Source organism: Sphaeramia orbicularis, chromosome 6 (assembly GCF_902148855.1).
Source record: "Sphaeramia orbicularis chromosome 6, fSphaOr1.1, whole genome shotgun sequence".
Lineage (NCBI taxonomy): Eukaryota > Metazoa > Chordata > Actinopteri > Kurtiformes > Apogonidae > Sphaeramia > Sphaeramia orbicularis.
The window spans coordinates 45,271,703-45,386,140 of record NC_043962.1 but is presented as its reverse complement, the minus strand read 5'-3'; the positions used below and the strand labels follow the sequence as shown (position 1 = coordinate 45,386,140).

The window sequence follows — 114,438 nt, the reverse complement described above, 5'->3', positions numbered from 1 at the left end:
TATTAAACCCTGATAATGTCTACTCTCTGGTGTTACAGGTTAATTAACTCCTGCTGGAATTAGTTCAATCTTTAGTTGCAAATGTTCTTTACAAAAGACAGAATTATGCATTTGGCCCCAGAGTTAATGAAATAAAGCTTTTGTAGGAGTACCGCAGTGGTCTTAACATCACTCAGAGTGATTATGAAGTGTGAGAAAAAGCTGGGAATAAGTAAACCACACACTCGCACGTGCATGTACACACGAACACAGGAGATTTACCAGAATTGGCAAGAAAGGGGAGGAATAATTGCTAGACTGCATTATAAACATTTTGTACCAACTAGGGCCCTCTGCAAATTCAATCAGTCTACTGGCTCTGGGCACGGTGACAGAGAGAGGTTAAATGATCTTCTAATCAGAGCCATATGTCTCCACCACCAGTCTAGCCAGTCTAGAATCACCAAGGACTTGATATCGCACCACAGGCATAAGGGGGAGGCCACAAGTATATGGCAGTAATAAAAGAGTAACTGCACTGTAAAAGTGTAGAGTGTGATGAGTCGTGTCGCAGGATCTGTGATAGAGATTGAGACGTGTGCCACAGTCTGGCTTTTAATGGGATTTGTGTTGACAAGAAGACAACACTGTGGTGCTTTGCATGTTTTAAGTCATTTACTAAAACTCCCATATGCTGCACTGAGCAGAAGATGCAGAATGAACGTTGATATCCCTTCTTGACAGTCACTTTTCTTTTAATTTACTGTAAGCTTGAATTCTGTCATTAACCATTATAAATAAATATTAACCCTTTCATGCATGAATTATAAGAGCCTTTGTTGAGATTTTTTCTTGGGTGTTTTTATTCCTCCTTAGGCATGAAAAAAACAATGCAAATGAGGTTTTTTTTTCATGGATTTATAAAAATGTCCACTCGGCTACACCATTCATTTTATTCTTAAAGCACAGAAACATTTAGTTAAAACCCAATATCAGAAAGTGATATGAAAACAACGAAATGAAAACATTTTTAATGCTGCTAATCTGATGTTTTCTCACATTTTAACATACTCTAATACTAGTTATGACTCACTTGATTGATTGATTTGATTGATTGATGTATTTATTTCGAATATGAATGTCAAAACAGAAGAAAATAAATAAACAAAACACTTAACATAAGACATTTAAAACATATTTGAAAAGGAGTGAGAAGAAGCATAATTTATGAAATCCCACCCCTTGTCCTTAAATAATTCATAACAGTAATAATCTTCCTAGTTCATGGAGATAATATCCAAAAAAGAAAAAAAAAAAAAAACAACCCTTTTGTTTTTTTTTTTTAAAAAAACAACTGTTAATTACAGTCTAACAATTAACAATTGATTTACACTCAAACATATTACTGTAGATCAGGTTTATCAAGAACAGCAAAGTTACAGTAATGGTATGAATGTCAGGGTATTGGATGGTGCATAAGCATCTGAATATGCAACTAAAACAACAAAACCCATGAATATACAGGAGAACAGCTGTAGAATAACTGTCCACTGTAGTGACCACTAGAGGGTTAAACTCTGGTGTAAATATCAGTTCACACAGATTGATAAGGCAATCTGTTATAGTAGATGTATTACCAAAAATAACATTAACAGTCATAAAAACAGAGTTAATGGATTACTCAGAGTATGTTTGATGTAGAACATGAGGTGTTTTCATTAATGTTATCGACAAGACTGCAAAGTTGTGCATGTTTTAATTAATTTACCAGAAATTCCATAAACTGCACAAAGTATAATATACATAACAAATGTTGACGTCCCTTCTAGTCTTATTTTCATTTAATTTAATATAATTTACCTTCTTTATGGAGAAAAACAATGCATCATGATTGAGTAGGCAATCTACCACTGAAAATACATTAGAATCATAACAACAAAAACAGATTTTATGCACAGTTTAATGGGTTATGCATCCAAAGCAGTGGGTTTGTATCAGTGTTTTTCAGCCTTGGGGTTGGGACCCCATGTGGGGTCGCCTGGAATTCAAATGGGGTCGCCTGAAATTTCTAGAAGTTGATAAGACTAAAAACTTACTTATAATAAAACTATATGATGAGTTGACAGAGACAATCCTAATACATAAAAGACATGACAAACTGTGAAGCTGAAACTGAAGCACTGTGGTTCTGTTTATCTGTCAAATGTTCATTGTGGTCAGTTTCAGATGCTGCAGCTCTTTCATAATTCATACTTTGAGTTCTTGTTTGTTCAGTATTAATTGTCAGCCTTGTAAACACAAGCTGGACTGACTGTACATATCCTGACCAAGGAAAATAAAATTCTCACTTTGTGCAGTAATCTACACCTGGCTTTTCTACCTCTGTCCATAATAATATACATTATGTAGAATAAATGTCATCTAAAATTAGTGTTTATTTGCAACATAGTATAGCAAACTATACATGATAAAAAACTAATTAATTTTAGCCAAAAAAAAAAAAAGCTCTCTGTTTTGAATGTCTGGGGTCACCAGTAATTTGTGATGTTAAAATGGGGTCACAAGCCAAAAAAGGATGGGAACCACTGCTTTACATGTTCTTTGTAGTGGAAGATGTATAAATCTTTTGTATAAATGTACATAAACCAACATACAGGGTGGGGAAGCAAAATTTACAATATTTTGAGGGAGGGATTGAAAGACAGTGTATGACCAATTAGTTTAGTGAAAGTCATGAGAATTTATTTGCCACAAGAAAATTGACATAATAGAAAATGTTTTTATTCTATGTGTCCTCCTTCTTTCTCAATAACTGCCTTCACACGCTTCCTGAAACTTGCGCAAGTGTTCCTCAAATATTCGGGTGACAACTTCTCCCATTCTTCTTTAATAGTATCTTCCAGACTTTCTGGTAATAGTTTTGCTCATAGTCATTCTCTTCTTTACATTATAAACAGTCTTTATGGACACTCCAACTATTTTTGAAATCTCCTTTGGTGTGACGAGTGCATTCAGCAAATCACACACTCTTTGACGTTTGCTTTCCTGATTACTCATATGGGCAAAAGTTTCTGAAAAGGTATGGATAATAATGTTAGGTATGATTATGACATCAATATATGTTTGGTTTCAAAACAACTGACGTAGGGCCTGCTGAGAAAAAACAACTAAATGTTCATTATAAATTTTGCTTCCCCACCCTGTATATGTATAATAACACTTTATCATATACATTGAAAACATCAGCTAACTAATATTTTTGTCATTTGTTATCCGATTCCTCTTATAAAGTATGTAAGATTTAACACATTTATATTGCAGACCAGTGTAATTACCTCCGCCAAGGAGGTTATGTTTTTGCCAGGGTTTGTTTGTCTGTCTGTTTGTTTGTCTGTTCGTTAGTGTGCAACATAACTCAAAAAGTTCTGGACAGATTTTGATGAAATTTTCAGGGTTTGTTGGAAATGGGATAAGGAAGAAATTATTAACTTTTGGGGGTGATCCGGAAGAAATCCTGGATTCTGGATCACTTTGAAATTTTCGTTGACATTGTGGTAAATGGGGCCAAAATTTTTGTTTCCCAATATTTCGCTTAATTATTGACCAAAACTCATGAAATTTAACTCAGGAATTGACAATGGGGGTCCTCTATCACATTTCAAAGGCTGATCCGGATCTGATCCAGAAGGCGGATTTTATTTTAAAAAATAAATGTAGGATTTGTATCACCGATTATGTGGGGAATTTTTGCGCTTGGCGGAGGTCTGCGCTCTCCGAGTGCTTTTCTAGTTCATATATTAATGCATGTTGGAAACTATACATGATCAAAAACAAATTAATATTTGCAAAAAATGTCTCCATTCTGAATGTCTGGGGTTGCCAGAAATTTGTGATGTTAAAATGGGGTCACAAGCCAAAAAAGGATGGGAACCACTGGTTTATATGTAAAAAAAAAAAAAATCCAGTGCATGGCCTGAAAGAAGACTGTTTAAAGCACAAACAACACCCGACAGCTGAAGTGTGTGATAGGGCATATGGGGCTGAGGTAGCAGCAGCAGCAGCAGCACAGATAAGTGTTCCTGCAGACATCTATCAGTCACTGACATGCCAACCCCCTCTGAAAACACTTATCAGCATCAACAAAATGCACCTCATTTCCCCTGGGCAGTTGTATCTTTGCTCTGGTGTCGTGTAGAGAGGCTTTACAGATACATGCCCTTACAGACCATATAAGGAATGAAGAATGCCAAAAGTACCAGGCTCAAAAGAAACATCTGTACTCAACTCCTCATGCATGCTAGCTCTCCCTAAAACCTTCCTAGCTCCTGCTCCAGCTTCATACATGTAGGAGATTTAACAAGAACCAGCAGCATGAGCTGACCTCCTGGCTCTAGGAAGAGGAAATTAGAATTACACAGGTCGCACTGAAATAGTGTTAATCTTGTTGGGGGTGTAGTACAGTTGCTTTGAAGTTTAACAAAGCCTGTCTTGCCACATCTGTGTCAATCAGCAGAGGGCCACTAACACAGGCTGGCGGTCTGAGGGGTGGCCTCTGGGGCCCAAAGGCCTCGTTCACTGTTACTCAACTCAAATGTGCAAAGTTGTTAATGAGAAAAGTGCCTGTGCCTACCCAAGTTACATGTGTCATGAGGGTTTGTCTCTTATTTTATACAGGATAGATAGATAGATAGATAGATAGATAGATAGATAGATAGATAGATAGATAGATAGATAGATAGATAGATAGATAGATAGATAGATAGATAGATAGATAGATAGATAGATAGATAGATAGATAGATAGATAGATACAGGGGTTGGACAAAATAATGGAAACACCTTAAAAAAATCAACAAAATATAATTTAATATGTTGTAGGTCCACCTTTTGCGGCAATTACATCCTCAGTTCTCCAAGGTATTGATTCATACAACTTGTGAATTGTTTCCAAAGGAATTTTAAGCCATTCCTCAGTTAGAATACCCTCCAACTCTTTTAGAGACGATGGCGGTGGAAATCGACGTCTTACTTGAATCTCTAAAACTGACCATAAATGCTCAATAATGTTGAGGTCTGGGGACTGTGCCGGCCATACGAGATGCTCAACTTCATTAGAATGTTCCTCATGCCATTCTTTAACAATTCTAGCTGTATGGATTGGGGCATTATCATCTTGAGGTGAAGGTGTTTCCTTTATTTTGTCCAACCCCTGTAGATAGATAGATAGATAGATAGATAGATAGATAGATAGATAGATAGATAGATAGATAGATAGATAGATAGATAGATAGATAGATAGATAGATAGATAGATAGATAGATAGATAGATACTTGATTTCAAACACAAGTTGACAAAATAAATTACCAATTTAAACAGGACACTTCAATATGTTGAAGGAAATAATCTAAAAAGAAAAACAAATGTCACGAAATGTATATCATTATATATATACAGGGTGGGGAAGCAAAATTTACAATATTTTGAGGCAGGGATTGAAAGACAGTGTATGACCAATTAGTTTATTGAAAGTCATGAGAATTTATTTGTTACAAGAAAATTTTCATAATAGAAAATGTTTTTATTCTATGTGTCCTCCTTCTTTCTCAATAACTGCCTTCACACGCTTCCTGAAACTTGCGCAAGTGTTCCTCAAATATTCGGGTGACAACTTCTCCCATTCTTCTCTAATAGAATCTTCCAGACTTTCTGGTAATAGTTTTGCTCATAGTCATTCTCTTCTTTCCATTATAAACAGTCTTTATGGACACTCCAACTACTTTTGAAATCTCCTTTGGTGTGACGAGTGCATTCAGCAAATCACACACTCTTTGACGTTTGCTTTCCTGATTACTCATATGGGCAAAAGTTTCTGAAAAGGTATGGATAATAGTGTTAGGTATGATTATGACATCAATATATGTTTGGTTTCAAAACAACTGACGTAGTGCCTGCTAAGAAAAAACAACTAAATGTTCATTGTAAATTTTGCTTCCCTACCCTGTATATATGTATGATTTTGTTGTTCTTTTGATTGTTTTATTTTTACATATATCTTTATTAAAGTTTTAAGACACTACATATCTTTTCTGACATGAATTGGTAACATTATGTAGATCTCTCCAGAGCATAAACCCCCACAATCAAAAATTAAACGTGTGGTGTCCAGCTGAGTGGACATTTTTGCAACTTCATGAAAAATAGGTTCATAAGAATTTTTTTTTTTCATTATTATTTTTTTAAAATGTATTTACTTTGTTTTTTTTTATTTTTATTTTTCAGAAAATTTTCAATAGCATTGTTTTTTTCATGCCTAAAGAGGAATAAAAACACTCAGGAAAAAAAATTGATTTAGGTTCTCATAATTCGTGCATGAAAGGGTTAACAATACCTTATGTCCAAAAAGGAGTAGGAAGAAACTGAATAATAGCCAAACTGAATGCAGAATATCCAGAATGTGCTTGTGCTCGACAATAAATAATCATTACTGAAGCTGATTCTGATGCTTTATTGAAATGTAATGCATGTGAGTATGTTTATGACTACAGGTTTTAACAGTGGCAATGGTGTGTAAAGGAAAGCATGTAAAAAATAACACAAACGTAAATAAATACAGTAACAAAACTGAATAAAATTCAATACTGAATCTCAAATATAAAAACCAAATAAATTAGACAAAGTAGAAATATATGACGAAGCAACATTTTGTATCCATTAGATTTCTGTTTTCATTTTACTGACCTTGAAAGCTAGCTTGAAAAACAAAGAAAAAACATCAAAGTTTGTGATTGTCATCCTTCCTGAAGGTACCGGTGGATATAAATGTTCATTATTACTTTTACTGCACTTTATTTTATCCAGACACTACCGTGGACAATGGTTTAGATGTTTTTTTTTTCCATTTCACACTCCTCTACTGGGATGTTCTGAGCATTTGTGTTGATTTTCAGCGGGTTGGGGTGTATTTTCAACAGAAGTTCCATGACAATCAGGAGGATCAGAAGCTGCCGTCTCCGTTTTTATTTCTGGAAATGTGTGGTCGGGGTAGATGATCCTCAGCTGCTCTTCAAATGACTCTTTAAGTTTGTTGCTGGCTGAGGTCACCTCAGCATCAGCCTGCCATGAAAAAAGAAGCGAGGACAAAGGGGAAACAGTTTACGTGAGGAGTCAAGACTGACAGCTAGGATTAATAAAAGACAAAAGCTTTTTCTTTTTCCAGCAGTACCTCACTGAGGACTGAACAGTTCCCAAAGATGAACCTGATGTCTGCTACAAAGTCGGCAGGACTTTTATAGCACACACCCTGCTTCGCCTCCAGTCGTTTTTTCACACTGGAAAGATTAGTTGGTCCCTTTAAAGTCATCCTGTTTGTAGCACAGACCTACAGTATGTAGAATAGAATAGAATAGAATAGAATAGAATAGAATAGAATAGAATAAGTTGTATTGTCATTGCAAAATACAATTGTACAGTGCAAATTTAGTTTTACACTCTCCAACGTGCTCAAGCAAATACACACATTAATTATACAGTCAAGAATAAAAATATAAGTATAAAACAGTCAAGTAAAACGACAATGTAAGTATAAAAACAATCAAGTAAAAAGCGGTACACACACATACACACACACACAAAAGTGAGTCAAGTGTCAAATATACAGGTGACAGTTACGACTATAGTGTTAAGTATTTTTAAATGAAGTGGGTAGTGCAATGTTTTGAGTTGAGTTCTGTTACTAGTACAAACCAGCAGAGTGCGATTACATTATAAAGTGACATAAGTGATTATATGTTCTGGTTCAGAGTAGCCACAGCTCTGGGATAGAAACTGTTGTTAAACCCTGCTGTGTGGTTGGAGGTGGCTCTGTAGCGTCTGCCTGATGGCAGCAGCTCCAACAGGTGATGGCCCGGGTGTGTGGGGTGTAGAGAGACAGAGATAATTAAATGTCATTGGCAGAGGGTGAAGTTAAATTACACTGGTCAACAACAAATTTATTGTTTACGTTTTTTGAGTTGATTTAAGATATTTTGGTGTGCTGAATCCAAAAATCACATTAATTTTGCTCAATCAGGGCAACTTTCTGAACTATGCTACATATTGGCTTTTTAACATTTTTGCTTACATTTATGGGCATTTTCACATCATATGATACAAAATTCTTTCATATTTCTTGCAATAAACGAGTTCTGAAGATTTTACTTTTGCCAATTTATGATTAATGTTTTTTTTAATATTACAGGTGAATGAAATGGCTTCGACTAGAAGATCTTGCAAAAATAAGCCTGACGTATTCTGCTACATCTGCGGTGAATACACCATTGTACCTAACAGGAATCCTGTTACAAAATGATTTTTTTTCTCTTAAAACCTATTTTGGGTGAGAACTATATAAAAAATCAACTGATAAAGTCACAAAAATGTAATCAATTTTGTGAGAAGATCAAATTTTTCAAAACCAAATTAGCAAAAAACCCTGACCTGATTGAGAAAAACAGACGTCATTTTTGGATTTAGCGGTGCAAAATGGTCCTAATTCAGTTGAAAAAACCTAGACAACTTGCAAAAAACATTTTTTTGCAACCCAGTGTTATAATATCTGATACCTTTAAAAAACATTTTAATCCCCCTCGGCCAAATATAGTGTAAGATTCTGTTGAAAGTTACTGCCCTATACTTTAGATTAGATTGTCTTCGTGTAAAACTTATTACATACATATTTATATTTGAAAATACTCAAATATTCAAACTGCACAAGGCACAAGGCCATTTGACCTTGAAAAATTAGGTCAAGGTCACCTATTTTAAAAAGGCTTCTGCTCCATGCCAAGATGCATCCACAGTATAAATTTGGTGCAGATATCTCAATGCATTCTTAGATAATGCGATTATGTTGTTGAATGGACAGACAGACAGACAGACGACAAAACCATTACAATACCCCTTCAACCATTTCTGTCCGAGGGGTAAAAATGACACATTAAAAGTGCAATAAAAAGTTTGAGATGTTTCTGTGATTACGTGGATATAAGAAATGATTTTCAAGCTTTTTTATAAATATAGGATTCAGTAAATAAATAAAGTTGTATTACTAAACCTACACATAGTTAATTAAATTATCCTCTCATCTTTACAAGAGCCCATTCTGCAGCTGTCACCAAATTGCTGTATCGTAACCATATACTATATACTAAATACTACATATTACATATCATTAAAACTATAGGTAAATTAAACCCCCATGAGATGTTAATCCCATGACTGTTTATTCTGTGGTCGGTCATGCTTCCAGACTCACCGGGGGGGCCGCGGGCTCACAGAACTCTGAGCTCAGTTCACTGCAAAACAAGTGCAGCAACAGCCTCTCACACTTCTGCAGCATTGGAAAAAGACATCGGACTTAATAAATGTCAGCTGATAACCTGATAACCAAACACAAACATACAGGTGTGATTAATTAAGACAAGTGGCACCATTCCTTGAGATTTATCTCATCATTAGTTGTTATTCTAAATCATGTAGATAAGGTTGACATGTAGAGTTGCAACACTGAAGCCTGTTCTCTATCACATCAAGATAAATGTGTTATTAAATAAACAACTGATCAACCCACCTGTGGTTGTGACTATATTCTGCAAACCAAAAGTCAAAACAACTACTTCTCCAAATACCAATAGTATCATATAATAAAAATCAAAGAAATGAACAAGGAAATACATAGCAGAAATGATTATAAAGACATCCGGATACTATTGACGGTTGGACAGTTTTACATGATAATGTGATGATGTGAGAAAATGGGATTCAAATATGAAGCCAACACCAGAATGAGACTTTGGCTTGGAGTTAACCAACATCGCCCTCATGAAACAATGACATGTGGTTAGAAACATTATCCTCACCCCAGACATAAATACTGCTTAGAGAAACCATAGAGAGGAAAACATTAGGAACTACTTTTATATGTCAGCACAGAGATTCATATCAAAAATAGAGCATGTGAAAATGGAAAGAGAAAAACAGGCCGCTGTAGCAGAAACAACAAATATGCAAATAATCATGACAAAGTATCAGATAAATCTCCATTCAGTCTGAAGAGAGCTCCAGTTTGGAACCCGATGAAGAGGCAGTCTGGGATTGAATTATTGCCTTTCTAAGTTAAATAAGGACAAGATAGCATTTAATAGGAACACTTTCAGACAAAAAAAAATAAAAAGCTATAAAAAGTAGAGATGCACAGATATACTGATGGGACATTGTAATTAGCATATAAGATTTTACTGCATATTAAAGGTTTATTCATTCAAAGATAAAGTGATCAAGGGCTGAAATAGTAAATATAAAACAGTAACTTAATAGTATTTTTTCTGTTTCTTTGTTAAGCAGAGGTAAACTAGAAGCACTTGGAGAGCGCAGACCTCCGCCAAGGCTGATCAGTGGCCCCCCCCGTGGGCCCCCCCACCCCCGATCACCACCAAAATTTAATCATTTCTTCCTTATCCCATTTCCAACAAACCCTGAAAATTTCATCCAAATCTGTCCATAACTTTTTGAGTTATGTTGCACACTAACGGACAAACAAACAAAAAAACAAACAAACCCTGGCAAAAACATAACCTCCTTGGCAGAGGTAATAAAAACAAAACAAAAACAAAGTAACATCTGTATGGATGTTAGATAATGGCCAACATGTTATTGTAAATATTGGTATTGAAAGAGTTTTGCAAAATTGGTGAAATGACAACAATAAAGTTTTTTCCTCCATTCCACCTGTAATTCACTTCATTCAGCTTATTACAATCCACAGTATTTTCATAGTAAGCAGTTTCCATGGTAGGATAAATCAAGCTGTGAAACCTCTAATATTCATGCTTGTCATGACTACATAGTTGGTTTTTAGGTAGTTCCATCTATTTATTTCTAATCACTACAATGATTATTTTTCTCTAATTGTATTTATTAAAAACGGCACTGACTCGTTTGTCCACACAGAGGATTCCTCCCTCAGAATCGGGCTCCTTCTTTACTTTTTTGGCTTCAGGCTGGTTATCACAGTCATACTCCATTTCAGGCGCTAACAAAGCACGACAGAGAGAACAAAACCAGCTCCCACTAAAAAACAAAAGAGAGACAAACTCAGCCAGTCATAAACCAGTGAACAGGAAGTTATTCTGACACATGCATTATGCTGCGATCAGACATCAAATCTCACAGCTTAAAATATGTCATACATTCTGAAAAGTTTTAATGGTTCACTGCCTGTTCACCAGATAAAAATGGTTTCTTAACTGTAATGCATAAAAATTAGTTAATTCTAAGTTTTCTTGTGTTCATATGAGACCAGCATTACAGTATACATCAGGGGTGTCAAACATGCAGCCCGTGGGCCAAAACCGGCCTGCCAAAGGTTCCGGTCCAGCCCGCGGGATGAATTTGCAAAGTGCAAAAATTACACTTAAGATACATCAAGGATGTCGAACTCGTTTTAGTTCAGGTTCCACATGCAGAACAATGTGATCTCAACTAAAATAATAGCATAATAACCTGTAAATAATGACTCCAAATTTTCTTATTTTAATGTGAAAAACATTACACCTACAGGATGGGGAAGCAAAATTTACAATATTTTGAGGAAGGGATTGAAAGACAGTGTATGACCAATTAGTTTATTCAAAGTCATGAGAATTTATTTGCCACAAGAAAATTTACATAATAGAAAATGTTTTTATTCTATGTGTCCTCCTTCTTTCTCAATAACTGCCTTCACACACTTCCTGAAACTTGCGCAAGTGTTCCTCAGATATTCGGGTGACAACTTCTCCCATTCTTCTTTACTAGTATCTTCCAGACTTTCTGGTAATAGTTTTGCTCATAGTCATTCTCTTCTTTCTATTATAAACAGTCTTTATGGACACTCCAACTATTTTTGAAATCTCCTTTGGTGTGACAAGTGCATTCAGCAAATCACACACTCTTTGACGTTTGCTTTCCTGATTACTCATATGGGCAAAAGTTTCTGAAAAGGTATGGATAATAGTGTTAGGTATGATTATGACATCAATATATGTTTGGTTTCAAAACAATTGACGTAGTGCCTGCTGAGAAAAAACAACTAAATGTTCATTGTAAATTTTGCTTCCCCACCCTATACAAATAATGATAACTCCAAATTTTTCTCTTTGTTTTAGTGTAAAAACATACATTAAATTATGAAAATATTAACATTTACAAATATCCTTTAACAATAAAATGTGAAAAACCTGAAATTTTGAAAGTGAGATTTTAACATTATTTTTCCTGTTATTAAATATTGTGTGCCTTTGTAGATCCAATTCGTAATATGCATGTATAAATGGTAAGTTGAGGAGTAATATTGTTAAAATTGCACTTATTTTTCTCAAGAAATTTCAGGTTTTTTTAGGTTATTCACATCATTTGTAAATGTACATATTTTCATAATTTAATTTAATTTGCACTAAAATAAAGAGAAAAATTTGGAGTCGTCATTATTTACAGGTTATTATGTTATTGTTTTACTGGTCTGGCCACTTGAGATCAATTTGGGCTTAATGTGGCCCCTGAACTAAAATAAGTTTGACACCCCTGGTATACCATCATCACTGTCGGGCGGAAAACTCTTATGTCCAAAACGGTTATTTTTCAGGAAACTGGAAAAACTACATGTATTCTAATTAAATTTATGGAGTTAAGAGATGTAGTCACAAGCTGTTTTCGACACTTTTCATTGGTTGAATATTTCTAAAACCATCATACCAATGTGAAGACTGAGTAATCAGAAAAAAAAAAAAAAAAAAACCCACCAAAAATGGACTTACAAGGTTCCCACCCAACAGCAACAATATAGTACATTTCCTGTGTGTGCTTGCCTGGGAGAATTGAGGAGACTTGGAACGTGACACTTCAGGTGAAACACTTTGGGACACTTATCACAACTCAGCAGCTCCCCTCCAGTCCGACACACAGCACACAAGGCTTCATTAGCGTCCTCCAGCTGAGCATGATGCTTGTTTACCTCGTGTTGTCCTGGTGAACGGATGTGTTTTGGAGTAGTCTCACTTTGGCTTTGGGGGTTTTCGTCTGAGCTTTGGAGAGGTAAAGGGACTTTGTTTTCTTCCACTTGGGCATTTATCTGAAGTTGGTCACCTGTGCTGTCGGGAAGGCTGGCTCTCTGGTTAGCTTGTACCTGAAATCCACATAAAAAGATTAAAAAAAAATTTGAAAATGGGTATTATTATATTAGTGTATATAAGAATAAGGATGTGTTATGTTGTTGTTGTTGTTGTTGTTGTTGTTGTTATTATATTAATATTCATATAAAATAATGATTGCTATATAGATATCATAAGGAATAGGGATTGGGGGTAGGAGTATATGCGTTTTTACTTCTTCCTACTCCTTTTCGAGCATGTTTAATTTCATTTATTTTATTTCTTTTTTTCTTTTGTTTACTTAACCTTTAATGTATCATTACCGATATTTTGTCAGTTGATTTTGTTTGATTTCACTGTCTACATGTTCAAACTAAAGATTTCAATCAATCAATCAAAAAAAAAAATACACTTCAGATTGACTTTGGTCTACATGCAAAACTGGAATAATGAATGTAGTATAAAGACATTCTTAAGATTCAGTGAGATTTGGGGAGATTTAGGAGGATCTACACGGTGTCCATAAAGTCCTTTTGCAATTTAACAAATTTATTACAAATACACAAATCTGTGGAAAACAGATATTGAAGTCTCATTTAATAAACCTCTATATTTGCACCATTACTTGCATGAAGCACATCAAGACTGCATTAGATTTCTTGTCATGTTGGCTGTAGCATAGCCTCGTTATTAGCATCAATGGCGGCAGTAATCTTTTACGTCAGGTCGTTGATGTCCCATATCTTTGTTCGATATCTTTAACATAACTCAATAGAAAGAAATCCAGGAGAATGATATAATAATGGATTAGATTTCTATAGCGCTCCAACCATCCATACACCAGTGTGAGTGACACTGGAGCCAAGGAGGGTAAAGTGTCTTGCCCAAGAACACAATGGACAGAGTGGGATTCAAACCGCCAACCGCCAGTTATTGGACAACCAGCTCTACAATCTGAGCCATGGCTGCCCCTGTCTAGTGAACACAGTTTCCAGGGAATTGAGCCGTCCCTTCCAATCCACTGGACTGGAAATGTTTGATTTGGGAACCCACCAACACCAGCCCCCATTGTGGTGGTGCACCATCTACCCTGGTAAATTATGGTTGGTTGAAGGTCATCGAGTGAAGGATTTCATGTACCTTAGGAGTGTCATCAGCAACGACAGAGGGATATCTAAGGATATAGAGGGGCGCATAGGGAAAGCTAAAGCTGCATTCTGACAACTAAAGCCAGTGTGGAGGGCAAAAAACATCACTATAAGAACCAAACTTCGGATCTTCGAAACAAACGTCAAGTCTATTCTCCTGTACGGATGCGAAACTTGGGGTCTCTCAAAGATGAACATCAAAACGCTTCAGACATTTGCCAATAAAAGATTACAATACATCTTAGGCATTTGGTGGCAAAAAAGGATCAGCAATCAGGCCTTGCTGGAGAGAACAAGTCAAGAGCCAGTTGAGACTACAATAAGAAGGAAGTGGCGATTGATAGGTCACACTTTCCGAAAGCCACATACATCCATCACCAGAAAAGCACTTGACTGGAACCCCCAGGGGAAAACAAAAAGAGGAAGGCCACGATTGTCTTGGAGAAGAGGTGTCACAAAAGATCTAACCCACGCCAACACCTCATGGCAAGAGGCAAAGAAGACTGCTTGTGACTGCAGGAGATGGAGATCCTTCAACGAGGCCCTGTGCTCCAGAGTGGGTGAAGAGGATTAAGCCAAGTTAAGTCAAGAAGGTCATCAAGCTGTGGTGCCACATATTCAGTCAAAAGGTCAAGGTTAACATTTGTACTAATTGATCTCTCATTGAAGAAAAATGAACCAATGATTCGATCTCATCATTTGCTTTTGTAATGCTCTTTTAAATTGTAAAGAAACTTTGTGGACACCTTGCAGTTTAAGAACAAGAATATCTGCAACCTCAACACTAGATGCCATAAATATTACTCACTCAACCTTTCACACAGAGTTCAATGTGGCAGCAGTATTTTTATCCTGTGTTTGCTTTGTCTAAATTCCTATGGTACTTGTCGGATTCTTTTAAGCTCTGTAAAACTGTACAAAACTGTCTCATATTAACGTCTACATTTTCTTGCTTTACCCACCATCTATATATCCCCGTAATGGTTTTATTCTGTTGTGTTTGCTTTCTCTGTGCTAACACTGAATTTTGTTTTATTGTTTTAGTGGCATCTGGATGAAGAAAACAGCTGAAAATTTACCATTTGGCACATTTATTGTATTGCTCATTGTTGTTCACTGTCCCTGAATAAATAAACAAATAAATACAAAAGAAAGAAATAAACATTTGTAGAATATAGTAACAGTAAGGTCACTGGTTCCATACAAAGAAGATTATATTTCTGAAATTTGTCGTTTACAGAATAATCTGACAGACTGTAAAAGTCTCTCTGGGAATAAGTGTTGTAAATTTACATTGACTACAAACACTGTGATCTGCTCTGGGTTTATCTACTATATGTACATGTGTATGACTATTTCAAATAAACCCTGAACAATAAACAATAACTAAAACTAACAAGATTATAGTCATCTTTTAAACAAACATTAAACAACAGGTTTTCAGATAGCAGCATGTAGTGTACGTAAAGTAGAATACAGATATGGAAAATGAATCTGCAAGACTCATTGTCTTCTTACGTAGCTACTGTCATCATCTGGCTCGTCCTTGATGTTAATGATGGGTCCTGGTGAAGACCGTCGTCGTTTCCTGATTGCTGAGTCCACTGCTCCATTAGCTTGCTGTGTTTCTGGAGGTTTCCAGGAAACAGTCCTTGGGAAAAGGTAATAATGAATTGGCACAAAATGAAAGTCACTGAAGAGACAACTGGAACAGACTGGACTCGTATAAAGACCAAGTTTATGCATGTGAGTGTCTGTATTTTCTGAAAGCGACACAGCTGTCTACATACCCTGGTTTCTCCTCCATAGACACAGCAACATACCCTGAAGAGCTCTGCTCCCCTTGCACTTAGAAGAAAATAGAAAACGTATGTGGATGTTTTTATTCAGAATAAAACTGCACAGAACTTTACACAGATCAGCCACAACATTATTACTACTGCCAGATGAAGAATAATAATGGTGAATATTTCATTACAATAACACGTCAGCACATGTAGGTGGGATATATTAAGCAGCAAGTGAGCATTTAGCCTTAAAAATTGATTGAAGCATCAACACTGTGAAGAGTAAGGATTTAAATGATTTAGGGTCAAACTGTAATAGCAAGGTGACTGGGTCAGAGCAGGTCTTGTTGGGTGTTCCTTGTCTGCAGTGGTTTGTGGGTCTAGGGAAGGACAACCAGATCACAATCCAATCGAACATTTGTGGGATGTGCTAGGAAAAGAAGTCCAATCCAAGGAGGCCACCCTCACAACTTACAAAACTTAAAGGATCTGCTGTTAACGTCTTGGTGCCAGATACCACAGCACACCTTCAGACGGCTGCAGGAGTCTGTGCTTTAGATCACAGGTGTCAAATGTGTGGCCCGTGGGCCAAAACCGGCCCGCCACAGGGTCCAATCCGGTCTGTGAGATGAATTTGGAAAATGCAAAAACTACACTGAAGGTATTAATAAACAAAGGTGTCAAAATCATTTTAGATCAGGTTCCAAATACAGACCAATTTGTTCTCAAGTGGGTCAGACCAGTGAAATACTACCATAAAAACCTATAAAAAATGAACACTGCAAAATTGTCTTTGTTTTAGTATAAAAAAGTAAAATTACTAGGGCTGGGCAAGTTAACGCGTTATTACCGCGTTAACGCAGTCATTAAATAACGCCGACAATTTTTTTAATCTCCCATTAATGCCGTTCTGCCTTTCAAGCAAGTCTTAATTCATTTATACATACGGACTCTTATTTTATTTTATTCTGGCGCTCCACACGCACCAAGCGCTGGTGCTGGTGTAGCTGAGAGGAGAAAAGTGAGCGAACTTTCCAAGTAATGCTGAATCAAATTTTGTTTAACTCCTGCAGAAGCAACGCCTGTATGTATCAATCATTCTGTTGTTTGCTAAATAATTTCACAAGCAAACGTGCCATTAGAAACATGTTTATGATGTTATTTTGGATGTGTTTATTACAATGTGTTATTAACATGTTTAAGCTAATTCGTTTATGCTAGCAGTCGGAGATGGGTTGCTAATTCTTTATGCAGGCTCATGCTAAGTTTATGTAAATTCATTGGTTGTGTTTAGGTATAAAATGCCAGCCTTTGAACTAACCATTACTTATTTGCGATGCGATTAGCTCGATGCTAACTTGAATGGGAAAATCCATAGACATGCTAACGATTAGCATTTACAGATTAATTTAAGATTTACGTCTTTTTATCCAGCAACAAAGGTTTGCATCAGAGATACTTTATACTATTAATTCTTACAACAACCGAACATAAAATACTCAGAGGTAAACGTTTTTTGGGCCATAGAAACAGAGTGAAAGAAACGTGTCTATTAGTTCCTTCTTATGTTCGAACTGACTACGGGATCAATGAAAGGACAAAACATACATTAGTGCAACTTATTCCGACCACTAGAGGGCCCCCTTTGCTTGCTTTTAACAACTGAACATCAAATATTATTGGGCTTATTCGTATTAGAACTTATTAGTGGGCTTAAGACTCCTGTCAATCACTCATATGCAGAAATAAACTGGTGTGGACATAAACATGGAGAAAAGTACCAGTCTTTTACGTGGACATTTTCATTTTAAATGTCTTCAGATGGTGCGGTTGAGAAGGACAAAGTTGTTTGGAAGCACTGCAATGTGGAATTATTTTTATCACCGGAGTACTTCCAGTCTGAAATATCACTTAAAGGCAATACACACTGTTGATGCCGGCACCCCCCCGCCCCCCCATATAACTATGCGATTAATTGCAGAAATCCACGAGATTAATTGCGATTAAAAATTTTAATCGCTGCCCAGCACTAAAAATTACATGAAAATGTGTACATTTACAAACTATCCTTTAACAAAAAAATGTAATAATCAGAACAAATATGAACAACCTGAAATGTCTTAAGAGAAGTAAGTGCAATTTTACCAATATTATATCTATTACTAAATGTTTTGTGTATTTGTAATTGTAATGGAGGTTGAAAAGCGCATGTGTAAATGATAACCAGAGGCATAATATTGTTAAAATTGCACTTATTTTCCTTAAGACATTTCAGGTTATTCATGTTATTCAGATTTATAAGGAAACTTTGTATATATAAGCATTGTCAAAATGTATATTTACTTTTTTCACTGTTATTTAACTGGTCCAGGCCGCTTGAGATCATACTGGGCTATATGTCGCCCTTGAATTAAAATGAGTTTGACACCCCTGCTTTAGATCTTAGCTCTTTGGATGGCAAAAGGGGGGGCTACACAATATTAGATAACTGGTAAAAATACTATGGTTGATTTGAATATATATATTAGGATGCAAATAACTAAAGACATACTGTGTCTGTGTGGCAAAGAAACTGGTAGACTCTGGGGATAATTTGGCCTCAGAAGATATACTGGATGACCATCTGCATCATTCCTCCTGTTTATGTATATGGGATCCATCTAAAAAAAAAAACATAGTGTCATTAATACCATAGATAATTTAGAAACTGAGGCTCATCTGCATTCATTAACATAAATCACTTGCCGTCTGTTGTGACTGATGTGAAGTCATGTTACCATTGATGGGCAGTGGGTCAATATGGTTACACAAAGGTAAAGAGAACAATATATCAATAGGTTTAGACTGATAGCTGGAACGGCTTCCTATTGTCATCAAGGGCTAGAAATGAATAAAAGAGATAAGATGGACAGCATTCCTGTCAGTCTATTGAAGTATATAATGACAGAGACATCATGTCAAAGGGTGCACATTCACTATCCTGGAAACAACCAGAACTAAGAGGACTGTACCCTAACTCTCCTACTTATTCTTGATCTATTGTAGTTCCAACCTTGCAGGTGCAGTATCATTTATCTTACTACATCTCATATAATAAGATATAGTGTTCCTATGAAAAAAAAAAAAATGTATGTGTCTACCTTAGTTTAATTCAAATATATGTACCCTGAGACACCATTATACTGCACCTGAAATAATAAAAAATGCTGCAGTGAGCTGTTTTTAACAAGTAGTAAGCTATTAGTTTTAATTTATTTCTTAATTGTATGAAATTCAACTTGCATGGGGCAGAAACTTACTACGTCAGCTTTTAGTTTATCAAACAACAATAAAATGGCATTTGTCTTACTATATCTGACCATTAAATATAATACCAAAGACAGCAGAGTTAGTTCAATACAAAGAGTGTAAGCAGGGAGAAAGAGCCATAGTCTTCAGTATATGTAATGCAGAAATACTGGGATATTTCTCAACTTTTGAGATCATGCAGCTGTAACGGCTTGTTCATGTCAGTATGATGAAATTTCAGTCTGCGTATTACAAGCCAGCGTTGTCCTGTGAATATGCCTATATAGTACTTGAGAGTTGTAACCAAAACACCCTGTGAAATAGACTAAACAACTTGGATGACGAGATATTATCAACCATTTCTTATGGAACTTTGGGTGCGTCCTGTGTCACATGTGGGCTGACTGTTGTACTCTAAATCTCTGCTTTATTTTATGATTTTGTGTCATAAGCCAGTGTAAGACTTAAATTCAACTTGACAAGGAAAGACATAAATTGCTAAGGATGTGAAGGCTGTCAGCTCTATTTAGGACAATGCCATCTGCTGTCAGTGCATGTTAAGAGGCCCTGTCACTCAAATGGACACATGCACACAGAAATGCACACTAACCTGGGGTGTAAACCCAGGGCTTGGTAGGCTACTAGTCGGGCTGACGTGGTTAGGAGGAGGTGCCATGAACCTGCGACCCAGCTGTGGAGACACACGGGAGGGGGAGGCTCCCTGCAGGGGCCTCGGTACCGTTCGCTGAAGTCGAACACTCTGATACCACGTCCATGGTGGAGGTGGTGGCCTGGACTGCCAGTGGGCCTGCGGGTTCAGCCTGTCTACCTGCATCTGGAGCTGAGCCAGAGTGTTATGTGAGGCTCCCAGGGCAAAGCTGTGGGGTGAGCCTGAGGGGCCCTGCCCAGGCTGGGAAGGCTGATGGAGGATGCCCTGAAAGCCCCCCTGCTGGTGGCCTGGTACACTCTCCACAACTAAAGAGCCTGAGGGGACATAGACACAGACACAGGAGAAGCATAATAAGTAGGGGTGAAAAATGCACAGTGCAGACAGAACTTCTCCAGAGAATCATGTGGAGGAGCAGTTTTGGGAAGTAATGCGGTAAAAAATGGGGAAAGGCATTAAAAGACAAGCAGGAGCTTCTATGAGGGGTAAGTAAGATATTAATTGATAAAAATGGAGGTGAAGAAAAAGCATGTAAACTGAAATACGGAGCAGTAAAATGAATGTGAAGTGAGAGATGGAATGATAAATTATCGAGTGATTTGATTAATTTAAAAGCTGATGAGATGATATGATGGTGGTATGATGAAAACAGACCCATGTTTCATCATTCTGCCTGACTTACATGCATCATTCATTATTCACAACACAACATTAACTTTCATCATTTAGTAAAATGGAGTCAGAGGTAGGGGTAAGAATAATAACAATAAAAATGGGAAGTGATAAAAAAAAAAAGTATGTGAATTGAAAAATAGAGACAAATTGCCAATTGATTTGATAAACTTGATTGAGAGTCTTTCTCTGACAGCCTACCATTCATAATTCACAAAAGCCAACTGACATTTATCATTTACAGTAAGCAAACGCTATTGCTTCCACCCAAATTGTCCATATCTGTATTGTATGCGATGGTATGTCTGTAGACAGAAGTTGAGAGCAGCTTGCTGAGTGGACATTTTTATCATTCATGTTTTCTTTTGTCTGTTTTAATCTATTAATTCATGTTACTTCCACTCATCATAGTCTGCAACTAATGCTCATTCTGTCACAAAAATCATACTTGACCTCTGTGTTGAATAACTGTATATCCTTATATCATAGCTATTTTCATTTTCCTTGATATTTTCAATACATTTTTTTTTTTTTTATAGGACTTTTCAGTAGCATTTTGCAAAACTGTTAAACTGCGAGCCCTTTGAATCATTTAAAGTTGTTTCGTGTAGTATCACTCACATACCAGAACACACTTTGGACCACCAAAACCACCAATTAAATGCTATGTATCCACAGACTGTCAGTAACTGAATAAAGTATAAAGCTCATTCTTGACACACATCTGTATTATGGTATTATCAAGTTTTCCTCTTCAAATTAAAACTCATAGCTGGTTATTTTAACTGTTAATCACAAAAACACTGTTTTATAATCTTCACATACTGCATCAGCTGATAGTTTACATTATAGCTCTGTTAGCTTAGCTCTGTTTTAGACAGAAAATAAGCCACAGTAAAATCAGAGTAAAAGCACTAAATATCTGATTGGAATCCTCCAAACAAGGTCAGAACTGTCACAGTTTAGTCTGATCCATCGCTCAGCAAATGGCCAAAGATAATAACATCACATAAAATCTTTCTATCTTCATAAGCCTTATAATCAAAGTCATCTGTGGAGGAGAAATGCTGTCATTTCAGCATCAAACTCCATTCTTTTCATTTAGAGCTGTGTCCAGTGATGAAAACAACAACTGTGCTTCTAGCTTTCATCACTTTGTCACTTTCTTTGACTCTAAAAGTTGCTTCTTAGTGGTTCTCATCCCATCTGGTCACTTTCTGTTTCTTTGGTGAAAGGCTCTATGGTTAGTTTACCTCAACACTCTCTACTCCCTCTAGTGGTCACATAAACCCATTGGACCATTGGTGTAAATAAATTCAGCTCATATCTCTAACCTGTTGTGTACTGCAAACCACTGGATTATGGAGTTTTCAAAACAGTGTAAGAACAGAAGACAAAAAAAAGCAGTTTACTGTAAATTTTCTGTCATACCTAAATCAACATTGGAGGCCCAGTAAGAGGATCGACACTGGAACTGTACTGTACTCTGTGGTATGAATGATGTACTGCATTTCGCCTGCAGGAGATTTCCAATCTGGTACAGAATCTGCAACAGAAGGCACAATATTAATAATTCTTAAAGGAATCTTGTGTAGTAAGAGGCATATGTTCCCACTTCATCAGGCCCCTACAGCACTTTCAGACATGAGCTAAGCTTTACCAGTCGTTTACAGTACAACAGGGCCGTGCCCCCATTTCTGGCAGTGGCCCATTTGGTGAAGCTGATGACGTGATCCAGGTGTCTTGAGAGATAGCCAATGTCCTCCTGCTGTTTTCGTAAGACACTCTCGTGATCCTTTGTTACAGCCTGGAAAACATGAATAAATGAACATCTGCACTTTTCAAACAGCTTGAGGGGATGTGTTTTGGGCCTCAGGGTAAGCCCGTGAACAGAACCTGTAAACACATGATGTTCTCACTTTGGAAACAATACCATGACAAACTACATATACGCAATATTTTATAAAGGTAATAATTCACAGATCTGGTCATACCTCTAGTTGACTAACTAGCATCTTTCCCTTTTTGTTTATCTCCAGAATCAAACTGCAGATGGACCTCTTTATCTCATTGTAAACAGATGTGCGGTTTTGATTGACTTGAAGTAGCCTGTAAAACAAAACCATGATTACACATAAAAACTTGTATACATTAATACACAAACATATTTCTACATACATTGTGGAGACATGAATATACTATATCAGTGATTCTCAACTGGTGGGATGCGATGCAAAAGGGGCAACAAACCGGTTTTCAGAGGGTTGCAGGCCTTTGCATGGGCAAAAAATAATGTTAAAGGAGTGACATTTTGCTTTTTTAAATGGAATTATGCATTTTAAAACATTTCTCTGTGGTCTACATAAACTGTAAAAAATATGCTTGGGTCTGAATTCTTTATTAATTAAACTTCACAGGCCCATCTTGAACCCTATTTTTGAGTGATGACACAAGAAACGTCATTTTGAGCACTGACCCTTTAAATGCAAATGATCCCACCCCCTCCAGGTTGTTGACTGTGTGCTCTGTCCCTTTCAGCCACCTGACTTTGTTAATACAACCAACAACTGAATATTTTAGGTAATCAGCTTGAAGTCTGGACATATTTTCAATTTTTACTACAACTGCTGCTGCTGACAAACAGTTATGACGTACTCGGAGAAATGTTCGTCGGAAGTCTTGACCTTATATGTGCAAATGTCGTGACATAACTAGTTATAAAACGTAAGAAATTAAGAAGAAATTGAAATGAGTTGTAGAAATCTACTCAGTTTTTGCCGGAATTAATATAAATATAACTTTGCAGCACCTGGAGGGTTAAAATTCAAAGTTTATGAACTATTAGGGTCCCCAAATACACAAATAAATGTACCAAAGACTAATAAAAGTGGGTTTAGCAAAATATGACCCCTTTAAGAAACTAATCTTGTGCATTGTTTTTTATGGAGATGAGCGCTGCCTATCCACACTCATGAACAGTAGGTGGCAGTAATGTGCTGTAATGCTAATTAACACCCAAAACCCAAAAGTTTCTATTGAAATCAGAGCGAAACTCAGGTATGACACCATCTACAACAGATATAGTTTTACCTACACTGGGGACAAAAACCTCAGTGTGTTTAATTCTTGAAGAAGCGACTGAACTGCACTTTTAATTTTTGGATAAAATGTACCTTATTCAGTGTTAAAGGGAATATTTCCCTCTTAAGCATCACCACCTGCTGGTTAGTTTGGATTATTAAACTTCTCTTAGCCTATGTGTTGCATACTGTGATATTCTGTATTATATCAGGTTCAAAACACTCCATGCTTTTATTAAATCAATTGAGAAGTTTGACTTTTATCAGTTTGGGTTGTGGCTTGTCACTGAGGGTTGATAGTGGGTCCTGAAGCTAGACCAGTTGAGAACCACTGTACCATATCTTTATTTGTGAATCATTTAGCAGTTGTTTTGTGGTCTTGTTCTTGGCACTGAACACATACTGGAGAGCCAAACAGCTTTTTCATTAGTTCTGTAAACTTTAGTGTGTTTAGTCTTTGTGTTATGCTCTACCTCCAAAGACCAAGCTTTGAGATTTTTTACAGCTTTACTTAAAAACCAAGAACAACAACACAACAAAAAGCTGTCCACTGCAAATGACATTCATTAAAAAAAAAATATCTGAAAAAAATGTTGCATCCCACTGAGTTCAATTCAAGACAATTTTTTTCATGCAAAAAAAGCAAAAACTTGTTTTGTCCTGGGTCTCAGGAGGTTAAGTAATATTGGAAAGTGGAAATACATACCCATTTTTTATGGCGTTTGACACCTCTTCAATGACCTTTTTCTTCTCCTGCAGCTGATGAGTCATGGTCTCCATGTGCTGTTTGTGGTTTTTATAAGCATCTTCCAGGAACTGGTAACTAATACAAAAACACCAATCAGCCAGTGGATATAAGCAGAAAAATAAATACCACTCATGAAATGCTCGAGCTTTAATCACTTAAAATACATTTTGAGAATGTGTTTTATTTTAATAGAACTAACCGAGGTTTTTGTTATGATATGACAGTGTTCACTGTATGGGCGTAGGCTTTGGTTGGTTTAGGTGTTGCACTATGTCTGCATGCTCGCCACTATGTCTGGTGTCCATTTGTCCATTTGTTGTTAAAAAAAACAGTACTTGCTTGAAGGCTCCAACAACCCAAAGTAAATTCCTGGAATGTGAAAATCTATTCGGCACTAAACATGTTTCTGATTTGGATTCATTGAGTTAGGGTTTGGGGTTCCTTCCACAGATAACTTTGAGGATCAAACACTTAATTTTCTGGTCATTATTTTGCACCAATTTACACCCTATTTGTATGATTTTATGGTAGAAATATCAGACAAATGTGAAAATTTGAAAAGACAACAAATTATTTTAGGATTTCAGGCGTTCTATAGTGTTTTCACTTATTCACTCTCATATGTTTCAGCAGGATTAATAATTATGTTCAAAACTCTCTCTATGTTTAGATTACACCACACATACATTAAATGGACAAAAATATAAGGATATGTCATAGGTACAGGTTGTAGGACTTCCCATTTATATTAATTAATACCATCAATGTCACACATAAATCAAAATTTAAATGGCTATTTTTTTTTCCTGATTGAGACTTGAAGGATTCAGGATTACTTGTGGTTAAAAATTATTATTTCTAGTCAAAATGGGACAAATTTTTTCAGAAATCTAGACGTATAACATTTGAAACAATAATGGTGATTATTGAGTGCTGTTTAAAATTAAGTTAAAAACAAACTCTGAACCATTTTGCAAAGACTAAGCACCAATTACAAAGTAAAAAGTTTATTCAATGAAATGTATAACCCTGCCACACCCCACCCGCAAGGGGTATTGTTTTTGGTTTGGTGTGTTTGTTTGTTAAAACTCTTGCAGCAAAACTATTTATTGAATTCATACCAAACTGGGTTTATAGACTGCCAGTGACCAAGAATAGATCTGATTACGTTTTGGGAAAAGTAGGTCAAAGGTTAAATTTTTTAATGAATTTCTTAAATTTTGTTTTTTTTCCTCATTTACTTACAATGGGCGACATTTCACATGTCTGTAGCAGCAAAACTATTGGTTGAATTCATACGAAATTGGGATTATAGATTTCCAGTGATCCACAACAGATGTGGTTACATTTTGCGAAAAATAGGTCAAAGTTAAAATTTTTCTGAATTTTTTTTTTTTTAATATTTTTTTCTCCCATTTATTTATATTGGGCGGAATTTCAAATGTCTATAAAAACATCAATTTTGTTTCAATTTACTTACAACTTGGCACATATATAGAGGCAATTGATATGTTGACATTAGCACACACATAAACATGATGACATCAGCTGGATCAATACCAAAATAAGCTACAATGCTTGTGAGGGGCGGGGTTTGTTGTGCCTGGCACCACTTGTTGTGATATAATATTATATTATGACATCTATCACAATAAATTTATTGTCCAGATCCCTGTTAACAATAAAACACCTAAATTTAATATGTTCCAGTATTTTTGCCCATACAGTGTATCTGTGTTTTGGGATGATTTTAAGAATACTGAAGCTGACTGAAAACCATAACCATAACAAATTAAAACATTGATCTACACAGATCTGAGCAGAGACTAGGAAGTTGTGGAACAAAGGAAATTCCTCTGCCTATTCCACGTGTTTATTGGTTGTGACAATTCCAAGTCCTGTAAATACTGAACAGGATGATACTGAATAAGTGATGAAAATTCACTCAACACTTCAACTCGCTGCATGCCTCAGCTGACAGTTTGGGACCCTTTGTATTACTAGTATCTGAAAACAGTGACTATACTTATGGTCCTTGTGCTTGACCAGCTGGCAGTCACGACAGGTTAACAGGTCACAGGTCTCACAGAACAGCTTCAGCGGCTCCTGTTTGTGGACGTCACAGAACATCGGCCTCTGAGTTGACATGCCATGGACTTCTGGAAAACATCATCATTACACGCATGTGGGCATTAAACTGGGGCGCACAACAATAAACTCTATGTCCATCATGCATGAGCTCTTTGGCTTTGACTACATAACAGCTCATTGTTCCGCTGTTGTTTACTCTGAAAGTCTGAAATTTCATGTGATATAATGAAAAAGGCTTAAACTAGTTTGGTGTGCAACTTCTGGCTTTGATCCTCTGCTTTTTTAATTTCAGGTTAAGTGTTACTGTACCATTCCATATAATAATGAGGCTTATGCTGTCGGGCCGACAGCAAGGGTATATCACAATTTTTCCCCCACAAAACTCCACCTAGTGAATGAATATGACCCCGTATGAACTCTGGATGGTAGCAAGAAAATGGACATTTGTAAGACGATCAATATGAACCAAATTTTATCTCAATTGGCCTATTATTGCTTAATTTATGTCCAAAAAACTGATTTTCAACTAAAGCTTTTCAACCATTTGGATGAGTTACAGGGGTTGGACAAAATAATGGAAACACTTTAAAAAAATCAACAAAATATAATTTAATATGGTGTAGGTCCGCCTTTTGCGGCAATTACAGCCTCAGTTCTCCGAGGTATTGATTCATACAACTTGTGAATTGTTTCCAAAGGAATTTTAAGCCATTCCTCAGTTAGAATACCCTCCAACTCTTTTAGAGACGATGGCGGTGGAAATCGACGTCTTACTTGAATCTCTAAAACTGACCATAAATGCTCAATAATGTTGAGGTCTGGGGACTGTGCCGGCCATACGAGATGCTCAACTTCATTAGAATGTTCCTCATGCCATTCTTTAACAATTCTAGCTGTATGGATTGGGGCATTATCATCTTGAGGTGAAGGTGTTTCCATTATTTTGTCCAACCCCTGTATGATACTCACAGAGAAGCTAAAATCGAAAGGGTTCTTCCACTAGGGGTCCCCTATGTTGGTTATCAAGGGATAAAAAAAAATTCAACCAAATCTGTTCTAGTTATCACATTCACACGAATGATATCTGGTGCTGCCGGATCCCCGAAATTGAGTTTCAGGGACACAATTATATTAAAATGGGGTTTATTCAGTAGTGCTAAAACTACTGGCTAGTAGAGAAATAGAAAATTGCAACCTGTGTGCCAAGATTGATCAGTTAAATATGACTGTATATTTAATAAGCGCTGCTGATCTTATAATAGCTCTCTCCTTTGTCATGGAAACACCACAAGTGCTCTGTGCAGAATACCTTGTGATATTTCCGTCTTCTGTCTGATGGTGTGGTCTTTGGTGAATTTGACTCTTTGGTGAGCCTCAACGCAGGTGGTACAGAGATATTCGACGCAGTCCACACAAAATCCAGCAGCTTCTGTGTTGTCATCACAAGTCATACACAACTATGGATGGAGAAAAAAGTTTTAGAGGTTATTCAAATCCAGAAAGAGTTGAGGTAGATGTTCAATAATGTTAATGACTGTATAAATGTAACATGTCCTTCTTCTATGGACAGGGGTAAAACTGAAAGAATGATGCCAAATTGGAAATACAAGTATGCAAATGTTCCTTCTGTTTTTTCCTGCATGCCCAATGTTGTGTCACCTCCAGCTCTGGATAAAACTGTGTGTGTCTCAGTGGAAATGACTGTTTTAATACAAGCATTGCACTCTTTTGTCATTTGTAACTTTACCTGTAGCATTACACTGCTGTGGTAATGCTATTGTTTTTCTGTCAAAAGCTAAAATGACTTTACTGGTTCAGAAAGGAGGCTTTAATATCCAAATGTACCACACTGATCCCTGTTTCTTCAAGACTTTTGAAAAAATGTTGCTGTCTTCCTAAACTGCAAGATAATCAATAAATCCACAAACACATGCATCCTCTTGTTTTATTATATTTGATAAGGAAATAGTAGCCAGTTATCATCCAGCTTTAATATGATAACTGTTGTTTTTTTTCCTATCATATAATTACAAGAAATCCAGAAATATGCTCCTTGTTGAAGGCACAGTACACATGGTCAGAATGGAACAGAATCTGCCTCATTTTGAGCCTAGAAAAATGCTGATGTCTGAAAGTGCTGTGGCTATAGGGCATAAGCCTCTGCTGTGCATTTACAGCTCAGTTCAACCCTCGGGGCTCTACATGACCTCACCTTAAACATTTTGAAATAGAACCGCAAACTGTCTTACAACAGTAATGAAGGTGCATCCTCCAAAATATAAAATGTATAAATATGTAATGATTTTGTCACAAACCTGAGCTGTTCTCTCCACAGTGCTGCTCGGAGCTTCTGCTGAATCCTTCACAAAGACGTTTTCCATCACATCTGCCTCCATACACTCCTGCCTGCACACCGGACAGCGGATCACATTGACTGAAACAACAACAGAATCAGGAAACTTAGAGTTTATTATTATTATTATCCCATTCATGCATGAATTATGAGAACCGTGATCAAGATTTTTTTCCGGAGTGGTTTTATTCCTCTTTAGGCATGAAAAAAAAAACAATGCGATGGATTCTTTATGAATCTATTTAATCATGGAGTTACAAAAATGTCCACTCAGCTGGACACCATGCGTTTAATTTTAGAAGCAAAGAAACATGTATTTACTGATATGCTACGTGAAAACTATGAAATAAAAACATTTTTAATGCTGCTTATGCGCAGGTGTCAAACATATGCCTCCGCATACGCCTATGCCAAATCCGGCCTGCCAAAGGGTCCAGTCCGGCCCTTGGGATGAATTTGTGAAATCCAAAAATTACACTAAGATATTAACAATCCTTTTAGTTCAGGTTCCACATTCAGACCAATTCAATCTCAAGTGGGTCAAACCAGTAAAATACTACCATAATAACATATAAATATTGACAACTCCAAATTTTTCTCTTTGTAAATGTAAGTATTTTCATGTATTTACACTAAAACAAAGTATAGTTTTTCAAAAAATGTGAATAAGCTGAACAAATATGAAGCACCTGAAATGTCTTAAGAGAAATAAGTACAATTTTAACAATATTCTGCCTGTTATTAAATGTTTTGTGTATTTGTAGACCCACTGTGAACTGTAAGTTATAATGTACATGTGTAAATAATAAACTGAGGCAGAATATTGTTAAAATTACACTTATTTTTTGTTAAATTTGTTCATGTTATTCACATCTTTTGAAAGGATAGTTTGTCCATGTAAACCTTTTCATAATGTAAATTTCCTTTTTTTGCTCTAAAACATAGAGGAAAGTTTGGAGTTGACATTATTTATATATTATTATGTTATTGTTTTACTGGTTCGGCCCACTGCAAATCAAATTTACCTGAATGTGGCCCCTGAACTAAAGTGAGTTTGACACCCCTGTGATGTTTTCTCACATTTTAACATACCTGCATGGAGATAATATGCAAACAAACAAACAACTTTTTGTTAAAAAAAAAAAAACAAAAAACAAAACTGTTTATTATACTGCTTTTTTTTTTTAATAAAAAAGGTTATAAAAAAGTAAACATTTAACAATTTAGCATTTTATGTTTGTAAATGAATGGGTTGGTAGAGTTGGTAGAGCAGCTCGTCCAATAACCAAAGGGTTGGTGGTTCGAATCCTGGCTCAGACTGTCGATATGTCAAAGTGTCCATGGAAGACACTGAACCCTAAATTGACCTGGTGGCTTTGGATACCATGAAGGTGTGTAAAATGCACCGAATAAGTGCAGTCCATTTAAATCCAGTGTTAAATCTACATGTTTAAAATGTTCAATCTACATGTTACTCCATAAATATGTTTACAGTTGGATGTGTTTTTTTACAGTATTGTTCTGGAAACCACAGCTGCCAGTTTTTTTCCATAAAAACAACAGGATTCTTTCTTTACAGTGTACAAGAAAACACCTTTGATCAGCTGTCCACTGCAGTGACCACTATGCATGAAAGGGTTATTATCACTTCTATTTTGACATGACTGACATAACGTATGATGCTTCACTTCTTAACACACGCTGTAAAAAATGACTGTAGAATTAATACCAAAAAGTTGTAAAATTGCAACATAAAAAAACTGCAAGTGACAACACAATGCAAAGTTGTTTATTTGAAAAGATTTTTGTGTTAACGATTGAATCAAATATAGCTGTACTTTTTACAGGAAGAGTATGTGAACAAAACCAGATTTGTATGTAGAAATGATGTATTTCTATTGTTTTTAGAAAATAAAACTGTAAATTGAAAAAAAAATGTGATGCCGTTTAAACTGCAAGACCATAATGTTGAAATAACGGCCTATTTGCTTTTTTTTTTTTTTTTAATAAAACTGTTATAAAAAAGTAAACATTTAACATTGTATACAGGGTGTCCCATAAGTCTCCATACATAGGAGACATAATACATATGGTTCTAACATGTATTTCTTTATATTTCTTCTTTATAGTTCTTCAGCAGTGGAGGACACGCGTTGAAATGTGTTCCCGACAAAATGGCAGTCATATAGAGCATATTATATAAATAAAAATGGTTTATGTCAAGAAACGTTTATTTTTCCTATGTATGGAGACTTATGGGACACCCTGTATTTGTAAATGAATGGGTTGGTAGAGTTGGTAGAGCAGCTTGTCCAATAACCAAAGGGTTGGTGGTTCAAATCCTGGCTCAGACTGTCCATATGTCAAAGTGTCCATGGAAGACACTGAACCCTAAATTGACCTGGTGGCTTTGGATACCATGAAGGCGTATAAAATGCACTGAATAAGTGCTTTCCATTTACCAGTTAAATCTACATGTTACTCCAGGGGTGTGAAACTCAGATCCTCGAGGGCTGGTATCCTGCATGTTTTAGACGTTTCCCTCTTCCAGCACACCTGACGGTCGTTATCAGGCTTCTGCAGCGCTGGATGATAGGCTTATCATTTGAATCAGGTGTGTTGGAAGAGGAATCCATCTAAAACATGCAGGATACCGGCCCTCGAGGATCTGAGTTTGACACCCCTGTCAGTTACTCCATAAATATGTTTACAGTTGGATGTGTTTTTTACAGTATTGTTTTGGAAACCACAGCTGCCAGTTTTTTTCCCTAAAAACAACAGGATTTTTTTTTTTTCTTTACAGTGTACAAGAAAACACCTTTGATCAGCTGTCCACTGTAGTGACCACTATGCATGAAAGGGTTATTATCACTTCTATTTTGACATGACTGACATAACGTATGACGCTTCACTTCTTAACACACACTGTAAAAAATGACTGCAGAATTAACACCAAAAAGTTGTAAAATTGCAACATAAAAAAACTCTTAAGTGACAATTCAATGCAAAGTTGTTTATTTGAAAAGATTTTTGTGTTAACAATTGAATCAAATATAGCTGTACTTTTTACAGGAAGAGTATGTGAACAAAACCAGATTTGTATGTAGAAATGACGTATTTCTATTGTTTTTAGAAAATAAAGCTGTAAATTGAAAAAGAATGTGATGCCGTTTAAACTGCAAGACCATAATGTTGAAATAACGGCCTATTTGTTTTTTTTTTCTTTTTTGTTTTTTTTTAATAAAAAGTTATTAAAAAAAGTAAACATTTAACAATTCAACATTTTATATTTGTAAATGAATGGGTTGGTAGAGTTGGTAGAGCAGCTCATCCAATAACCAAAGGGTTGGTGGTTCAAATCCTGGCTCAGACTGTCCATATGTCAAAGTGTCCATGGAAGACACTGAACCCTAAATTGACCTGGTGGCTTTGGATACCATGAAGGCGTATAAAATGCACCGAATAAGTGCACTCCATTTACCATTTAAATCTACATGTTTAAAATGATAAATCTACATGTTACTCCATAAATATGTTTACAGTTGGATGTGTTTTTTACAGTATTGTTTTGGAAACCACAGCTGACAGTTTTTTTCCCTAAAAACAACAGGACTTTTGTTTTTTTTTTACAGTGTACAAGAAAACACCTTTGATCAGCTGTCCACTGCAGTGACCACTATGCATGAAAGAGTTATCACTTCTATTTTGACATGACTGACATAACGTATGATGCTTCACTTAACATACACTGTAAAAAATGACTGTAGAATTAACACCAAAAAGTTGTAAAATTGCAACATAAAAAAAACTGTAAGTGACAATACAATGCAAAGTTGTTTATTTGAAAAGATTTTTGTGTTAACGATTGAATCAAATATAGCTGTACTTTTTACAGGAAGAGTATGTGAAAAAAAAACAGATTTGTATGTAGAAATGATGTATTTCTATTGTTTTTAGAAAATAAAGCTGTAAATTGAAAAAGAATGTGATGCCGTTTAAACTGCAAGACCATAATGTTGAAATAACGGCCTATTTGTTTTTTTTTTTAATAAAAAAGTTATAAAAAAGTAAACATTTAACATTGTATATTTGTAAATGAATGGGTTGGTAGAGTTGGTAGAGCAGCTCATCCAATAACCAAAGGGTTGGTGGTTTGAATCCTGGCTCAGACTGTCCATATGTCAAAGTGTCCATGGAAGACACTGAACCCTAAATTGACCAGGTGGCTTTGGATACCATGAAGGCGTATAAAATGCACCGAATAAGTGCACTCCATTTACCATTTAAATCTACATGTTTAAAATGATAAATCTACATGTTACTCCATAAATATGTTTACAGTTGGATGTGTTTTTTACAGTATTGTTTGGAAACCACAGCTGACAGTTTTTTTCCATAAAAACAACAGGACTTTTTTTTTTTTTTTTTACAGTGTACAAGAAAACACCTTTGATCAGCTGTCCACTGTAGTGACCACTATGCATGAAAGGGTTATTATCACTTCTATTTTGACATGACTGACATAACGTATGATGCTTCACTTAACACACACTGTAAAAAATGACTGTAGAATTAACACCAAAAAGTTGTAAAATTGCAACATAAAAAAAAACTGTAAGTGACAATACAATGCAAAGTTGTTTATTTGAAAAGATTTTTGTGTTAACGATTGAATCAAATATACCTGTACTTTTTACAGGAAGAGTATGTGAAAAAAACCAGATTTGTATGTAGAAATGATGTATTTCTATTGTTTTTAGAAAATAAAGCTGTAAATTGAAAAAGAATGTGATGCCGTTTAAACTGCAAGACCATAATGTTGAAATAACGGCCTATTTGTTTTTTTTTGTTTTTTTTTTTAAATAAAAAAGTTATAAAAAAGTAAACATTTAACATTGTATATTTGTGAATGAATGGGTTGGTAGAGTTGGTAGAGCAGCTCATCCAATAACCAAAGGGTTGGTGGTTTGAATCCTGGCTCAGACTGTCCATATGTCAAAGTGTCCATGGAAGACACTGAACCCTAAATTGACCTGGTGGCTTTGGATACCATGAAGGCGTATAAAATGCACCGAATAAGTGCACTCCATTTACCATTTAAATCTACATGTTTAAAATGATAAATCTACATGTTACTCCATAAATATGTTTACAGTTGGATGTGTTTTTTACAGTATTGTTTTGGAAACCACAGCTGACAGTTTTTTTCCCTAAAAACAACAGGACTTTTGTTTTTTTTTTACAGTGTACAAGAAAACACCTTTGATCAGCTGTCCACTGCAGTGACCACTATGCATGAAAGGGTTATTATCACTTCTATTTTGACATGACTGACATAACGTATGATGCTTCACTTAACACACACTGTAAAAAATGACTGTAGAATTAACACCAAAAAGTTGTAAAATTGCAACATAAAAAAAACTGTAAGTGACAATACAATGCAAAGTTGTTTATTTGAAAAGATTTTTGTGTTAACGATTGAATCAAATATAGCTGTACTTTTTACAGGAAGAGTATGTGAAAAAAAACAGATTTGTATGTAGAAATGATGTATTTCTATTGTTTTTAGAAAATAAAGCTGTAAATTGAAAAAGAATGTGATGCCGTTTAAACTGCAAGACCATAATGTTGAAATAACGGCCTATTTGTTTTTTTTTTAATAAAAAAGTTATAAAAAAGTAAACATTTAACATTGTATATTTGTAAATGAATGGGTTGGTAGAGTTGGTAGAGCAGCTCATCCAATAACCAAAGGGTTGGTGGTTTGAATCCTGGCTCAGACTGTCCATATGTCAAAGTGTCCATGGAAGACACTGAACCCTAAATTGACCAGGTGGCTTTGGATACCATGAAGGCGTATAAAATGCACCGAATAAGTGCACTCCATTTACCATTTAAATCTACATGTTTAAAATGATAAATCTACATGTTACTCCATAAATATGTTTACAGTTGGATGTGTTTTTTACAGTATTGTTTTGGAAACCACAGCTGACAGTTTTTTTCCATAAAAACAACAGGACTTTTTTTTTTTTTTTTTACAGTGTACAAGAAAACACCTTTGATCAGCTGTCCACTGTAGTGACCACTATGCATGAAAGGGTTATTATCACTTCTATTTTGACATGACTGACATAACGTATGATGCTTCACTTAACACACACTGTAAAAAATGACTGTAGAATTAACACCAAAAAGTTGTAAAATTGCAACATAAAAAAAACTGTAAGTGACAATACAATGCAAAGTTGTTTATTTGAAAAGATTTTTGTGTTAACGATTGAATCAAATATACCTGTACTTTTTACAGGAAGAGTATGTGAAAAAAACCAGATTTGTATGTAGAAATGATGTATTTCTATTGTTTTTAGAAAATAAAGCTGTAAATTGAAAAAGAATGTGATGCCGTTTAAACTGTAAGACCATAATGTTGAAATAACGGCCTATTTGTTTTTTTTTTTGTTTTTTTTTTTAAATAAAAAAGTTATAAAAAAGTAAACATTTAACATTGTATATTTGTGAATGAATGGGTTGGTAGAGTTGGTAGAGCAGCTCATCCAATAACCAAAGGGTTGGTGGTTTGAATCCTGGCTCAGACTGTCCATATGTCAAAGTGTCCATGGAAGACACTGAACCCTAAATTGACCTGGTGGCTTTGGATACCATGAAGGTGTGTAAAATGCACTGAATAAGTGCACTCCATTTACCTTTTAAATCTACATGTTTAAAATGATAAATCTACATGTTACTCCAGGGGTGTGAAACTCAGATCCTCAAGGGCTGGTATCCTGCATGTTTTAGATGTTTCCCTCTTCCAGCACACCTGACAGTCGTTATCAGGCTTCTGCAGAGCTTGATGATAGGCTTATCATTTGAATCAGGTGTGTTGGAAGAGGGATCCATCTAAAACATGCAGGCCCTCGAGGATCTAAGTTTGACACCCCTGTCAGTTACTCCATAAATATGTTTACAGTTGGATGTGTTTTTTACAGTATTGTTTTGGAAACCACAGCTGCCAGTTTTTTTTTCTGCAAAAACAACAGGACTTTTTTTTTTTTTTTTTTTTTTTTACAGTGTACAAGAAAACATCTTTGATCAGCTGTCCACTGTAGTGACCACTATGCATGAAAGGGTTATTATCACTTCTGTTTTGACATGACTGACATAACGTAAGACGCTTCACTTGTTAACCACACAGCCCACACACATGAATCCCCATCTTACGCACATCTCCTCGCACACTTACACTGATTCGTAAATGCTTTTTTGGCGTAAATGTGAGAACAGCATATCTGTTTTAATCCAACCACGGTCAGTGTTTGTAAACAAGTAACTCACGTGGTTTCGTGGCGCTGTCAACCTGGGCGCGTGGCGGCTCTGCCATGGCCAAATGCCTGGAAGGTGGAGGCATACATTTTTGACAAAAAGAGTGAAGACAGGGCAGAAGTTTAGGTTCTCGGCTGTGAAAGTTTAGATGACAAACGGGGCAAGTGTCCAGGTGGTTGTGTCCAGCTGCTGCCGGCGTCTCCTCCTGCCCCGGCATACTCTCAGCCTCGTTCCCAACGATGATAACAGCGGCATCCTCCTGTCTGTCTGTCAGTCCGTCCATGTGTGGCTCTAAATCCCCTCCTGGAACAGCCTAAGACCGTCTGCTCATCCAAACCGTTCGGACACAGGTGAAGCAACCAGGCTCCGGACTCATTATCCTCCCCTTCCCCTTCCCGAACACAGCACCATCCACCTGCCTTTGCCTCCTCTCACTCTCAACCAGTTCAGTCCAGTTCACTTAATGGGTTACATTAACAATTCTGTGGCTTTTTTTTTTTTTTTTTGCGCATAGAAACATGAAATCAGAAGAAGAGAAGAAAAAAATAAAATAAACGTCAACGTCGGAATGCTGCAACGTCGCGTGCTGCAGATGTTGTTGAAATTGCACCACACGCGCTCGTTGCCACACAAAAGGGGTGGGGTCAAATCTGTGCGCGCTCTAACAGGAAGAACTGAAGGGAATCTGCACCTGTCAAAGGTTTGTTTAGTGCGCATGGGCGGTCCCTTCAGTCATTATAATAGCCTTCATAAAATACTGTCAAATAAAACGTTGACTTTAATGTATTTTTCAATTACCTCATCAGAATATTGTTCCATAGACATCCCCTCCACCATCATTCAATTTTTAACCCATAAATACCCAGAGCTACTTTTGTGTCAATTAATTTTTCTCTGTTTAACCTTTATTAAGTGATTTATCACGATTTATTGCAATATTATCCTCTGTATTTTGTGTGTTTTTTTTTTTGTTTTGTTTTTTTTTCTGTGAAGACCAAATACATTTGAATGTTTTATTTTGTTTTTTATTTTATTTTATTTTATTTATTTATTTATTTATTTATTTATTTATTTCATGTTATAAATAAATAAATAAATAAATAAATAAATAATTTACCTATATTTAATTCACTGATCATGTAGATCACAGGTGTCAAACATGCGGCCCGGGGGCTAAAACTGGCCCGCCAAAGGTTCCGATCTGGCCCATGGGATGAATTTGCAAAGTGCAAGTTAGCACATCAAACTAAAAAAATAATAACATAATAATATATAAATAATGACAATACCATTGTTTCTCTTTGATTTAGTGCAAAAAACATTAACCCTTTCATGCATAAGTCACTACAGTGGACAGTTATTCTCTGTTGCTGTTCTCTTGTATATTGATGGGTTTAGTTGTTTTAGTTCCATATCAGCCAACACAATGGACACTTACGCATCATCTCATATCCTGACATTCATACCATTACAGTAACTTTGCTGTTCTTGATAAACCTGACCTGCACTAACATGTTTGAGTGTAAATCAATTGTTATTTGTTAGAGAAGAAGGGTTTTTTTGCACATTATCTCAATGAAGTGAGGAATTACTAGTATTAGAATATGTTAAGATGTGAGAAGACATCAGATTAGCTGCATTAAAAATGTTTTTATTTCATTGTTTTCATATCCCACTCGGATATTGGGTTTTAAACACGTGTTTCTTTACTTCAGAAATTAAATGCATGGATATTTTTGTAACTCCACAGAAAAAAAAAAAAACCTTGATCGCATTGTTTTTTTCATGCCTAAGGAGGAATAAAAACACTGAAGAAAAAAAATCTTGACTGAGGTTCTCACAATTAATGCGAGAAAGGGTTAAATTATGAAAATGTTTACATTGCCAAACTATCCTGTAACAATAAAATGTGAATAACCTAAAATGTCTGAAGTAAATTAAGTATAATTTTAACAATATTCTGCCTGTTACTGAATGTTTTATGCCTTTGTAAATTTGGGTCTGTAATGCATATGTAGAAATGATAAGTCGAGGCAGAATACTGGTAAAATTGTACTAATATTTCTTTACAATTTTTTTTCAGGTTATTCACATCCTTTTTGTTTGGGTAGTTTGTAAATGTAAATATTAACATAATTGAATGTTATTTTCTACGCTAAAACAATTTGGAGTTGTCATTATTTATTGCCTATCATGCTATTATTGAACTGATCTGGCCCACTTTAGATTAAATTGGGCTAATTGTGTCCACCTGAAGTTTGGCACCCCTGATGTAGATGTTCATTGAAGCTCAGTAAATTCAATGGTTATTATATTAAAACAGAGAAAACTGAAGAAAAAGTGACTTTTTCAGCCAAGATATCAATAACTAAACATATTAATAAGTGTCTCCATCCACTGTCTTTGATCCAACTCCATGGGTTTTACTGGTGAATCAATGCTGTAGAAGATGACAGTGTTTCCATGTTCACTATAGAGCCTTTTAAGAAGAGATTTTAAAAATGTAGGCAAGAAAAAAGCCCATGAATTGTGAAACGGAATGATAAAAATAGATTTTAAAAAAGAGATACATTATGAACTAATAAATTGATCTTATACAGTTAATGCCAATTTCAATCGAACCATGGTTATATGAAGAGAATAGAGCCTTGTTTCATTGATTGACTGATTCAGTCATTCCATTTGGCATTTCAGGAAAGTGGCCTCAAAAGCTGTACAAAATAACAAAAAAAAATGCAAGTGAAATATTGGAAGTAATAAAAAAAAGCATAAAATGATTTACTATTGCTTCACGTCCATTGTTATCAGTTCAAATGTATTTTCATCTTCATTTTTTTGTTGTATCTAGTCCTTGTAGTTCTTTAAACTTTTCAAACTGCATGAAATATGTTGCCATGTTTGTTATAATGTCCAGCAGATATTGCAGAAATTATGTAGCATAAATGGACAACTATCATAAATTAAAATAAACATCATATAACAATATGCAGATGATCAAATGAACCGCACTGTTCTAGAGTTTCAAAGTACAGAAGAAGAAGAAAAAGAAGAAGAATCAAAAATGGTGAAATTCAAGAGACACATTAATGCTGGAGTAATATTGATACAAATGAAATACAGGGACCATTTTAAAGTGAATATTTCACTTTTCCCCCTCCAGTTTTGCAGATAATACTTTAAATTCTGAATGCATAACTTTTACTTGTACTGGTATATGTTCACATTTACTTTCAGTTCTTTATATCAGTAAATGGTCTGAATACTTTCCACCAGACATCATTAGTATTACTTTTGAAATTTAAAATGGTCCAGGATTTGTATCTGCAATGACCAGATCCAAACGAACCAAATGTAGCTCATCTTGAGTATATTCTTTGAAATGTCTTGCTAACTTATTTAACTGAAGACTATATGGGATACAGGCATAATGTTGCTCTAACTACTGGCAACAGTTGAACATTTTCTGCAGAGTAATGCATGTATAATAAATTACATGCTGTGATAATTGTGAGCCAATTTGGAAAAATAACACATTTTTTGCTTTTTTCGATGTGTTATCTTAGCATTAGTCCATCTGTTTTATGTTTGACTTGAACCACTCAGTAAGATGCCAACTGCAACACATGAAAGTGTTCTAGTGAGGTTCGTTTTCGGTCACATTACAGGCTGGTCTCGCTGCAGGCCAGTTTATCCAGAGTCGCCCAGACATGAGCCTGACAGCAGAGAGCCACAGTGTCTGTCTGAGTGATGGAAATCATATTCCACTGTTTGGATTGGGTACATATGGAGACCCTCGTGTGGTAATGTTTGTGCTTATAGATGTGAACAAGGCCCATTGATGACAAACTGCATAAGGACTGCCTAAGAATTGAATTGCATGACTGGTGATGTAAACACTATGTTACTTTAAATGCATCCCTTCAAATTGACACAATATTGATTCTAACATTTAGTTTTTCTGCATATGTTTGATAGATGCCCGAAGGCGCAGCATATGAGTGTGTCAAGCTGGCCATAGATGCGGGTTACAGACATTTTGATGGGGCTTTGGTATATTTCAATGAACACAAAGTAGGAAAGGCCATCAGAGACAAGATCGCAGATGGAATTGTAAGAAGAGAGGACATCTTTTACTATGTGAAGGTAATAACTCTAACATTATGAGTGAAAACAATGTCAGTGTTTTTCAACCTTGAGATCAGAACCCCACGTGGGGTCGCCTGGAATTCAAATGGGGTTGCTTGAAATTTCTAGTAATTGATAAAAATAAAAACTTACTAATAAAAATATATGGTGAGTTAAGAGAGACAATCACAATACATAAAAGACATGACAAACTCTGAAGCTGAAACTGAAGCACTGTGGTACTGTTTATCTTTCAAATGTTCATTGTGGTCAGTTTCAGATGCTGCAGCTCTTTCATAATTCATACTTTGAGTTCTTGTTTGTTCAGTATTAATTGTCAACCTTGTAAATCCAAGCTGAACTGATTGTACATATCCTGAACACGGAAAATCAAATTCTCCCTTTGTGCAGTAATCTCCACCTGGCTTTTCTGCCTCCGTCCATAATAATATACATGATGTAGCCTAAATGTTGTCTGAAATTAACGTTTATTTGAAACATAGTATAGCAAACTATTAAATGATCAAAAACAAATTAATTTTAGCAAAAAAAAAATAAAAATTCTCCTTTTTGAATGTCTGGGGTCGCCAGAAATTTGTGATGTTAAAATGGGGTCACGAGCCAAAAAAAAGGTTGGGAACCACTGCATTATGTTGTCACTAGGAAGTGGGCATTTAAACAGTTTCCTAAACATATATGCATGAATGTGTTGAACATGTTTGCTAAGTAGTTCTCCCTTATTTCCCACAGCTGTGGAATACCTTTCACACACCTGAGTTGGTGAGATCTGGATTAGAGAGGACACTAAAAGCCTTAAAACTGGATTGTGTGGATTTGTTCATTTTGGAGATTTCCATGACCATAAAGGTTTGATTTCCACCTGTGTATAAATGAATGGGACACCAGGACCATTTCAAGCAAAATACTCTTATGTTCCTAATTCAATATTTTTATGTGTATAAATCATATTGTATAAAACAAATACCCTACTGAGTTGTAACTCTCTGTGTATCCGAAATATGATAAATGTGTCTGACTGCACCCACATATTTTCACTTCAATATTACCAAATACTTATGTGACTGAGGAAAAACATAAAGTCTGTATTTACTTATCTATTCTGTAATTACTTATAAATTGTGTTTGAATTTTAGCCTGGAAAGGACTTTTTTCCCAGAGATGAAAATGGAAAATACATCTACCACCACACAGACCTCTGTGCCACATGGGAGGTGAGCACTACATGTTCTAGTTAAATATTTTGGCATGATGCTGAGGGCTCTGTTCAAGAGAGCAATAAAGTTCTATCTAATTTAACCCATAAGACCCAAACATCCACTGGCAACCAAAAGCATCTATTGATCTAAAATGTTTGATACCTGTTGATTCACAAATACTATCAATAAATGTAAATAACTGGTGCAAAATGCAGGTTGTCATCTTCTCATGGTCATCAGATATGACCCATTTGGATGTTCAGAGGCTCAGTAGTTACCATGGAAACACTGTCATCTTCTATAACATTGATTCACCAGTAATCAATGACAGTGGATGAGGACAATTTTTTTTTTTTTTTTTTTTTTAATGGTCAGTTAATGATATATTTTACTGAAAAAGTAAATTTTTCTTCAGTTTTCTCTCTTTTGATATAATAACTATTGAATTTACTGTGAGTTATCATGAATATCTAAATTAAATATCGGAAATTAAATATAGTAAAATACATGGTTTGCAGTGAAAAATGCTAAATTCAGAGGATAATATTATGATAAATGGTGATAAATCACTTAAGAAAGATTAAATAGAGATAAAAATTCATTTGGGAACTACCAGATAAGTAGCACCGGGTCTTTATGGGTTAATTTAATCTAAAATAGCAAAGCGCTGTCAAATGTCACAAACAGCCAAACAGGTTCAGGTTCATCTAATTTTGACTTTTATGCATTTCAGCAAGCTTTAGAGTCCTGCAAAGACTCAGGTCTGGTGAAGTGTGTGGGTGTCTCTAACAGACAACTGGAACTGCTGCTGAATAAACCTGACCTCAAATACAAACCTGTGTCCAGCCAGGTGAATTCTACTTCCTGTGAAAGGCTAAGTACAAAGGCTGAACCCAAAAGCAAGACCACAAGTAACCAGTAAGGTTTAGTGTTTTTATTAAACACTTTCACAGGAAAAATTATACAACACAGAGATAATATAATTTCTGTGGATCCACCGAATCCGGGGATAAACGTCTGGGCTGCGGGTGGATACGGCAGACGACCGGCTTGGCCGAGCCGGGAAAACCCCAACGGAATCCCCACTAGGGACAAACAGAGGGTGGTCAAAAAACAAGCCAGGTCATACACGGAAAGGCAGTCAAACAAGCAACGGTACATGGGGACAGGCAAACTCACGGTAGTAATTCAGGCGAAGGTCGAAGCACAGGTAGTCGGTGGAGGCTGAGGTATTTAAGGGAGAAGGCAGAGACAGTCGGGTACACGAACCGGGTTGATGACGAGCAGGCAGGATAGGAACAGGCTGAATCAGTGGTCGAAGGATGAAAACGGGTCAAACACGGCAGACAAACGAACGGGATCCAAGAACGCTGGTAAGTGAACACAACAAGTTGTAGAGCACAAACTGGCAACTAAACAGGGGAAGACTGAGGGTTTAAATACACAGGAGGGCGGGAAGACAATTGGACACAGGTGGAGATAATCAGGGAGGAGTCAGGTAATCAGGGAAAAGGTGAACACGATCAGGGAGAGGAAATAAAGACAACAGACAAGACACATGAGGGAAACTTAACAAAATAAAACAGGAAATGACAAGCAAAACAGACAAGACAGACAAAGTCCAAAAGCCGACATGACACTTCCCTTTTTATAATGTCAGATCAATAAGAGATAATAGTAATGTTGAATATTAACAATTATTTCCCGCTGACTAAATTAGAGCTAAAACAGCACATCACAAGACAACAGGGCTCTTTATTTAATAATAAAGAAATAAATGACCGATTTCTCATTATTCTGAGATATGATTACAGGGTGGGGAAGAAAAATTTACAATATTTTGAGGCAGGGATTGAAAGACAGTGTATGACCAATTAGTTTATTCAAAGTCATGAGAATTTATTTGCCACAAGAAAATGTACATAATAGAAAATGTTTTTATTCTATGTGTCCTCCTTCTTTCTCAATAACTGCCTTCACACGCTTCCTGAAACTTGCGCAAGTGTTCCTCAAATATTCGGGTGACAACTTCTCCCATTCTTCTTTAATAGTATCTTCCAGACTTTCTCCTAATAGTTTTGCTCAAAGTCATTCTCTTCTTTACATTATAAACAGTCTTTATGGACACTCCAACTATTTTTGAAATCTCCTTTGGTGTGACGAGTGCATTCAGCAAATCACACACTCTTTGACGTTTGCTTTCCTGATTACTCATATGGGCAAAAGTTTCTGAAAAGGTATGGATAATAGTGTTAGGTATGATTATGACATCAATATATGTTTGGTTTCAAAACAATTGACGTAGTGCCTGCTGAGAAAAAACAACTAAATGTTCATTGTAAATTTTGCTTCCCCACCCTGTAATGGGTGGTAATAATGGGCAGATAATATTAGAGATTTAAGAAAAATGCACATATTTCTCATGACATTGAAATGTGTATTATTTCAATCCAAATAAACAAACTTGAGCTTGTATAAAACTGTAACCACTTTAAACTTTTATTTTTCATATTTTGCACAATGCTACATTTTATTCAGTTTCATTTAGTTCAAAATATCACCAGACAGTTTGGAATTTCAGTCTTTGTGGATTATGTAAATGCACAGGCTGACAATGTGATGACTGGGATTCCATTAAGCGCATTGTGCTAAACTTTTACCTTTGACAATGTGACATATTAAGATTCTGATAACTTAGTTTCAGCATGTTAACATACAACTGCATGCACTGTCTTTCATCTAAATGAAATAAAGATGGCTAATCTCTTGTATTTTCCCCCTTCTTATTCCTAATTACTTTCTTGTGTATATAATTATCTTTTCGTGTATATAATTATTCTGGTTGAGTGTCATCCATATTTTACTCAACCAAAGCTTCTGGAGTACTGTCGACAGAATGACATTGTGGTTGTTGGATACTGTCCACTCAGCTCCTCCACAGATGAATTCTGGTATTTAAAAGTACTTAATAGATAAAGGAAATTCAATTCCACATTACCACACGTAGTAATACAAACCTCTAACAAAAGGTTTGAATAGAGAAATTATGAATTCAATATCAAACTGATGTCAGATGACACTATTGTGGAAAAAATACTCTGGTCATTTGTCCTCAGAATAAAAAAATGGTCATTAGACGATCAGTGTCTTTCTGTGTATTTTAATTGGAGCTCCAAGGTACAGATCATACAAAGGGGAAAGCTGTCTGCAGGAGTGTACAAAGATTACAGTCTGTCATTGTCTCTTATATGAAACTAATAAAAAAAGTCTGTGCCAGGCTGGAATGTCTGGGAGTACGGGAAGAGATAACTTCTGTGAGAAACTTCTGTGAGAAAGCACCTCTTTTCGAACACAAGTGTCCATGTGTCCTTGACCAAACAGACCAAACACAGAGTACAAAACAACCATTTGTTTAACAGGAATAAAACCCAGTCTCGTATAATACAGAGTTCAGAGTTCAAACAGTCTTATATGTAATAAAGAATATACGTAAAATTACCATTACAACACATAACCAGTGGTGGCTGGTGAAATAATTTTTCGGTGGGGTGCAGTATGCAAGTCTTTTCGAATGCACTATAACTACATATCACCACGAGGATATGCCAAAGCACATGCCCCCCCCCCCCCCCCCCCCCCCCCCCATTATAAAATACTAATTAATATACTACTACATTAAAACAAAAATACACAGTACGTAGTTTCAGTCATGTATTTCTTATATGCAAATTTTTCCATGACACTTTTATTAAAGGCATGTCCCTGACAAGTGTCTTTTCCACTAATAGTTTGGACAATACATTTAGACCAGGGGCCAAGGAAGGGCAAGTAATTCGCCTGGCATTAAAAAAGTAAGTCAGCCTACGGGATAAGCAATGTTGTTTTTACTGCTCCTGTCAGGATTAGAACCTGGTCTCCTGTATCAAAGTCAGTAGGGTTACCCATTCAGCTATCCAGCCCTTGGCAAGTTTTTGTCCCTAAGGCTCTCCTATCTCTTGTATTTGGGGGGGTATAATAATTTTCACTTGTTCCATTAGAAGATTTTTTTTTTGCTTAATTTAAGATTTTTTTTTTTTTTTGCTTAATTCAAGCAAAAAAAATCAGCCAGTGGAACAAGTGAAAATTATCTTGGTAAGATTTCTTGAGATAAGATTTTCAAGATCTATTGTCTAAAAATAAGTTCTTAAATCTCACTGAAAAGTTACTCTTTACATGATTATGTCTTCTTTTAAGTGTGATGAGATATTTTGACGAGAAATACACTCGGTAAGATTTGGATTTTTGCAGTGCATGCGGAGATCAATGGAAACAAGTGGACAATATACAGGATGACAACTGACACTATGATCTAAATGTTTGTGTTGTAAAATTTCAAAAATGAAACAATAAAATGTGAGTCAAAAAAAATAAACATATGTGGAAGACAGAGATAATATTCTGTCAGTGTTTTCTTTCCTGAATCATATCTGTTTTTATTCTGTGTCTCTGTCTCAGGGTGAATTTAAAATGTCCTCCTATGCTGGAGGATGAGTTACTCGTGTCCATTGGAAAAAAGTACAATAAGAGCAGTGCCCAGGTGGCTCTGTGCTTCAACGCCCAGAGAGGAATTGTAGTGATCCCCAAGAGCTTAAACCCATAATGGATCAAACACATCTTCCAAGTGGGTTTACAGAAACACTCATTACACAGTATTCATTTTTGCTTTAACAAAACTTTATTTTATTACAGATATTTGATTTTTCTCTCACCAGGTTAGGGTTAGGGTTCGAAGAAATGACAGACGCTGAGGCACCAAATAAAAATATTCATTTTGTTAAACTGCTGATGTAAGGTCAATATTTACTTGAAAGCATACAAACAAATGTGAGCTAAATATAAAGCTGCATATTTTAGATTTTAAAGAGATTTCAAAGTTGCAGCTTGTGTTTCACCATCGAAACATTACACTATTTTTTTCTTTTTTTTTAAATTTTATTTTGACACAGGTGGAGTGACCATCCAGAGTATCCATTTCATGTAGAATATTAAATAGTGGATTAAATAATGGAACAATCAAGTACGTACCTGTACAATTTAATAGAAAACACTAGGGGGCTCTAGTTCACAGTAAATGAAAAAAAGGAATAAATTGGTTTCATTTCCAGAAGAGGTCATAGTTTCAACTCTTTGCATGACACATACAGTAAGTGGCTGCTCTTCAAATACACATAAGGTACAATATTTCCAGGGGGACATTTAAAGACACAAGTTTACCAAAGTCCTGTTCCAGGTTTAAGACAATACTGTAAAAAAACACACGCAATAAGTTAACTAATTTCAGAGATACACTGAAGGGTAAAAAGGGCCTTTGAAGAACATAAAATATAGAGGAACTTTAACATAAATAGATTAAGATGAAACCTCTTCAAATTAATACAGAGTATAATGTCTGGAAACATTTGTAACATGTAAGGTGGCCTGTCAGACACAGATCTGTTTATGAATGTTGCAAATAAAGGTAATGAGCAGATGTTTTATCAGTGAGGTAGAAAACTGTAATAATAATTCTGCTTTTTGTAAAAGAATTCTGTCAGATGTAACAGCTCCGTGTTTCATGTTGGATTTTATTTTATTATTATTATTCAAACAGATTACATGTATGTAGATGTACCATAACATTTATTGTCCCATTCTTTAATTATTTCAGTTTCTTTTTTTGTTTTGTGTTTTGTTTTGTTTTTTACCCTTTAATGAAGATGTGCTAGATAGTCACTGGTCTAACATTTACAATTTGACAATAAAAATCAAGCACACTCAGCTAAAACTGCTTCAGCCTTTGAAAAACAGATTAGATTATGGAACAAATCAGGAAAAATGCAATAAAGGTAATAACTTAGTTTAAGAGACACGCTAAACACAAGATAAGTTATTTGGACAACAAGGTACATTTGCTGTAAATAAGAGGTGAAAAGTATCCATCAGACTTTGACATGTTTGGTCAGTTAGGGTATATTGAGTTTGATCTGTGGTCAGTGTTGACACACTGTTTCATCTGTGTATACATCCTGTACCTTTTACCTCCTTTTGCCTTCACAAAAAGTTTTCTCTCGGGCAGTCTGTCCAGAACAGAACTTTTATTTTATGAAAATAGAGGTTCAGCATTTATTAAGACATATCTGGACTATTTTGTGGCTTACAGTCTGTAAAGATCCATTAAAATCTTTTCTTTTCAGTGTGGGGTCATAATTAACCTTTTGATGCATGAATTATGATAACCTTAGTAAAGATTTTTTTTTTTTTCCTGAGTGTTTTTAATTCCTCTTTAGGCATGAAAAAAAACAATGTGATTAAAATTTGTTTTTATGGAGTTACAAAAATGTGCACACAGTTGGACACCATGCATTTAATTTTTGAACCACAGAAACATGTCTTTAAAGCGCAATAACAGAAAGTGATATACTGTGTGAAAACGATGAAATAAAAACATTGCTAATGCAGCTAATCTGATGTTTTCTCACATTTGAACACATTCTAATACTAGTTAGTACACACTTCATGGAGATAATATGCAAAAAAAGAAACTTTTTGTTTAAACGAGTGATATTTAGCTTTTTTTTAAATGGAATTATGCATTTTAAAACATTTCCCTGTGGTCTAAATGCTATGCTTGTCATACCTGCAGCCAGACGATAGTCTGGTTTTGTCTGTCTTTTATGTTTTGTGTGTCACTTCCTGTTTTATTTTGTTAAGTTTTCCCTCGTGTCTTGTCTGTCATCTTTACTTCCTGTTCTCCGTTCTTCCTGACCTCTGTCCTGATTACCTGTCTCCGCCCTGATTTGCTCCACCTGTGTCTAGTTGTCTTCCCTCCCTTTTGTGTATTTAAACCCTGTCTTTTCCTTTTGTCAATCGCCAGTTTGTAACTCCTGTAGTTCAGACCAGCGTTCTTGACCTCGTTTGTTCGTTTGCCTGCCTGTTTTTTGACCTGTTTTGGATTCCTCGGTTTCTCGTCTTCTGCCTGATCCCTGTCGGTTTTTGTCTGCCTCATCTGATCTGGTTTTGACCTTCTCGCCCTGACTACCGGTACGTGAGTTTGCCTTGTCCTTATGTCCTGTTGCTCGATCGTTAGCCTGCCTGTGTATGACCTGTTTCCGTCCCTGACCTCCCTTTGCTTTTCCCCAGTCGGGGAAAATACTCCTAACACCGCTCGGGGAGACGGGCTGCTGCCCTCGATCCGGAGGACGAATCAGAGGAGGAAATCTCCAACCATTATCCTCAAGATTCTGTCTCTCATAATATTTTTTCACCTGTGTGTGAATAATAAATCTTTTGGAACTAATTTTTGTTGTCTGAGTTCTGCATTTGGATTCTGTGGTTGTACTAACGTTATCACAGTACAAACTGGCCAAAGTATGAATCCAGCAGAACTCACACAGGTCAAGGAGGCTATTCAGTCCCAGGGGCACAGGCTGGGGGGACATGAGAAGGCGCTACACTCCTTGGTGGATAGGATGACACAGTTAGCCACACAGGTTTCCCAGCTCACCCGTACCCAGGCTGTGGTTGCAGCTGTGTCAGGCGAGAGTCGGGCTGCCAGCCCGCATGTTCGAGACTCGGCTGAGCCGGACATTCCGGCGCCATCCAAGTATTCTGGTAACCCCGACACCTGTCGAGACTTTTTTACACAACTTCAGTTAATTTTTGATTCTCAGCCTTTTGCTAAAGACTCTGTAAGAATTGCCTATGTGGCTAGCCTGCTGGAGGGTCCCCCTCTCAGTTACTTCAACGCTCTGTTTGAACAAGGTTCTCCTGCTGTTCAGTCTTTTTCGGCTCTGGCATCCGAACTTAAGAGGGTATACGATCACCCGGTTCGGAGCCAGTTCGCTGGTCACCAGATTATGAGGCTCAGACAGGGAGAAAAGCCTATCAGGCAGTATGTGAGCGCATTTCGTTCCTTAGCAGTGGAATCAGGGTGGAATAACCAGGCCCTGATCACTGCTTTTCTGTCCGGCCTTAATCGCTCTGTTGGCCGTGAGATGGCGCTCCGTCAACAACTTCACTCCCTAGACGACGTCATTACCGAGGCCATCCGGGTCGCTGACCAGGAGTCTGTTTGGCAGTCAGTGGAACCAGAGGTCAACTCTCCGTCCAGTAAGGAACCTGGTCGTGAGACGCTACGCCTTCCGGTGGCAGAGACTAAGTGTAACCGGGAGGAACCTATGCAGTTGGGACGAACTCACATATCAGCAGAAGAACGTCGTCGACGCATGACTGAGGGTCTCTGCCTGTACTGCGGACAAAGTGGACACAGAGTTAGTAACTGCACTCTTAGACCTGATGCCAAGACAGGGGAGGGGTTGCTGTTGAGCAGAACTGTGTGTTTATCTACTGTCACTCGCCCGTTTCCTGTGGTTCTTCTGTGTTCTAACTCTCTGTCTCTCCAGCACCCCGTCCTGATCGATTCCGGGTCCGACGCTAACCTTATGGACCAGAACCTGGTTAATAAACTGGGACTCATCTCGACTCCGGTTCAGCGTCCGCTGGAAGCCCGAGCCCTGGACGATCACGTGATCTGCCGCATTACTCATTGTACTGAACCAGTTGCTGTGCAGTTCCTGGATGGGCACTCTGAAAGCATTAGCTTTCATGTTTATAATTCTGAGACTCAGCCACTAATTCTGGGTTACCCATGGTTACAGACTCACGAACCATTTATTGACTGGGGTACAGGGGAGGTTATTTCGTGGAGTAAAGATTGTGAGACTCGTTGCAAGTTTGTTGAATTGCCTGTTAGTCCTCCCAAAGCATCACAAATTTCTGTAGCCCCAGTAAGTGTTCCCTTGGAGGAAAATAAGGATTTTCCCGCACTAGAGAAGGTTCCATTGTGTTACCACGATTTAAAGGAGGTTTTCAGTAAGTCCAAAGCTACGGCCCTGCCTCCTCATCGTCCTTATGACTGCTCCATAGACTTACGCCCTGGTACGTCTCCTCCTAAAGGGAGGTTATATTCTCTGTCTGGACCAGAAAACTTAGCCATGAAAAAGTACATTGGTGAGTCCCTGGCTGCTGGGTGAATTAGGCCCTCTTCATCGCCTGCAGGAGCAGGTTTCTTCTTTGTGGATAAAAAGGACAAGTCCCTAAGGCCATGTATTGACTACCGGGGGCTTAATGATATTACAGTCCGCAACAGATACCCTTTGCCACTGATGTCCTCAGCCTTTGAACTATTGCATGGTGCTAAGATCTTCTCCAAATTAGACCTTCGTAACGCCTACCATTTAGTTAGAATCAGGGAAGGAGATGAATGGAAGACAGCGTTCAACACCCCTAGTGGCCACTACGAATATCTGGTGATGCCCTTTGGTCTGACCAACGCTCCTGCTGTCTTCCAAGCCCTAGTCAATGATGTGCTCAGAGACATGTTGAATGTATTTGTGTTTGTCTATTTGGACGACATTTTGATTTTTTCCCCAGACGAGGAAACACACATTCAGCATGTGCGACAGGTGCTCCAAAGACTCCTCGCTAACCAACTGTTCGTCAAGGCGGAGAAATGTGAATTCCATCAGCCTTCGGTGTCATTTTTGGGGTTCATCATTTCTGAAGGAAGCGTTCAGATGGACCCTGAAAAGGTTAGTGCTGTTAAGGAGTGGCCTACTCCAACGTCCCGGAAGGATGTTCAAAGATTTCTAGGATTTGCTAACTTCTACAGGAAGTTTATCCGGGGGTTTAGCAGCGTGGCTGCCCCCCTGCATGCTCTCACTTCTTCTAAGTCTGTGTTCAGGTGGAATTCCGAAGCGGATAAGGCCTTCAACCGCCTTAAGGGGGCGTTCTCCACGGCACCCATCCTGTCCGTCCCCAACCCGGCTCTGCAGTTTGTGGTGGAAGTCGACGCCTCCGACTTGGGTGTGGGGGCGGTTATATCGCAACGCTCTCCTTCTGACAACAGGCTCCACCCCTGTGCTTATTTGTCTAAGAGACTGTCGCCTGCTGAACGGAACTATGATATTGGAAAATGTGAGTTGCTGGCCATCAAAGTGGCGTTGGAGGAGTGGCGCCATTGGTTGGAGGGGACGGACGTGCCGTTTCTCATCTGGACGGACCATAAAAACCTGGAGTACCTGCGCTCAGCTAAGCGCCTCAACTCTTGTCAGGCCAGGTGGGCTCTGTTTTTTACTCGCTTTAATTTCACTCTATCCTACCGTCCGGGCTCTAAGAATGGGAAGCCAGATGCTCTCTCCAGAGTGTTTTCTCCTGACACTTTTTTTTCGGAACCTGAGACTATTCTGCCCAGCTCCTGTATGGTGGGGGCTTTTCAGTGGGGTGTGGAGAGGTTGGTCTTGGAGGCCCACCCAACCCCCACCTCCTCCACGAATGATTGACGGGGATCCAGCTTACACGGTCCGGCAGTTGATGGCAGCTCGTCGCCGGGGAAGAGGATTCCAATACCTTGTGGATTGGGAGGGTTATGGACCTGAGGAGCGTTCCTGGGTGCCAGCGTCCCGCATTCTGGACCCTGACCTAATCCGACAGTTCCATCAAAGTCATCCTGATGTCCCTGGTCCGTCTGGTGCCGTCCCTAGGAGGGGGGGTACTGTCATACCTGCAGCCAGACGATAGTCTGGTTTTGTCTGTCTTTTATGTTTTGTGTGTCACTTCCTGTTTTATTTTGTTAAGTTTTCCCTCATGTGACTTGTCTGTCGTCTGTACTTCCTGTTCTCCGTTCTTCCTGACCTCTGTCCTGATTACCTGTCTCCGCCCTGATTTGCTCCACCTGTGTCTAGTTGTCTTCCCTCCCTTTTGTGTATTTAAACCCTGTCTTTTCCTTTTGTCAATTGCCAGTTTGTAACTCCTGTAGTTCAGACCAGCGTTCTTGACCTCATTTGTTCGTTTGCCTGCCTGTTTTTTGACCTGTTTTGGATTCCTCGGTTTCTCGTCTTCTGCCTGATCCCTGTCGGTTTTTGTCTGCCTCATCTGATCTGGTTTTGACCTTCTCGCCCTGACTACCGGTACGTGAGTTTGCCTTGTCCTTATGTCCTGTTGCTCGATCGTTAGCCTGCCTGTGTATGACCTGTTTCCGTCCCTGACCTCCCTTTGCTTTTCCCCAGTCGGGGAAAATACTCCTAACACCGCTCGGGGAGACGGGCTGCTGCCCTCGATCCGGAGGACGAATCAGAGGAGGAAATCTCCAACCATTATCCTCAAGATTCTGTCTCTCATAATATTTTTTCACCTGTGTGTGAATAATAAATCTTTTGGAACTAATTTTTGTTGTCTGAGTTCTGCATTTGGATTCTGTGGTTGTACTAACGTTATCACAATGCTTGGGTCTGAATTCTACATTAATTAAACTCCACTGATCCATCTTCAACCCTATTTCTGAGTAATGACACCAGTAAGGTCGTTTTTTTTTTTTATACAGCAGAATGAATGAAATTATGACCTAGATCATGACCTAGTTCACCTTTTCCCTGTGTACAAGCCTCTAGTACACAGACAACCAGCAACCACCCACACAAGAAAGATCTGGTCTGAAGAGTCTGTGGAGACCCTGAAAGACTGCTTTGACACCACAGTGTGGGATGTGTTCTGTGAGGACCACGGGGAGGACATCAACAGTCTGACCAGCTGTGTTACGGACTACATAAACTTCTGCGTAGACTACACCATACCCACCAAGACAGTAAGACTGTTTGCAAACAGCAAACCATGGATTACCCCTGATATAAAAGCCCTTCTCAAGGACAAAAGGAGGGCTTTTAAGTCGGGGGACAGAGAGGTGATGAACTCTGTGCAGAGAGAACTGAGGAGGAAGATCAGAGAGGGGAAAGTGAGCTACAGGAGAAGAGTGGAGGAACAATTGCAGCAGAATGACGTCAGCGGCGTCTGGAGGAGCCTGAGAACAATGTCAGGACACAACTCCTCCAGACATGAACTGGCTGCAGACCAGGAGTGGGTGAACCAGCTAAACCGGTTTTTCAACAGGTTTGAACGACCACTCACCCCTCCTCCCACCGTACAACCAGCCCTGCTGCAACCCCCCTCTGCTGGAACCTCAGCCACTTCAAACACCTACACCCCAGCCCCCTCCCCTGCTGCTTCTCCCAGTCTTCTCAGCACATTCACTGCACCTCCAACCCTTCCCCTCTCTGTTACTCCTCCACAACCCCCCAGCACATCCACCCAACCTCCAATCCCCCTCCCTGCTGCCCCCCCAACCCCCTATCCTGCTGCTCCCCCACAACACCCCAGCCCACCCATAGCACCTTCTACCACCCACCCTGCTGCCTCTCCACCTAGCATGGTGTTCTCCACAGCCCAGGTAGAGAGAGAATTGGCCAGGCTCAAGGTCAAGAAGGCATGCGGTCCAGATGGCATCAGCTCTCGGCTCCTCAAATCCTGCGCAGGCCAACTGTGTGGGATTGTGGAGCACATCTTCAACCTGAGCTTGAGGTTGCAGAAGGTACCGCTGCTATGGAAGACTTCCTGTGTAATACCAGTACCCAAGTCATCTCGCCCCAGGGATTTTAATGACTATCGCCCAGTGGCTCTGACAGCCCACCTGGCAAAGACCTTAGAGAGGCTGGTCCTCCGTCATCTGCGCCCTCTGGTGAGCTCAACTGCAGACCCACTGCAGTTCGCCTACCAGCCTAACATCGGGGTTGAGGACGCCGTCATCTTCCTAATGCAGAGATCCCTGTGTCACCTGGAGAGGCCTGGAAGCACTGTGAGAATCATGTTCTATGATTTCTCCAGTGCTTTCAACACCATCCAGCCAGCTCTGCTGAGGGACAAACTGGACCATGCAGGAGTGAGCCAGAAACTGACACCATGGCTCGTGGACTTCTTAACCAACAGGCCACAGTTTGTGAGGACAAAAGGCTGTGAGTCTGACACTGTGGTCTGCAGCACAGGGGCTCCACAGGGGACTGTCCTGGCCCCTCTCCTGTTCACCATTTACACAGCCGACTTCCGACACCACACAACAAACTGCCATCTACAAAAGTTCTCGGATGACTCAGCCATTGTCGGTCTCATTAACAACGGAGACGAAAATGAGTACCGAGAACTGAACCAGAACTTTGTGGCCTGGTGCCAGCGGAACTGCCTCCAGATTAATGCTGGAAAAACAAAGGAACTGGTGGTGGACTTTCGCCGGCACAAGGCCACCCCTCCCTCTCCGGTGAACATCCAGGGAACAGACATTGAGATAGTGGACTCTTACAAGTACCTGGGTGTTCACCTGAACCAGAACCTGGACTGGGCTGCCAACACCCAGGCCCTTTTCAAGAAGGGCCAGAGCAGACTCCACCTACTGCGGAGACTGAGGTCCTTCGGAGTGCAGAAAGCTCTCCTGAAGACCTTTTATGACTCCGTGGTTGCATCTGCCATACTGTACAGTGTGGTCTGCTGGAGCAGCAGCATCACGGCAGCAGAGAGGAAAAGACTTAACAAACTGGTGAGGAAAGCCGGTTCAGTTCTAAGCTGCAGTCTCCATCCAGTCGAGGTGGTGGGGGACAGAAGAATGACAGCGAAGCTCTCATCAATCATGGACAATGTCTCCCACCCCCTACATGAGACTGTAAGAGCCCTAGAAAGCACCATCAGTGACCGGCTTCTTCACCCACGCTGCACGAAGGAGAGATACCGCAGGTCCTTCCTTCCCTCTGCTGTCAGACTTCACAACCAGTCCTGCTCCCATTAGATCAATGCACAATGTGTAATAACAACCCTCCCTCCACTCCACTTATGTTATTCAATCCGTATTTATATATTTATATATATATTTATATATATATATATTTTTTATATTTATAACCGTTTGCACTACATCATATCGAACAATATTTGCACTCTCCTTTTAAACACTTTTTTATTCAAATTTATATGACTGTTTTTATGTGTATGTGTATGTCTGTGTATGTTTTTTTTATGCTGCTAACAACACTGTGAATTTCCCCATTGTGGGATCAATAAAGGAATATCTTATCTTATCTTATCTTATCTTATCTTATCTTATTAATACATGTACACATAGTACCTTTCTTACATTTATTGAATTTCAGCTGCTGCCCATACAGGTGCCTAATCAAATATCTTCTAACAGTTTTACTACTGGTCAAATATTGGCTTTCAAAAAAAAAAATGAAGGCCAATGGCTGGTATTGTAAAGAATCAATATATCGGCCCAGTATGTTGACCGATATATCAGTCTACCTCTAGTTTTGTTGTATATTCTAAATAAACTGATTTAACCTAAACTGAACTGAATTATATTCTTACTTGAGTCAACGGTTGAACATTTCAATCTACATGCTGTCATAATTCTAAGCCAATTTGGGAAAAAAAACAACCTTTTTTTTGCTTTTTGTTGTGTTATTTTAGCAATAGTCTGCCTGTTTTATGTTTGACTTGAACCACTCAATAAGACACTAATGACTGTGGGTAACACATGAAAGTGTTAAAGTCCAAGGTTCGTTTTCGGTCACATTACAGGCTGGTCTCGCTGCAGGCCAGTTTATCCAGAGTCGTCCAGACATGAGCCTGACAGCAGAGAGCCACAGTGTCCGTCTGAGTGATGGAAATCATATTCCACTGCTTGGATTGGGTACATATGGAGACCCTCGTACGGTAATGTTTGTGTTTATAGATGTGAACAAGGCCTGTTGACAAACTGTGTAAAGACTGCCTATTTTGCATGTGCTGGTGATGTAAACACTATGTTACTTTAAATGCATCCCTTCAAATTGACACAATATTGATTCTAACATTTAGTTTTTCTGTATATGTTTGATAGACACCCAAAGGCACAGCGTATGAGTGTGTCAAGCTGGCCATAGATGTGGGTTACAGGCATTTTGATGGGGCTTTGGTATATTTCAATGAACATGAAGTGGGCAAGGCCATCACAGACAAGATCGCAGATGGAACTGTAAGAAGAGAGGACATCTTTTACTGCGGGAAGGTAATAACTATTAAAAATCATATAGTTTAACAAAACATCATAAGTGGACACATTATGTTGTCACTAAGCACAGGGCATTTACACGGTTTCCTAAACAAATATGCATGGATGTGTTCAACATGTTTAGTTCTCTCTTATTTCTCACAGCTGTGGAATACCTTTCACCCACCTGAGTTGGTTAGACCCACATTAGAGAGGACACTAAAAACCTTAAAACTGGACTATGTGGATTTGTACATTGTGGAGCTTCCCATGGCCTTTAAGGTTTGTTTTACGCCTGTGTATAAATGACAGATAAGATATCAGTCAGTCTGAACATTGCCCGCATACTATTTCAATGGTAATGTTTTGTTTAGATAATGGTTCAAGATTTTCTCAACATAAGTCAGTACTTTGATTTTCAATAATAAATGTATTTGTATTAAAATTATATATGTGTGTGTATATATATATATATATATATATATATATGTATATAAACAAAAACAAAAAAAACAGTGATCAAAACACAGCAACAAAAACCAAAATAATTATGACCATGTTTATTAAACATGATGTACATAATGAATTATACTACAGCTGAATAACATGGGAAACAAAAAAAGCACTTGGAGAGCGCAGACCTCCACCAAGACAGATCTGCGCCCCCTCCCGATCACCACCAATTATTTGTTCCTTGTGCCAGTATCAACATTTCCTGAAAATTTCATGAAAATCTGTCCATAACTTTTTGAGTTATCTTGCTGACAAACAACAAACAAACAAACACACAAAGTGATCACAGTACTTCCTGGTGGAGGTAACCAGGACCATTTCAGGCAAAACAATCCTACATTCATGATTTAATCTTTTCATCATGTGTAAATTATGTTGGATACAAAATAATGTTCCACTGAGTTGTAAGTTTCTATCATAAATGTGGTAAATGTGTCTGACTGCACTCACTTATTTTCACTTCAACATTACTAAATACTTATGTGACTAAGGAAAAGCATAAATTATGTAATTACTTAAAGATTGTGTTTTAATTTTAGCCTGGAAATGACTTTTATCCAAAAGATAAAAATGGAAAGTACATCTACCACCACACAGACCTCTGTGCCACATGGGAGGTGAGTACTACCTGTTCTAGTTAAATATTTCTGCATGATATACAAATAGCAAAGCACTGTCAAGGACAATGTCATAAACAGCCAAACGGGTTCAGGTTGACCTAATTTGGAGTTTTATGCATTTCAACAGGCTTTAGAGGCCTGCAAAGATGCAGGTCTGGTGAAGTCTCTGGGCGTCTCCAACTTCAACCGCAGACAGCTGGAACTGCTGCTGAATAAACCTGGCCTCAAATACAAACCTGTGTCCAACCAGGTGAACTCTACTCCCCTTTTTACAACGTCAGATCAATAAGAGACAAAAGTAGCGTTGAATATCAACAATTATTTCCCACTGACTAAATTAGAGCTAAAACAGCACATTACAAGACAACAGGGTTTTGGGGATTTTTTTTTAGTAATAAAGTAATGCATGACAAATTTATCATTATTTGGTGATATGATTGTAAACCTGGCCATCTATTGCAAATAATATTTTAGTTTAATAATAATAATGGATTAGATTTATATAGCACTTTTCTATGAACGCATACAGTGGATCCATTATTCATTCACTCACACATTCCCCCTCTGGTGGTGGTAAACCACATATGTAGCCACAGCTGCCCTGGGGCAGGCTGCCAATTCACGCCTACAGCCCCTCCAACGACCACTGAACATTCATACGCATTAATACAGGAGGGTGAAGTGTCTTGCGCAAGGACACAACAGCACATGACTAGGACAGAGCAGGATTCGAACCGCCAACCCTTCAGATATTGGACGACTCACTCTACATCCTGAGCTATGGCTGCCCCGAGTTTGTCTGTTTGTTTCCGTTTGTTCCAGATTTAAGGAAAATGCACAAATTTCTGATGATACTGAATATTCATATTTTGCACAATACTGCTCTTTATTTAGTTTCATTTAGTTCAAAATAACACCAGACACTTTGGAATTACAGTCTTTGAGGATTATGTAAATGCACAGGCTGACAAACTTTTACCTTTGACAATGTGACGCACTTTCAGTTCATATATTAATGTGTAACTTGGTTTCAGTGAATCTATAGTGTATGTGAGCTGTTTGATGTAGTATATTAACATCAGTATTTTTTTAGTGGGGCGCAGTATGGAAGTCATTTTTTGCATGCACTATAACCACCTATCACCACTAGGATACGCCAAAGCACATGCACCACTATTATAAAATATTAATTCAAATTATAAATGAACTAGATGACAATGTTGTTACTATTCCTGCCAAGATTCAAATCCCAGTCTCCCGCACCGAGGTCAGTGATGTTATCTACTGGGCCAGCCTAAAGGTTATTTTTAATAGTATTATCTACTGAGCTGTCCACTTTTGCATACAGTGAACATACATCATTTTGTAGATATCTTTATTAACATGGCACGGTCATATCTAGATATGACCGTGCCAGGTGAATAAAGGCATTTTAATGTTTAAAGAGAGTGCCTTGGATTTTTCTTCCAGTTTGATATCTACTTTTTGAATCCCTTTTTCCAAAGAGCACCTCAAACAAACTCTTTTTGGTCCGAGAAGCATTCCTTCCCATGAATTTTTTGAATACATCATTTTGTGTTGGTCATTTTAAAAGTAGCTCATAAGCACAAAAAGTATGGGCACCCCCGGTTTAGACGAGTTGTGCGACATGGCATTTCTGATGGCGGCTTGATGTTTACTCCTGTGGGTGGTGCATTGGCGCCCTGAGGCTCTCCTATCTCTTGTATTGGAGGGGGTCTATCGTGCACCTGCCTTTAATAACAACAGTCTATTATGGTAAAGGAAGAGCCTTGGGTACAGATTTTTGAGCCCCAAACAGAAAACATGTCTCTTGACCACTCAGTAAATGACCAAAAACATACACACAACATACACATGAATGCAGATTATACACTGTACCCATGGGCTGTATCATGTTTAGTTTATTTATTTAAATATTCATATTTTTGTAAAATTATGTCATGATTCCTAAGTAAGTAAGTCAATTTTATTTATAGAGCACTATTCACAGACGGGGAGTCACAAAGGTCTTTACAGTGCAAAACAATTAAAATACAATTTAAAATGCAATTAAAATACAGTTAAATATACAATTAAAACTGAATAAATACATTAAGTGCAGTCAGTTTGTAGCGACCCTGAGTCAGTGGGATTTAAAATGCCTGCTTAAACAAGAGTGTCTAAAGAGTCCTATCGTCTTCTTCTTCATGTGAGACAGGTAGAGCGGCCCTCTAGCGCCTTCTATTGATGAGGTGCTGATTAACACACTACTGATCTAACTTAATACCACTTCTTAATGCAACGTCTCTCATCTAAATGGAACAAAGCCAGGCTAATCTCTTGTATTTTTCCCCTTCTTATTCCTAATTATTTTCCTGTGTATATAATTATCTTTTAGTGTATATAATTATTTTCTCTTTCTCTCAGGTTGAGTGTCATCCATACTTTACTCAACCAAAGCTTCTGGAGTACTGTCGACAGAATGACATTGTGATTGTTGGATACTGTCCACTCGGTTCCTCCAGAGATGAATCCTGGTATTTACAAGAAATTAAAAGATGAAGGAAATTCAATTCCACATTATATCTTCGAATATAAGTTTCTATTTGGTAAAATTTTGTTTCATTTGAAATTGTAGTAATAAAAAAACCTCTGAATAGGTTTGAATAGAGAAAATACTAATTCAATACCAAACTGATGTCAGATGTCACATGACTTGTGCTATTATTTTCCATCATGTCACAATAGTCGCTTTTCCATTGACCCTCAAATTGCGCAAATATAACTTACGCATGAAAAATTTACCTGATGGAAAAATGACAATTTCGCCAAAAGTCTCATTTTGATTGAAAGTTTTTGCGCTGGCAAGAGGTGGTTTTTTGGGCGTAGCGCAAATGGTATTGACCCTTTGCATCGAAGTCATAGTTATCACGTGACTAGGGGTGCCGCGCCATGGTGAATGGCAAAAGCAACACAACAAACAAACGAATGAGCGACGGATTATGGCTACCAGCACTGAAAATAAAGTTTTGGAGTTTTCCTGAGAAGTGACTAACCTTACTGGACAGCAGAAAGAATGCTATTTGGAGCAGCTAGCGATAGCAGGGCTAGCTACCGCACCATGGTGAATGGCAAAAGCAACACAACAAACAAACGAATGAGCGACAGATTATGGCTACCAATACTGAAAATAAAGTTTTGGAGTTGTCCTGCGCAGTGACTAACCTTATTGGATGGAAGAATGCTATTTGGAGAAGCTAGCAATAGCAGGGCTAGCTACCAACCTTCTCCTTCCTGATGTGTTTATGGATCTAGCAAAATCCTCCAGTCTACCGGAGTTTAAAGCACACGATCTGTACCATTCCGTTCTAAATGGAGTGTCCCCATACACAGGTGCTGATCTAAAAGCATACAAAAGTCTGGATGATACCAGTTCTTAGTCTCAGGTTAGATTACCATGTTGCTGTACTGCGCTCACAGCAGAGGAATAATGGTAAAGGAAAGATACAGCTAACGTTAGCTAGCTAGCTGAGTATGTTTTTAACATGTTTCCCCAGCATGCCATCAAAACTCAAATAGACTGTAACCAAAAGCAGCTCTAATTAACTAACATTGTGTAATAATGTTAGTGGCTGTCATAAGTAGCCTACAGTATTAGCTCTGTTGTTGAAGTGTCTGCCTTTCTACTATCTACACACAGTAATGTGTACAGTTCCACCACTAGAACATATGGCACAGCATAATGACAATAACAGTATTTCATATAACATAGTGTAGCTGGTAAAAAAAAAAAAAAAAAAAAAAAAAAAAAAGGCAGCCACTACAACAACAGAGCTAATATTGAAGGCAACTTATGACAGAGACTGGAACATAGTGGCTCATGGTAGTTAACCCAGTCTAGACATCTAGCTAGCGTTTCGTCGAGCTAATGTGCAATGGACACAGAGTCTGCTCTATCTGTCAGGTCCATCATATCCAGGCTCTGTCTGGAACTAGCTGAAACCATGGATGGAAGTGTTGTGTGTGACCACTATACATGTAAAGCAGGGTTAAAAACGAACAAAAACGAGAACGTTCAGATCAAAATCGATATTAGCCGGTTTGCCGTCCAGTGTGCAGTCCAGCACTTCCGCCGTCTGTCATGGCACTCGTTTGCGGCGCGAACAAAGCGTGATGTAACGTGCAAAGGGTCAATATCACGCAGAACTGCAATGGAAAGACCTTTTCTCGCAACTAGAGTCAGGTGAATTAAAAAACCAGATGTTGACGTATGTTACAACAAGCGAAGAAGAAGAAACATGTCGTGGTATGTGTGGACACACCAGGAAACCCAATCGGTTTTTAATTTAGTACGAGGTAGAGGGGTATTATATAATAATAATGAATATATCTGGAAATCAACACCATATTTACGTTCGTCACCGTGTTTATGGAATGACTTCTCGTGTCATCTCGCGATAATAAATCATCACATTTGTGATTTAATGGAAAAACCAACATTACACACTTATGTTTTTTTGACATTGAGTAAATATCAGTAAAGTTTTGCGCAGATGTCCAATGGAAAAGCGACTAATAATATCTCTGCCTGTAGTGACTTTGTTTTTTTTTCCTGTGTCTCTGTCTCAGGGTGAATCTAAAATGTCCTCCTATGCTGGAGGATGAGTTACTCGTGTCCATTGGAAAAAAGTACAATAAGAGCAGCGCCCAGGTGGCTCTGCGCTTCAACGTCCAGAGAGGAGTTGTAGTGATCCCCAAGAGCTTTAACCCTCAACGGATCAAACACAACTTCCAGGTGGGTTCACAGAAACACTCATAACACAGGATTCATTCTTGCTTTAACAAAACTTTATTTTATCACAGATATTTGATTTTTCTCTCACTGAGGAAGAAATGAAAGCCATTGAAGCACTAAATAAAAACATTCGTTTTGTTGAACTGCTGATGTAAGTACAATCTTTAATTGAAAGCATATGAATAGATCTGACCTAAATATTACACTTTGCATATTTTTGTAGATTTTAAAGTTGCATCTTGTGTTTTACCACAGAAACATAATAATATGTATGTGTTTATACAGGTGGAGTGACCATCCAGAGTACCCATTTCATGATGAATATTAAATAGTGGATGTATTTTAACAATCAAATATGTACCTGTACATTTCCATGGAAAACACTAGAGGGCTCTAGTTCACAGTGACTGAAAAAAATAAGTCTTGCATGACACACACAGGAAGTGGCTGGTCCTCAAATGCAGTTACAGTATTTCCAGGGGCTCATTTAAAAACACAAGTTTACCAAAGTTTTGTTCTAGGTTTACTGGGAAAAAAAATCAAAATCTTGCCAAGTGTTTTTTTCTCATTTCTAGTCAAAATATCTCATCACACTTAAAATAAGACATAATCACCGAAGATACCTAATTTTCACTTGTTCCATTGGCAAATTTCTTTTGCTTAACTCAACTCAATTTTGCTTAATTCAAGCAAAAAAAAAAAAAAATCTGCCAATGGAACAAGTGAAAATTATTTTGATAAGATTTCTTGAAATAAGATTTTAAAGATCTGTTGTCTAAAAATAAGTTTTTATATATCACTGAAAAGTTACTCTTTACATGATTATGTCTATAGAATACAGATTTTACAAATACAGATTTAGATTTTTTTCCAGTGAGACAATATTATAGAAACACCCATGCAATCAATTAACTGATTTCAGAGATACACTGTTTCTTCTGGAGGTAAAAAAAAGGGCCTTTGAAGAGGAACATAAAGTATGGAAGAACCAATCATAAAGAGAAGATTAAGATGAAACCTTTTCAAATGAATACAGAGTATAGTGCCTGGAAACATTTGGAACCAGACGGTGGCCTGTCAGACAGATCTGTTTATGAATGTTGGAAATAAAGGCACTGAACAGATATTTTACCAGTGAGGTGGAAAACTGTAATGATTCTGCTTTTTGTAAAAAAAAAAAACTGTCTGATGTAACAGCTCCGTGTTTCTATTAGGTTTTATTTTGTCATGTGGGAGCAGTTTCCTCCAGCTGTGGGTTATTCCCATACATGTGTGTGCATTTACCAGAACATCTATTGTCACATTCCTTAATTATTTCTTTTTTTTTTAACCTTTTAATGAAGATATGCTAGATCACAGGTGTCAAACATCTGGCCCACCAAACGGTCCAATTTGGCCCCTGGGATGAATTAGTGAAATGCAGAAATTACACTGAAGATATGAACAATCAAAGATGTTAAAATCATTTTAGGTCAATTCAACCTCAAGTGGATCAGACCAGTAAAATACTATCATACTAACTTGTAAATAATGAAAACTACAATTTTTTCTCTTTGTTGTAGTGTAAAAAATAAAATAAAATTACACAAAAATGTTTACATTTACAGACTAGCCTTTTGCAAAAAATGTGAATAACCTGAAATTTCTGAAGAGAAGTATGTGGAATTTTAACAATATTCTGCCTTTTATTAAATGTTTTGTGTATTTGTAGATCCACTGTGATCTGTGAGTTGTGATTCACATGTATAAATGATAAACTAAGGCGTAATATTGTTAAAATTGCACTGATTTTTCTTAAGAATTTTCAGGTTCACATTTGTTCATGTTATGTTAAAGTACGGTTCGTTGATGTAAACATTTTCATTATGGAATTTGACTTTTTTCACTCAAAAACACAGAAAAATACTTTGGAGTTGACATTATTTGTAAGTTCTTATCCTATTATTTATATTATTTTACTGGTCCAGCCCACTTTATATCACAGTAGGCTGTATGTGGCCCCTGAACTAAAATGAGTTTGACACCCCTGTGCTAGATAGTCACTGGTCTAACATTTACAATTTGACAATAGAAAATCAAGCATACTCAGCTACAACTGCTTCAGCCTTTGAAAAACAGGTTAGGTTATGGCACAAATGAGGAAAAAGCAATAGAGGTAATGACTTAATTTCAGAGACATGCTAAACACAAGGAGATTGATTTGGACAACAAGGTAAATTTGTTGTAAGTAAGAGGTGAAACGTATCCATCAGACTTTGACATGTTTGGACAGTGAGGGTATATTGAGTTTGATCAGTCATCAGTGTTGACACAGTTTAATCTGTGTCCTGTACCTTTTACCTCCTTTTGCCTTCACGGAAAGTTTTATCTCATGCACTCTGTCCAGAGCAGAATTTTTACTTGATGAAATTAGAGGTTCAGCATTTATTAACCCTTTCATGCATAGTGGTCACTATAGTGGACAGATATTCTCCAGCTTTTCTCTTGTACAGGGTGGGGCAGCAAAATTTACAATATTTTGAGGCAGGGATTGAAAGACAGTGTATGACCAATTAGTTTATTCAAAGTCATGAGAATTTTTTTTCCACAAGAAAATTTCCATAATAGAAAATGTTTTTATTCTATGTGTCCTCCTTCTTTCTCAATAACTGCCTTCACACGCTTCCTGAAAGTTGCGCAAGTGTTCCTCAAATATTCAGGTGACAACTTCTCCCATTCTTCTTTAATAGTATCTTCCAGACTTTCTCGTAATAGTTTTGCTCATAGTCATTCTCTTCTTTCCATTATAAACAGTCTTTATGGACACTCCAACTATTTTTGAAATCTCCTTTGGTGTGACGAGTGCATTCAGCAAATCACACACTCTTTGACGTTTGCTTTCCTGATTACTCATATGGGCAAAAGTTTGTGAAAAGGTATGGATAATAGTGTTAGGTATGATTATGACATCAATATATGTTTGGTTTCAAAACAATTGACGTAGTGCCTGCTGAGAAAAAACAACTAAATGTTCATTGTAAATTTTGCTTCCCCACCCTGTATATTCATGGGTTTAGTTGTTTTAATTCCATGTCCTCCTGAGACCCAGTAATGCATTTTTGTCCTCTGTAGGGGACTAAAGTTTGACAGTTTTAATTAAAAAAACAAACAAAACAAACAAACAAACAAAAAAACACTGTTTATTGCAAAGGACATTCCATTAAAAAATAAATAAATGAAAATAATTTTAAAAATGTATCTGAAAAAACTGTTGAATTATGCAGTTTCCAATCAAGATGACTGTTTAATGTAAAAAAGCTAAAGATTTTCACTTTACTGGATCTCAAGAGGATGTCAACCAACACAATGGACACTCATGCATCATCTACAATGACATTCAGACCGTTAATGTAACTTTGCTGTTCTTGATAAACCTGATCTGCACTATTATTTTTGAATGTAAATCAACTGGTAATTTTCTTAAACTTTTTTTTTTTTTTTTTTTTTTTTTTTTTGCGCATTATCTCCATAACTAGTATTAGAATATGACAAAATGTGAGAAAACATCAGATTAGGTGCATTAAAAATGTTTTTTATTTCATAGTTTTCACACAGTATATCACTTTATGATGATGGGTTTTAAATTTATGTCTTCGCTTCAAAAATGTAATGCATGCCGTCCAGCTGAGAGGACATTTTTGTAACTCCATGAAAAACAGATTTATAAAAAAAATTCAATTGCACTGTTTTTTTTTTCATGCCTAAAGAGGAATAAAAACACTCAGGAAAAAAAATCTTGTTTAAAGTTCTCATAATTCATGCATGAAAGGGTTAAGACATATCTGGACTTTGTTGTGGCTTAAAATCTGTAAAGATCCACTAAAATCATATTTTTCAGTGTGGTATCATGTAAAAACATGTTGTGATAAGCTTTGTACTTGAAGATAACTTTGTTATAAACATGAATAAATGTATCTATACTGAATAAAGTGTTCTTAGATTTTACAAAAACACAAAAAATGTAAATGACGGTTTTTCCAACAAATGTAGGATGTAGGATTTACACAAGTATCTGTTTTCGTAAGAATCATTAACAAGCCTCATGAGAGAGTCTTCATATTTTTTGAGCTGCTGTAAAAATGATAATCCTCAGTTCCAGGAGGTCTTAAATCAGACCCTTTCACACATTAATTAGACAGCACATGTGAGTTTGATGTGAAGAGACAGGATGGATGCTGCAGAGAAAACAGTGCACGATCTGAGCAGTGACCTGTGGCAGTACAGTCTGAGAACAGCAGGAAGCTGCCGAGAAACAGACTAAATACAGGTCATTATTACCACACCCCCGTTGTTTTTGGGCTGTTTTTCTTACTTTGTGCTCCACAGGAATTTGCAGTGACTTCAGTTGCAAGGATTTTTGTTTTTACAGCTGTATTTAGAGTTAAATAAATGGGTTTGTAAGTTATTATTACTTAGGAAAGCTTTACATATTTAAGCACATTCACTTTTTCATTATTATTCAGAGACAACGTTCAATGAATACACTAGAAATGTAAACCACATTGATCACAGACCTTTTCCGAGTCAACTGCTACATCATGCATGGCCTTGAAGCTCATAACGGAAGCTGCAGAGAAATGTAATATTCAACCACTTGTTTAGAGTCTGTTACTACAAAGAAGGTTTTGTTGAAGTACTGTGTGTTTGTCCGTTATTTCAAGTTTCTTCGCACATAAAAAGTCAAAATTAACACTAAAGAGAAGTCGAGGCAAGCAGCTTCATTTTTACACTGCAAAAATCCAAATCTTACCAAGTGTATTTTTCTCATTTCTAGTAAAAATATTTCATCACACTTAAAATAAGACATAATCACCTAAAGAGTAACTTTTCAGTGAGATATAAGAACTTATTTTTAGACAATAGACCTTGAAAATCTTATTTCATGAAATCTTACCAAGATAATTTTCACTTGTTCCATTGGCAGATTTTTTTTTTGCTTAATTCAATATTTTTTTGCTTCATTCAAGCAAACAAATCTGCCAATGGAACAAGAGAAAATTATATTGATAAGATTTCTTGAAATAAGATTTTCAAGATCTATTGTCTAAAAATAAGTTCTTATATCTCACTATAAACTATAACCAAATAGCACTTTTGACATATTTTTTCCTTATTAATGACCCAAATTTAGTAATATAGTAGTGTTACTGCTTTTATTCTGGAAGTATTTTGCTTAAAGGCCAGTGTTCAAAATTAAAAAAAAAAAAAAAACACTCCAAGATAGGTCTTATGATATTGGATGTTTCACAGAATATCACTATATGTTTTATATTGCATGATTACATATGTTTGCAGGTTTTTGACTCATTATACTGTCAGGTAAACTTAGAATAAAAAATTTAAAAATACATTTTTTTTTTTTTTTTGCTTGAATTAAGCAAAAAAAATAAAAATAATAATAATTAATTAATTAAGCAAAAAATATGCCAATGGAACAAATGAAAATTATCTTGAAATAAGATTTTCAAGATCTATTGTCTAAAAATAAGTTCTTATATCTCACTGTAAACTATAGCCAAATTGCACTTTTGACTTATTTTTTCCTTATTAATGACCCAAATTTAGAAATATAGTAGTGTCACCTATTTTTATTCTGGAAGTATTTTGCTTAAAGACCAGTGTTCAAAATGAAAAAATAATTTAAAAAAAAAAGCATCAAGATGAGTCTTATGATTCTGGAGGTTTCACAGAATATCACTATATGTTTTATATTGTATGATTACATATGTCTGCAGGTTTTTTACTCATTATACTATCAGGTAAACTTAGAATTAAAAATAAAAAAAAAAAAATACAGATTTTTTTGCTTGAATTAAGCAAAAAAAAAAAAAATTGAATTAAGCAAAAAATCTGCCAATGGAACAAGTGAAAATTATCTTGGTAAGAATTCTTGGAATAAGATTTTCAAGATCTATTGTCTAAAAATAAGTTCTTATATCTCACTGTAAACTATAGCCAAATAGCACTTTTGACTTATTTTTTCCTTATTAATGACGCTAATTTAGTAATATAGTAGTGTCACCACTTTTATTCTGGAAGTATTTTGCTTAAAGACCAGTGTTCAAAAAAAAAAACAAAAAAAAAAAAAAAACAAACAAACAAAAAAAAAACACCAAGATGAGTCTTATGATTCTGGAGGTTTCACAGAATATCACTATATGTTTTATATTGCATGATTACATATGTCTGCAGGTTTTTTACTCATTATACTGTCAGGTAAACTTAGAATAAAAAATTTAAAAATACATTTATTATTTTTTTTGCTTGAATTAAGCAAAAAAATAAATAAATAAAAAATTAATTAAGCAAAAAATCTGCCAATGGAACAAATGAAAATTATCTTGGTAAGACTTCTTGAAATAAGATTTTCAAGATCTATTGTTTAAAAATAAGTTCCTATATCTCACTGTAAACTATAGCCAAATTGCACTTTTGACTTTTTTTTTCCTTATTAATGACCCAAATTTAGTAATATAGTAGTGTCACCGCTTTTATTCTGGAAGTATTTTGCTTAAAGACCAGTGTTCAAAATGAAAAAAAAAAAAAAAAAAAGCATCAAGATGAGTCTTATGATACTGGAGGTTTCACAGAATATCGCTATATGTTTTATATTGCATGATTACATATGTCTGCAGGTTTTTGTCTCATTATACTGTCAGGTAAACTTAGAATTAAGAAATTTTAAAAAATACAGATTTTTTTGCTTGAATTAAGCAAAAAAAAAAAAAATTGAATTAAGCAAAAAATCTGCCAATGGAACAAGTGAAAATTATCTTGGTAAGAATTCTTGAAATAAGATTTTCAAGGTCTATTGTCTAAAAATAAGTTCTTATATCTCACTGAAAAGTTACTCTTTAGGCGATAACACTGGTCTACAATTTTTTAGAAATGATTTGCTTCAGACATTAAATGTGCTAAATGTTACATATTTTAATAAGATTCATTGGAAAATAAATGACAAAAGTGCCGGTTTGCTGATGTTTTCAAGGTATATGATTAAGTGTTATTACACATATATATTGGTTTATGTACATTTATATAATAATTTTATAAATCTTCCACTAAATAGAACCTGTGAAGTGAATGTATTCTAATGTGCAGACTGTTTTGAAGTAGATCTTGTAGCTCTGAGACAAATATTCCTTTTGAGTCAAACCCATTCTCTCGTTAATTCTTGAATTTCACATTTTGACCCAAGGCTGTATCTTAGAAAGTTCAGCCAACCAGCATTTTTGACTTGATTTTTCTTTATCAGTGACTCTCATGTGGTAAAATTTCATTACTTTTATTCTGGAAGCATTTTCCTTGTAGACCAGTGTAATGTCGTATTTTAAGTGTGATGAGATATTTTGACTAGAAATGAGAAAAAAACACTTGGTAAAATTGGTAATATAGTAGTTTCACCGCTTTTACTCTGGAAGTATTTTGCTTAAAGACCAGTGTTCAAAATGAAAAAAAAAAAAAAAGGATCAAGATGAGTCTTATGATTCTGGAGGTTTCACAGAATATCACTATATGTTTTATATTGCATGATTACATATGTCTCATTATAGTGTCAGGTAAACTTAGAATTAAAAAATAAAAAAAATACAGATTTTTTTGCTTGAATTAAGAAAAAAAAAAAAAAAAAAATTGAATTAAGCAAAAAAAAAAAATCTGCCAATGGAACAAGTGAAAATTATCTTGGTAAGAATTCTTGAAATAAGATTTTCAAGCTCTATTGTCTAAAAATAATTTCTTATATCTCACTGAAAAGTTACTCTTTAGGTGATAATGTCTTATTTTAAGTGTGATGAGATAGTTTGACTAAAAATGAGAAAAAAGCACTTGGTAAGATTTAGATTTTTTCCAGTGTTTAGAATGTTAACATATCCGTGTCATGAATTATAATTTGATTTGACTTAGGGGGTGGGGAGAAAAAGACCACCACCCTGAAAGATTTCAGACAGGAAAAGCTGGAGCACATCATTCCCATCCCCCACCCCCACCTTCCACGAAAACCCTCTGTGTTATGGCCATGTAACAAATAACTTGAACCAGGCTACGTTGGACCCCTGCGGTGGGAAAATGTTCTGAATGGGCTTCTGGGTCTGTGAAGAAGGGATCTGGTTTGGAGAATAAAGAGCCTTTTTCCGGAGGCTGAACTAAGGATGTGTTGGAGCGTGGACCTCATGGAGCCGTAGTGATGTTTTAATTACAGCTCAAACACTATGTGAATCTTATGAACAAATTGCATGTTAACAGAGTTTGCAGATGACACTCCTTGTACACATACATCATGCATATATCTCTATGATGTAATGTGCAGATCCACCTAAACACCAGTCTGACCAGGCCCTCGTGGACTACTTTGTGGTTGCTCTCTTGTAAGAAAAACTCTGGGAATATGTGTGTGTCAAAAGGTTACGCAATCAGCCCACCACGCTGAGACTGCACAGATCTCTAGTGTGTGTGGTGGTGGTGGTGGTGGTGGTGGTGGGGTGTCTCTGAATGGAACTGGACGAAGGGGGAGTATTCAGAGCAGGGCGATGCAGAGGGAAATGTTCACTGCGGGCTGCACCAAAACTTTTCTGTGATCTCCGCCCATTCAACGCATGTTATATAGTGAAACCTAAAACAACAACAGGCCCCTGTTAAGTCCTCCCTTTCATCTGGAAACGTCATTGAGCGTACAGCATTACACAAGGTGAGTACCTACCCGTTTTCCAGATTTTAGATAGTATAGGTTGTTAATTGTCTTTGCTTCTTTTACAAGATAACAAACACTTTTTTTTTTTTTTTTTTTGCTGGAACAGTTGTTTTGTGAGTTGTTGTTTGAGAGCTCGCTGCTGTTAAATAAGCAACTGATTCCACAACCAACTCATGATGATTGTGTTTAGAGTTTATACTTCCTTTTTTATAGTATAATAATCTTTTCTGTGTGCAAAGGCAGTGCATTTGAGAATTAAAATATTGCCGTTACACTTACGTTCAGCATAGTGTGTTCAATGGTGACACTATTCTCTGTTGTAATCCAAAAGCAGGTGACACTAGATAATAATAATAATAATAATAATAATAATAATAATAATAATAATAATCCTTTCATGCATGGTGGTCACTACAATGGACAGTTATTCTCCAGCTGTTCTCTTGTATATTCAAGGGTTTTGTTGTTTTAGTTCCATATCAGCCAACACAGTGGACACTAATGAATCATCCCATACACTGAAATTCATACCAGTAATGTAACTGTGCTGTTCTAGATAAACCTGATCTGCAGTAACATGTTTGAGTGTAAAAAAAAAAAAAAAAAAAAGTTGGCAGTTGTTATTAGACTGTAATGAACAGTTTTGTTTTCAATTTTTTTTTTTTTTAACAAAAAATTTTTTTTTTGTTTTTTTTTGCGTAATATCTCCATGCAGGTATGTTAAATGTGAGAAAACATCAGACTAGCAGTATTAAAAGTGCTTTTATTTCATAGTTTTCCCACTGTATATCAGTAAATACATGTTTCTTTGCTTCTAAATTGAAATGCATGGTGTCCAGCTGAGTGGATATTTTTGTAACTCCATGAAAAATAGGTTCATAAAAAAAAAAAAAAATCCACCAAATTTTTTTTTCATGCCTAAAGATGAATAAAAACACTTGGGAAAAAAATCTTGATTAAGGTTCTCATAATTTATGCATGAAAGGGATAATAATAATAATAATAATAATAATAATAATAATAATAATAATAACAACCCTTTCATGCATAGTGGTCACTACAATGGACAGTTATTCTCCAGCTGTTCTCTTGTATATTCAAGGGTTTTGTTGTTTTCGTTTCATATCAGCCAACACAGTGGACACTAATGCATCATCCCATACACTGAAATTTATACCAGTAATGTAACTGTGCTGTTCTAGATAAACCTGATCTGCAGTAACATGTTTGAGTGTAAAAAAAAAAAAAAAAAAAGTTGGCAGTTGTTATTAGACTGTAATGAACAGTTTTGTTTTCAATTTTTTTTTTTTTTAACAAAAAAATTTTTTTTTGTTTTTTTTTGCGTAATATCTCCATGCAGGTATGTTAAATGTGAGAAAACATCAGACTAGCAGTATTAAAAGTGCTTTTATTTCATAGTTTTCCCACTGTATATCAGTAAATACATGTTTCTTTGCTTCTAAATTGAAATGCATGGTGTCCAGCTGAGTGGATATTTTTGTAACTCCATGAAAAATAGGTTCATAAAAAAAAAAAAAATCCACCAAATTTTTTTTTCATGCCTAAAGATGAATAAAAACACTTGGGAAAAAAATCTTGATTAAGGTTCTCATAATTTATGCATGAAAGGGATAATAATAATAATAATAATAATAATAATTATAATAATAATGGAATAATAATAACAACCCTTTCATGCATAGTGGTCACTACAATGGACAGTTATTCTCCAGCTGTTCTCTTGTATATTCAAGGGTTTTGTTGTTTTCGTTTCATATCAGCCAACACAGTGGACACTAATGCATCATCCCATACACTGAAATTTATACCATTAATGTAACTTTGCTGATGTAGATAAACCTGATCTGCAGTAACATGTTTGAGTGTAAAAATAAAATTGGCAGTTGTTATTAGACTGTAATTAACAGTTTTGTTTTCTGTTTTTTTTTGTTTGTTTGTTTGTTTTTTTTGTTTTTTTAACAAAAAGTTTTTTGTTTTTTTTTTGCATAATATCTCCATGCAGGTATGTTAAAATGTGAGAAAACATCAGATTAGCAGCATTAAAAGTGCTTTTATTTCTTAGTTTTACCACTGTATATCAGTAAATACATGTTTCTTTGCTTCTAAATTGAAATGCATGGTGTCCAGCTGAGTGGATATTTTTGTAACTTCATGAAAAATAGATTCATAAAAAAAAGAAAATCAAACAAATTGTTTCTTTTTTTCATGCCTGAAGATGAATAAAAACACTTGGGAAAAAATCTTGATTAAGGTTCTCATAATTCATGCATGAAAGGGATAATAATAATAATAATAATAATAATAATAATAATAATAATAATAATAATAATAATAATAATAATAGATTGGATTTCTATAGCGCTTTTCAAGGCACCCAAAGCACTTTACAATATTGGTCAATTATTCATTCACTCTCACTTTCACACTCTGGTGGTAGTTGAACTGTTTGTCTAAGACAGTATTGAGTCCTGTTAGGAATCATACTTTATTCTTAGCCAATGATCAATAAGTTCTCAGTAACATTTGCTTATCTTGTGTCAACACCACCTTGTGACTAACGCAGCATGATTATGTAAGTTTTTAAATGCAAGTGTAGAATTTTAATACAGCATCTGTAACCACTACTGTAGAGGTGACACCGATGTCTTTGCCTTATGTAACTCTAGTTATGCATTAGCCTGTAATGATCCAAGTATGGGGGGGATTCAGGGTTCAGCAAACTATAGATATGTAACACTGAACTGTAAACAAGTGGAAGAATATTCCAGACTACTGTTTACAGGGTGCCACAAGGAATCAATATCATTGGGAGAGCACTTTTCTTTTCTTAATGATTAGCGTTTTATTTATATACATTATGGATGAAACTGAGCAGTGAGTAAAATATTGATTTCTACTCAATTGATCATTTTGCTCTGGATTTTAGACAGATATCAGACTGTAAACTGTGTGTAAACTTATGCTCACTAACACCAAATGTAATTCTTGACCATGTGTGTTTCAATTCCAAACAAAAGAATGTGACATGGGCGAAGTCATCCAGAAAAAGGTGACTTTATTTTAGAATTCTACTGTTCAGTTATCCTCTTAGCTAGATGTAAAAGCATAATAATCCCATATCCAATATCCAAACTTTGTAATTGCTTTTCAGTAGGGTGGTCCAACAATCATAGTAAAAAATAAAGTTTCAGATAACCTCAATTAGAACCCTGCATTAGGTTTTGGCATTCAAAAGCTGATTTAGGAAAAATTTTGGAAATAGGAGATGTTTTAGAGGTTGCATAAGTTGCTGGAAGTTTCCTGGAAACTGACTAATTTTGCATTTTCAGCATAGCCGAGCTGACCTGCTAAGAGAAGCAGCAGTACTATCAAAACCAAGGTTTTAGTGCTTCATCTAGCAATTTTTTTTAATTTTTGTTTTACCTTTATTTAATCAGGAAAACCTCATTGAGATTAAGATCCTCTTTTTCAAGAGTGTCCTGGCCAAGACAGGCAGCGGTACATTAAATAGTTACAGACAGACTTCCATACATAAAACGAATACACAAAAAACACATAGACAAGTCAAACTTTCCAAAGTCAACTCTGCAAAAAGTGCTCATGAAATGTAGACAAAAGTGCGTCAGGTAAAACATTTGCAGCCAGATATCTCCCTCTCTAAGTCATACAACATCCTCTTAAAAGTGTCCAACGAAACCAGATCCTTCAGTTTCAGGTCTTTTTGTAGTTCATTCCAGGTGAATGGGGCCGCATACCTGAAGGCCTTTTTCCCCTATACAGGGTGGGGAAGCAAAATTTACAATGAACATTTAGTTGTTTTTTCTCAGCAGGCACTACGTCAGTTGTTTTGAAACCAAACATATATTGATGTCATAATCATACCTAACACTATTATCCATACCTTTTCACAGACTCTTGCCCATATGAGTAATCAGGAAAGCAAACGTCAAAGAGTGTGTGATTTGCTGAATGCACTCGTCACACCAAAGGAGATTTCAAAAATAGTTGGAGTGTCCATAAAGACTGTTTATAATGGAAAGAAGAGAATGACTATGAGCAAAACTATTAGGAGAAAGTCTGGAAGATACTATTAAAGAAGAATGGGAGAAGTTGTCACCCGAATATTTGAGGAACACTTGCGCAAGTTTCAGGAAGCGTGTGAAGGCAGTTATTGAGAAAGAAGGAGGACACATAGAATAAAAACATTTTCTATTTTGTAAATTTTCTTGTGGCAAATAAATTCTCATGACTTTCAATAAACTAATTGGTCATACACTGTCTTTCAATCCCTGCCTCAAAATATTGTAAATTTTGCTTCCCCACCTTGTATATGTATGAAGTAAGGCCACCAACATCTGTGGTACTGGAGTGAAGAAATGATTGGCCTGGCATTCTTGGACTCCAGTGTGACACAAGAGCAGAAGCAGCTGATGGTTCACAACATGATGGAAAATGAAGGTTCAGAGGTTCCACTAAAGTGTTGGGATACCCTTAATCAAGCAGATTATGAAGGGAAGCAGATCAGTGATTTTGTCACCACCAGTGCCATGTGTTTCTTTGAAACTTTGGATCTGCCACAAACATTCTTCAGAATTCCTCCAGAAGACTGGGCTGATGATGCAGACTTTCAGAAGGCTGCTAAAATTGTGCATTCCAGAAAAGTTGTCAATGATGTTGCTGAAAGAGAGGTGAAGCTTATTCAAGACTTCAACTGTAGCCGAACAAAAAATGAAGATCACAAACAGTACTTGCTCCAAGTTGTGAAAGAACACAGGAACATTTTTTGTAATTTCAATAAAGCAACAGTGGTTGTTGGACTTTCTAAGTAACATTTTTTATTTATATATTTATATTCATTTTTTTATGCGAGTTGCAGTTTGGTTTTGAGAATGAAATTACAAATTATTCTAATATGCCTTATTCATTTGGCTAGTTATGTTATAGTATATAGAGCAATCTTCACATGTCTTGTGCAACCTCTAAATATTAATTAATTTGCATAAAATTTGGACCAAAGTAATTTGGCCAGATATGGAACCAAATGCAGGGTTCTAATCCAAAGAATCTTAAAAAAAAAATTTTTGGACCGCCCTACTTTTCAGATTTTACATTAAAGATTACAAAAAAAGACAAGTCACAGATTGGTTGTTGTGTCAACAGGTCACAGAGCAAATTCTCACATCAGCTCTGTCTTAATAAATTAACCACAGATTTTCAGTGTAAAGAATTATATTATCACCTAAAAAAAAATCTTAATATAAAGGTTTTATTTTTGAAAGGGTAAGGAATGAAACCAGAATTTCCTGACAACATGGGGCACATTGAGTAACAATACAGTATATTAATAAACGCCATCAGGTATCAGCTACTTAATAAATATTAATGCAATCAGTTGTGTTTACTGCCAAAGTTGTGATCAACAATCACACTAATTACAGCTACACAAGCTAATTAGATTCACTAGCTGGCAGATCATATCATTCAGTACTATTTAATGCTAACACCTGCTAATACCAACTATTGTAATTATTACTTGTACACTTCATGAAATAACCTTCTGATGGTCTTGTTAATGTAACTCCTTAAAATCAGCTGTGGCAGAGCTGTTGGTTAAAATATGTTTTATTCAGTAAACAAGTTAAAGCAGCATATGACTTTCATCACAAATTTTGTTTTCAAACTTGTAAAACGCCAGTGATAGCCTGATTATCTTTAATCCATTAGTCTTTTCGTGCTCACACACCACTTCCCTCACAGTGAACAACTTCAAAGATGATTCCATCATAAACACAGTCCTCTTGTTTACATAACAAACTGAAAGGTCACTGGGGCCTTTTTGGTAATTTTGTCATGAAGTGCATTGTAGGAATGAAAATTCCACACAGCAGCAATCTCACTGTCTCTTCGTGAGTGCTGAACCCAAATGTCACCTTTACCTTCATCTGCCGACTTTGCTCATTCTTTAAAACAGTCCTGGTGGGCTGTATAATTTTTCGTTGTACCAATCTGGTACATTTTCTTGCCAATTCAGTGAGAAACCATTTTTGCTTGGTTGCCATCTTTGTTGCTGCTGCGTGGAACTCCCATTCCCATAATGCACTTTGCGACAAAATTTCCAAAAAGGCCTATGTGACATTTCGGTTTGTTATTTCGGACTGTGTTTATGATGGAGTCATCTGCGAAGTTGTTCACCACAAGGGAAGTGATTCAGGTGTATAAGCAGGGAAAGACTCAGTGAAAATTAGGCTATCACTCGGATTTTACAAATTTGAAAAAAAAAAAAAATTGTGATCAAAGTCATACGCTGCTTTAAAGTAGTAAAGGTTAAACAACATGGCACTCCCTAAACATATGCATAACCTGAAAAAAAAAAAAAAGTGTCATATGGAGATACGTTCTCTATGCTGTTTTTATGGAGGTGGAAATGAAATGCAGATACCATTACTTTTTTTGTTTGATTTTGCATCCAGCTGTACCCATATTTATTACAGCTGGATATGTGTCCCTTTTGACATTGGTGTCTATGGGAATTACACTCCCTTTTTGGAGTCAGCCCCCATTAGATTTTCATGTCACTGCACATTTGGACATCTCTGCATCAGCATAAGAGTCACTGCCACATCAGCCAACAAATCAGCAGCATTTCAGTGTGAGAGGATGTCATTTGGTTTGTGGCTGCAGTCTCACTGAGGACGGCACTACCATTGTTTATGCTGTGTCTCTATGACAACGCGCTGCGGGGGCACAATACCTGCAGGGGGATGCGATGTTTTCGGGGCCAAATGAAGCTAAGCCAAGTCATGTTAAGTCGAGGAGAGTTGAGTTGATCCCAGTAGTGGAAAAGTCAGTCACTTTGATAGTCATTTACTTTACAGACAACCGATGTTGCTGTTTCCTGGATTACAACACCTGTGAGCTTCAGTGAGTTCACTTTTCTCACAGTGTGCATCTCTTTTGACATTCTTTAAACACATATGTGAGAAAACTGTTGTAGTCTATCTCTGATTCTGTAAGTAATTGTGATATTTGGATTCACTGTCAAAAAGAGTTGTGAAGTGAAGTGAAGGCAGCCTGTGTATTCTGGTCTGCACTAATCCGCAAAGAAATTGTGAAAATGTGAGGTAAACCGTTATTTGGCTGCCTGGCCAGGAAGGATTTTCATTTGCCAGTGTAGAGCAGAAAGACACCCCATCTTTTGTTGCTTTAAGCCTTCATTCCCACCAAGATCCCTCTGAAAACAAGAGGTCTATTTTTACTTCAGGCCACACTACAGCTTCAGAAGTTGGAATTTGGCTCCTGAAACAGGTCCAGCCTCCAAATCCATAGACGAAGCACAACCGGAGTCACACTTATGCCCCACCTCTGCCCTTTGCCAGTAGGGGTACATTCCTAAGAATACCTTCCCACAACACTTGTGGCTGAACGTGATTTACATTTGTCTTGGTGTTTTCGGATGCAAACTGTTAGAAAAGGTACCGTCAATGATCACATGACACCAGGTCTGACACTGGGGTCAACGTGTTCATTTACGTGAAACTCTGGCATCTACATCCATTATTCTAACTGAATCAACTCGAGCATGTCTCCTGCAAACTGATGACCAGTTCATTTGAATATGAACTGTGTAAATGACCACAATGTCATGCTTCAGTGTGAGGAAACAGAGTGACAGAGCAGAGCCAGTGAGAGGCCTGTTAATGCAACCTGACAGGAGTGAGCACAGTCAGTGAGCTGTCTGTTTCCTAAACAGAAAGAAATTCTTTCTGTAGCACTGGCCCCTAAACAGGGTCAGACAAAGGTTGTGACCAACTTCTAACGTGGTTTACAGAATATTAAACAGTTACCTCATCCTGTACAGTAGATTCAGAGACATGGGTTAGTTCATGCACACGTGTGCACAGTGGGATTTCTACTTAAGAACTAGCCAAGGTCCTGAAATATCCTCCTCTCCACATGTTTAAAGTAGTTTGGTCATTAATCCAAAGTTAAACATCAGATCTTCATATGACATGTTCATGAACCAGGCCAGGCTCTATTTGTAATTAAAGATAAAACTTTCAGTTAATTTATTTCATCTATGTTCCTCAGCTTGTACATTGTCTTGATTTATCTGATCACAAATTCTACCATTTCTTTATTCCTTTTCAGTTGAATTCTGAACAATTTATGTCATAATCACTGTTATCATAAGATTAACATGAGGTTTAAATACATGATAACACTGTTTACCCTTGCCCTTGTAAGAGTATTGCAAATCAAATTAGTTTACTGACCAGAACTGGGACAGTTCACTTTTTAATCCGCAATATTTGATGGGCATCCCAGTCAGCAACTTTGGTTAAACTAGTTTCATATTTGTTAATATTTCAGATTGTTTCCTATAATTATTTTTTTAACATAAGATGCATCTTTAATAATTTGATAATAAGATTTTGTGTTTAACCCGTAGAGACCCAAACATCCAACATTGACCAAAAGAATCAACTGATCTGAACTGTTGATCCACTAATCCTATTAATCCATGTAAATAATTGGTGTTAAATACAGTTATTCATCTTTTCATGGTCATCAGATATGACCTATTTGGATGTTCAGAGGCTCCGTAGTGAATGTGGAAACACCGTCATCTTCTACAACATTGATTCACCTGTAAAACCCATGGAGCTGGATCAATGACAGTGGATGGAAACACTTGGTTTATGTTCAGTTAATGCTATATTTTACTGAAAAAGCCTTTTCTACAGTTTTTTTTTATTTTTTTATTTTTTTTTCAGTTTAGACACAATAACCTTTGAGTTTACTCTGAGTTTTTATGAACATCTTCATAATCGGGCAATTAAACATAGCAAAATAGATGATTTTCTCTGGAAAAAAATCCGAAATTCAGAGGATAATATTATAATAAATGGTGATAAATCACTTAGGAAAGGATAAACAGAGAGAAAAATATTTGGGAACTGCCACAAAAGTCACACTGGGTCCTTATGGGTTATTTGTTTTGTACTTCAATGAATTCTATAAATTACTTGTCATTTAAATTTGTTCATACATCAGTCTAATGAAAATATTGAAAGAACTGTGAAAGTGAACCCATTTCATCCCACGTAACTTTAAGATGTGATGACAAGAAATTCAGTATGGTTTAAGGCAGGGCTGTCAAACTCATTTTACTTCAGGGGCCACATACAGCTTAATATGATATATAGTGGGCCAGACCAGTAAAATAGCAGGATAAAAACTTATAAATAATATCAACTCCAAAATTTTCTCTATGTTTTTGAGTGAAAAAAGTAACATTTCATAATGAAAATGTTTATATCTACAAACTGTACTTGAACATAACATAAAAATATATGAACAACCTGAAAATTCTTGAGAAAAATAAGTGCAATTTTAACAATATTACACCTTAGTTTATCATGTATGTATGTGCATCACAACTTCCAGATCACAGTGGATCTACAAATACACACAACATTTAGTAACATACAGAATATTGGTACAATTCCACATACTTCTCTTAAGACGTTTCAGGCTGTTCTTATTTGTTCAGGTTGTTCACATTTTTTGTAAAAGGCTAGTCTGTAAATGTAAACATTTTTGTGTAATTTTACTTTGTTTACACTGAAACAAAGAGAAAAAAATAACTTTTTTCATTATTTATAGGTTATTATGATAGTATTTTACTGGTCTGACCCACTTTAGATCGAATTGACCTGAAATGATTTTAACATCCTTGACTGTTCATATCTTCAGTGTAATTTTTGCATTTCACAAATTTATCCCACGGGCCAAATTGGACCCTTTGGTGGGCTGGTTTTGGCCTCTGGGCCGCATGTTTGACACCTGTGTTTTAAGGAGACCCTTGTTTAATAGTTAACCCTTTCATGCATACTGGTCACTACAGTGGACAGCTATTCTTCTCTTGTTAAATTCATTGGTTTTGTTGTTTTAGTTTCATATCATCCAACACAGTGGACACTCAATGCATCATCCCATACACTGCAATTCACACCATTACTGTAACTTTGTTGTTCTTGATAAACCTGATCTGCAGTAATATGTTTTAGTGTAAATCAATTGTTAATTGTTATAAGACTAATAATAAAAGTTGTCTTAATCAAAAAGTTTTTTTTTTTTTTTTTGCATATCATCTCCATGAAGTGAGTAATAACTAGTATTAGAGTATGTTAAAAATGTGAGAAAACATCAGCTACATGACATATGTTATTATTTCATAGTTTTCACACAGTATATCACTTTCAGATGATGGGTTTTAAATACATATTTCTTTGCTTCAAAAATTAAATGCATGGTGTTCAGCAGAGTGGACATTTTTCTAACCCCATGAAAAATAAGTTCATAAAATTAAAAAAAAAAAAAAAAAATCACATCATTTTTTCATGCCTGAAGAGGAATAAAAATGGTTAAAAAAAAAAAAAAAAAAAAAATCTCGACTCAGGATCTCATAATTCATGCATGAAAGGGTTAAATAAGTGTTTTTGATTAAGATAGTGAAATTTTCGTGAATAGCTGCTATGGTCATAACCTTATCAGATAACAAATCTTAACTCATCTGATTTAATTACAGCTTTGGAGCTTCCCAGGATATAAGAAAGTGAGATTATTTGCAGAATTTCCTCATGTTTTCCTCTCTTCTTCTGTTTCTAATGTGATCCTAAAGACGTGGCAGAGAGATGGACAACCAGTCCAAAGTGGAGCATTCCAATGGACACAGCAGGTCTCTGGACATTGTGCCCAGCACCGAGGAAAAGATGAAAGACAGGGGTCAATGGGGCAACAAGCTGGAGTTTGTCCTGTCGGTGGCTGGAGAAATTATAGGCTTGGGGAATGTCTGGCGTTTCCCCTACCTATGTTATAAGAATGGGGGAGGTGAGTGCTGGAGTTGATCTCACTGCCTGCTTGAACATGAACAGTCAAAACAAAAGTACCTCTAATCGCATGCACGACAGAAGCACATGTTTCAAAGGCATGTGTTTTGACGTGTTTGTCAAGTCCTCATCCATTAAACCCCAGAAAGCACGGTGACGGATTCTTACATTTTTAATGGAATACAAAAACAGAATGCCTATGGGATTTCCATGAATTTCTTGCCAATATGGTTTGTGAACAGATGATAGTAGAGTTAATATGTGATCTATTGGAGAAGATTCATTGCTCAAAGCGGGTAATGGTTCACTGAATGTGGGCAAAGAGCCAAAAATGTTTAGTTTCTCTGTTGTCTTATGTTAACTAATGACACTAGTACATACAGTGGAAAGTTTTTTAATGTCTTCTGAATTTATACAGTTTAAATATATGAAAAATGTTACAGTTAAATAGAATAACTTCCAACTAGTCCATTTCTTTAAGTATCCAAAACTGTATGAATGAAGTCGATAGCAATATACTGTTGTGTATTTCTTGAGAATATACAGACGACATCTAAATAAACCACTCTTTGAATAGGTTTTTTTTTTGTTTGTTTTTTTTCCTAGGTGCCTTCTTCATCCCATATCTCATTTTCCTGTTTGCTTGTGGGATCCCAGTTTTCTTTCTGGAGACCGCCCTGGGACAGTACACCAGTGAGGGTGGCATCACCTGCTGGAGAAAGATCTGCCCATTGTTTGAAGGTAATCCTGTTTCCAAAGACAGAGACAAGGTTAAGGACAGTTCCCAAAATCAACAATGCACCAAATCCTTTTACCTTCAGAGCACAGGTGTCAAACATGCGGCCAAATTTGGCCCGGCAAGGGGTCCAGTCCGGCCCCTCGGATGAATTCTTGAAATGTAAAAATGACACTGAGGATATTAACAATCAAGGATGTTAAAATAATTTTAGGTCAGTTCAATCTACAGGGTGGGGAAGCAAAATTTACAATGAACATTTAGTTGTTTTTTCTCAGCAGGCACTACGTCAATTGTTTTGAAACCAAACATATTGATGTCATAATCATACCTAACACTATTATCCATACCTTTTCACAAACTTTTGCCCATATGAGTAATCAGGAAAGCAAACGTCAAAGAGTGTGTGATTTGCTGAATGCACTCGTCACACCAAAGGAGATTTCAAAAATAGTTGGAGTGTCCATAAAGACTGTTTATAATGGAAAGAAGAGAATGACTATGAGCAAAACTATTACGAGAAAGTCTGGAAGATACTATTAAAGAAGAATGGGAGAAGTTGTCGCCTGAATATTTGAGGAACACTTGCGCAAGTTTCAGGAAGCGTGTGAAGGCAGTTATTGAGAAAGAAGGAGGACACATAGAATAAAAACATTTTCTATTATGTAAATTTTCTTGTGGCAAATAAATTCTCATGACTTTGAATAAACTAATTGGTCATACACTGTCTTTCAATCCCTGCCTCAAAATATTGTAAATTTTGCTTCCCCACCCTGTAAAGTGGATCAGACCAGTAAAATACTATCATAATAACCTATAAATAATGAAAACTGTAATTTTTTTCTCTTTGTTTTAGTGTAAAAAAAGTAAAATTACACAAGAATATTTACAGACTAGCCTTTTACACAAAAACATGAATAACCTGAAATCTCTTCTGAGGTAGGTAGAATTTTAATAATATTCTGCCTGTTATTTGATGTTTTGTGTATTTGTAGATCCACTGTGATTTCTAAGTTGTGATTCACATGTATAAATGATAAACTAAGGCATAATATTGTTAACATTGCACTTATTTTTCTTTAGAATTTTCAGGTTGTTCATATTTGTTCATGTTATGTTCGAGTACAATTCGTAGATTGTAAACATTTTCATTTCTGAATTTTACTTTTTTCACTCAAAAGTTGATATCCTATTATTTATATTATTGTACTAGTCCAGCCCACTTTCTATCATATTAGGCTGTATGTGGCCCCAGAACTAAAATGAGTTTGACACCCCTGCTTTAGATCCATATACTGACCTCTGCAGTACTTGATTCTTTTCCACATTTCATAAGACAGACATGAGTGGTTTCTTGTAAAAGTGCCATGTGGTAGTCTGTGAGAATGAATTTCTGCTGCAAATTATAAATGTCAGTGCTACTCTGAAACAACAAAGTCCTTGTGAACTGCGCAGGATGACATACAAGATTTATTAGAGACAACAACATTCATGTAGACACCTACACATTGCCTGCATTTCTGTGGGATGAAAAGAGAATCTCAGATATTTCTATATGATAGATTTCTCTGTTTGCCCCTGCGCATGCATGGATTAAGTGTGTACAACATTATTCATTTCTTACAGCTGTGGGAGGATACATGGTGCAACGGTTGGCAAGCAACCAACACTGACTAACATGACACTTCTCCAAACCTTTGGTTATTTAACTTTAACTCATAAAGACTCAGACATTTGCCGTTGACCAAAACCATCGACTAACCTAAACCGTTGATCCACTAATCCTATCAATACATGTGAATAATTGGTGTTAAACACAGTTATTCATCTGCTCATGGTCATCAGATATGACCCATTTGGACATTCAGAGGCTTTGTAGTTACCGTGGAAACACAGTCATCTTCTACAACACAGGTGTCAAACATGCGGCCCAGGGGCCAAATCCAGCCCGCCAAAGGGTCTAATCCGGCTTGTAGGATGAATTTGTGAAATGCAAAAATTACACTGAAGATACGAACAATCAAAGATGTCAAAATGATTTTAATTTAGATTCCACATACAGATCAATTAGATCTCAAGTGGGTCAGAGCAGTAAAATACGAACATATTAAACCTATAAATAATGAAAACAGCCAATTTTCTCTTTGTTTCAGCATAAAAAAAAGTAAAATTACATGAAAATGTTTATATTAAACTACTATCCTTTTACAAAAAAATGTGAATAACCCAAAATTCTTAAGGTAAGTAAATGCAATTTTACCAATATTCTCCCTGTTATTAAATGTTTTGTGCATTTGTAATTGTAATGCAAGTTGTAATGCACATGTGTAAAGGATAAACTAATAACCTGAGGCATAATATTGTTAAAATTGCACTTGTTATTCTAAAGATGTTTCTAGTTGTTCATGTTATTCAGATTTTTGTAGATGTATGCATTATCATGTTTTAATTTTAGTTTTTTCACTGTTATTATTTAACCGGTCCAGCCCACTTGAGATCATATTGGGCTGAATGTGGCCCCTGAACTATAATGAGTTTGACACCCCGTTCTAGAACACTGATTCACCAGTAAAACCCAAGGGGTTGGATCAGTGACACTGGATGGAAACACTGGATTTATGTTCAGTTAATGAGAGATTGGACCGAAAAAGTAACTTTTTCTTCATTTTTTTTCAGTTTTGATATAAAACCTTTGACTTTACTTTGAGCTCTTATGAATGTCTACATGAGCAGTCAATTAAACATTAAAACAGATGATTTTCACAAGAAAAAATGAAAAATTTGGAGAATAATGTTATAATAAATGATGATAAATCACTTAGGGAAGGCTAAATAGAGAGAAAAAGTCATTTGGGAACTGACACAAAGTCACACTGAGTCCTCATGGGTTACATAAGGCTGTAATCATCAGCCACTGAGAAGGACCAGGTATGGATGGTCCAAAGGTGGAATTTAATTCTCAGGGGAGTTTTTTTCCCTTATTGTACAAAGTAAAATAATAAGGAAAAACTCATCTTGACATTTTTGCAGTGTTGTTATTACTAAAAAATGATACCTACATACCCACTACCTACTGTGCACATATACATATATACACTGGTTTATTTGCATGAAATCCAGATGTGCACAGTTTGCAGTGTCAAGAACCACATTTAGTTTTTTGGGTTTTTTTTTTCCTGATCTATACCAACAGGGTTTAAGTCTAGTTCATGTTGTAATAGTATTTACATTTATAATCTACAAGTATTTTTGCAATTAAGTAAATGTCCAAGTGTTGCTGTGAACATGCAACAATTTCTGCATTTCTTGGTGTCTTAACCCTTTCATGCATGAATTATGAGCGTTATTATGAGAGTGTTTTTATTCCTCCGGCATTAAAAAACAAAGTGATTTAATTTATTTTATGAACCTGTTTTAGACTTAAACTTAGACTTTATTCAGATGTACAAGCGTATACGGAACAAAATGTTGTTGCATTTGCTCCCTACAGTATAAAATAACAGAATAACAATATAGAGTATAGACAGTAAAAATGTAAGGTGTGTACACAGTGGAATATAGGCTGTGCAAAAGGCAAAAAAAAAAAAAAAACAGTGCATTTTTCATGGAGTTGCAAAACTGTCCACTCAGCTGGATACTATGCATTTAATTTTTGAAGCAAAAAAACGTATTTAGTGATAAATAGTGTGAAAACTATGAATTAAAACCTTTTTAATGCAGCTAGTCTGATGTTTTCTCACATTTTAACATACACTAATATTAGTCATTACTCACTTCATGGAAGTAAAATGCAAAAAAAACAAGTTTTTGTTTGGAAAAAAAAAACAAAACCTGTTAATGACAATCTAATAACAATAACAAGCAATTGATTTACACTTGAACATGTTAGTGCAGATCAGGTTCATGAAGAACAACAGAGTTACAGTAATTGTATGAATGTCAGTGTCTGGGATGGTGCATGAGTGTCCACTGTGTTGGCTGATGTGGAACCAAAACAACAAAACCCATGAATATACAAGAGAACAGCTGGAGAATAACTGTCCTTTGTAGTGACCACTATGCATGAAAGGGTTAATGTTTTTTTTATGTCAATTGATACAAGAATTATTTTAACCCTTAAAGACTTAGAACTATTTTTGTGGTGACTTCCAAATGATTTTTCCCTACATTTAATCTTTCCTAAGTGATTGATCATCATTTCTTACGATATTATCCTCTGCATTTTGTATTTTTCAATGAAAATCAGCTATTTTCCTTCATTTAATGTACTCATCATGTAGATGTTGGTAAAAAGTCATAGGTTCTTATATAAAAGCAGAGAAAATTGAAACCAAAGTGACTTTTTCAGCAAAATATATCTTTATCTGAATGTAAAAACCACTGACAGTCAAACTACATGGGTTTTATTTGTGAATCAATGTTATTGTCACTGTGGAGCCTTTGAACGTCCAAATGGGTCATATCAGATGGTGCTGAAAAAGTGAGAAACTGCATTTCAGCTGGATTACATTTAATTTCAATGTATTAATAGGATTACTGGTTCTCAAGTTATTAAACATTTCAGATCAGTAGACTATGGTTGTTGGCAGCTGTTCAGGTCTTTAGGAGTCACTGACAGTAATAAGCAGCACAGGTCACACACAGCTGCCACATGACATTGCATCTTTCATGCGCCTGCAGCAGGTGATTAAAAAGATTGTGTGGGAATTAAAACACCCCTAGTTAACCCTTCATAAGTACTATTTGGTCTTCTACTGTATTGTAGTCTTTATTCGGTATCATAAATTTCTTTTAAAAAATGAAATGAAATGAAATGAAATGGTGACACATATTCCATGTTTGTTTCCCTGCAGGAGTAGGTTATGCCACGCAGGTGATTGTTGCACTGTTGAACATCTACTACATCATTGTGTTATCCTGGGCCATCTTCTACCTGTCAAACTCCTTTACATGGGACCTTCCCTGGGCCTCCTGCAACAACACCTGGAACACAGGTGACACACAACCTACTGAACTAGTACAACTACGACAAGTGATGCCTGGCACAACAAACCCCGCCCCTCACACATATTGTAGCTTGTTTTGGCATCGATCCAGCTGATGTCATCATGTGTATGTGTGTGGTGATGTCAGCATATCAATCGCCTCTATATACTGTATGTAGCAAGTTTGAAGTAAACTGAATCAAAATTGGTGTTTTTATAGACATTTGAAATTTCACCCATTATAAGTAAATGGGGAAAAAAGAATTAAAAAATCCATAAAAAATGCAAACTTTTGCCTTCTTTTCCCAAAATATAATGACATCTATTCTAGGTCCCTGGCAATCTATAAACCCAATTTGTTATGAATTCAACCAATAGGTTTGCTGCTACACACATTTTAATTTCGCTCATTATAAGAAAATGGGAAAAAAAAAAAAAAAAAAAACATTTTAAAAATGTATTTAAAAAAATGTAACATTGACCTACTGCTCCCAAAATGTAATCAGATCTATTCTGGGTCACTGGCAATCTAAATTTCCAATTTGGTATGAATTCAACCAATAGTTTTGCTACTAGAGTGTTAACAAACAAATAAATAACCAAACCAAACCAAAAACAACACCCCTTGCCACTCCTTTGGGGGCAGCTATAAAAATATACTATAATGTTCAATAGAACAGGTAGATCATCATGTGCACTTCTTCTGTTTTGGATTATGTATTAGGGAACACATATTCATTACTATTCAACTTATTATTTAACCTGTTTTATTATTTTTTCATTTATTTCCACAGGGTCATTTCATTCATGCATTATTTTTAGAATTGCTCATTGCTTCTCATTATTACTTGTGTTGTTTCTCTTGCCTCTGTGTAACTTGGAAACCTCTGTGAACACTTGGACTTCCTCACTCCATTGAATGTCTTTTTGTCGTTTTCTCATTCAAGCCTCCTGTATGCCATTTCAGAAGGGAAATAGCTCCATCAATCACCATGAGAACACCACTTCTCCTGTCATTGAGTTCTGGGAGTAAGTGCCTTTTCTGTCTGGTTGTTCTCAGACAGAAATTCTATGTTTGCCTATTTAAAGTAATACTCATATTGTAATTTTTATTTTAGATCATGTTCTTTTTATTTTTATTTTTTGCTTAAAGTGTTCACTACAGGTTTTAAAGGTTTGTCACATGCCCATGTAAAGTGCATGTAGGCCATAAGATTCATATCAGGTGTGTCTTTTCATACATAATCCAGGCGCAGAGTGCTGCGGATCTCCTCAGGGATTGATCATATTGGTGTTCTAAACTGGGACCTGGTCATCTGTCTTGCCGTTGCCTGGGTCATCTGTTACTTCTGTATCTGGAAGGGAGTTAAGTCCACTGGCAAGGTAAACTATTCTATCTGAAACACAGAAATCATGGTTAAATATTGTCATTCACAGAACCTCGGACATTGCTATCTTTCCAAATTTAACTCTAGCAGGGGTTTAACAGTAAAAGAATAACACATTAAGGCAAGTTAGATGAGCCTGAATTGATACTTAGGGAATACAGAATTATAACATCTACCTCATTAAACTTGTAACTTGTTTTTTTCCCCCAACAAATATTAAGTAAAATCAAACATGCCTTTTATTTGTTAATTGCATTTTAACCAATCTCAGAAGAAAAAAAAATCCAATTGTATAATACTGAATTGAGTTGAATAATGGAAGTGTATTCTTATCTTATGATTGTTTTATCATCTTATGTCAGTCTTACAAACAGAAAGATTTTATTAAGAGCGAAGATACAAAGTAAACCTCAGTGTTAATTGGTAGATTTAAAATCCTTGTAAAATGTTTAAAATTAGTTAAAATTGCCTCAGTAAATTTAAGTAAATTCAACCTAAAGCTTTAGTAGACCTAAATTCTAAATGCTATTCTCTGCGAAATAAATATATTAACAAGTTTTCTTTGTGAAATGTATTTAGTTTTATTAAATATTTAGGCACCATTAAGTACATTTTATCAACTTTTTTTTTTTTTTAAACATAACTAAATTAACCCTTTCATGCATGAGTTATGAGAACCTTAATCAAGATTATTTTCCTGAGTGTTTTAATTCCTCTTTAGGCATGAAAAAAACAATGCCACTGATTTTTTTTTTTTTTTTTTTTTTTTTTTTTTTTTATTAATGAACCTATTTTTCATCTATTTAATCATGGAGTTGCAAAAATGTCCACTAAGCTGGACACCATGCATTTAATTTTTGAAGCAAAGAAACATGTATTTACTGACATACTGTGGAATATTTTTTTAATGCCACTAATCTGATGTTTTGTCACATTTTAATGTACTCTAATACTAGTTATTACTCACTTTATGAAGATAATATGCAAAAAAAACAAAAAAAAAACCTTTTTGTTTAAAAAAAAAAAAACCCTGTTAATTACAGTCTAATAATAAAAACCCTTTCATGCATAGTGGTCACTCCAGTGGACAGTTATTCTACAGTTGTTCTATTGTATATTTATGGATTTTGTTGTTTTAGTTCCATGTCAGTTAACACAGTGGACACTTATGCATCATCCCAAACACTGTAACTCATACCATTACTGTAAATTTGCTGATCTAGATAAACCTGATCTGCACTAACAAGTTTGATTGTAAAACTGTTATTAAACTGTAATTGACAGTTTGTTTGTTTGTTTTTTTTGTTTTTTTTTTTGCATATAATCTCCATGCAGGTATTGCTGAAATGTGAGAAAACATCAAATTAGCAGCATTAAAAAATGTTTTTATCTCATAGCTTTCACACAGTATATCAGTAGATACATGTTTCTTTGCTTCCAAAATTAAATGCATGATTTTGTAACTCCATGTAAAATCAGTTCATAAAAATAAATAAATAAATAATTAAAAAAAAAAAATTAAATCACATTGGTTTTTTTCATGCCTAAAGAGGAATAAAAACACTTAGGAAAAAAAAATCTTGATTAAGGTTCTCATAATTCATGCATGAAAGGGATAACAAGCAACTGATTTACACTCAGACATGTTACTGCAGATCAGGTTTATCAAGAACAGTAAAATTACAGTAATGGTATGAATGTCAGTGTATGGGATGATCCACTGTGTTGGCTGATATGGAACTAAAACAAAATCCATGAATATACAAGAGAACAGCTGTAGAATAACTGTCCACTGTAGTGACCACTCTGCATGAAAGGGTTAATTAACATTAAATCTGTTCAATAATATTCCATGTCACTTTCTTACTGTTTTTTTTAAATAATAATGGACATATTTTAATGGACATATGGTAGTGATGCTGTTTCCCTGCAGGTTGTTTACTTCACTGCCACCTTCCCTTATGCTATGCTACTGATTTTGCTGATCAGAGGCGTCACTCTGCCCGGTGCCTCCAGAGGAATCCACTTCTACCTCTATCCTGACCTGGGAAGACTGTCTGACCCACAGGTTGGTCACAAATGCACAAAGTTATACTGATTCATAGAGAACTATACACAGAAAATCTAAGACGTATAGATGTTAGGGTACTTTGGGTTCAGATTGAACCAAACCAAAAACATCCACTGATCTAAAATGTTGAATAACTTTTGAACCACTATTCCTATCAGTACATTTAAATACCTCAGGTAAAATGCTGTTTCTCGTCTATTTGGCGACTCTGTGATGAACACAGGAACACTGATACTGATTCACCAGTAAAACCTATGCACTTTAACAAATCACAGCGGTTCTAGACCTTAGTTTTTACATTCAGTTAATGATACATGTAGCTGGAAAAGACACTTTTTTTCTGTTTTGATAAAATAACCCATGAATTTACTCTGAACTTTATAGACGATAGAAACAAGATAGAATAGAATAGTTTATTGTCATTGCATTGTACAATACAATGACATTTAAAAGCTCTTCACTAGTCATTCACTCCCACACACGTACATGAAGATATCAAATAAATACGGTGGTAAAGTGCATGAGAAATTAGGTGCAATACAGTGATAAAAAACAAAAAACAAAAAACAAAAAAAAACAAAAAAAAAAAAACAAGAAACAAGTCCTTGGGCAGTTCAGATGGTGGAGGTGAGGGGCAGTGGGATGGGGGGTTTATGAGTGTCTACATTAGTACATCAGGAAATTGAATATAAGAAAATGCCTGGATTTACAGAAAAATGCAAAACGCAGAAGAAAATATTATAACAAATAATGATAAATCACTTACAAAAGGTTAAATTTAGGTTCTAGGTCTTAAAGGGTTAATCCTAATAATTCTGTGATGACAGACATACACATACACACTGATACACTCATCTATTTGTACATTGCTTGATATTTTTGGTGTTTCAAAGTCAAAAGTTTTGTTATATCTACAGTACAATGGAGAAGACTTGATTTTAGTTTTTCTAGCCTTCGCCTAAAGTTGTGGCTAAAGTTTGGTGTATTTTGCCTGTGAAATATATGCATGTAAAATGTGAAAAAGCTCATGACAAATAAATATGGTTGGGAAGTGCATGAGAAACAAGGTGCAATGCAGTGATAAAAAACAAAAAAAACAACAACAACAAGAAAACAAGTCCTTGGGCAATTCAGATGGTGGAGGTGAGGAGCAGTGGGATGGGGGGTTTATGAGCGTCTACATTAGGACATCAGGAATTTAAATGTAGGAAAATGCCTGGATTTACAGAAAAATGCAAAATGCGGAGGAAAATATTGTAACAAATAGTGATAAATCACTTACTAAAGGTTAAATTTAGGTTCTAGGTTTTAAAGGGTTAATCCTAATAATTCTGTGATGACAGACATACACATACACACTGATACACTCATCTATATGTACATTGCTTGATATTTTTGGTGTTTCAAAGTCAAAAGTTTTGTTGTATCTACAATGGAGAAGACTTGATTTTAGTTTTTCTGGCTTTTGCCTAAAGTTGTGGCTAAAGTTTGGAGCATTTTGCCTGTGAAATATACGCATGTAAAATGTGGAAAAAGCTCATGACAAATAAATATGGTTGCAAAGTTCATGAGAAACAAGGTGCAATGCAGTGATAAAAAAAAAAACAAAAAAAAAAACAAGTCCTTGGGCAGTTCAGATGGTGGAGGTGAGGAGCAGCGGGATGGGGGGTTTATGAGTGTCTACAGGGTGTCCCATTAGTCTCCATACATAAGAAAAATAAATAAACATTTCTTGACATAAACCATTTTTATTTATATAATATGCTCTATATGACTGCCATTTTGTCGGGAACACATTTCAATGCGTGTCTGCTGAAGAACTATAAAGAAGGAATATAAAGAAATACATGTTAGAACCATATATGTATGGAATGTATTATCTCTCCTATGTATGGAGACTTATAGGACACCCTGTACATTAGTACATCAGGAAATTGAATATAAGAAAATGCCTGGATTTACAGAAAAATGCAAAATGCGGAGGAAAATATTATAACAAATAATGATAAATCACTTACAAAAGGTTAAATTTAGGTTCTAGGTCTTAAAGGGTTAATCCTAATAATTCTGTGATGACAGACATACACATACACACTGATACACACATCTATTTGTACATTGCTTGATATTTTTGGTGTTTCAAAGTCAAAAGTTTTGTTATATCTACAGTACAATGGAGAAGACTTGATTTTAGTTTTTCTAGCCTTCGCCTAAAGTTGTGGCTAAAGTTTGGTGTATTTTGCCTGTGAAATATATGCATGTAAAATGTGAAAAAGCTCATGACAAATAAATATGGTTGGGAAGTGCATGAGAAACAAGGTGCAATGCAGTGATAAAAAACAAAAAAAACAACAACAACAAGAAAACAAGTCCTTGGGCAATTCAGATGGTGGAGGTGAGGAGCAGTGGGATGGGGGGTTTATGAGCGTCTACATTAGGACATCAGGAATTTAAATATAGGAAAATGCCTGGATTTACAGAAAAATGCAAAATGCGGAGGAAAATATTGTAACAAATAGTGATAAATCACTTACTAAAGGTTAAATTTAGGTTCTAGGTCTTAAAGGGTTAATCCTAATAATTCTGTGATGACAGACATACACATACACACTGATACACACATCTATATGTACATTGCTTGATATTTTTGGTGTTTCAAAGTCAAAAGTTTTGTTGTATCTACACTGGAGAAGTCTTGATTTTAGTTTTTCTGGCCTTCGCCTACAGTTGTGGCAAAAGTTTGGTATATTTTGCCTGTGAAATGTACACATCGATGGCCAAAAAACAACACCTCCTATCTGAAAAAATGCACTGTTTGAGAAATTTTTAAGTATCTTGTTTTTTCATGCACAAAATGCTGTGTAAAAAGTAATATAGCCCAACAACAATGCATTATTTGTTGGGTTTCATTACCCAGTATTATTCTGCAAGAAAACAGGCAGTTTTGTTTAATTTTCTCAACAAAGTACATTTTTCAGATAGGAAGTTTTGTTTTTTGGCCATCGAAAAAATGTGAAAAAGCTCACGACTTGGTAAAGAGTGTGTTTAACCCATAAAGACCCAATCTACTGATCTAAACTGTTTAATACCTGTTGATCCACTAATCCTATCAATACATATCAATAATTGGTGTAAAATACAGTTTGTCGTCTTTTCATGGTCATCAGATATGACCCATTTGGATGTTCAGAGGCTCTGTAGTTACCGTGGAAACACCATCATCTTCTACAACATTGATTCACCAGTAAAACCCATGGAGTTGGATCAATGACAGTGGATGGAGACACTTGTTTTTGCTTTCAGTTATTAATGTCTTTGTTGTTGAAAAAGTCACTTTTTCTTCAGTTTTCTCTGCTTCTCATGTAATAACCCTCAACCTATTCTAAGCTTTTATGAACATCAACATGATCGATTAATGAAATATAGGAAAATACATGATTTCCACTTTAAAAAACACCAAATGCAGAGGATGGTATTATAATTAACAGTGATAAATTGCTTAAAAAAGGTTAAAAAGAGAGAAACGTTTTTTTAGAGGAATTAACATAAAAGTCACAGTGGGTCTTTATAGGCTAAGGCATGACTTTGCGTTGGTTATTTTGCTTTCCAATTTTGCTTCCATTATTTTGCACGAAATGCTGTTTTTTTCAGCACTAATAAGCAAGAGTTTGCAAAGCACACGATCATTTCTAATTAATGTGTTGAGCTCGGTTCCCTACTGCTTAGGAAAGATGGTTCTAGCAGGGATTTCACTTTACTTTCCTCGCCATTAGCATGAATATTAAAAAGAGGGGCCCTCAGTCCCTTTGGGTTCTGGGAATGAATATAAACCCTGTATTTTCAGGCCAAAGCCGGCTGAGCTAGCAGCGCTTGTGTCCTGTGTATACCTTCCTTTGTGTCATGTCGTGTCCAAATCTTATGTTGCTATTTGGACCCTTGATCAGTCAGATCTTCAGTTCTGGCTGTCAGCTGTCTAAAGAATGCCTGAGTGCTCTGGAAGTATTTATCCAGAGCTGGAAGCAAAAAGAGAATGCTCATTAGAATTTTGAAGTGCTGCTGGATAATCTTAAAAAAAGTGGAAATGTGTTGAACTTCATGAACTGGAGAGACAGGGTTGTCGAGGTTGAAAATAAGGTTTTGATGAAAGCTGAAACACTTTACATGCATGTTTGGTCTTTTAAATAAGAGAGAGAAATAAGGGAAAAGGAAAACAAAAAAACTTACCATTTAATATTTTTGGTTGATTTTATTACCTGAATGTTTACTTTACTTAATAATAATAATAATAATAATAATAATAATAATAATAATAATAATAATAATAATGGATTGGATTTATATAGCACCTTTCTAGACACCCAAAGCACTTTACATTATTGACCCATTGTTCATTCGCTCTCACATTCTCCCTCTGGTGGTGGTAAACTACATCTGTAGCCACAGCTGCCCTGGGGCAGACTGACAGACTTACACAATTGTACTGACCAATCATATTTGTAAAAAAATAATGATTTTTAGATTTAACCTTCCTCTTGTGTTAGCTTTTGTTACCATCTCTTATGTTAATGGATCAGTTTTGACCCATGTCTTAAATCAGCTGTAAAACACACTGAAAACAATTATCTACCATCAAGTTTGTTTCTCATTTCTTGTTTACCTTGTTAGGCTTCATAATCCAAGAAAATATTGGTTTTAATATTTTTGGTGTGAGCCTCTGGGCCTTTTTTTGTCAGTATACCCCTCGATGTGCACTCTACAAGTCACCAACTCTATACGAAACTGACCTCACATGTGTGGACCAAGGTTATAATAGTTTTGTATGTTTCGTTATAGTTTAGTTTTAGTTAGTTTTGACTTTTTTTCTCTAATTCAGTTAGTTTTAATTAGTTTTAAAAGCAGGTTTGGTAGTTTTAATTAGTTTTTGTTTTTTTTCTAAATGCTTAGTTTTAGTTTAGTTTTAGTTTTTTCATATTTTTTATCTTTCTCACCGTCATATTCCAATAAATCCCAGTCTGCTGCTTTCTCCCAACTTCAGTCTCCATGTTGCCAGGTAACAACGACAAGTGACGAGAAGTGACGGACCATGAAGTGCCGCTAGCTAAAATTGCTCGAGCGAAATAAATCGATTTCATATCAGTCCGACACTGACAAAGACGAAAACGAAGGGATTTTTATCCATAATTTTTATACGTTTTAGTTAGTTTTGTAAGCTCACAATACAGTTTCAGGTAGTTATTGTTTTTTCTTTTAATTATAGTTTTTATTTATTTCAATTAATGAAAATGTTTTTTCAATTCTACTTTTTGTCATTTCGTTAGTTTTCGTAAATGATAATAATCTTGGTGTGGACATGCCCGTCTTTGCTTGTGCTGTTTTTTGTGCAGGTATACTGGATAAGTGGGCAAAATGAGAATCCCCAAAAGCTCACATGATTGGGAGAGGAGCTGACTGTGCATTGGCTGACAGTACACCAATGATTTCAGTTTTGGCTCTAATTATTGCTTTATGATCTTATTTTAATAACTGGGTAAAAATCGACCCTAACAATATAGAGGTCATATTTTCAACCAGAGCATTTCATAACTTTAGTGAAAAAAAAAAGAGTATTATTTTATTGAAATAGAGGTTCCAGACAAAGTAAAAAAAAGCCTTGATGCAATAAACAAATTTTATGTGGTTCTTTTATGCATTTAAAACCTAAAATGATAAAAGTAATAATGGATTAGATTTATATATCACTTTTCTTTGAACGCATACTCAAAGCGCGTACAGAGGATCCATTATTCATTCACTTTAACATTCTCACTCTGGTGGTGGTAAACGACACTGAACAAAAATATAAATGCCCCACTTTTGTTTTTGCTCCCATTTTTCATGAGCTGAACTCAAAGATCTAAAACTTTTTCTGTGTACACACAAGGTTTATTTCTCTCAAATATTGTTCACAAATCTGTCTAAATTTGTGTTAGTGAACACTTCTTTGCTGAGATAATCCATCCACCTCACAGGTGTGGCATATCAAGATGCTGATTAGACAGCAGGATTATTGCACAGGTGTGCCTTAGGCTGGCCACAATAAAAGGCCACTCCAAAATGTGCAGTTTTATCACACAGCACAATACCACAGATGTCACAAGTTTTGAGGGAATATGCAATTGGCATGCTGACTTCAGGAATGTCCACCAGAGCTTTTGCCTGTGAACTGAATGTTCATTTCTCTACCATAAACCATCTCCAAAGGGGTTTCAGAGAATTCATGAAGAAGACTGTGCGAGGAAAATGGTGGTCACACCAAGTACTGACTGGTTTTCTGACCCCCGTGGACCACCCAATACAGTAAAAGTGCACATTTTAGAGTGGCCTTTTATTGTGGCCAGCCTAAGTCACACCTGTGCAATAATCCTGCTGTCTAATCAGCATCTTGATATGCCACACCTGTGAGGTGGATGGATTATCTCAGCAAAGGACAAAGGAGAAGTGCTCACCAACACAGATTTAGACAAATTTATGAACAATATTTGAGAGAAATAGGCCTTTTGTGTGCATAGAAAAAGTTTTAGATCTTTGAGTTCAGCTCATTAAAAATGGGAGCAAAAACAAAAGTGGGGCATTTATATTTTTGTTCAGTGTACATTTGTAGCCACAGCTGCCCTGGGGCAGACTGACAATCCGCACCTACAGCCCCTCCGACCACCACTGAACATTCATACACCAGTGTGAGTAGCAGCACTGCAGGCAAGGAGGGTGAAGTGTCTTGCCCAAGGACACAACAGCACATGGACAGAGCGGGATTTGAACCGCCAACCCTTCAGTTATTGGACAACCCGCACTACAATCTGAGCCATGGCCACCCAAAATGAGTCAGTGCTGACCCTAACACAAGAGGAAGGTTAATGCTAGCAATACACTAAAAGAAACAGGATATTTTTACCACTGCTTTCATCACCTATTATTACACAACGTCATGTAAATGCTTCACTTTGTAAATGGAATTTGCTTTTTCATCTTAAGCTGATGACGGTCTGGGTGATCTGACCATAACACATTTCATCCTTCAGTCCAGAAAACCTCATGGCGTTTCTGTGCAGAACTGATGTAGGGTTTCCTCCTTGTGTTGTTGTGTTTCTGGAAGCAGCAATGGACTGTGTCAAATGACAGTGGTTTCCCAAAGTTCTCCTGAGGCCATGTAGCTATGGTCACCATGGTAACAGGACGTTTATGAAGCGGTGTCGTCTGAGGTCGCACACATTCAGCAGTGGCTTCTGACCTTAACCTTTATGAGATTTCCCCAGACTCTTTCACAATAATATGTACTGTGGATGGTGAAAGACTTACATTCTTTGTAATTTTGCACTCATTGATTCTCTCACACAGTTTGGCACCGAGTGTTGTGCTATGACCCATGCATGCAAAGTCTAAGCCTAACTCTACAGTAAGCTGACTGTACTTTTATCAGTTAAATAAGTCAATTAACAAGTCTTGCATTTTACTTTTAGTATAGTTTAAAGCATGTTTTCAACTTATCTGGCTGTTAGATTGTCCTCAGTGTCTAATGTAATTTATATGGCGTTGAAGTTATGTTAAGTTATGTGTTAAAGGCATGATATAGGGATGTAACGATATGAAGATTTCATATCACGGTTATTGTGACCAAAATATTACGGTTATTATTATTGTGGTATTATTGAAATTGTACTCAAAATGTAGGCACAATGTACCTTCTGTTGGCAGAAACATTCAAATATTAACCCTTAGTGGTCTGAGCCTATTTTGTCTGTTTTTCCGAAATTTTGATTTTACCTTTATATACTATATAAACAAATGTTTACTGTACCCATGTTTGGGATCTGTTTTTTTGAGCCCAACTTCATCTATATCATCTGCCTATTATTTTTTTTGCTTTAACCTACTACAAAAACATAAAATGACAGAAAGCACAAAAAAGTAAAATAAAATCTGATTTGAAAAATATATATAATTTATTGCATGAATAACACAAAGATGCTTAACGAACCTTTTCAAAGAATTTAAAAGTGAATATTGGTTTCAAATATTAGGAATATAAAATCAAACTTGAAATAAATTAAAACTATACTCAAATATTTGACATAACAGCAGATCTTTACATAGGGTTTTTTCCCCTTAAAGTGCGGTAATCAAACACAGTTATTATGATAATTAGAATTTAAACGGTAATACTAACCGTCTGCAATTTTACCACAGTTTATTGTTATACCGGTAATCGTTACATCCCTAGTATGATATGATGAACTTTATTTCAAACAATAGGAAGGAACAAATGAAAGGCAAAGAGAAACCATGAATTTAAAGAGAACACTCCAGAACATCAAACCAAAAAAGAACACAATGTACAACTGCCTCATTGTGGCTCCTCAACAACACTTTACATCCGAAATGGAGTAGGAAGAAACCAAGCTTATATTTACCTACCCCAATTTTACATGACCAATATATACAGTCCATAAAAAAAAGAACAGGTCAGCACTGAGTTACTGAAAAAGAGCTCAGGTTATAATGTACCACAGAAAACAGAATACAGCCGTGTTTCTTTCTTCAAACACTTCCACCATCCTGGGTTAAACTGCTGTTCCTCACCCTTACGTTTCTTTAAAAATGTTATTTTATATATTCCTTTAAACTGATTTATGTTTTTTACTTTGCTTTAATCCATCTCTTAGACTGTTCCATAATTTAACCCCTGTGATTGAAACACACATCCTTTTTTATAGTTGTTCTGACAAATTCCATAGTTTACTTGGAAGTAATCTATGTCTTGCTTTAAATATTAGTTGTGCTGTTTTAACCCTTTGATGCATGAATTATGAGAACCTTAGTCAAGATTTTTTTCTTGAGTGTTTTTATTCCTCTTTAGGCATGAAAAAAACAATGACATTGAATTTTTCCTAATTAACCTATTTTTCACAGAGTTACAAAAATGTCCACTTATTTGGACACCATGTGTTTAATTTTTGAAGCAAAGAAACATGTATTTAAAACGCAATATCAGAAAGTGTGAAAACTATGAAACAAAAGCATTTTTGATGCAAGTATTCTGATGTTTTCTCACGTTTTATCATATTCTAATACTAGTTCTTACTCACTTCATGGAGATAGTATTAAAAAAAAATTTGTTTTTAGAAAACTTTTAATTACAGTCTAATAACAACTAGCATTTGATTTACCCTCAATCATGTTACTGCAGATTAAGTTTATCAAGAACATAAAGTTACAGTAATTGTATGAATGTCAGTGTATTATGGGATGGTACTTGAGCATCCACTGTGTCAGCTGATATGGAACTAAAACAACAAAACCCATGAATATAGAAGAGAACAGCTGGAGTGACCAGTATGTCTGAAAGGGTTAGAATGGAAATTATAGAGTTTGTAATCTTAGAAAAAGTTCATTTGTATGATCTCTATTGTATTATTGTATTATTTACATTACTTGTATTGTGCATATATATATATATATATATATATATATATATATATATATTTTTTTTTTTTTTTTTTTTTTAATTCTCTTTACTTCTTCGTTCCATTGTTGGTTGTTTGTGGGATGCTCATCGTGATGGGTCAGTGTGTTTTTCTTGTACTGCTGCTTCAGTAACGAAACAATTTCCTGCAAAGGATCAATAAAGTATCTGTCTGTCTGTCTGTCTGTCTGTCTGTCTGTCTGTCTGTCTGTCTGTCTGTCTATCTATCTATCTATCTATCTATCTATCTATCTATCTATCTATCTATCTATCTATCTATCTATCTATCTATCTATCTATCTATCTATCTATCTATCTATCTATCTATCTATCTCTATTATCCTGTATTGGTCTAATGACAGTCAGGTATATTCTACGTTCACCACAAACACTCCCAGGGTCTGTCCTCTAGGTCATGTTTTAAACACGTGTTCTACAGTCTGCTTCTTTTTCTCTTTCTTTAATTATCTCTACATCAAATAAAAGAAAAACACAACAAGAGAAAAAACATGCAAATCTACAAAAAAAGTTATTTTAGTGTCTTTGTGTCCTTTGTTTAGAGGGATGTTTTGGCCTGAAATATTCTGTTTCCGTTGTGTCCAAAGGTGTGGATGGATGCTGGAACCCAAATATTTTTCTCGTATGCCATCTGTCTGGGCTGCCTCACTGCCCTTGGAAGCTACAACAAATATAACAACAACTGTTACAGGTACTGCAAGGACTCATAATGCAGTTTACTACTGGGTAGATTTGTGTTCCTACTCTGTGGTTTTGTATTTCAGGTTTTAATTTGAAATCACTTTTGGTTTATATTTCAAAGAAGGAACATTTTATTAGTCTTATCACGACTTTTATCTACATACTGTAGACCACGAGTGTCAAACATATGGCCCACGGGTCAAAACCAGCCCACCAAAAGGTCCATTCCAGCCCCTGGGATGAATTTTCAAAATGCAAAAATTAAACAGAAGATATCGACAATTAAAGATGTTAAAATCATTTTAGTTCAGGGGTCACGTAAACACCAATATGTTCTCAAGTGATTCCAACCAGTAAAATACCAAAATAAATCCCAAAAATAATGACAAGTCCAATTTTTTTCTCTTTGTTTTAATGTAAAGAAGTTAACCCTCCGGTATTTCATCCAGCAAGGCCCTTACTAAGCACCAAGCGTGCCTTTTCAGCACACTTGTGGAATAATGTCAAAACATTTTTTCATACAGTTTGTTTTTAATTCTTTTACACTTTTTTTCTTTTTCATCAACTTGAGCCATAAATAAAAATATCAAATACTCAATAATTGTCACATTTTGTAACCCTTTAAATGCCGTGTTTGTAATGTAAACAAACCATTTTTTTGGATGCAAAAAACACAAAAGAATATGTTTTTCAATATGCTACATAAAAAAATGGATCACATATTATTTGATTTTTGCAGCCTGGCACAATGATTAACTCCAGCACTGGTTAATTTGCATGATTATTTTTGGTGCTAGGTCAAATGTTCAAAAATACTAGCATCTGTCACCAAGTGTGAAAAAAAGGCACACCTATAAATCAAACTATTAAATATTATATATTGATTTATTTTTCTGCTCTAATTTGATTTTATTTTTGTAAATCAAGCTCAGCCCAAATCATACATATCAAATGGAAAAAACAGTGCGTTTTAGGCACACATGGGAGACAGATGCTAGTCTTGTAATTTTCTTTTGTTTACAATGTGCAAATTTTACTTGGTGGCCCGAATTTTAAAGATCATGCAAAAATGAACAACTTTTGAATTCAAACCTTATTTAAATTGTGAAAAATAATATGAAGTTTTTTAAAACGAAGTGCAAAGTGTACCTAAAAGGCGCACCCGGATACCGGAGGGTTAAATTACATGAAAAATGTTTATATTTACAAACTAACTTTTCACAGAAAATTGGGAATAATATGCACAATCATGTACAACTTGAAATGTCAGAAGAAAAATAAGTGCAATTTTAACAACATTATTCATGTTACTAAATGTTTTTTTTTTATATTTGTAGATCCACTGTGATCTGCAAGTTGTAATGCACATGTGTAAATGATAAACTCAGGTGTAATATTGCTAAAATTGCACTTATTTGTCTTGAGAAATTTCAGGTTGTTCATGTTATTCACATATTTTTTAAGCATAGTTGTAAATGTAAACATTTTCATATTGTAATTTTACTATTTTCACTCTAAAAAAAAAAAAAAAAGAGAAAAAAATTGAAGTTGTCATTATTTATAGATGATTATGTTGTTATTTTACCGGTCTGACCCACTTCAGATTATATTTGCTGAGTGTGGTCCTCGAACTAAACGTGAGTTTGACACCCCTGCAGTACACTGAAGACTGTTGCCTAAAACTCTTTGCTTATTAAATTGAACGGCCATAATTTCATGTCTCCCTTTCTGTTTTGTTTCCAGGGATTGCCTGTCTCTCTGTTTCCTAAACAGTGGCACCAGTTTCATTGCAGGCTTCGCCATCTTTTCTATCCTGGGTTTTATGTCATATGAGCAGAACGTGCCCATCTCAGAAGTGGCTGAATCTGGTTAGTAATTTTTAACTGTGTATAAATCAACACCAAATATGCACTGTCATAGAATATTTGCCTTAATATGAACAGTAAAAGAAGCAATTTTGAATATAGGGGGTGATTTTTTTGTTGTAGCCACTAAAGCCTATGGATATTTCAGCTATATATAATTTATTGGATAACAATTTACAGTGCATTTTGAAACCTGGTACATGGATGAAGCTTTAAGGGTATAATTAAAGATATCAAAGATTTTTCAGTTCAAACAAATGTGTTACAAAATCAGTTCTGTCAATTTCAAACAACCTGCATTTACAATGTGTTTGAAAGATGCTCAGTATGAAACAAAGACCCTGACCTTTGACCTTTGTTGTCAAAATCTTTACAGTTAATCCATGAGTCCAAGTCAATATTTGTACCATAGTTCAAGCCCAGATGTTTCTGTGATATCACATTTTTAGTGTAAGATGTAGGACAAATGTAAGATATAAGAGGTGCATTGTAAAAACATCTGAACAAATGTAGAATTAGAATGCTCAATCAGTTGTGTATACGAGCCTGTATTCATAATCTGTTATCACATAGTTGTCTACTATGAGTTATGGATTTTTTATGTGCAGACACAATAACAGACCTGTGGCCTTTGCACTGCAAAAATCAAATATAATAATATTTTTTTCGTTTCTTGTCAAAATATCTCATCACACTTAAAATAAGACATAATCACCTAAAGAGTAACTTTTCGGTGAGATATAAGAACTTATTTTTAGACAACAGATCTTGAAAATCTTATTTAAGAAATCTTAAGATAATTTTCACTTGTTCCATTGGCAGATTTTTTTTTTGGCTTAATTCAAGATTTTTTTTTTACTTAATTCAAGCAAAAAAAAAAAAAAAATCTGCCAATGGAAAAAGTGAAAATTATCGAAGATTTTGATTTTTGCAGTGGGATGTTTGGTTCATGTCATCAGTTTATCTTTCATTTCAAGTGAAGAAAAGAAAATTTGTGCAAAATTCAACTTCACTCTTGTGCTTGTAAGAATGGAAAAAAACATGAGGTTATAACAACCTTAATCTTTGATTTCTGACCAACGAAACCTTTTCAGTTTACCTCTGTGTCCAAGTAGATGCTGGTGCTATGAACCATTTTCTCAAACTATTCCTGAGATATCATATTTTAAATGTAATGAGGAATGATGGAAAAATATGTGCCATGGACCCGTCTAAAAAAATTAATTATGTATGTTTTTTAAGCTGGCTCTAGGCCTGTGTTATTGCTGATGTAATGGCTACTGTAGAACTTAGTGTGTTGAAGTGTTTTTACAAGTGATACTGTATGTTATGTACAGTTGCCGAAAAAATTATTAGACCAATTTCTTGTTCATTTTAATGCCTGGTACAACTAATGGTACATTTATTTAGACAAATATAATGATGACAACAAAAACAGCTCATAAGAGTTTAATTTAACCCTTTAACATTAGCCACATCATATTTGATGCATGAGTTTTAAAGCCCTCTACATGATAAGTGTGATGTTTTTTTCCTTGAAAAACCCGATGTATACAATTAAATACATGCAATACATGGATAATCCATCAGGGGGAAGAATCCGTTCATTAATGAGGAAGGAGGCAGAACTTTGCCAATTTTGAAAAGGAATTACCAATTTATTAGACATGTTTGTGTTATATTATGTTTTTGTTCAAAAATAATAATATTTGAGCACTGAGACTTGATGTATCAAATATGATACAAAACTGAAACTCATACATGGAAATTGATATTTAAAAAAATGTTTTTGGTTGTTCAGAAGGACCAATAAAGGCTCCAGTTTCAAAGAACTAGAATTTTCTGTCAATGATTTGATGGTTCAGGCTTTACAGGGTTAAGAGCTGATATCTATCCATTTTCCATGGTTTTCTTGATAGTAACAAAAATCACTTCAGTTCTTACATCAATGGCTATGGCAAAAACAGCGCTTTAAGGCATTCCATGTTTTCTTTTCTGTCTGTTTTAGTCACATGATACACACAGGAGTTAATACTTGATTGCATAACCATTGTTTTTGAAGACTTTTGATGGTCCAATATTTTTTTCCGCGACTGTATGTTCACTGTCATTATCTCTGAGGTTTTACTTAAACTTTCAATTGTATCACAAACATTTCTACAGTAATAATATGACCAGGGCCAGATTAACACTTCATTGTACCCGGGGCAACAATATTCAAGGGCCCCATCATCACAACCCCAGGATCCCTATAATCTGGCAAAATACAGAATAAATTCCAGGAATATATGTAAATATACCCCATACTTCAATATCTAACTATCATCAAATGCATTTTGATGTACAAATGTGTACATGCTCGTAGAACTACAAGTGCACCACTATAGCCTCTTGTCAAGGCCACTCACTTGCATATGCTGATATGAAAACAAAACACATTAGCATCAGTATAATCTAAAATTGATCCACTACATTAGAAAGAGAGGGAAGTGTCCTCCATCTTCACAAAAAATAAATAAGAAACCAGATATTTTCGTTATGCCCGAGCTACCCAGGGCCCTTCAGAGGTTGCGGGCCCCTGGGCAATTGCCCAGTTGCCCATATGGTTAATCCGGGCTTGAATATGACCAATGATGAGCATAAAGGATAAATGGTATCTGTACTCTTTCTAACCCAGGTCCTGGCTTGGCCTTCATAGCTTACCCTCGTGCTGTGTCCATGATGCCGTTCTCTCCTCTATGGGCCTGCTGCTTCTTTATTATGATAGTATTTCTGGGACTAGACAGTCAGGTGAGACCAAATATGCACCCCATACACACACAACATACAAGCAAGTCATATACACACAAATTTGTAACATGTGTGTCTGTCATGTTTAGTTTGTGTGTGTGGAGAGCCTGGTGACAGCCATGGTGGACATGTATCCCTCTACCTTTCGCCGTAAAAACCGCAGAGAGCTCTTCATACTGGCAGTGGCAGTGATATCCTTTCTTTTCGGCCTCATCATGTTGACTGAGGTTGGTCATGTATCATTATCACATTTGAATAGTTTTACAATCGAAAAGTTTCAAAGTTTGTTGTTTGAAAGCTGATTTTTCATAATTAATTCTGAACCATCATAGTAGCAAGGCTCAATATTACAAATGAGATAAATGTATGACATGAGGCTGTGACAGAGTAAATGTCTAATGCTCCATAAATTGTGCAATATAGTTTAGTGTATACAGTGTGTAGTGTTTTTTGTTTGTCTGTTATTGTTGTTAATTTATTATTATTATTATTATTATTATTATTATTATTATTATTATTATTATGCTATGTCTTACTTACTTACTTACTGTTTATTTTTGTTTGTTTTTTTTTGTTGTATAGTCATTGCATTACTATTTTCTGATAAAATTTCTTATGCTGTACATTTGGTGTGAGAGCTTTGCCCAAGAAATCAATAAAGTTCTATGAAATCTAATCTAATCTAATCTAATTTAATTTAATCTAATCTAATATTATCTAGTCTAATCTAATCTAATCTAATATAGTCTAATCTAATCTAATATTATCTAGTCTAATATAATCTAATCTAGTCTAATCCAATCTAATATTGTCTAGTCTAATCTAATATAATCTAGTGTAATCTAATCTAATAATATCTATTCTAATCTAATCTAATCTAATCTAGTCTAATATAATCTAATATTATCTAGTCTAATCTAATCTAATATTATCTAGTCTAATCTAATGTAATCTAATCAAATCTAATCTGATATTATCTAGTCTAATCTAATATAATATAATCTAATATTGTATAATCTAATCTACTCTAATATTATCTAGTCTAATCTAATCTAATCTAATCTAATATTATCTAATCTAATCTAATCTAATATTATCTAGTCTAATCTAATCTAATATAGTCTAATCTAACCTAATCTAATATTATTTAGTCTAATATAATCTAATCTAGTCTAATATAATCTAATATTATCTAGTCTAATCTAATTTAATCTAGTGTAATCTAATCGAATATTATCTATTCTAATCTAATCTAATCTAATCTAGTCTAATATAATCTAATATTATCTAGTCTAATCTAATCTAAAATTATCTAGTCTAATCTAATCTAATATTGTCTACTCTAATGTAATCTAATGTAATCTAATCTAATATTATTTAGTCTAATCTAATCTAATCTATTATTATCTTGTCTAATGTAATGTAATCTAATGTAATCTAATCTAATCTAATCTAATCTAATCTAACAAAAGCAGTGAACCTATGAAACCTGCTGCCAACATAAATAGTGGATTTTTCCAATGTCAGGTCGTTTATTCACTGGAAAAGTCTTCGCTGCACAAAATCAATGGGTAGTTTAACAAAGCATTGTTGCTTTCATCTTCATTTGATGCCTGTTGTGTTTTTGTAGTTATGTTTGAGACGGTTTCTGTCCCCGTAGGGTGGCATGTATATCTTCCAGCTCTTCGACTACTACGCAGCCAGTGGGATGTGCCTGCTCTTCGTGTCTATCTTCGAAACTGTTTGCATTGCTTGGATTTATGGTGAGTCTATTAGTCAGGCTATTCAGAAAGGCATAATGGGGCAATTTACAAGACAAAGGCTTTATTCTCACAAGGCACTATTCATTCTCACACAGTCTCCATAGCATCAGTCCATTACAAAACATCCAGATTTTTTTGTTATTATTGTTGTCTGTTGGACACACATAAACTTGGGAAGAAGTGGTATTTCAAGCAAATGGTTTACTGTAATTTTCCAGTTTGGGACAAATAAATAAAGTACATCTATCTATCTATCTATCTATCTATCTATCTATCTATCTATCTATCTATCTATCTATCTATCTATCTATCTATCTATCTATCTATCTATCTATCTATCATCCACCCACCCACCCATCCATCCATCCATCCATCCATCCCACAGAAGCTGAATAAAGGCACCTGAAAATAAAGTAAATTAACCCTTTCATGTATGAACTATAAGAATCTTAATCAAGATTTTTTTTCCTGAGTGTTTTCATTCCTCTTTAGGCATGAAAAAAGCAGTGCGACTGAAAATTTTCCTACAAACCTATTTTTCATGGAGTTGCAAAATGTCCACTCAGCTGGACACCATGAGTTTAAATTTTCAAGCTAAGAAACATTTTTTGAATTTATTTAATTATTTTATTTTCCTTTAACATGTATTTACTGATATAGTGGGTGAAAACTATTAAATAAAAACATTTTTAATGCTCCTAATCAGACGTTTTCTCACATTTTAACGTACTCCAATACTAGCCACTACACACTTCATGGAGATTATAGGGGAAAAAACCCTTTTTCTTCAAAAAACAAAACTGTTAATTACAGTCTAATAACAATAACAAGCAATTAATTTACACTCAAACATGTTACTGTAGATCGGGTTTATCAAGAACAACAAAGTCACAGTAATAGTATGAATTGCAGTCTATGGGGATGATACATTAGCGTCTACTGTGTTGTCTGATATGGAACTAAAACAACAAAATTCATGAATATACAAGAGAACAGCTGTAGAATAACTGTCCACTGTAGTGACCACTATGCATGAAAGGGTAAAACAGAGGTTATAGTTGTGAACTTTCAGCTTCTTTCATTCATTTTTTTTTTTTTATCTATGCTGCTGAACAGATTGAATCCTGACATAATAAATGAAGGTTAGATATTAATAATAAACGCCGCTCCTCCATTTCCCACATCTTTTCCTGATTATAGGTGCCGACCGTTTCTATGACAACATCGAGGATATGATTGGCTATCGCCCTGGGCCTGTCATCAAATACTGCTGGCTTTTTTTCACCCCTGCAACATGCTTTGTGGGTATCACACTCATTCAAGACACTGATGTTGGCTCCTTAGATTAGAATATGAGCGCCCTCTGATGGCCAATGTTGAGAATGCATTTCAATCAAACAGTTATACTTCTTAAAATTGAAGTTTATGTTTTCTATAGAGTCAGAGATCATCATAAACTACAGTAAACCATTACTAAAATTAAATCTGAAATCTCTGTATCTGTTTCCAGGGTACCTTTGCTTTCTCCTTAATCAAATACTCACCTCTGAAGTACAACAATGAATATGAATATCCATGGTGGGGTCACGGTATTGGCTGGATCCTGGCCCTGTCCTCGATGCTGTGTATTCCTCTATGGGCGGCATTTAAACTGTACAACACACCTGGGACACTCAAAGAGGTAATAGAACTGTCAGCACCAACACTACCTTATCATTTCACATCATTACAAAGGAATTAATCAAGAAAAAACAATCGTGTCATAATAGGTATATTGTAGTACTATTAGTAGATGGTCAAATTAGGATTTTTTTTTTTTTTTAGTATTAGTATCAGATGTATTTACCCACATGTCTACATAGTTGTTCACTGCTGGTTTCATGACCAATATTTTAACACATTTACATGAGCCTAACATTTTCCAAGCAGATGTTTCTTCTAAAAGTCTTGCAGAATAAAATTATATTATACTGGAAAAGAGGATGATAATAGGACAGTGTTTTTCAACCTTGGGGTCAGGACCCCACGTGGGGTCGCCTGAAATATCTAGTAATTGATAAAAAAAAAAAAAAAAAAAAATACTAATAAAAATATATGGTGAGTTGAGAGAGACAATCATAAACTGTGAGTCTGAAACTGAAGCACTGTGGTACTGTGTATCTTTCAAATGTTCATTGTGGTCGGTTTCAGATGCTGCAGCTCTTTCATAACTCATAGTTTGAGTTCTTGTTTGTTCAGTATTAATTATCAGCCTTGTAAATCCAAGCTGGACTGATTGTACATATCCTGACCAAGGAAAATAAAATTCTCACTTTGTGCAGTAATCTACACCTGGCTTTTCTGCCTCTGTCCATAATAATATACATTATATAGATTAAATGTCATCTAAAATTAACATTTATTTGCAACATAGTATAGCAAATTACTACATGATCAAAAACTAATAAATTTAGCACAAAATGTCTCTGTTTTGAACGTCTGGGGTCACCAGAAATTTGTGATGTTGAAATGGAGTCATGAGACGAAAAAGGTTGGGAACCACTGTTATAGGAATTCATTGTATGTAGAGAGAAATATAATTTCAGTCAATCAATCAATCAATCAATCAATCAATCTTTTTTTTTTTTATATAACACCACATCATAACAAAAGTTATCTCATAACACTTCACATTTAGAGCTGGTCTAAACCAGGCTCTTAGTTGGAAGGATGGTTTGGTATATCACCATCGTAATCATGGCATTTTTTTATTTATTTATTTTTTTTATTCTGTGTTTGTCTGACATTAAAATGGATCTAAAACCTGCAGACATACCTGTAGTCATGCAATATGAAACATATGGGGATATTCTATGAAACCTCCAGAATCATAAGACTCATCTTGAATTTTTTTTTTTTTTTCTCCATTTTGAACACTGGTCTTCAAGCAAAATACTTCCAAAATAAAAGTGGTGAAACTACTATATTTCTAAATTTGGGTCACTAATAAGGAAAAAAATAGGTCAAAAGTGCTATTTGGCTATAGCTTTCAACATACTGTATTGGGTCAAAATTAGAAATTCTGTGAATCAATGGCAGAATTGGTTTATATTCAAAAGGAGCCCTTATCTCTGAGCCACCAGATATACTTTCAGACACTGTTTTTTCATTAAAATACATTCACTTTTTAGATTTCACCTAGTATAAAATTTACAAAATCTGTTAAACAAATGAAACTTAATCATATACACTATATTGCCAAAAGTATTTGCTCACCTGCTTTGACTCGCATATGAATTTCAGTGCCATCCCATTCCTAGTCTATGTGGTTCAATATGACGTGGGTCCACCCTTTGCAGCTATAACAGCTTCAACTCTTCTGGGAAGGCTGTCCACAAGGTTTAGGAGTGTGTTCATGGGAATTTTGGACCATTCTTCTAGAAGCGCATTTGTGAGGTCACACACTGATGTTGGACAGAAGGCCTGGCTCTCAGTCTCCGCTCTAATTCATCCCAAAGGTGTTCTATGGGGTTGAGGTCAGGACTCTGTGCAGGCCAGTCCAGTTCATCCACACCAGACTCTGTCATCCATGTCTTTATGGACCTTGCTTTGTGCACTGGTGCACAGTCATGTTGGAAGAGGAAGGGGCCAGCTCCAAACTGTTCCCACAAAGTTGGGAGCATGGAATTGTCCAAAATGTCTTGGTATGCTGAAGCATTCCCAATTCCTTTCACTGGAACTAAGGGGCCAAGCCCAGCTCCTGAAAAACAACCCCACACCATAATCCCCCCTCCACCAAACTTTACACTTGGCACAATGCAGTCTGACAAGTATCGTTCTCCTTGCAACCGCCAAACCCAGACCCGTCCATCAGATTGCCAGATGGAGAAGCGCGATTGGTCACTCCAGAGAAGGTACCTCCACTGCTCTAGAGTCCAGTGGCGGCGTGCTTTACACCACTGCATCCGGTGCTTTGCATTGCACTTTATGATGTACGGCTTGGATGCAGCTGCTCGGCCATGGAAACCCATTCCATGAAGCTCTCTGCACACTGTTCTTGAGCTAATCTGAAGGCCACATGAAGTTTGGAGGTCTGTAGCAATTGACTCTGCAGAAAGTTGGCGACCTCTTTGCACTATGCACCTCAGCATCCGCTGACCGCGCTCCGTCAGTTTACGTGGCCTACCACTTCGTGGCTGAGTTGCTGTCGTTCCCAAACACTTCCACTTTCTTATAATACAGCTGACATTTGACTGTGGAATATTTAGGAGCGAGGAAATTTCACGACTGGATTTGTTGCACAGGTGGCATCCTATCACAGTTCCACGCTGGAATTCACTGAGCTCCTGAGAGCGACCCATTCTGTCACAAATGTTTGTAAAAGCAGTCTGCATGCCTAGGTGCTTGATTTTATACACCTGTGGCCATGGAAGTGATTGGAACACCTGATTCTGATTATTTGGATGGGTGAGCCAATACTTTTGGCAATATAGTGTATCTTGCAAACATGAGCCAACCAGCACTTTGTCATTTGTGTCCCAGTGCATCTTGTAAAGTTTATACCTGATTCTGGATTAGTATCTTAAACTTGGCTAAGGATCATTTCCTGTTAAACACCATGTCATCTACCCTTCTAATATCTGGTATTACTGTCAGGAAAAGCAAACTGCTCAACAAAAATGTTTATGTGATCGTCCTCATGACAAATACTCAAACATTATGACACAAACCATATTTGTTTTTGTTTTTTTCAGCGCCTTGCTCTCCTCACGACTGCTTCCAGTGAGTTACCCAAGACAAAGCTGGAACAGGAGAGGCTGGTGGCCGTGTATGGTGCAGAAGGTGACACCCTCCATCAGAAAGCACCTCCCACTAAGGACGGTTACTTCCCTGTTGATGAAAAAGAATCTCATTGCTAGAATCAGTGCCTTGACGGGGTCCGGTGTCACTCCTTGGCAGTGAATTTCTGCCTGGCCCCATACCAAGAATACCTCACCAGATAAGGTAGATAAAACAGGCCCAGATGCAGACTAAGACTCACCTGACCTGTAACTCCTGATCTGCTGCTGGAGCTTTCATTTTTGTACTGTGCCTTCAACATTTAATGGCATCACTGTCTTTACATCCCCTTTGGGAGACTTGGTGACCATTGCATTTACCATTGGCTGTGTCATATGTACCTTTGGAAAAAAAAAAAAAAAGGCGTTCATAGTTTTTACACAGTGGCTAAGAATCTACTTTTGATCATGTTTGCTTTCTAAGGAAGCATTTCTTCTGTTGTGGACATGTTCAGGGTTGAATCAGTCAAAAAGGACATTCCAGTTATTCATTACATCTAACTGTCTGCTTTAGTTGCATCACATGTGTTGCATAACATGTGAGCACAGATGAATTCATGCTAAATGCTAACTTGAGTTTTTAGATGCACACCCTGAACACGAGTGCATTTTGTTGTGACTTTATTACAGTCATGGTAGCAGCACTTTTTCATTGTATTGTATCTCAGGTGAAATATCCTGACAATACCATTGTGCTTGAGAATGCAAGAAAGACTTCTGCTGAACTGATCAAAATTCAACAATTACATTTCACTGTCTTATTTGATATTAATGTTATGTCTTCATTTGCTTTAATGACAGTTTTGCAGAGTTGCATAAAGATGTTATGTATGAGTAGTCTACTGAGTAATCAAATCAATGACATAATTCTTATTTAGTCTCAGTTTTGCCTTGTCTTTACTGAATCTTTGAAATTAATTGAATTAAACTGTAGCACTTAATGAAACAATTATACCTCTTAGATAAAATGATCAACCCAGGCGTCATACATTCCAAAAAAGAAAATAACTGTCCTTTTTGTTTAAGGAACATGCTGTAAGCCTATGTTTCTATAGATGTTGACATGAATATATAATTAGTGATATAGGAAATGCTTTTACATTTGTAACTTTTGTATGCTAAAAATATTTTTATGACTGTATAAACATGCCATCATTATCAGTTGCATTGAATGTATTTTCATATATACACGCACACGCATTTATATATATACATTTACAGTATATATATTATGTACAAGAAATCAGATTTACATGTGTTACTGTGCATCATTTTTGATCTGTCTTTTAGCAATAGAGTCACCATATATAATGAAATATCCTAAAATAACACCACATTGTCTTCGTCTGATTTTTTTCTCTAAGAAAATTAAAATATTGAATTATAATGTTTAAGTCTTTTTATTGTACATGTCATTTAATGTGCAATCATCAAAAATGTGTGCATTTTTATACTGTTGTTATGCCTGTGGTTTTTAATGGAGGTTTCTTTTCTTTTTCTACTTCTTTTAAATATCTTTGACATGCACTTCAATGGCTTTATTTCCAAGGTCCTCAAACCTTCATATCATCAGAATGCTTGCTGTGTTATGTCAGAATAAGGATTCATGACGTTATTCCAGAACTGATATTTTAAAGGTATTGCTATAACAGTAGCTTTTAGCCCGAGGAAACAGCAAAGTACTCA

General features: G+C 35.9%; 4 protein-coding genes across 5 annotated transcripts; 3 read left to right on the top strand and 1 right to left on the bottom strand.

The window, feature by feature from the left end:
• Nucleotides 1–6,367: 6,367 nt before the first annotated feature.
• LOC115421568 (transcription intermediary factor 1-alpha-like) lies at nucleotides 6,368–36,588 on the bottom strand. Its single transcript, XM_030137505.1, has 18 exons — nucleotides 36,318–36,588; nucleotides 28,939–29,057; nucleotides 27,933–28,080; nucleotides 26,559–26,691; nucleotides 24,491–24,607; nucleotides 22,699–22,813; nucleotides 22,365–22,511; nucleotides 22,136–22,250; nucleotides 19,976–20,349; nucleotides 18,823–18,957; nucleotides 18,629–18,737; nucleotides 16,081–16,138; nucleotides 15,809–15,941; nucleotides 12,861–13,177; nucleotides 10,950–11,085; nucleotides 9,272–9,346; nucleotides 7,202–7,357; nucleotides 6,368–7,092 (listed from the first exon to the last, which is right to left on the bottom strand). Exons 1-18 carry the CDS (start codon nucleotides 36,586–36,588, stop codon nucleotides 6,880–6,882), a joined length of 2,871 nt encoding a protein of 956 aa, XP_029993365.1. The 3' UTR covers nucleotides 6,368–6,879.
• Nucleotides 36,589–40,012: 3,424 nt separating this feature from the next.
• LOC115421195 (aldo-keto reductase family 1 member D1-like) lies at nucleotides 40,013–46,286 on the top strand. The gene is made up of 7 exons (XM_030136967.1): nucleotides 40,013–40,105; nucleotides 40,281–40,448; nucleotides 41,181–41,297; nucleotides 41,585–41,662; nucleotides 42,381–42,496; nucleotides 44,488–44,598; nucleotides 46,142–46,286. The coding sequence occupies exons 1-7, from the start codon at nucleotides 40,013–40,015 to the stop codon at nucleotides 46,284–46,286; spliced, it is 828 nt and encodes a 275-aa protein (XP_029992827.1).
• A 9,875-nt stretch (nucleotides 46,287–56,161) lies between these two features.
• LOC115421133 (aldo-keto reductase family 1 member D1-like) lies at nucleotides 56,162–62,826 on the top strand. The gene is made up of 9 exons (XM_030136864.1): nucleotides 56,162–56,254; nucleotides 56,421–56,588; nucleotides 56,736–56,852; nucleotides 57,623–57,700; nucleotides 57,831–57,953; nucleotides 60,131–60,240; nucleotides 62,333–62,498; nucleotides 62,567–62,649; nucleotides 62,784–62,826. Exons 1-9 carry the CDS (start codon nucleotides 56,162–56,164, stop codon nucleotides 62,824–62,826), a joined length of 981 nt encoding a protein of 326 aa, XP_029992724.1.
• Nucleotides 62,827–71,068: 8,242 nt separating this feature from the next.
• slc6a13 (solute carrier family 6 member 13) lies at nucleotides 71,069–114,148 on the top strand. 2 transcript variants are annotated; one of them, XM_030137324.1, is made up of 15 exons: nucleotides 71,069–71,223; nucleotides 81,932–82,140; nucleotides 82,746–82,880; nucleotides 87,729–87,869; nucleotides 88,808–88,889; nucleotides 89,111–89,243; nucleotides 91,182–91,316; nucleotides 101,424–101,527; nucleotides 103,261–103,385; nucleotides 106,060–106,172; nucleotides 106,262–106,399; nucleotides 107,833–107,935; nucleotides 109,136–109,236; nucleotides 109,446–109,616; nucleotides 112,669–114,148. In XM_030137324.1, exons 2-15 carry the CDS (start codon nucleotides 81,945–81,947, stop codon nucleotides 112,831–112,833), a joined length of 1,842 nt encoding a protein of 613 aa, XP_029993184.1. In that variant the 5' UTR covers nucleotides 71,069–71,223; nucleotides 81,932–81,944; the 3' UTR covers nucleotides 112,834–114,148. The 2 variants fall into 2 exon arrangements, with proteins under 2 accessions (XP_029993184.1, XP_029993185.1); XM_030137325.1 differs by having other exon boundaries at nucleotides 81,919–82,140.
• Nucleotides 114,149–114,438: the final 290 nt, after the last annotated feature.

Excerpts from the sequence above, each read along its gene's own strand:
- LOC115421133 (XM_030136864.1), top strand. The coding sequence starts at position 56,162 with ATGAGCCTGACAGCAGAGAGCCACAGTGTCCGTCTGAGTGATGGAAAT. Across the intron at positions 60,241-62,332 it reads TCCTCCAGAGATGAATCCTG|GGTGAATCTAAAATGTCCTC; the intron begins GTATTTACAAGA and ends TCTCTGTCTCAG. Across the intron at positions 62,499-62,566 it reads GGATCAAACACAACTTCCAG|ATATTTGATTTTTCTCTCAC; the intron begins GTGGGTTCACAG and ends ATTTTATCACAG.
- LOC115421568 (XM_030137505.1), bottom strand. The coding sequence starts at position 36,588 with ATGGACGGACTGACAGACAGACAGGAGGATGCCGCTGTTATCATCGTT. Across the intron at positions 26,692-27,932 it reads GAAGACGGAAATATCACAAG|AAGTCCATGGCATGTCAACT; the intron begins GTATTCTGCACA and ends GATGTTTTCCAG. Across the intron at positions 9,347-10,949 it reads TCCTCTGTGTGGACAAACGA|AAGTGTGAGAGGCTGTTGCT; the intron begins GTCAGTGCCGTT and ends CCAATGCTGCAG.
- slc6a13 (XM_030137324.1), top strand. The coding sequence starts at position 81,945 with ATGGACAACCAGTCCAAAGTGGAGCATTCCAATGGACACAGCAGGTCT. Across the intron at positions 107,936-109,135 it reads TTGCATTGCTTGGATTTATG|GTGCCGACCGTTTCTATGAC; the intron begins GTGAGTCTATTA and ends TCCTGATTATAG. Across the intron at positions 109,617-112,668 it reads CACCTGGGACACTCAAAGAG|CGCCTTGCTCTCCTCACGAC; the intron begins GTAATAGAACTG and ends TGTTTTTTTCAG.
- LOC115421195 (XM_030136967.1), top strand. The coding sequence starts at position 40,013 with ATGAGCCTGACAGCAGAGAGCCACAGTGTCTGTCTGAGTGATGGAAAT. Across the intron at positions 40,106-40,280 it reads CATATGGAGACCCTCGTGTG|ATGCCCGAAGGCGCAGCATA; the intron begins GTAATGTTTGTG and ends TATGTTTGATAG. Across the intron at positions 42,497-44,487 it reads TACAAACCTGTGTCCAGCCA|GGTTGAGTGTCATCCATATT; the intron begins GGTGAATTCTAC and ends TATAATTATTCT.